General features: G+C 37.5%; 2 protein-coding genes, 1 non-coding gene and 2 pseudogenes across 4 annotated transcripts; 4 read left to right on the forward strand and 1 right to left on the reverse strand.

Moving 5' to 3' along the window:
• Positions 1-7858: 7858 nt before the first annotated feature.
• Positions 7859-52237, reverse strand: METTL4 (methyltransferase 4, N6-adenosine). Of its 2 annotated transcripts, none has more exons than XM_010335525.3 (9): positions 52047-52237; positions 47606-48438; positions 44775-44837; positions 35664-36033; positions 33675-33744; positions 29123-29297; positions 26408-26514; positions 25951-26042; positions 7859-13532 (listed from the first exon to the last, which is right to left on the reverse strand). In XM_010335525.3, the coding sequence occupies exons 2-9, from the start codon at positions 47999-48001 to the stop codon at positions 13387-13389; spliced, it is 1419 nt and encodes a 472-aa protein (XP_010333827.1). In that variant the 5' UTR covers positions 48002-48438; positions 52047-52237; the 3' UTR covers positions 7859-13386. The 2 variants fall into 2 exon arrangements, with proteins under 2 accessions (XP_010333827.1, XP_074239812.1); XM_074383711.1 differs by lacking the exon at positions 52047-52237 and adding an exon at positions 51884-52036.
• Positions 19687-21121, forward strand: LOC120361662 (thioredoxin reductase-like selenoprotein T pseudogene; annotated as a pseudogene).
• Positions 36375-36508, forward strand: LOC120361752 (small nucleolar RNA U109). The gene has a single exon (XR_005577881.1). It is a non-coding gene; the product is annotated as a small nucleolar RNA U109 (small nucleolar RNA).
• Positions 49147-49581, forward strand: LOC101031330 (ubiquitin-conjugating enzyme E2 variant 1 pseudogene; annotated as a pseudogene).
• A 54-nt stretch (positions 52238-52291) lies between the features above and the next one.
• Positions 52292-101513, forward strand: NDC80 (NDC80 kinetochore complex component). The gene is made up of 17 exons (XM_003924805.4): positions 52292-52424; positions 53715-53824; positions 55727-55804; positions 59998-60121; positions 60220-60392; positions 61160-61262; positions 67191-67280; positions 69876-69969; positions 71248-71354; positions 72126-72270; positions 77879-78084; positions 83049-83201; positions 85340-85429; positions 91306-91398; positions 93503-93633; positions 95860-95962; positions 101309-101513. The coding sequence occupies exons 2-17, from the start codon at positions 53724-53726 to the stop codon at positions 101444-101446; spliced, it is 1929 nt and encodes a 642-aa protein (XP_003924854.3). The 5' UTR covers positions 52292-52424; positions 53715-53723; the 3' UTR covers positions 101447-101513.
• The last annotated feature ends 15408 nt before the right edge of the window (positions 101514-116921 follow it).

The following is a 116921-nucleotide window of genomic DNA, read 5'->3' on the forward strand; positions in this document are numbered from 1 at the left end:
TCTTCCACCATACTATTTTCCACTCTGACTAGGTAAGCCTGATTCTTTAAAGAATAGCACTCTACTCAATTATTTTATATTATCCCTAAATGATCAAAACTCAGTTACAGGAAAAAGTCACTTATTCCGGTAAGTTCTTCCAAGAACTACATTGCTTTATCTTCAATGAAATGATAAGACTTATTCAAGAAGCTGTTTCCAGTTACTGGCCCATTTTCCAGCTCATTCTTTATTATAAACCTCTTTAAAAGAGTGATTTGTATTCATTCTCTTCATCTTCCTTCCCTCTATTATCTCTTTAATTCACTCCAGGTAGGCTTTTATCCCACTCTTCCACGAAAATCACTCTTGTCAAGGTGACCAATAACCTGCCTCTTGCCAAATCTGATGGGCATTCACCTGATGCCAGCCATATGCAACATTGACACAGATGATTACCCCCCTTTGTTTAAGCATTTTCTTCACTTGGCTTTAGAAATTTTTATCTGTTTCTTGCCTTCCCATATCCCCTTCCTTTTCCATCTTGCCATCTTTTCCCATCTTCTCTTTCCAGCTTCCTTACCTGGGGTGGAAGAATTAGTGACAGGCAGAGGTGGAGGGGTGGAGAGAAAGTATGTGAAGCATTTTGGCAGCCTGTCTACTGGTGTCCAAGGATGTAGGATATGAAGCATTGAGTAAGAGGTGCTACATGCAAGCACCCAAGAATGTAGGGCCCTCCAGGAGGCAAGGAGGAGGATCTGATAGCAACTGCCTGCACAAAGGCACACTGGCCATTGTCTGCTGATTATAGATGCCGTTTATCTCCAATCAAAAACCAGAAGGTATTTTTATAGACACTGACAATCTGATCCTAAAATTTACAGGGAAGTTCAAAGTACCTACAATAGCCAAAACAACTTTGAAAAAGAAAAGGAAAGTTTATGGACATATCCTACGTGATTTCAAGGGTTACTATATAACAGGAGTAATCAAGACTGTGGTGTTGATAGATTCATGCGTTAGAATAGCGAACCCAGAAATACATCTACACAATCCATAAGCCAAAAAAAATAATAAAAAAAAAAAGAATGGCCAAGTGCGGTGGCTCACACCTGTAATCCCAGCACTTTAGGAGGCTGAGGCAGGCAGATCATCTGAGGTCAGGAGTTCAAGACCAGCCTGACCAATATGGTGAAGCCCCATCTCTACTAAAGATACAAACATTAGTTGGGCATGGTGGCGCACACCTGTAATCCTAGTTACTTGGGAGGCTGAGGCAGTGAATTGCTTGAACCTGGGAGGCAGAGGTTGCAGTGAGCCGAGATTGCATCTTTGCACTCAGTCTCAACTACAAGAGCAAAACTCCGTCTCAAAAAGAGAGAGAGAGAGAGAACCTAGACTGAAACTTCATACCTCATACAAAAATAATTCAAAATTATTGTGAACTTAAAAATAAAGTATAAAATTTTTATAAAATGGGAGAAAATATTCAAGACCTAGGGATAGGCATAGAGTTCTTAGACTTAACACCAAAAATATAATCAATAAAAGGAAAAATTTATGACCTGGACTTCATTGAAATTAAAATCTTTATTCTGTGAAAGACCCTATGAAGAGGATGTAAAATTGGTGAAATCTGAGTAAGTTCTGTGGGTGATACCAATGTGTATTTCCCAACTTTGATATTGTACAATAGTTACACAAGATGCTACTGTGAAGAGAAACTTGATGAAACAAGACTTCTCTGTATGTACAGCATTTCTGTAACTTCCTGTGAATCTAATATTATTTCAAAATAAAACTTCAAAACAAACAAAAGACATTGCTGTGAACATTAAAAGGCAAGTCTGAGGTTGAGGGAAAATATTTGCAAAACCTATTAACTAGAGAATTATATCAAGTACATATAAAGAGTACTTACAATTCAAAAATATAAAAACAAACAATCAAATAAAAAACAGAACAGAATCTTTGCCAAAAATACAGAAATGTTAAATAAGTACATGAAAGGGTGCTCAAAATCATTTTCACTAGGGAAATGCAAATTTAAGCCACAACGAGACATTATTTCCCTTAGTAGCTAACATGTAAAAGACTGACCATTGTAAATGGTGACAAGAATGTCAACAGGAGAGACAGTAGAATTGCTTAAACCTGGGAGGCAGAGGTTACATGTTTTGGTATGCGAAGGAACAGGAGAGTTATCTCATTCACTGCTTGCTGGGAGTATAAAATAGTACAATCACTGTGAAAAACTCTCCGGCCTTGTGTTTTCTTTTTTTTTTTTTTTTGATTTTGTTTTTGAGACTAAGTCTCACTCTGTCACCCAGTCTGGAGTGCAGTGGCATGATCTTGGCTCATTGCAATCTCCATCTCTAGCCATTTCCTTAAATGTTAAATGTGCATCCTTCTAGCTTGAGCTGCAAGGTAAAAATTTAAAGAAAAAAAAAAAAACTTTTTAAAGGCTGGGTGTAGTGGCTTACACCCATAATTCCAGCATTTTGGCATTTTGGGAAGCTGAGGTGGGAAGATCACTTGAGGTCAGGAGTTCAAGACCAACCTGGCCAACATGGTGAAACCCCATCTCACTAAAAATACAAAAATTAGAGCATGGTGGTGGGCACCTGCAATCTCGGCTACTTGCAAGGCTAGGGCAGGCGAATAACTTGAACCCAGGAGGCAGAGGTTGCCGTGAGCTGAGATCATGCGCTGCACTGCACTCCAGCCTGGGCAACAGAGCAAGACTCCATCACACACACAAAAAAAAAGGTAAACTTATACCACACCTACCATATAACCTGACATTCCACTCTGAGGTATGTACCCAAGAGAAATGAATGCATAGAGCTACACAAAAACATACAAATGAATATTCTTAGACATTTTATTTATAATAGCCCCAGACTAGAACACAAATGTCCATCAACAGAATTAAAGTAGAAAAATTCTCAGAATGGTCCATGTCCTAATCCCCTTCCCTTTAACTTTGATTTGGGTAGAAACTGTGACTATGACAAAATGTCACTCCCATGATTCTGTTACCATATATGGCAAAAAGATTATCTGGTGGGCCCAATCTAGTCACAAAAGCTCTTTAAAAGCAGAGCATTTTCTCTGGCTGACAGCAGAAAACAAGTCAGAGAGACTGAAGCACAAGAATTTGACACACTCTTAATGGCTCTGAAGCTAGAGGGGGCACAGCCTCTAGTTACTGAGAGAAAGTGTGGCTGACAGAAAATAAACAGTGACCTCAGCCCTACAACTACATGGAACTGGATTCTGCCAACAACCTGAATGAGCTTGGAAGGAGATTCTTCCCCAGAACCCTCGGATAACAGCCCAGCTTGACCAGACCTTGCTTTGGGCCTTGGGAGATGCTATGCAAAGAACCTGATGCCTGCCTGTCTTACCTAGTGTTTTTGGTTTTTTTTTTTTGATACAGGGTCTTGCTCTGTTGCCCAGGCTGGAGTGCAGTAGCATGATCTCGGTTCACTGCAATCTTTGCCTCCCAGGCTCAGGTGATCCTCCCACCTCAGCCTCCCAAGTAGCTAGTACCACAAATACGTACCACCACACCTGGCTAATTTTTTATAGAGACGGGGTTTTACTGTGTTGCCTAGGCTGGTCTCAAACACCTGAACTCAAGTGATCCACCCACCTCAGCCTCCCAAAGTGCTGGGATTACAGGTGTGAGCCACCGTGCCTGGCCCTAGTGTTGTTTTAAAACAACTGTGTTTGTAGTAATTTGTTACACAATAGAAAAATGTTACATATTTTGGTACCTGGAAATAGGGGGATGTGATAACAACTATGTAATGTATGGTTCTGGACTGGACAGAGGGCAGAGGCTGGAAGAATTTTAAGGAGCATAATAAAGGTCTTCAAAAGACTTAGTAGAAATCTGAATTTTAAAAATGCTGCTAGTGAGAGCTCATGAAGAAGTGAGGAAATGTCTTTGGAAACTAGAGAAACAGAAATCCTTCTTTTGCAAAGGCAGAATACTAAGCAAAAGCCTCCGTTGTGTGGAAAACAGAATTCAAAAATGATAAATTTGAATATTTAGTTGAGGAGATCTTCAAGCAAAGTGTTGAGTGTGCTGCCTGGTTTCTTCCTGCTGTTACAGTAAAATACCAGAGGAGATAAATTGAGAAAAGAACTGTTAAGTTTTCAAGACTTGCTGATTTGGGAAATCCTTGGCCTAGCCAGGTGGCAAAGAGATGCTAAAAGTAAAAGATTGCTCTGAAAGCATGGTATAAAGAAGAGGCTGGGTGTGAGACTGTACAACCCTTCACTGACACGTTGGAAAACCAAAGGGTCAGAGTGTTCAGCCACACGGAATATCCTCTCAAGAGATTAAAAGTGTTCCTAAAAAATCTCAATCAATACAGAAGCCCTATAGGAAATTTAAGAGCATTGGCCCTCAGCCATCTCAGCAGAAGCCAATAAAACAGAGGAATTATCTTGAAAAGTTTCATCTGTGGATTTGGCTCTAGTCTGATGGTGTGAATCCCACTCAATTCCAAACAACATCCCCTTGCGAATTGTAGAACAGCAAAAAAACTTGGCCTAAAAGGGAGAGAGTACGAGATGAAAAGAAGTCTGTCAGATCCCCAAAACTCTACAGATGGGAGGCAGGTACCTTCTTTTAGTTTAACAGGCTTGCAAATAGAGGGAATTTTTCCCAGGAGCTAAACTTAATGGATTACACCAGAACCTCTGTTCTCACCTAATTTAGGTGATTTAGATATTGAGATTTGGGACTTCTGAGCTGATGAGAATTTGAATTTTGAACTCATGCTGTAATGGCAGGAAACCTTGCAAACCTTGGGAAAACTCAATGTATTGCATACGTGGGATGAACATGGATTATTGGGAGCCAGACATGAGGTAATGGTAGGTAAAATTCTAAGAATGACTCCCAGTGTCCTTCATGCTTGTATAATCCTCTCCCCTATCAATGTGTTTGGAACCTGCAAATGTGATGAAATATCACACCTGTGATTATGTTACATTATATTACAAAAGAGTGATTATTCAGGTGGGCTCAATCTAATCACAAAACTCTAAAAACAAGAGAGTTTTCTCTAGCTTGTTACATAAGGGGAAGTCAGAGAAATTCAAGGGGCAAGAAAAACCCAGGTGTTACTGAGGCTGTGAGGATGGAGGGGACTGTGAGCAAGGACTGGAGAGCAGCCTCTAGGAGCTGAGAGTGACTCCCAGCCAGCAGCCAGGAGGAACTGGGCCCCACAGTCTACGACCACACAGAAACGAATTCTGCTCTCAATCTGAATGAGCTTGAAAACAGACTATTTTCCAGAGCCTCAGCTTAAGAGCCCAGCCCAGCCAATGCCTTACTTTGGACTTTGTAAGATCCTGAGAAGTAAAACTCAGCCCAGGCTGCCCAGGACTTCTGACCTAAAAACTGTGAGCTACTAATGGGTGCTGTTTTAAGCCATTTTGATTGTGGTAATTTGTTATATCAGCAATAGAAGACCACTACATGAATAAAGTATGGCCCATCCATACAACTGAATACTACTCAGCGATAAAGAGGGATGAATTATTGATACACCAAACAAAATAGAAAATCTCAAAATAATTACACTGATTGTAAGACGTTAGACCCTAAAAAAAAGGGTGCATGCTGTATAATTTCCTCTATGTAAAATCCTAGAAAATGCACAAAACTCTAGTACAGAAAGCAGATCAGTGATTTCCTAGAGGTGGGATGGGGAGGAGCAACTTGGGAAAGATGGATTATAAAGGTTCATCAGAAAATTTTGAGTGCTGATGTTTATTTTGCCTTTGATGGTAGTTTCATAGGGTATATACATAAGTAAAAATTCATTAAATCTACATTTTAAATATGTGCAATTTATTATATATCAATTATACCTCTGTAAAAATAATTTTAAAAAATAAGCCTCCTAGATGACTGTAGAGAAGAAACCCAAATACCAGTTTCATTCAAAAAGTGGAGAATGCAGACAAGCAGGTAAAAAAAATCCTCACTTAATTTAATCTCTATTTCTGTTATATTGACAAAATAAATTGTATGCATTAATATCTTCTAAATTTCCAGGAAACAAATTTTTTAAATGGTACAATCTAGAGAATAAAATTCTTCCTTTGTAACTTTTCTGAACCAGCATATTTTAGCTGCCTACTTCCTAGTAACTATATTAGGACTACTACATAGAGTTAGGAAATAAATGAAAATTTAATCAAGACACAGTTCCCACTCTCTTTTTCTCATATTGCTTAGCAATCTCCAAGTGACCTGCTTCTCTAAACCTCTGCATTGCTTTCCATCTCTTTCACAACTCTTAGTGTTTGACTGTATTCCATGGTTTGTTATGCTCTACTAGTTTTTTACAGGAGCCTTGTATATTTAATTAAATTCTAAGATACTTGAGGGCCAAGAGTCAGTTCATTCATTGATTAAATATTGATTAAATATTCAGGTATGTTGTGTATCGGAGGAAAACATAATTTTCCCTCTGCCTCTTTAAGTCCTTGGCTGAGACCCGATAACAAAAGACAGATTAACAAGAGAGAAACAAACAGAAGCTTATTAACATGTATATCTGATATACACAGGAGATAGCCAGGTAATGAGCAATCCTCAAAGAGGTAGCTTAGAACCCCGGCTTATACAGCATCTGTATTAATACATTCTCACCCTGCTATGAAGAAATGCCTGAGACTGGGAAATATATAAATAAAAGAGATTTAATTGACTCACAGCTCCACATGGCTTGGGAGGCTTCAAGAAACTTAAAATCATGGTGGACAGTAGTACCTCTTCACAGGACTGCGGGAGACAGAATGAGTGAAAGCTGGAAAAATCCCAGGCTTATAAAACCATCAGGTCTCACGAGACTCACTCATTATCACGAGAACAGAATGGGCGATACCACCCTCATGATTCAATTACCTCCACCTGGTACCACCCTTGACATGTGGGGACTATGTGGATTACAATTCAAGGTGAGATTTGGGTGAAGACACAGAGCCAAACCATATCAGCATCTTCCACAAAGAATGATACATTTTTAGACAAGTGAAAAGACAAAGGAAAAGGACCTTGTGACTCACAAGGCAGGAAATTGTGGAAAGGCAAATAAATGGGAAACAAATGGTAAAGGCAGAATGGTTAAATCTAGCTAATTAAAAAAATGCAGTACCTCACATACTTAGCATTTTTATGGCAAGGGGATAAAAACATACAATGTTATCTGTCAATTTTAAATAATAAAATTTTGTACATAACCAGCTAGTTAATAAAGTTTATCATGTAGATTCCTCTGGAGCTGTCTCTGGGCTAAGGGTCTACAGTCTGGTGATAAACATTTGTCTTTCCTTTTAGAGAGGGAAGGGAAACCGTTGTCAATTTTTGTCCTGCTTTTAGGTAAATAGGGGCTGGGGGACAGAGAGATTTTCTTATGTCTGCTTTGTCTCAATTGCCTTTAGTTCAAAATAATCCTCATGCCAAAGTGCCATATTTTGGGATGCATATTCTGCTACCCTTCACTGGAATAAGGAAAAACTAATAATTAGTCCTATCCCTGTAATTTTTTTTTTTTTTTGAGATGGAGTCTCACTCTGTCTCCCAGGCTGGAATGCAGTGGCGCTATGTCGGCTCACTGCAACCTCCACATCCCGAGTTCAAGAGATTCTTCTGCCTCAGCATCTGAGTAGCTGATACTATAGGTGCATGCCTCCATGCCCGGCTAATTAATTAAGGAAAGAAAAAAGGAAAGAAGGGAGGGAAGGGAAATGAAAGGAAGAGAGAAATATAGATATAGTATCAATGCTATAGATATAAATTTATTCTAAACGTTCTACAAAAAACATGCAAAATGCTCACTTTGAGAATAATTACCTCTGACTATAAAATAGGAGGTTTCACAGAGGTTACGGAGGTGAAAACTAATTTAGAAACTCTTTGATATTTTTGCATATTTTCTATAAACCTAAAGCTAGTCCAAAATAAGGGCTTTTTTAAGTGGATCATGAAATTAGAGGTGTTGCCAGGAAGACTGTAAATTTTTTTTTAAATGAGCATATATGGAACACTTGCTAGGTTATTAGGTCCTATGCTGCACACATTCCGTTATTTCATCCTCAAAATAATTCTATATGGCCCAAAAATTAGCCTTCTCATTCCTTAGAAAAGGAAGTTCACGATAAGATAGTTCAACTAATTGTTCAAAGTCACTCAGAAGCTAAAATACATCAAGACTGAACATGTAGACCCAGCCAATCCCAAAGTCTAGCTAGTTTTTTCCTGGCAGAGGAAGTACCATGAGCAAAAGCAGAGGCCTCAATCAGGTAACAGCAAATGGTCCAGTCTGATTAACATTCAGGGTACATGTGGACAGTATTGGGAGTAACAGTTTAAAAGCCGGTGGGGAACCATGTTTTTCCTTAATGATATTGACCAAAAACAGTTTTAATACTGCAACCACTCTATTTGCCTTAGCTGTCATCCAAAGGTATTCCATTGTCACAGTTACCTAACAACTAGGCCAATATCTCCAACATCTCATCTGAGAAAATAAATGAGTTTTCCTCATGTTCTCCACTACTAGATATCAACGTGTTTATATATGGCTACAGGGACTTGGATGGATACTGAAAAATCTAAGGTCCCACTCAAGTTTACAGAAGACCCAGGAGGTCTAGGTTAACCCCCTGAGAATATTTAGGGGGAAAAGGCTGGTTGTGGAATTATCATGGTAGTTCTGACTTATTTTCAAGCTGGTGCAGATTGGTCAACAGAGCTATGAATTTAATTAAGAGCCCATCTGGAGTTATGAGTTGGTCCATATATCCAAACACTGGTATCAAATCAACATAAATTATTTGCACTTATACTTACCTTAATTATTCCCTTTTCTAACTACCCTATAGCCTCAAATCCAGGTGAGCATTTTGCAGAATAGCTTCCTTAAAATGTGAGCTTAAAATGGCTAATCTGATTGAGTTGTTAAAATACAATGGCATGGTAAAAGTGCTTATGGCTTATGTCAAAGGGTTTAGCAGCCCATCAGATTCTGAGTGATTCTGAGTTGACTGAGACTATCAGTTCAATCACTGTCACTAAAATCTCTAACAAAAAATACTATGCTAATAGCACAAGACTGATGATGTGGTAAAATGAGAAAGGTATGTTTGGGTAATTACATATGAACCATTCTAAATATGCTCCAGGCCATATAATGAACCCTCTGATTAGTAGCTGATGGGCCTGTTATTAAGATCTCAAGTTCATTAGCAAACATGATATAACATAAAGTGCCTTAACTTAGGAACCAGAATAGAATTCAAGTCTTGGTTATTAACCTTACGAGTAGCCTCTATGAACTGATTCCCTCATTATACTTAGACCTTTGTAAGATTGTCTTGAAGATAAAGTGAAACAATTAAAGTGAAAGAACTCTGGTAACCACAGAATGGTGTCAACAGTGCTGTGCTGCTTACCAAGGTATGGTAGGCCAGTGGTGCATGACATAAACCAAATGAGGGAAATCGGGCATCTTCAGGAAGGGAAAGTCCCTTGACATGATTATAATCCTCTCAATCATGTCAGGAGAAAAGCCAGCATCTGCCTGAAGCTGAATACATTAAAATGCTCAGAAGATATGTGTCTCTTGGGTAGTAAGTGAGATTTGGGGGCCTACAATTCTCTTGTGAGAATGAGTTTGTATCATAGAATTTAGAGGACTAGAACAGGCCAAGGCAGAGAGAGCCTGCAGCAAGGACAGAGCAAAGGCAGAACTAAGGCAAAAGCTAGACCCGGATTTATATTCCCAGTGTCATGGACTAGGCTGTCTGTATTACATCCTCCTCCAGGAAGGCCACTGGCCCATGGTGATGTTGGCCTCCCTCAAACGTTGGCATTCAAGAGAAGAAACCTATTCCACTGGTGCCTTTCAGACCGTCTTAAGAAACAGGCCTTCTTTCCTTGCTCTGTGCCTCATCAACTGGAAAATCCCGAGTGGCAAATAAAGATCAACTCCTAACACCTGCAGCAAAGTGTAACACATCTGTTTTAAACCAAATTTATGTGGCATTGGCCTGAAGTCTCTCAACAAAGAAAAAAATACCAGAAAGGCAACTGATTTAGCACCTATGAGAGTCAACAAAGAGCAATGCAGAGTAGCTACACAGGTTAAGTCAACGTGGCAGGAGGCAGTCAAGACATGAAGCCCAAAGCTGCATGTGGCCCTTGTTTAATTTGTTTCTTAGGCAGGACCACAATGGGAAAGGAGATTTCAGAGCTTCCCCATGTATGAAATCAGGTGCAGGTTATGAACAAGAAACAGATTTTTAAAAAAAGGATGTTTAGACAAAAAAACTCTATGGGCAGTTTAATAATGCACGGGCAAAGGGATGGAACTAACATTTAATTTCCAGTATGGTCCCTGAATGAGGGTTTAGACTGTGATAACTTTTTGATCTGAAATTTTTAAAAAGTTGTCACATTTTTGGAGTGCTTAAAATATTCCAAGTACTGTTACAAGTGCCTTGCATGTGTTAACTCATTGAATCCTAGTAACAACTCTATGAGGTAGTATTTCTATTGCCCATATGCATGAATAGACACCAAAGCCTAAAGATTTAATTAACTTGCTCAAAGTCAAAAGCTGGTTTGGTTCAAACCTACTCAAGTTGGCTTTAGATTGCACTGACTGTGCCACACGGAACTTACTGCCTTAGGTACAAAAAAGACCTCGTGTCTACAGTGGCCAAGAGAAAAGAAAAACTGGGTCAAACTTGAACTAGAGGGTATAAATAAAGGCTGAACAAGAAAGGAGGACAAGTGATAAAAAAGATCAAGTGTTTTAAAGAGAATCTGCTTCCAAGAGTAGTTGTCATTTTGTGTGTTTTGTGGTCTGTGATTTTACTCTACTGGATCCCATGTAGAAGGGTGAAAGAGTCTCAAGAGAAAAGACAAGAATACCAAGGATATGGTATTAGGAGACACAATTCCCCCCAGTTTCCTGAGTGGTGTTAGCAGTTAAGCACATAGTGGCAAAAGGGCTGGGAGGCTTTTTGTGTGTGGTTTCCCTGGGATGTCCACTGTGATTCCATGCCTCTAGTAATCCAATCAAACCCAACTCTAGAGCTCAAGGGGGAAAGCTAGAGTGTAATGACATCACTTGAGAAATCCTTAGTCATTTGTTCAGTTTCCCGTGTTTTTACATAGAATACAGCACGGGCTATAGAGTCAGAAACTGTGCAACCTAGTTTCAACACTTGCTGTGTGTTTACAGACAAAATAGTCCCCTGGGCTTCCACTTTCTCAACTATTAAATGAAGGTTGAATCTATCTCTCAGGATTATGTAAGGATTAAATGCAGTAAGTAAAAAGGATTGCACAGAGTAACATTTACTACTCAACAAATGTTGGCTCCATCCCTTTGCCTAAGCATTATTACCAAGAGTCCTAAAAGGCCGTAAGTCTATAAAAAGAATGTGATAGGAAAAAAAAAAACCCACAAAATTCTTACAAGTTATAAAGATAATATACAAATCTCTGAATGAAAACGCTCTAAAATATCTAAGTCCAACAGGTCAGTTGGCATTGTCAATTGTAGTAATGAAGTCAAAGTTTGATGTGCATACTCCTTCATTTTTGTTCTCACAAGGTATGTTATTGCTAAAATTTGCACTCATCCTTCATTTAAAATGGAGCCCAATAATTAAATTGGTGTTAAAACAAGGTCCAGAGGTTTTACAGCTTCTGAGCAGAGCTAAAACTAGTAACTCCTGCAACGTGAATAACAAATTTACTGAATTAAGATTCTCTCTTTTTCTCTTTTAGTATCAGTATGCAAAATAAAAGTTCAAAAACTTGGTAAAGAAAAAATGTTCCCACAAACTACATAAAATCCATCAATACTAAACAAAGCTGAAAAGAATTCAAATGAGATCATGAGAAGTTGCTTCAAGTTTAATACCTTTTTCATTTTAAATAACAAGTTAGAATAGATCCATAAACACAAAATTGAGCCTCTGATACTATACTCACACACTCAAAGGATAAACAAACTTCAAAAATAACATATTTTTCCTTGACAAAATCAGTAAATTGGCAAGCTTGTCAAAGAATCATTTCAGCCTAACATTTTACTTAGTGGATAAATATTTGTCGACAATCTGTAAATAGTATAAATGCTTTTCTCAAAATACTAAGTGAAAGAAGCCAGGCACAATAAATTAAACATAGCATATTCCATTTATATGAAATTCTCAAACAGCAGAACTAATGATAGAAAGCAAACCACTGTTTGCCAGGGGCCAAGGATAGGAGGAGGAGATTGACCACAAAAGGACAAATGGGAAGTTTTTGAGGTGAAGAAAGTGTTCTATGTCATGATCACTGTGGCAGACAGACAGCCGTATATATGTTTTCAAAATCACTGAATTTGACACTGAAAATTGGAGAATTTTATTTTGTGAAAATTATACCTTCATTTTAAAAAAGTTAATACATAACAAATCAATATGCATTTCAAAGAATTATTTCAGTCAAATTATTTTACTTGGTAGACAAAGTATTTTTAGAAAATCCGTAAATAATATTTTTTTCACAATCACAGTTTTTGCTGACATGTTTATTATAAAGAATATCTTTTCATTTTCTCCTAGAAAAGCAAGCAAAACCAAGAAGTGCTTGGAAGGTGACCTTGAATGCAATTTAAACCCCTACAAAAATGGTGTATAAACTCAGTATACTAATGCAGTACTTGGCAGGTCTTTGAATATTTTTTCTAGAACATAATAGTACAGCAGAGGTTAAAAAAAAATTCAGGTCATACAAGGGCCAAGTGGATGATACAAGTGAGCAGCATGGTGGCAGCGGTACTGTGGTAAAGTGTAGAGCACAAGCCTCTTCCCAAGTGAGCCACCACCACTAGGTCCTGCAGACTAATGCCAGGAAAGAACAGAGGCCTCAGTGTAGCCAGAGCCTCTGATGTTTACAAAGAAGCAGAAATCTGGACTTGTATGTGAAATATTCCCATTTTTTAGAATGATGGTTCTAAATGTATTTTACAATACCACATAGGCCACACAAAACACATCCATAGATACAGTTACGATCTCTGGTCCACGGTGTATGTTTTCTGAACTTTTTCAATAGCATGGTCTTGCCATCTTTTTAACTGCTTACCACTTAATTTGTATAATCTAGAATAACGTAGAAGATTAGTGCAACTCAAGTAAAATCTACCTCAAAATTACATAAAGTCTAGTCACTTCTGGTCCCTTACTGAAAACCAAGGCCTGTTTATATTCTAAACATATGAGTTGGTAACAAAATAAAAAATGAGTTAGAATGAATGGAAAAGTGGTGAGGAAACAATGAAGAAACCACTTCCTTAAACAAGATCATAGTCAGCTTCCAGACTCCAGAGCAATAAAGTAATCCATATGCTGAAATTTGAGAACTTCATTGCCCCAACTAGTCCAACCTGGCTGTAAATTTCGAGCAAACAATTCCAAATATTCCCCATCTGGCTTGATGTAGTCTTTTAAAACCTCTGTTCAAAAAAAAAAAGGAAAAAACATAAAAATTATTATTAAGGAAAGAATCCATTTCCTTTTAGCAGTTAAGAGTAGAAGAAGAGAGATGTTTCATTTTTTTCTTATAAACAGCAAATTAATTTCAAGGATTTCATCACAGGCTTTACTATTTATAGTTAGAAAGCTATTTAAAATAAAGTGCCCTTGAGACTGGGAACAATACCATCTGAACTTCCATAGTCTGGATTTACTGGTTTTCATTTGTAGATGAGAAATGAGGACTTTAACACCCACGTAGGTGACTTTTCAGTTTTCCAGTACTGCTGACATATCTCCCGAATACTAACTTAATTTATTTATTTTATTATTTTATTTTTTTATTTTTCTTGAGACAGAGTCTCACACTGTTGCCCACACTGGAGTACAATGGCGCAATCTCGGCTCACTGCAGCCTCCACCTCCCAGGTTCAAAGATTCTCCGTTCTCAGCCTCCCAAATAGCTGGGATTACAGGTACACAGTGCCACACCCAGCTAATTTTTTTGTACTTTAGTAGAGACAGGTTTCACTGTGTTGCCCAGGTTGGTCTTGAACTCCTGAGCTGAGGCAATCCACCCACCTCGCCTCTCAAAGTGCTAAGATTACAGCTGTGAGCCGCTGTGCCTGGCCAACTTATTTTTAATAAATATAATCCATGCATGAAAAAGAACTCTTAAAAAATTCAAAAACAATCCATTTTTTAAAAATAAGATAAAAGTCTCTCTGCAACATAAACTTTAATAAAGTAATAATAAATGAAGAGCTGGATAGAGACAGAAATATTGAGAACAAATAACTAACATTTAAATAACTAGCCCCCTTAGCAGCAAGTTGGTAGTACTAAGAATATTTCTTCATTTTCAAATTATAGATCCTTCTTTACCTAAAAGTTCAACATAGTATCTCCACAGTTCAGTATTCCTTGTATTATTCAATGTATTAATACTATTGAACATTGTATTTTGTTGGAGAAAGAACTATAGGCTAAAGAGCTGTTATCTACACTAAAAAAGAGAAAAGAAGAAAACAAACTTTTTGAAAACCACATGTTCACTCAGTTGGATGACCAATACTTAAATCAATTTAATCTTAATCATGCTGCTGGTTAGCCTATGTTAACCACATACTAGGAATTTGGTATAAAATTCAGATAAGAAAAATCACTAGAAAAGGTAAAATATAGTTCATAACTGCTATGTACGATTTAGCTTGGAAGAAACCTATCAAATTTCCTTCAGGAATGATATGGCTTCCTTAGGAATACTAGAGATAGGTAAAGTTTAAAAGAGAATATATCAAACATTTTAGGTTTCATCATGTTCTTCATTTGCTCTCACAGCAAAATACTTGTTCATCTGTCAGAAAGTACTGGTCCTGTTTAGCAAAAATCAAAGACGAATTAAAAGGTTTCATTGTCTATAATTCAAGTGAACTCAAATTTGGGCTTTGATGGCTTCTAGGAGATGCTGGCATGAAGACTTCTAGCCCTTTCATAAGTATATAAATTAAATGCTACTAACCTTGAAAGAGAAAGATTTCCCTAGAGTCTTAGAGGACAATAATTTTACATCACTTTCCCATTTTCTCCTTATGAATGCAATGCCTTACCAGCATCAATTCACTTTTAATGTGGTCTAAGGTTACATTGAAGCAAGGTTTTATTTGTTTCATTTGTTCAGAGTTTTGGTATGAAGATGTTAGCAACCCTATTTTAGAAATTTAAACTGGAGGGGAATGCTGGGAAGATGGCCGCCTAAGAACAGCTCAGGACTTCAGCTCCCAGTGAAAGTGCAGAGGGTGAGTGGATGCCGCATTTCCAGACGAACTCTTATTGCCCACAGACCAGGAGATAACCAGGCAGAGGGGTCGCCAGCGTCGCATTCCCAGCCGGTGCGGCTGTTTTGGCCCCCGCGGGGCTGATTCCGCCCGCGCGGTTGCTGTTACCACGCCCTGTTGCTGCGGTTCTCCGTACAAAAGCCACTGGTCTGGGAGCCCTCTTAGCTGGCGAGCAGAGCCCTGAGACGGCAGAGTTGCCCATTCATCTGAAATAGCGAGCCAGGCCAGGAGATTCCTAGGCAAAAAACCCGCCAGGAGCCGGCGCCGCAGTTCGAGCCGACTCAGTGAGTCGCAGCACGGGAGATCCCGGTGCCTTTTCAACAAGCAACCGGAACGCGGGGTCGTTCAATTTAAAAGAAAAGACTCTGAGTCAGGGAGCCAGGTGATCAGGCTCGGTTGGTCCCACCCCTCCACCCCCAACAACAACGAAAACAAAAATAGTAATTGGAAACCCTCTGGGTTGAGCCCTTCAAATCAAGCACAGCTAAACCGGGACAGTCCGGCTCGGTGGGGGAGGGGCTTCCGCCATTACTGAGACTCTCCACCACTACGGAGGCAGGCCGCTGTTGCCGAGGCAACCCGCCGTTGCCGAGGCAACCTGCCACAACAGAGAGAGTCCGCCATAACAGAGGCGGGGCCACCGTTGCCAAGACAGTTCTAACTACGCCCATATAAAAAGGACTACAGGGAAGAGCTCAGGGCAGCTGGGCGGAGCCCACAGCAGCTCAGCAAAGCCCCTGCGGGCAGACAGTGGCTAGGCGTGCTGCTAGCTGGGCGGGTCAGACCTGAAAGAAAAATCAAAAAAGGCAGTAGTGCAATGGAAACTCATAAAGCTCCAACTCCCTGGGACAGAGACAGACAACAGGTGGATAAACCCACAAAAATGGGAAGAAACCAGCGCAAAAAGGATGAAAACTCCCGAAACCAGAACACCTCCCCTCCTAAAAGGGATAACAACTCCTCACCAGCAAGGGAACCAGACTGGATGGAGAAGGAGAGTGATGAAATGACAGAATCAGACTTCAGAAGGTGGGTAGTAAGAAACTACAGTGAGCTAAAAGAACATGTTCTAACCCAACGCAAAGAAACTAGGAACCTTGAAAAAAGATTGGATGAAATGCTGACGAGAATGGACAGCATAGAGAGGAGTATAAGTGAATTGATGGAGCTGAAAAACGCAACACGAGAACTTCGTGAAGCATGCACAAGCTTCAACAGCCAAAATGACCAAGCAGAAGAAAGGATATCAGAGGTCGAAGATCAACTCAATGAAATAAAAAGAGAAGGCAAGAACAGAGAAAAAAGCGCAAAAAGGAACGAACAAAATCTTCAAGAAATGTGGGACTATGTGAAAAGACCTAATCTACGTCTGATAGGTGTACCTGAATGTGATGAAGAGAATGAATCCAAGCTGGAAAATACTCTTCAGGATATTATCCAGGAAAACTTCCCCAACCTAGCAAGGCAGACCAATATTAAAATCCAGGAAATACAGAGAACACCACAAAGATACTCCTCAAGAAGAGCAACCCCAAGGCACATAATCGTCAGATTCACCAGGGTTGAAATGAAAGAGAAAATGCTAAGGGCAGCCAGAGAGAAAGGTCGGGTTACCCACAAAGGGAAGCCCATTAGACTCACAGCAGATCTCTCAGCAGAAACCCTACAAGCCAGAAGAGATTGGGGGCCAATATTCAACATCCTTAAAGAAAAGAACTTTCAACCCAGAATCTCCTATCCAGCCAAACTAAGCTTCATAAGTGAAGGAAAAATAAAATCCTTTGTGAACAAGCAAGCACTCAGAGATTTTATCACCACCAAACCTGCTCTACAAGAACTCCTGAAAGAGGCTCTACACATACAAAGGAACAACGAGTACCAGCCACTCCAAAAACACACCAAATGGTAAAAGAGCATCAACACAATCAAGAATCTGCATCAACTAACCAACAAAACAGCCAGGTAGCATCAAAATGACAGTATCAAATTCACACATAACAATACTATCCCTAAATGTCAATGGACTAAATGCACCAATCAAAAGACAAAGACTGGCAAATTGGATAAAAAGCCAAAACCCATCAGTGTGCTGTATCCAGGAAACCCATCTTACATGCAAGGATACACAAAGGCTCAAAATAAAGGGATGGAGGAAGATCTACCAAGCAAATGGAGAGCAAAAAAAGGCAGGAGTTGCAATTCTCATCTCTGATAAAATAGACTTTAAAGCAACAAAGATCAAAAGAGACAAAGAAGGACATTACATAATGGTAAAAGGATCACTGCAACAAGAAGAGCTAACGATCCTAAATATATATGCACCCAATACAGGAGCACCCAGATATATAAGGCAAGTTCTTAATGACTTACAGAGACTTAGACTCCCACACAATAATAGTGGGAGACTTTAACACCCCATTGTCAATATTAGACAGATCATCCAGACAGAAAATCAACAAGGATATCCAGGACCTGAATACAGACCTGGAACAAGCAAACCTAATAGACATTTACAGAACTCTCCACCCCAAATCCACTGAATATACATTCTTCTCAGCACCACATCACACCTACTCTAAAATTGACCACATAATTGGCAATAAATCACTCCTCAGCAAATGCAAAAGAACAGAAATCATAACAAACAGTCTCTCAGACCACAGTGCAATCGAGTTAGAACTCAGAATGCAGAAACTAACTCAGAACCGCACAGCTTCATGGAAACTGAACAACTTGCTCTTGAATGTTGACTGGATAAACAATGAAATGAAGGCAGAAATAAAGATGTTCTTCGAAACCAATGAGAACGAAGACACAACATACCAGAATCTCTGGGACACATTTAAAGCAGTCTCTAGAGGAAAATATATAGAAATGAGTGCCCACATGAGAAGAAAGGAGAGATCTAAAATTGACACCCTATCATCAAAATTGAAAGAGCTAGAGGAGCAAGATTTAAAAAAACTCAAAACCTAGCAGAAGACAGGAAATAACTAAGATCAGAGCAGAACTGAAGGAAATAGAGACACAAAAAACTCTTCAAAAAATCAATAAATCCAGGAGCTGTTTTTTTGAAAAGATCAACAAAATAGACAGACCACTAGCCAGATTAATAAAAAAGAAAAGAGAGAATAACCAAATTGATGCAATAAAAAATGATAAAGGGGATATCACCACAGATTCCACAGAAATCCAAACCATCATCAGAGATTATTACAAACAACTCTATGCACATAAACTAGTAAACCTGGAAGAAATGGATAAATTCATGGACAACTGCATCCTCCCAAGCCTAAACCTGGAAGAAGCCGAAACCCTGAATAGACCAATAACATGGTCTGAAGTCGAGGCAGCAATAAAGAGCCTACCACCCAAAAAAAGCCCAGGTCCAGATGGGTTCACAGCTGAATTCTACCAGACATACAAAGAGGAGCTGATACCATTCCTTCTGAAACTATTCCAGACAATCCAAAAAGAGGGAATCCTTCCCAAATCATTTTACGAGACAAACATCATCCTGATACCAAAACCCGGCAGAGACTCAACAAAAAAAGAAAATTTCAGGCCAATATCCATGATGAACATAGATGCAAAAATCTCCAATAAAATACTGGCAAACCGATTGCAACAGCGTATCAAAAAGCTCATCCATCATGATCAAGTAGGATTCATCCCAGGGATGCAAGGCTGGTTCAACATACGCAAGTCCGTAAACGTAATTCACCACATAAACAGAACCAAAGACAAAAACCACATGATTATCTCAATTGATGCAGAGAAGGCTTTTGACAAAATTCAACAGCCCTTTATGCTAAAAACCCTCAATAAACTAGGTATTGATGGAACATATCTCAAAACAATAAAAGCTATTTACGACAAACCAACAGCCAATATCATACTGAATGGGCAAAAACTGGAAGCATTCCCTTTGAAATCTGGCACTAGACAAGGATGCCCTCTCTCACCACTCCTATTCAATATAGTACTGGAAGTTCTAGCCAGAGCAATCAGGCAAGAAAAAGAAATAAAGGGTATCCAAATTGGAAAGGAGGAAATCAAATTGTCTCTATTTACAGATGACATGATTGTATATCTGGAAGACCCCATCATCTCAGCCCAAAATCTCCTGAAACTGATAAACAACTTCAGCAAAGTCTCAGGATACAAAATCAACGTGCAAAAATCACAAGCATTCCTATACACCAGTAATAGACTTCAAGAGAGCCAAATCAAGAACGAACTGCCATTCACAATTGCTACAAAGAGAATAAAGTGGCTAATCGCGCCTGCGCTGTGAGGAGCAGCTCGCGCCTGGGCTTTGGGCCGGCTGCAGTATCAGTCTGAGGTCTGCCGAAGCGGCTGGCTCAGTTAAGATGAGGCTTCTGCTGCTTCTCCTGGTGGCGGCGTCGGCGGTGGTCCGGAGCGAGGCCTCGGCCAACCTGGGCGGTGTGCCCAGCAAGAGATTAAAGATGCAGTACGCCACGGGGCCGCTGCTCAAGTTCCAGATTTGTGTTTCCTGAGGTTATAGGCGGGTATTTGAGGAGTACATGCGGGTTATTAGCCAGCGGTACCCAGACATCCGCATTGAAGGAGAGAATTACCTCCCTCAACCAATATATAGACACATAGCATCTTTCCTGTCAGTCTTCAAACTAGTATTAATAGGCTTAATAATTGTTGGCAAGGATCCTTTTGCTTTCTTTGGCATGCAAGCGCCTAGCATCTGGCAGTGGGGCCAAGAAAATAAGGTCTATGCATGTATGATGGTTTTCTTCTTGAGCAACATGATTGAGAACCAGTGTATGTCAACAGGTGCATTTGAGATAACTTTAAATGATGTACCTGTATGGTCTAAGCTGGAATCTGGTCACCTTCCATCCATGCAATAACTTGTTCAAATTCTTGACAATGAAATGAAGCTCAATGTGCATATGGATTCAATCCCACACCATCGATCATAGCACCACCTATCAGCACTGAAAACTCTTTTGCATTAAGAGATTTTTGCAAGAGCAGCATGACTGACATTATGAAGGTCTGTACTGAAGACAGCAAGCTGTTAGTACAGACTAGATGCTTTCTTGGCAGGCTCGTTGTACCTCTTGGAAAACCTCAATGCAGGATAGTTTTTCAGTGCTGGCATATTTTGGAATTCTGCACATTCGTGGAGTGCAATAATGCTGTATAGCTTTTTTTCCCCTCCAAATTCACCCAGTTAATGTGTTTTTGTTAAGGTAGATATTACTTCTTACAACTTTTTTCTTAGTTGTATTTGAAAAAGTAGAAAATTGAGTTATGATTTGATTTTTTTTCTCAAAGATGTCTGTTAAATTGCTGTGCTTTTATGTGAATATTTGTTTTTTATAGTTTAAAATTGATCCTTGGGAATCCAGCTGAAGTTCCCAGATACTTTATAAGAGTTTATCAGACGTCTCTAATTTGGCCATGCCCAGTTTATATAGTTTACAAAATACAGCAGATTGTGAATAGTACATTATGCAAGATTATTGGGGAAATCCTATTTCAGAGTACTATACAAACTTTTGTGTATGTGTGTATGTGTGTGTGATTACCAGAGAACTACTAAAAAATCCAACTGCTTTTTAAATTCTCTTGTGTAGTTCAAGTGTCATGCCTTGACCAATCTAATGAGTTGATTAACTGGGCCTTTATACTTAACTAAATAAAAAAACTAAGCAGATATGAAAAAAAAAAAAAAAAAAGAGAATAAAGTACCTAGGAATACAACTAACAAGGAACGTAAAGGACCTCTTCAAGGAGAACTACAAGCCATTGCTCAACGAAATAAGAGAGGATACAAACAGATGGAGAAACATTCCATGTTCATGGTTAGGAAGAATCAACATCGTGAAAATGGCCATACTGCCCAAAGTAATTTACAGATTCAACGCTATTCCCATCAAGCTACCAATGACCTTCTTCACAGAACTGGAAAAAAACACCTTAAACTTCATATGGAAGCAAAAGAGAGCCCGCATAGCCAAGTCAATTCTAAGCAAAAAGAACAAAGCAGGAGGCATCACACTACCGGACCTCAAACTATACTACAAGGCTACAGTAATCAAAACAGCATGGTACTGGTACCAAAACAGAGATATAGACCAATGGAACAGAACAGAGGCCTCAGAGGAAATACAACATACCCACAACCATCTGATCTTCGACAAACCTGACAAAAACAAGCAATGGGGAAAGGACTCCCTGTTTAATAAATGGTGTTGGGAAAACTGGCTAGCCATGTGCAGAAAGCAGAAACAGGACCCCTTCCTGACACCTTACACCAAAATTAACTCCAGATGGATTAAAGACTTAAACATCAGACCTAACACCATAAAAACCTTAGAAGAAAATCTAGGCAAAACCATTCAGGACATAGGTGTAGGCAAGGACTTCATGACCAAAACGCCAAAAGCAATGGCAACAAAAGCCAAAATAGACAAATGGGACCTAATCAAGCTTCACAGCTTCTGCACGGCAAAAGAAACAGTCAGTAGAGTGAATCGGCAACCAACAGAATGGGAAAAAATTTTTGCAGCCTACCCATCTGACAAGGGGCTGATATCCAGAATTTACAAAGAACAAAAGCAGATCTACAAGAAAAAAAACAAACAAGCCCATTCAAAAATGGGCGAAGGATATGAACAGATACTTTACAAAAGAAGACATACAGGAGGCCAACAAACATATGAAAAAATGCTCATCATCACTGGTCATCAGAGAAATGCAAATCAAAACCACACTGAGATACCATCTCACACCAGTTAGAATGGCGATCATTAAAAAATCGGGAAACAACAGATGCTGGAGGGGATGTGGAGAAATAGGAACACTTTTACACTGTTGGTGGGAATGTAAATTAATTCAACCATTGTGGAAGACAGTGTGGCGATTCCTCAAGGACCTAAAAATAGAAATCCCATTTGACCCAGCAATCCCATTACTGGGTATATATCCAAAGGATTATAAATCATTCTACTACAAGGACACGTGCACACAAATGTTCATTGCAGCACTGTTTACAATAGCAAAGACCTGGAACCAACCCAAATGCCCAACGATGATAGACTGGATAGGGAAAATGTGGTACATATACACCATGGAATATTACGCAGCCATCAAAAACGATGAGTTCACGTCCTTTGTAGGGACATGGATGAACCTGGAAACCATCATTCTCAGCAAACTGACACAAGAGCAGAGGATCAAACACCGTATATTCTCACTCATAGGCGGGTGTTGAACAATGAGAACACATGGACACAGGGAGGGGAGCACTACACACTGGGGTCCGTTGGGGGAAAATGGGGGAGGGGTGGGGGGGTGGGGAGGTGGAAGGAGATAGCATGGGGAGAAATGACAGATACAGGTGAGGGGACAGAAGGCAGCAAACCACACTGCCATGTGTGTACCTATGCAGCAATCTTGTATGTTCATCACATGTACCCCAAAACCTAAAATGCAATAAAAAAAAAAAAGAAAGAAAGAAATTTAAACTGGAGTCAGCCACTCAAAAATGTTTCCTCTCCTGAGCACCCACTATAAGAAATGTTATAGGACTTAACAAAGGAAGCAGAATATCTATGTTTTATGAGCATTCACAATCTAATAGAAAATGATGGCCAGGTACTTAGATGGAGTGGAAAAATACATACAACTTAAACCGATTTACTACCATCCTGCATTCTCAATGTCATAAATTTTTGCATGGTTCTTTTCCTTTCTAGTTAAGAACAGCAGACAGAATATCAAGTTGTGTTTTTATGTTAACTACAATTATTTTATTTCAAAATAACATATAATAAAGGCAAATTAATGAAAATATTCTGATTTTTAAATATTAATTTAAAAATAAATGTGAATGTATAAATTTAAACATGAGTATGACACATAAACTTCAACAATTACCTAACATCTGGAGTTAGTAAAATATACTTTAACCAATGGAGAGGCTACAATCCGTGCACAGCTAGTCACTTCCTTTTTGCTTTGAAAGTGTGGGGCAGGAGTAAGAGAAAAGTGGCCCAAACATCAGTGCATATAATCCCATCAACTAAACTTCACTCTTCAGATAGAGACTGTTAGTAAGTAAAGCAGTAAAAAGAAGTAGAAATTCCTCTAAGGTAAAACGTGTAAGCTAAAATTTGGATTTAAATAATTTTATTTCATAATTTTCCTACCTTAAATCCTCAAGCGATATAAATTTATAATAATGTTAGATTGTAAACCATAGCTATTAATAGCTTATCTTTCAATCTATCGGAAAAAAATTCAAACTTATGCAAATATATCACTTTGAAATGGCATATGCTACCAATGTGGTCGTCTACATTTTGCAGCAGAAATAACCAATTAAACTTTAAAACAAATATTGCAGTGTTTCTAGATAAATACAAAAGAGAAAACATTTCATTTTATGAATTTGTATAAAACAGTTTAAGAATATTTAAATGTAAAAGTTGTAAGCATTATATACAGAATATATATCATCCCAAACCCCTAGAGTTATGATTTCAGGGTAAAATATACTGCAGAAATCTGAGAGATGCTTTCTGAAATACATAGAGTAACATGAACTGTATTCAAAATACACATAGTAACATGAACTCAAAAATAAAATATTATATTTCCTGTCTATCACTACTTAGGCAAAACATGAGTATAAATATATGGAATTATTCAGATTTTTTCCTCCAGAATCTAACTTTTGTTCTTAAATGTTTTCAATCCTAAAAATGTGTTTGCGCTGCCTTCTACTGGGAATGTGGCAGAACTACCTTTCAAAGATAGAAGCTGTAATACTTCAGGGCAAGACTCACTTTTATTCACTATTTTAAAACCTGTCTCCTGAGGCTCATCTTTAATATAACTTTATTATATTTTAACGGAATTATAATTAGTTTACTATCATTTCAGAATAAAAAGTTTACGGTCTTAGCTTTTGAATTTTTAAAAGAAAAAAGTAAGTGTTGAGACAAATGCTAAATTAAGCTTTGCTACCAAATGATAAAGAAAATTCAAATGAGAGGAATACATATACATATATAATCAGGTATTACTAGTGCCAAGTGTAATTTTTTTTCCACAAGGAACAATGCAATCTCACTTTTCATTTGAGTTATACATTAAAGCATTAAAGGTCTATGACAGTCCAAAGTGTAAGGCAACCGATTATTCACTGGAATCCTTCTTAGTCAAAGAGTAAATCATCAGGTAGACATTTGTATATGTCTCAAATGAAGTAATACTATAAAGACCCTTCTGGAGGCCGGGCATGGTAGCTCAAGCCTATAATCCCAGCACTTCAGGAGGCCGAGGCGGACAGATAACCTGAGCTTAGGAGTTCGAGACCACCCTGACCAACATGACAAAACCCCATCTCCACTAAAAATACAAAAATTAGCTGGGTATAGTGGCACATGTCTGTAGACCCAGCCACTAGGCTGAGGCAGAAGAATCACTTGAAGCCAGGAGGCAGAGGCTGCAATGAGCCAAGATCAGGCCATTGTATGTGACGGAGTGAGCCTCTGTCTCAAAAAAAATTTTTTTTCAAAAGGACCCTCTGCATAAATAACTTAAGGTAACAGAAATCCTGAGTGCTAGCAATAAAAATTCTCTTGGGAATTGTACTCACTTTCTACATATCCCAGTTTATGAACTGCCTCATATTCTGAAAGCTACCATAAGCTGCCTGCAGTATTCCTGAGCGGCAACTTGCAGGAGTTTTGTTGTTGTTGTTACCAGCAGAAATTACCAAACTAATAAAATATATTTTCCTGAAGAAATTCTTTGAAAAGTAAACTTTGAATATCAAATTCAGTACCTCTCAAGGACTTACATTTCTATGTTTTTATACTCTGACTTGAAAAATTTAGCCTTCACTGAGCTTCTACCACATGCTACAGAACTTTAAATATATTATAACTACACCTCACAACTCTAAAATAATAAATATCATTATTCCCTCTTTAACTGAGGACTTTGATAAAGAAAAAGGTTTGAATGACTTGCCCAACTCCTAGAGCCAGGATTCAAACTCATGTTAGTTAATTATACTAAAGCATTAAGACTAGTAAGAATTGCAGGCTACAGCAATTACCTGTCAATGTTCCAGGACAGTAACACTACCTCTTAAAAAATATAAAACTGAGAGTTGCTAACCAAGTATCAAGGGACTTCTATCTCTCTGACTACTATTCTGAGTTCCTGGTTTTAGAACAATCAAGGAATAGAGCCCTGGTAGTAAAATAAAGGCCCTAGCTGAATTACATCCTCAGGTGCCCATCAGCATTCATTGTGTCGGCCAGTGATGGGAAGCAAATGATAGCAAGGGGAATCTGAAAAAATGGCATAACTGGAAAAGCTGAGTAACATAAAACTATTCTCTATTTCACAGAGATAAATTCTGCTATAAAGCTTTAGAATATGCATTAACAACCCACATCTGAGTTAATTTCTGAATCTCTAGGCCATTCAAATACTAAAGGTAGTCTTTTTTCAAATTTGACAAAAGTGGCAATAATTCTATTTTATAAAAACATACCAGCAAGCGGTGGCTTATGTGAGTGAAGAGTACAGGGCACACTGACAATTAATTTGTGGTCTGGAATAGGGATCACATTTCCATCTGCATACCTAATTAAACAGAACAAGAAAGTAAACTATATTTTAAAAACAATTTTTTATATACAAGCCACAGCTGCATTGATTTTTGTTCTCTTTCTGTATCTGATTTTAAAACAAATTTTATAATCAATGGAAGAAATTAACAATTTAAGTATTGAGACATTCCCACAATTTCCTTTTCTGTAATAATGACAATTACATACTAGATAAAATGTAGTTTCCTGTGCCATACCATTCATTCCTTTCTGCACTGGGCCATTTTCAGATTTTCAAAAACATAAAACTTTTTAAAAAACAATGATTACTAAGCTAATTATTTTCAAAAGCCTAAAAATTAATACAAGTATACAATTTTGAAAAATTGTCTTTCCTACCTCAATGGTAGAACAGTTTTTTCTTGAACTCTCCCCAGTATGAGACCTTCATAAGGCTTTTTGTGTGGAGAATCTAATGGGAACACAAACTCTCCTGAACTGGTTATCTGATAGAAAAAAGCCAACGAAAGAGGTTTATTTTTTCCCAACACTATAGAGCTTCCACAAACACACACACACACGCAAAAGAAATTAAACCTCCAGGCTAGTGCTGTTCAGTAAAAATATTATGTGAGCCACATATATCATTTTTAATTTTCTAATAGAAACACCAAAAGAAATAAAAACAAAATGCAATGAAATCAATTTTAATTATGTATTTAATTCAATCTAACACACCTGAAATACTATCATTTCAATATGTAATCAATTAAAAAAGTTATTGAGATACGTTACATTCTTTCTTTTGTACTATGCCTAAAATCCGAAGTGTATTTTATACTTAACAATACATTTCAATTTGGACTAACCACAATTCAAGTACTAAAGTTTCACATGTGGTAGTGGCTATCCTATTAGACAGTGCTTCTATAACAGATTGTTTTTAAAAATCACATAACTATTCCAAATACAACTTCCCTGTCATCTTGCACATAAAACAATCCCTACTCTTAACTAAAATTGATTCCTGGAAAGCATGTCATCAGTAATTTATTTATTAATCATGCAAATGAACTAATAAATGAATTACTAAAGAATGAACTAATAAATCAATTAGCAATATGACTAAGTAGATCATAATAATGTATTTCCCTTTAGTTATAGGAAATAGTATCATTAAACATTGTCAAAGCCAAAATTAATAAGGATAGAAACTGGGTGGTTGATAGACAATATCTAGTCCAGAGACTGGCCCTTGGCATTATAAATTCAGAAATTTAATTTCATCATTTCACCCTGGAATGATCATACTCTCAAAGATTCATTTAAGCTAATCAAACTCAAAACATAATTTAAAATATCAATTCATTAATTTACCATGGGAATACATATTATCACTGTCTATCTGTAAAACTCTTTATCCTATATCAATGTACCAAAACAACCAAATCAGTAATCAGAAAGTCTTTTATCTCCTCTAGTGCCAATCAGACAGCATCTCCTACAAAAAGTGCAGTATAAACACTGGCACATTGGGTAGCCTTCATGGTCAATGCACGTTACTCCTCCTATCATAACAGTATGTAAAATTACCTAATAAATGCTTCATTTAACCTAATGTGTGATATTTATGATTTAAATACTGGTCTTATCATGCCATATCTTAGAACTGATTACTACTCTACTACAGATCAATAATCTTAGTTTTCATGTATTAACATTTCACGGGGTTTGATTTCAAAAGGTAACATCCTCCTGACTTTGGCCCCAGTTTCTGATTATAAAAGAACTATTATAATAGGTAAGATGGAATGGGGTATTATACTCCTATCATGGTCCTACACCAAATCAACCAACACTAAGACCAAACTACAGCATGAAAACAAAGGTACAACTGTAAATCTTTGTCAAGTCCCATAACATGGGTATAAATAATCAATATACAGTTGTCCCTGCTTATCCACAGTTTCACTTTCCATGGTTTTAGGTACTCATGGTCAACCGCAGTTTGGAGATAGGTAAGTACAGTACAGTAAGATATTTTGAGAGAGAGACCACATTCATATAACATTTACAATATATTGCTATATTTTATTTTATTAATTATTGTTTATCTCTTTGTAATTTATAAATTAAACTTTCTCATAGGTATGTATGTATAGAAAAAAAATTGTATATGGGGTTGATCCATGGTTTCAGGCATCCATTAGGAGTCCTGGAATGTATCCTCTACAGATAAGGAGGAACTACTACACACAGCTTTTAGAAGATATTCCAGTAGATGAAAAGGTATACACAAAGCCATAAAAAGTATAACACTACTGTGTCAAAAATGAATATGCTTGTGATATAAACATTAAACACTGAAATAATAGCTTGGCTTATCTTTTCAAAATTTAGGAAGGTTTTTACAGAAATCATCTAAATAGCCAATGCATCTTTAAAAGGAAGCCCGATGAACTCTAAACTGATGCCTTATTCTTCTGTATTTTTTGGCAATCTTATACCCTGCAGAGACATTAAAGATCATTCTTTAATGATTCGAACCAATTCTAGAGTTCAAATCATTTCTTTCATAAATATGGAGAGTAGCACAAAAGGCACTGAGGACCTAAGTTAAGATTTAGAGCATAAAAGGTTCTTGGTTCTGGCATCTTCCCACCCCCTCTACAATGGGTTACTTTGCTATTCCTCGCCCTCATCCCCTATAAATTAAGAAAAAGAAATCACAAAGGGTGGTTGAAACTGTGGGCATATAAAGGGAAAGAAGATGAAGGTTTAAGACTATTTCTGTGTTTGTGATATATAATTCCCCAAAGGTTTTGTCTGTTGTCTTTTTAACTACAGATATCATCAGAGCTTTCACAAATTTCATCCTGATATCATCCTTACTGATTCCCCAAAGCCAGCAGTTTGAAGCCCCATTACAAAAAGACATACAAACAAATAGCCTTGAGAATAAAAATATAAAAGTGTTAAGCAGCAAAGCAAAAGTCAGAATTAGCCCATGTTGAAGGAGCAGAGCAGTGACATGTTGAGCATTACAAAGTAGATGCTACCTTTATGTGACTTCTATCAAGCTGTATTAACAAATAAGCTAACTTCTGAACTTACTTTCACCCAGTGCCATTCAGCAACTATCTCCACAGACCAAGAGGGATAAAGTTCTTCCTTTATAAAACGTAGATGCTTCTGTCTATTGGTCACCCAAGTAACAACAAGACAGTTTGGAGCAGCCAATTTAGGGATTGGTATTTGTTTTATTTGCAGAGGTGACAAATAACTGTACCTAAAAATAAACAAAAAAAGGATGAGCAAAATTCACTGCAAAAAAGGAAAATAAGCAGGGAGAAGACACACATAACACTAACCCCACAAATACAAAGCTCTTATAGTTATTTATTTGTGTAGCAAAATATAGAGCCGCAGTGACACCTAGTGGACACATTATTACACACAAGTCAAAAATCACTTTTTTTTTTACTAGTTTAAAATTGTCAGGCTGTATTTTTCTTTTTTTTTTTTTGATCACTTCTAAATACATCACATTTCAGTAATTTTACTATTTACAATACTTTTTCTCTAATTCAAAATTAAGCAAATACTGTTGTTTAGATCCCATACTCTGTGTTACAGAGGAACCCCGTCACAGTGAGTCTTGAAATGAGTTTTTCAATAACCCAAGTCAAACCCTACAAGCCTTACCTGGCACAAAATCGGTGTTGCAAAATTAGTAATGCTAAAGCCAATCTATTCCACTGAAGCTTCTCCTACCCCTAGAATCCTCAAAGCCTGCACATAATGCTGACTCCCTATGTCACCAATCATCTCACCCATCCTCATCTCCACCCCACTGCATTTGTAACCCCCGATCTATCATCTTGCTTGTTGCCTTCTCAGTCAATTCCACTGGGTTCTCTGAAGCCCTCATGCTTTCATTTTGTAAAACAAAATCTATAATCTTGTACCTCCTGGCCATAGAGTATAATGTCTAGTTTGTCCTGCTAAAATACTACTTGCTCTACAATATTCAATCAAATGAATATGGCCTTTTCTCCAACATTCAGAGTGAGGGGAGAAATTATTCTCCTGGTTCCCCCGCTGCTTCTAGGCTATAATTCATCCACCTTTGCAAAAAAAAAAAAAAAAAAAAAAAAAAAAAAGAACCTTTTCTTCTTGAGAGGTATGCTATCCAGCTATGTTAGCCTCTACGTTCCTTATTGTATTCATTTCATCCTCAATATATTCAATAAGGACTTAAGTTCTGAGATCCCTCTACCTCACCAACATAAAACTTGCCATTATTCTGAACAATTTCAAAGCACAATCCATATAATGTACATTTCTCAACATTTTTTTACCTAACAAATACGACTGCCTTCGTCCCATTTCCATAATCCACTCCAATGCCGTAACCTGGACCCTGTCATCACTCCCACTTGCTCCCTCTCCGAAGCCATAAACATCAATCTCTGGTAATAACATCTTATGCCTCACCTACTCTTTGACTTTATCTATCAGTTTACTCCTGATCACACTTACTCTTCTTCCCTGTGGACCACCAATCGCTTCACTGCCTTCTCACTAGCACTCTCAATTCCCATCCTCCCTTTACCCTTCAACCTCCAGTTCCTACAAACCTCCAATCTTAAATCAATATCACAATTTTCTTCAACTTGTTTGTATAGGGAAAATCAGGTACAGAAAATGCAGAACTGACTCACTAAAAGTTTATTAAATCCATTCTTAGGATCTCAAACTACTCATCAATTCTTTTACTTATCCTTGGTCAAGTACCACAAACCCTCACCACTTTTCAGATCCCTTGCCCAAACTCTCTCTTAGCAGATGAAATTAACTCATACATCAGTAAAACTAAAGGCCACCAAGATCCTTCAACTACCCAACCCTAACCCCTCTCCTTTATATACATTTACTTATCTATGTCCATACATTTCCTCTTAAGGGAAATGGCATGATTTCACCTATTAAAGCTTATTCCTCCGGTTGTATTCTCTTATTCCCATATACTAGTATCTTGTAATACCAATTATTCCCCTCCTTCTGTATTTTCAACTTCTCTAGTAGTTCTTTACCATCAACCTATAAATATGATTATCCTGTCTCATTTGAAAAGAAGATAGATGAAAAAAGGAGAGAGAGAGACGAAAAGGAAAGAAAAAGGTAGGGAGGGGAGGAGAGGAGAAAGAAGGGAACAGAGAATACAGAAGAGAAACTTCCTCACTTCTGTCTCCTTTCATCTACAACTAAGCTAAAGACTTGTATGCAAGTCCTTCTACTTTCTCTACTTTATTTTATTCCTTAGTTGATTCCAATGGGACTTTTACCACTATGCCTGCTCTGAAAAAAGTAAATGACTTCCCAATGGCCAAATGGAACAAACATTGGAATTCAGCTCTAGCATGTGACAACTGTATGTCAGGAACAATCAGTTAAGTATTTCTTAAAACAAATAGTGCCTGCCACAGTGGCTCATGCCTGTAATCACACTTTGAGAGGCTGAGGCAGGTGGATCACCTGAGATCAGAAGTTCAAGACTAGCCTGGCCAACATGGTGAAAACCCATCTCTAGTTAAAAAAAAAAAAAAAAAAAAAAAAAAAAAAAAAAAATTAGCTGGGTGTGGTGGCAGGCACCTGTAATCCCAGCTACTTGGAAAGTTAAGACAGGTGAATTACTTGAATCCAGGAGGCAGAGGTTGCAGTGAGCCAAAATCGTACCATTGCACTCCAGCCTGGAAGACACGAGCAAAACTCTATCTCAAAAAAAAAAAAAAACAAATAAATGAGCAAAAGATTTCAGATCTCAAGTACCCAAGATTCCTGCCATCTAAGTAAGTGCTCTTCCAGCAACTAGTATTTCTCATAATCAAAGTGATGAAAAAACTAATTTTGCTACAGTTACCAAGAATGTCAGGTCAAAAATTTGAAGTTACATGATTTCAATAACTGCAGATTTCTTGATTGCCTTAATTTTATTTAATGGGGTTGATTTGTGTGGAGAAGGAGGAAACATTCAGATCGTCTCTTCTAGCTCTAATTTCAGGGAAATCACTGAGCAAATTCTAAAATATTCATCTTTATGTGATGCAATGGAAAGTACACAAAAAAAAAAAAAAAAAAAAAAAAAAAAAAAACAGAAAGAAAATGGCAAGGATGTGGAAAAACTAGACCCCTCATTGCTGGTGGGAATATAAAATGGTACAGGCACTGTAGAAAATAGTTTGATAGCTCCCCAAAAATTTAAAGATAGAATTACATGGTGCAGTAATTCTACTCCAGGTGCACAACCAAGAGAACTATTAATAAAAATATATTGCCCAGAGCTAGCCAAACTGCAAAGTTTGAAGGCCCAGTCCTCAAGACACTTCACTTCTAAAACCAACTGCAGGTGTTAGGTAGTTTCCAAAACCACCTTCAGGTTCAAAAATTTGCTAAACTAACAAAACTTACTGAAAACTTTTATATTCACGGTTACAATTTCTCAGTGGTAAGGATACAAATTAAAATCAACCAAAGGAAGAGAGTTAAAAGAAACTAAAGAGATATGACAACTGAACATGTATAATCCAGAATTTTATTTGCTACAAAGGACATTTCTGGGATAATCAGTGTAACCTGAATAATGTCTGTACATAATAGTGCCAAATCAATAAGAATATTATATCAATGTTGATCACCTATTTTGATAATTACATTATGTAAGACAATTATCTTTGTTTTTAGGAAATCAATACTGAAATATTCAAGGGTAACTTACCCTTTCTCTTAATTAATTCATTCTCAAGTAACTCACAAAAAAATTATACACAGATATAGATATCTACACACACAAAATACAGATACATGAATTCTTTCTATGATTCTTGCAACTTTAAAAGAAACAAATCTGGTCAGGCATGATGGCTCACATATGTAATCTAAGCACTGTGGGAGGCTGAGGCAGGAGGATCGCTTAAGACTAGGAGTTCAAGACCAACCTGGGTAACACAGCAAGACACTGTCTCTACAAAAAAAGTTTTTTAAATAGCCAAATAGAGTGGCATGCACTTGTAGTCCCAGTAACTCAGGAAGCTGAGGCAGGAGGCATATCTGAACCAGGAGTTTGAGGCTGCAGTGAGCTTTGATTGCACCACTGTATTCCAGCCTGGGCAACAGAGTGAGACCCTATCTCAAAAAAAAAAAGAAGAAGAAAAGAAACAAATCGTACTGCCATAGCTCATAAACAAGAAGCATAAGAAAGGTGAGGATCACTGTGGAGAAGAAATTTCATATAAAGTTTAAGTAAAAGAAATTGGAATTTTTCAGTCTAGAAAATTGAAAAGTAAGAGAAAATGTAACTGAAGACATTCATTAGAATTAAAAGAGGAAAAAAAATTTAATGCTACTGATCTGGAAGAAGGCAAATATGTTGTCCTTTGGTGTTAACAGAAACAGCCCTGAACTGCTTCTGATGATTAATAAATGCACTACTTTTGACATTCTTACACCTCTACATAGTTACAGTTCAAGAGAATTAACTGTTAAAACCATTAAAAGCAAGATAACCTATATCATAATGTCAATATTATATTATATTAAACTATAATGTACAAAGGACTACAGTTTTTTATAAAGCATTTCTAATACTTAATTCATTTCCACTTACCTATTACTTCTTTTAACTGATTTGTTCTGCCAAGGTGGATCTATCACAATTACATCAAATGTTTTCCTATCTGAAAACAAAGATACAATTTTAGAAAATACCTTCTCTATGTGATAACTTCAAAAACATGTTCTTCAAAACTCAAGTGATTTCACTATAGACACAAATATAATGAAACACACCAAAAGAATCTATATATAGCACTTAGTCAAACAGAGTAATTTATCACTAAATATTAGATGTTTCCCTTACCTCTAGAATTATATCATAATTTCACCTACTGCAATTTTTGCAGAGACTACATGCAGATGACTATAGCTCAGTAAGCTGAACACTAATGATTTGTAAATTTCCAATGCATCTTGGCAGCCATATTAATATAGTCCTAAGAAATTTAGGTCTTTTTTTTTTTTTTTACTTTTTATTTTAAAAATAATTTCAGCCTTTATAACTGAGGTACTGACCATAATAAAACTTCCCCAATTATTTACTAATATACTTTTTCTGACCCAGGATCAAAGCCAGGATCAAACATTGCAATTAGCTGCCATCCCTCCAAACTCTCCTCCAACCCCGAAAAGCTCCTTAGTCTTTATCTTTTACGATTTTGAAACTTTTAAATACTACCAATTGTTGTATAGGATGTCCCTCAATCTGGGTCTAGTATTGTCTCATGATTAAATTTAGAGTATTTATTTTTGGCAAGAGGACCGCCAAAGTAATGCCGCCCTGCCCTATAAGTACAACATGTCAAGAAGTAAAGGATGTCAAAAAGTCTTTGGTTAAAGTGTTGTCTGCTGAGTTTCTCCAGTTTTTCCCTTGTAATTAACAAGTATCTTGAGAGGAGAAACTTTAAGACCATGAAAATATCCTGTCTCATCTTTTCACCCACTACTTTGACATCCAATTATTATGATGTTTGTCAAATGGAAATTCTCCAGATCCATCATTCCATTCATTTATTAATAGGAATTTTATTGTAAGGAAGAGCTGTTCCTTCCCCACCTTTTATAAACACAGGTATGTTTTTATAAATGCGTACAGTTTTCTAAGTAATCCAAAGAATGCAAATTAAAATAAGGAGGTAACACTTTTTAAGCTATTAGAGTAACAAAGATCAAAAAGAAGAGAAAAAAAGTTCATGCATAGCATGGTTTTCTCATTAATTTGTTATCCTGTCATTTACTCTGAAGAACTTATGGCACTGCTACATGGATAACCACTCATGTGTAAGACAGCTTGATAGCAATTAAAAGAAGCTTTTCATTAGTAAGTTGTGTTGTAGTTGCTCAATAACTTAAAATTTTGCTATAAAATGACCAAACAACAACAAACAGCAAATTAAATTCAATTTTATCAATACACCTCAAAATGACCCTAGGAAGCAGGTATTATCATATCCATTTTATAAATTAGGAGACTGGGGCTCAGTTTTGTGAAATGAGTACCCCAAAGACTCATAGTTAAATAAGTTTCAGAATCTATAGCCAAATACAGGTCTGTGTGACTGTGGACTTCAATACTGAAATTTTTTAACTTTGTACAGGAAAAAGTTTCAAGAAATTTTAGACAATGAGCTTGAACATTAGCTTAAAATGTATCCTCTATACAAGGATAGGAATAATTTGGGAATTGATATTCATAACTGAAGTGTTTCTACTTTGCTATGAAAAAAAGTTAAATAAAGTGATTTGGTTAAACACAACTGTATAATGAATCATAACTGTATACTGAATTCCTAAGTACAGAGAAGTAACTATATTTGTTCTCTTAGAAACTAGTTTTTGACTCTTTATTCATAATAAAAACTTATTTTAAAAAAAAGCAAAAGTCAGCCTCTTATAATTGAATCTAAAAGAAAAATAACATGAGGAAAGGTGTTTACCCTATCCTCATAAATGGTGACCCATATTCAAATTTCAGACTAGCTCTTAACTTCTGAGCTCACAAAAAAATTATATTTTCCTAATAAACACAATAATTACTTACAGTTCAGAAGTGGTTGCATACAAGAAATGTCAGATAAAAGAAAACTGCTTTTCGGTGGTAGCAGGTATTTCTGTCCCATTAAAGTAATCACTTTTGTAAAGCTAGAGTTGTTTTCAACAACTCGCAAAAATAAATCTTGTTCAGTAACGGATGTACCCTCTTCCAACAATTGCAATGTCTGATGTTCCATTTCATTCAGAGAAGGCAAATGCTTTGCCATTTCACATAATTCTGACAAATTGCAGGTGTCAAGTGGTAAAATAATGGGCTTACTACACTTGTCCCGTTTTTCAAAAAGTGGATTAAGAAAACCACTTTTCAGACCTTCTTGGATTAATTGTAAAGATCCATCCAAAATCAGCTTCCTGATCTGTAAGATAATTTTAAGTACATTTAAAGAACACTGACATTAAAAGAATTTTCTAAATAAAATTTCTACTGTGCTTTGAATATTTGCATTTATAAATTGAAATCAACATCATTAATGCTTACAGTAACATAATTTTGCACTACAATGAAAAGATAAGAATGTGCAAGCATGCTTTTGAACTGCTGTTTCCTAATTGTAGAGTGAAACAACCCTCACAAATTCACTGACAACAAAATAACCAAACAATATATATATAAGAAAATATATCCTCACACATATATCAGGTAAATTTGATAATCTGAATGCTTCTAGAGGAAAATGTAATTTCTAATCTATAGGGATTGCAGGAGGAAATAACTGCTCTTCATTCCTTTGGGAGCAGAAATACATCCAAACATGCTAAATTACAAAAGGAGGTCTCAGGGCTGACAACCTTACAGTAGAGGTTGTGTGACACTAGATTACTCCTATATAAGAAAAAATAATAATAATATTAATAATCTATAAGGAGAATTAAGTTTAAATCACAGAAATCAATAAAACGGAAAACAGTGAGAGTAAGAAAAATTAATAAATTAAAAGCTAGTTATTTGAATATTTGTAAAGCATGTAACTGATAGGGGGTTAATATACAGAATATATAAAGAACTTCTAAAACTCAACAAGAAAAAAGAACAGCCCAATTGTAAAATAAACAAAGGATATGAACAGACATTTCTCTCAAGAAAATATGCAAATGGCCAAGAAGCCCACAAAAAGATGCTCAACATTACCAACCATTAGGTAAATACAAATCAAAACCACAATGAGATAATACTCCACACCTACTATGATAGTTATTATGAAAAAAGGAAAGTGTTAGCAAGGATGTGGAGAAACTGGAGCCCTTGGGTATTGCTGGTAGGAATGTAAAATGACAGAACTGCTGTGGAAGGCAGTATGGTGGTTCCTCCAAAAATTAATCATGGAATTACAATAAAATCCAGCAATTCTACTTCTGGGTATATATCCAAAAGAATTAAAAGCAAGAACTGGAATAGATATTTGTACACCTATTTTCAGAGAAGCATTATTCACCATAGCCAAAGGTAGAAACTACCCAAATGTCCATAAACAAATGGATAAACAAAATGTGATATTTACATAAAATGGAATATTTTTCAGCCTTAAAAAAGGAAGAAAATTCTAATATATGCTACATGGATGAACCTTGAACAAGCTGAAGTAAGCCAGATGCAAAAGGACAAGTATTATGTGATTTCACTTATATGAGGTACCTAGAATAAGCAAATTCAGAGACAGAAAGTAGAAACTAGTTACCAGGTAGCAGAGGAAAGGGGAGTGGGGAGTTACTATCTAATGGGCAGGGTTTCGGTTTGGAATGATGAACACGTTCTGAAGATGGATGTCATAACGATGGCATGACACTCTGAATGTACTTAGTGCCACTAAATTGTACATCTAAAAATGGTTAAAACAGTAAATTTTATTATATGTATATTTTACCTATTAAGAAAACCCAAATTACCAATTAAAGGAATGAAAAAGTTATTATCACTACAGATCCTACAGACATTAAAAGATAGCATAAGATAATATGACTTCATGACAACAAATGTGACAACTAGGATGAAATGAACACTTTTTTTTTTTTTTTTTTTTTTTGGAGAGGGAGTCTCTCTCTGTCGCATAGGCTGGAATAGCGTGGCACAATCTCGGCGGCTCACTGCAACCTACACTTCCCAGGTTCCAACAATTCTCCTGCCTCAGTCTCCCAAGCAAGCTGGGGTTACAGGCACCCACCATCACATCTTGCTAATTTTTTTGTATTTTTAGTAGAGCTGGGATTTCATCATGTTAGCCAGACTGGTCTCCAATTCCTAACCTCAAGTGATCTGCCCGCCTCAGCCTCCCAAAGTGCTGCAATTAAGGCATGAGCCACCATGTCCGGCCTGAAATGAACACATTTCTTGGAAAATAAAACTTGCAAAAACTGATACCAACAGAAACAGAAAACCTGAAAATCCTGTTCTCTATTAAAAAATCTGATTTTGTTACTAAAAACCTTCCCCCATGACAATTAAAACACAGTACATCAGAATTTACAGTGCCCAGAGAAAGTCTCACCATTAAATTCTTCTATGGATAAATAAAAAAGAAAAGAGGAAAAAGTAAAGTTGCCAAAAAAGTATCCCCCACAAAATGCAACACACTGAGATGATCACAAAGGGGGGGTTGTATCAAACTTTATCAAACTCTGAAAGAACAAATTACCCCAATTCTTTTTCTATTGCTCCAGAAAATTGGAAAGTAAAAAGGAAAACTTCTAGCTTTCAACACGAGGGCTAAGTTCTCCAGTGTGTAAACATCCTGCATATTTACATATATAGTTATATATATGGCCAAAGAAGTAAATATATCAGACCAAATTATCCCCCTTGTCAAGGATAAGAAACTGTGCTCACATATATTATTTATGTTTATTATGCACACAAATATTATTTAATATTGTATTGTAATTTCTACCTTATAAAATTAGAGAAGAAATCAGAAATATAATATTTGGAAAGGTATAAGTAACATTACTACTATTTGAGCTCATACCTGTAATCCCAGCACTTTGGGAGGCCGAGACGGGTGTATCACCTGAGGTCAGGAGTTCAAGACCAGCCTGGTCAACATAGTGAAACCACATCTCTACTAAAGCATATATATAAATTAGCCATGCCTGGTGGCAGGCACCTCTAATCCCAGCTACTTGGGAGGCTGAGGCAGGAAAATCGCTTGAACCCAGGAGGCGGAGGTTGTAGTGAGCTGAGATCATGCCATCGCACTCCAGCCTAGGGGACAAGAGTGAGACTTTCTCTAAAATAAAAGAGATATATATCTAGAAAATCAAAGAGATACAATAACAAAAAAATTACTACAACTTAAAAAGAAACCTACAAGGCCTTTATAAAGAAAATTTTACACAACAACACAACAAAACATGAACAAATGGAAAAATACCTTCATCTTTTAGGGCAGAATCGCCAACATCTTAAAGATGTCAACACGTGCCCTAATTTAATTTAAAAATTTAATTTGATATCATGGCAATAGGTTTTCTAACTAGATATTATTGATGCTAAAATCCATATGGGGAAAGAAAACAAATGCATTAAAAAGAGGAGTGATGAGAAAAGCATGGGGGTGGGCAGAACTGGCACCACTGGACAGTCAAACCTCCAAACCTCAAGACACTAGCAAAGATAGACAAATAAGTCTTAAAGTCCAGAAATAAAGTCAAATACATACATGAATTTTACATAGTTAGCGTCTCACACCAACAAGGAAAAATTCAAATGATGGTGGAACAAATGAACAGGTAGTCATCCAGAAAAAAAAAAAAAGTTGGTTTCATACCTCATACTTTATCCAGAACTCTAAATAGATCAATGATATACATGTAAAATAAAATGACAGATGTTCCAGAAGAAAGAAAAAAATTCTTTTGAAACCTTGCAGAAGGAATAGCTCTCCAATTATGACTCCAAAATCCAGAAATCATAAGGGAAAAAAATTGATAAATTCAGCCAAATAAAATGTAATATTGTCTGTGTGGTAAAAACAAACAATCCATCATAATTAAAACTTAAATAACAAACTGAAGAAAATATATCTGCAGTTTGTATCACAGACAAAGAACGAATTCCCTAGCAGATAAAGAGCTCTGGCCAGACGCAGAGGCTCATGCCTGTACTCCTAGCACTTTGGGAGGCCAAAGCAGGAATCAATGGAGCCCAGCAGTTCAAGACCAGCCTGAGAAACACAGGGAGACCCTCATCTCTACAAAAAATTTCAAAAATTAGCCAGGCATGGTGGCATGCTTTTAGTTCCAGCTCTTAAGGAGGCTGAAGTAGGAAGATCACTTGAGCTTGGGAGGTCAAGGCTGCAGTTAGCCATGATCACACTACTGCACTCCAGCCTGGGTGACAGAGCAAGACTTAGTCTCCAAACAAACAAACAAATAAATAGAGTTCGTATAAATCACTAAGGAAAAGAACAATCCAACTTTTTAAATATGTGAAAGAAACAAATAGTTCCCCTCAAAAGAAATATAAATGGTTTTTAGAACATATGTAAAAATACCTACTGCACTCATAAAAGAAAATTGCAAATTAAAACCATACTGAAATGCTATTTTTTTAACCTATTGGATTGGCAAAGACATAAACATTGATAACACACCATGATGGTAAACATGTGGGGAAACAGGTAAATTATACATTTCTCGTTGTCAATAAGCTGATAAAAACTTTACAGTAGCAATTTGGCAGTATCCTCTGACCCAGCAATTCAGCTTCTTGAAATTTATCCTGCAGATACACATATACATGTGGAAAGTGGCAGGTGCATAAACACCTAACACCAGCAGTTAAAGATTAAGTAAATAAAATTATGAAACACAGTGAGACATAAAACAAGAAAGTATGTTTAAGTTAAGGGAAGAAAACAAGGTGCAAAAGTGTTTGAAATATGCTACCATCTAAACAAAAAAGGGGGGAGAATGTATATGCACTGTCCTTTACATACTGTACAACAACACTGGACAGATATGCTGGGGAGAGGAAACGTGACTGAGGGACAGAGATAAAAGGAAGACTTCACTGTATATTTCGTGCACATTTTAAACTTTATTATATAAATGTATTATCAATCCAAAACAAGTAAGTTTAATATTAAATAAGCTAAATAGTTAATCTGATCATTCCATGCACTTTCAAAAGCTTCCCACTAGCCAGGCATGGTGGTGCATGCCTGTAGTTTCAGCTACTTGGGAGGCTGAGACAGGAAGATCACTTAAGCCCAGGAGTTTAAGGTTGCCATCAGCTATGACTGTGTTACTGCATTCCAGCCTGGGTGAGAGAGCAAGATCCTGCCTCTATAAAAAAAAAAAAATTAGGTGTCATGAGTGGAAGAAAAAAAAAGAAAAAGAAAAAAAGCTTCCCACTACTCTTTAAATTACATCTAAATGTCATATGATGGGCTTATAAAAATCTTACGTCATCCACTTAGTTTTACTTCCCACATTTTCATCTCTAGCCACTCTCTTATTTGCATTCCACAGTCCAGTCATCCTGAACCTTTTCCAGTTCCTTCAATAGGCGCTTTTCCATCTTGCTTCTGAACTTAGCAAATGCTATTATTTCTAAGCCTAGAACACTCTTCATCAACCTCTTCATATGCTTAAGGCCTACTGTAATGGCTAGCTCAAACAAAATTACTGCCTGCATAGAACTGTCCTTGATACTCCATCCTCAAGCCTGAGTTGAAGATCTGTCCTGTATGCCACTATAGTGTCCTAGAATTCTCCTATGATAGTGCTTTTTAAACTACCTAGTTTACAGGCGTCCCCAAACTACGGCCTGCAGGTCACATGCGGCCCCCTGAGGCCATTTATCCGCGCCGCCCCCCCCACCAACCCCCCCCGCACTTCAGGAAGGGGCACCTCTTTCATCGGTGGTCAGTGAGAGGAGCACAGTATGTGGCAGCCCTCCAACGGTCTGAGGGACAGTGAACTGGCCCCCTGTGTAAAAAGTTTGGGGACGCCTGACCTAGTAGTTTAATTCAACTGCCTGTGTTCCTCAAGAAAAATCAAAATCATAAGGGTTATATCTATCTCAACTTCTACTGAAGTCATGGAGCTGACATGGTATCTGGGATACAGCTGGCATTCAATGAATATTTGTCAGTAAATTCAATTAATTTAATTAATGAGTGAGTAAACGGAGAAATGTATAGATGAATAGATAGGAAGAAAGGAGGGGCACACAGATAAGACAGATTCAGGGAAGAAAATAAGGCAAATTACACTACAGGTTTTTTCTTAATATATGTTCCTTAAAGTTACCTGTACATTTTAGTTATTAACGGTCTTTGTGCCAACCCTTCTAATAGTTAATTCCTGAATACTGTATCACAGCAAATAAGATTCTAATTTGTGTGTGTGTGTGTGTGTGTGTGTGTGTGTGTGTGTGTGTGAGATGGAGTTTCGCTCTTGTTACCCAGGCTGCAGTGCAATAGCGCAATTTCGGCTCACCGCAACCTCCGCCTCCCGGGTTCAGGCAATTCTCCTGCCTCAGCCTCCTGAGTAGCTGGGATTACAGGCACGCATCACCATGCCCAGCTAATTTTTTGTATTTTTAGTAGAGACGGGGTTTCGCCATGTTGACCATAATGGTTTCGATCTCTTGACCTCGTGATCCACCCGCCTCGGCCTCCCAAAGTGCTGGGATTACAGGCATGAGCCACAGCGCCCAGCCCCGATTCTAATTTTCGATACTGTTAATTAGCAATAAAAGGGCCATATATCATCTTCATTTAAATTTGCTACAGAAACTAAAAGGGCTCTAAATCTGATTCAACAAATATTCTGTCCTACTACATTTTAAGAGTTTGATTCCATTTGGTAGCATGTTTCATAATTTCTATTTATGATTAACACTCACAAGTATTTAGCAATTAGAATATACATGAATTCATTAATGCCTGTAATCCTAGCACTTTGAGAGACCAAGGCAGGTGGATTACCTGAAGTCAGGAGTTCAAGATCAGCCTGACCAACATGAAGAAAATCTGTCCCTACTGAAAAAAAAAAAACAGTGTGTCTGTGTGTGTGTATATATATATATATATATATATATATACACACACACAGACACACACATACACACATACATGAATTCAAGAAATTCCATTCTTTATGTAAACTTTAAAATGAAAGTAAATCTTATTAATCTTTTTTATAGACATCAATACCCTGGATTTTTCTGATACTTCTGTAGTTAACCTTCCAAGTGGCATTTCCATAAAATAGGTATATTTCCAAAACTAACAGAGTAAACTTCTCATATTGAGGGATTTAACATTTGTGTATTCAGTTGTCTTCAAAACATTTAAAATCCAATGTCTTTATGAAAACCACAGTAAGATACCACTTTACATCCATCAGAATGGCTATGATCAAAAAAAAGGGGGGGCAGGAGGCTACATACAGTGGCTCATGCTTGTATTCCCAGTACTTCATGAGGCCAAGGCAGGAGGACTACTTGTGCCAGGAGTTCGAGACTAGCCTGGGCAACATAGTAAGACCTTATCTCTACAAAAAATAAAAAATTAGCTGAGCATGGTGGTATATGCCTGTAGTCCCAGCTACTCGAGAGGCTAAAGCAAGAGGATCACTTGAGACAAGAGTTCAAAGCTGCAGTGAGCCATGACTGCACCACTGCACTCCAGCCTGGACAACAGAGTGATACCCTGTCTCCAAAAAAAAAAAAAAAAAGTTAAACATAAAAGCTATATATAATCCAACAATTCTACTTCTGGGTATATACCTGAAAAAAACAGTGACTCAAACAAACACTTGTACACCAATGTTTACAGAAACGTTATTCATAATAGCCAAAATTTGAAAACAGCCTAAATGACCATGAGCAAATAAACGAATAAACAAAATGTGGTCTATATAAACAATGAAATACTATTCAGCCTTAAAAAGGAAGGAAATTCTGATAAATACTACAATATAGATGAACCTTGAAGACATTATGCTAAGTGAAATTAGCCAGATACAAAATGATAAACATTGTATCATTCCACTTACATGAAATACCTACTATGGGCAAATTCACAGGGACAGTGAGCAGAATAAAGGATACCAGTGGCTGGGGGACAGTGAAAATGGAGAGTTATTATATAATGGTAGAGTTCCAGTTTGGGACGATGAAAAAGTACTAGAGATGAATAGCAGTGATGTAGCACATTGCAAATGCATTTAATGCCACAGAATTTTACACCTAAAAATGGTTAAAATGGAAAATTTTATGTACATTCTACCACAATAAGAAAGGGAAAAAACCCAGTGTGTCCTACCATCACATTATTCAACAAGACAGAAACTGAAATTACCATCCCCCAAGCCAAATTCCAGACTGAATTTTGCCATTTCAAAGGTGCTCCATGGGAAAAAAAAGATTAAGTTTAAAATATTTGTGTTCCTTCTGTTTCTTCTCACTTCTTTAATTCTCAGATCTCATCTATCTCTAAGTTCTAGAAACATATCCTTCACATTACTCATGCTCTCTTCTGATACTATCTTAAATATATTGTTTTATCTATAGACAATAGGCTTTTATAATCTCTAAAATCTCTAAACTTTACCAATATAGTGTAAGTTTACTTTGTTAAATATTTAAGCTAACAGAAGTACGTTAAGTTTCAATTAAAACAGGTTTAGGCTGGGTGCAGTGGCTCACTCCTGTAAAACCCTACCACTTTGGGAGGCTGAGGCTGGCCCACTGCCTGAGCTCAGGAGCTTGAGACCAGACTGGTCAACATGGTGAAATGATCTCTCTACTAAAAATACAAAAAATTAGCAGGGCGTGGTGGTATACGCTTATAATCTCAGCTACTCGGAAAGCCAAGGCATGAGATTGCTTGAACCCGGGAGACCGTTCCACTCTAGCCTGGATGACAGAACAAGACTCTGTCTCAAAAAAAGAAAAAAAAAAAAAAAGACAAAACTGGTTTAAACTGTTCATTACTATAAAATTAACAATAAATCTATTAAGTCCTAAGCCTAATCAAACAATTGCTCGATTTTGAAAAAAAAAAAAAATCCTTATTTATGTTGTCCATTTATTTTCTACTACTACTTCACGTTAATCTTCCAATATGACCAATGAACATTTTACACTTACCTTTGTATGGTATTCCATAGCATCTAATTCACCTTGATTGAAAACAGCACATCTTTTACGCTTCTAAAGAGTAAATTACAGGAAAAAAATTAATGTTGCCATTAATATTTTGCTTTTTCATTAACACATTTCGCATGTAGTATATCTCAGTCTTTAAGAGTAATAATTGTCTACTGAGGTCAAAATCAATGCAAAGGATATGGACTGAGGAGGTAAGCTTTCCCAAATTTAAAAAAAACATCAACAACATAAACAAAATGGATTATAAAAGGTCACCTCAGCTTTATCTGTTATTAATAAGCACTAGGTCCACATGAGAAAGTATAGCACCAGCACCCATGAAATACAAGGAAACTATGACACTGTATGACATTACCAGTGCCATCTATCACTTTATATATGGTATAATTATTCTCAATTTTCTTCATTTCTGAGAATAGGAACTAGCAAGACACTATCATCAAAAGAAATTCCAATGTACTTATGACTGATCTGAGGGTTAGGTATGAATAAGATTTATATTAACACTGTTCTATATCTAACAATTCCATAGAAAAGAACACGTAAGACCATCCGATATAGAGCAAGGACTTTGTACTTTTTACTGCTGAAATCCCAGTGCTTACTTTGTGTCAAACTCTTAGCAGGCTAACAATAAATGTTTGTTGGCTAAATAAACAAATGGACTTAATATTGCATAATTTGCTTTAGTATATCAGAAGGTGTCATCAAGATTACATTTATGACATATGCTCATCTATTTTTCCATGTTATGAGAAATTTACCCAACCTAAGAGATTAAAACATTAAAAATTAATGCCCATACCCTGTAAACTATAAAGTCCTCTACAAAGGCTTGTTATTATCTGAATTACTTATATTACAACATACTATTTCACTAAGACCTCAGACAACACTTTTCTTTTGTGTGTATGACACATAGTAGACGATCAATAAATATCCGCTGAAAGAAAAAGGGGGCACAGTGGCTCATGCCTGTAATCCCAGCACTTTGGGAGGTAGAGGCAGGTGGATCACCTGAGATCAGGAGTTTGAGACTAGCCTGGCCAACAAAGTGAAACACCATCTCCAATTAAAATACAAAAAAATTGCGCCGGGTGCGGTGGCTCAAGCCTGAAATCCCAGCACTTTGGGAGGCCGAGGCGGGTGGATCACAAGGTCAAGAGATCGAGACCATCCTGGTCAACATAGTGAAACCCCGTCTCTACTAAAAATACAAAAAATTAGCTGGGCATGGTGGCACGTGCCCGTAATCCCAGCTACTCAGGAGGCTGAGGCAGGAGAATTGCCTGAGCCCGGGAGGCGGAGGTTGTGGTGAGCCGAGATCGCGCCATTGCACTCCAGCCTGGGTAACAAGAGCGAAACTCTGTCTCAAAAAAAAAAAAAACATACAAAAAATTGGCCGGTCATGGTGGTTGATGCCTGCAGTCCCAGCTACTTGGGAGGCCGAGACAGAAGTGCCTGAACCTGGGAGGCAGAGGTTTCAGTGAACTGAGATCACACCATTGCACTCCAGCCTGGGTGACAGAGACAGACTCCATCTCAAAAAAAGAGGGGATCAGCACATGAACACATAGAGGGGAATAACAGACACTGGGGCCTACTGGAGGGTAGAGGTCAGAGGATGGGAGGAGGGAAAGGATCAGGACAAATAACTAATGGGTAGTAGGCTTAATACCCGGGTGATGAAATAATTTGTACAACAAACCCCTATTACACAAGTTTACCTATATAACAAACCTATACATGTACCTGTTAACTTAAAAGTTAAAAATTAAAATTTAAAAAAAATGCACAAGAAAAAGTCACAATATTAAAAAGTTCTACTTCAGAAAATGTCTTTTCTTTATTACTTTCTGTATTCTAATTTTCAATAAACTTTCGTATTTAATATCCTTCTCCATCGGATTATAAGATCCATGACGGAGGGATTATGTCTATCTTGTTTCATCTACTCTGTGTACAGTGGCACACAGAAAGAGCTCAAACATTTGTTTGGTGAGTAATGAATGTTAATCCTATCACTAAAAAAGAAAATGTTGATAAAATCTATCTAAAATGGACTTTGTAAAATCACCTCCAAACACCTGAAAGATACAAAGAGTATTAAAGCATAATTTATTTGATTCTGTATGGCATTCCCAAAACTCTACTAAAAGATTGCACCAGTGTGAATATACAAATATACATAAGTTACAAACAAATACACTTACCACAGGAGCTTTCAATTTCACTAGAAACTTTTAAAACAATCATCCTTCTTGCAAACTTTATTACATGAACATATCTCCAAGGGATAGCTGGCTAAACATCTCTTAAAAACCACTTACTGCTACATTCCAACAACTTGAAATAGATTTATATATATATATATATATATATATATATATATATATATACACACACACACATATAGACACTTACTGCTTATTTTTTTAAGCAAAAGCAGTTGTAAATACATTCAATTAATACAAACGCCTAATTAAGAAAACAGATTTTTGAGGGGATCTTTGAAGGGGAGAGGGTTGTTGTTGCTGTTTTGCTGTCTGGGTTTATTTTCTTTGGTTACTTTACAGAGAATTCACTTCCCAGCCAACTTTGCTTATTTTTTAAATGCTATGTAATTTGGTCTTCTAAGAATAGCAGAAGCTAGGAAAAAAGCTACAAATTATTTTGGATATGCTAAAGCCTTTTTGGGTTCTATTGTTTCTTCTTTATACTTAATGAATCACCACATACTTAAGACATTTAGATGATAAATCTCATTTATGTTTTCTGCAGAAAAATAAGTATTTCTTAAAATTTTCTACCTTCTTAATAATAGAAATGGAGATTTCTTTTTCAACACCATTCATCAGATCTTCCTTTTCATTACTTTGCTGGCATTCTTTGTGAACAGCTGAAGTTATATAAGGTTTGGTGACATCAAACAGTTCAGGTCGAAAAACAAATTTTTGTGTGAACATTTCATAATATCCTCCATCATCATTCTCTGGCTTAGTGGTAGAGTCAGAAGCAATAAATGTAGCACAGGCTCCAGAGGAGGACACAGAATCCACTTGAAGAGAATCAAAGTAGACAGAAGTAGTGAACTCATTTTTATTGCAACAAGGCTCATGATGCTGGTGAAGTTGATAGTTTATCTTGTTGATAAAAGAAAGATGATCCAGTAACCACCCAGCTGACAACTGGTGTACCACAGACATTCCCTTCCTTTAAAAAAACCTCTGGTAATTAGGAACTAGAAGTAAAATCCAACTTTCGAGATCAGCTTCTTAAATGTCTTATATTTCAATAAACATATACTTCATACACGCAGATAGATTTGATGCACAAGTATGTAAACCAGACAGGCACACTGAAGAGAATTTAGCATTCACAATATGTTAATATATACAGAAGTTCTAAGAAAATTGCAATGTTTTAATATAAACTTTCTTTTTCATTTCATAGTTGATAACTCAACATTTTCAGCCAACTTGGCCAAAGGGGGTTAAAACCTGATCTTGTTTCTGGAATTCCAATGGGATCCTCCTGTCTTCCTGGGTCCCACATAACTTCTTGCTTTGTTCCTTGGGCCTAGCCACTAGGTCCACATCTTCCAACTCAGGAAGTCATTGAATCCTTAAAAGAATAAAGTGTGCTGTAAAAGCAAAGAACACTACATTACCTATGTGAATTCACCCTTCTTAATGAGATAAACCTATCTAGAGAAGGGCACAGAATTTCAGAAGGTGCTGTTAGCAGGTCAGTCCTCATTTTTTCAAACTGTCATAGTAAGTCAGCCCTACTTAATCACTACTACCAACAGAGTAATAAGGTAAAAAGAAAAAATTTTTCTCGTCAAATGAAATACAATTTTAACAGCACATCAGAAGCACTAAACCCTAGCAAAACGGCAAGGTTGAGAGTCTGAATCTGTAATTGGTTCTGAGCAATACCCCTTGGATAACTGGGTTTCTCAGAACTAATCTTTTTTTCTAAAGATGGATTACAGTTCTAGATATTGCTTTCTAAATCCAGTGCAGTGGAGAACTTAAGAGGGGACAAAATAAGAAATAAATGAGTGCTTAATGGCACAATTAATAATCATAGTATTTAGATTCAAATTTCTAACTCCATGAATGATATTGTATGTACATTGGTTTTCATACACAGTTCCTGGTTCATAGCCACTGTAGCCTTCTTGAGTGCAGGGGTGAAGGTTGAGTTGATCACCAATGGTCAATGATACAATGAATCATGTCTATACAATGAATCTGGGAGAGACGACACTATCTCATGATAGAAATAGTATCAGAAATGAATTAGAGGGAAGAAGGAGCCAGCCTAAGAGTGACAGCGACACAAGATGGCAGCCACCACAGGCTCAGGAGTAGGAATACCTCACAATTTCCAACTGTTGGAAGAACTCGAAGAAGGCTAGCAAGGAGTAGGAGACAGCACAATTAGCAGGAGTCTAGAAGATGATGAAGACATGACACCAAATGGACAGGGATGATAACTGGGCCTCCAAGAACAATTTATGAAAACTGAATATATAGCCTTAAATTAGAATGTGGACCTAAATACTCAGCAGCACTCCCCTTTGTAAAACGTGTAACAAAAATTAACATGGAGTTAACCGTTTTAAAGAAGTGGTGGACTCAAGAGCCATTTCAGTCCTAGCAAACAGCAGAATTCACATAGCATCAAAATTGTCCTGGAAGAGGTTGAACACCTAATGACATCTAAAGAAAACACGAAACTCCCTCAGGAGCCTGAAAGACAGTATTACAGCCATTAATCAAAAAGAAAAACCACAGGCCCTTTTTCCCACCCCTATTCAACTTAAGCAGTCTTCATTTTCCACAGTAGTAAATTTTCTAGATACATCTTATAGACCCCAAAGTACTAGAAAGGATCCTCCTATTCAAAAGAAATTTATCTTAAGATACTGGGAATGATACTAACTCTTTTGTCCATTTGAAATATATAAGTTGTGCTATAACAAATCACTTGTCAAAGGACAGGATCAAGAAAGTATATTTAAAGTGATTCCCATCATAAATGGTTGGGTACGTTCTAATAAAACTGTGGAAAGACATCACACAATTACCTTGTTGCTCATTACATGGCCTGGGGTCTCTGCCTTCTCCCACTACCGCTCTCCCTTTCTCCCACCCCCACACCATGCAACAGCCCTCTAGCCCGGGAGGCCTAAGAGTAGATGTCAATGTCACAGCCTTTGGGACTACTGCTGAGTGTGTGGGCACCTCCGGTTTAAGCAATGATGTGCCTTCCAAACCACTGTCCTGTCCCCAACTCTTCCACTCCCCGCCTTAGCCAAAGCACAGATTGTAACTCCTCTGCTCCTCTCTGAGACTGGCCTTCTGTGAGGAATTCAGAGCTTTCCCCATATCTCCTCTCCCCAACCTTTATCAAGAGACGCGGCAGGGTGCAGTAGCTCATGTAATCCCAGCACTTTGGGAGGCCAAGACAGGTGGATCACCTGAGCTCAGGAGTTCAAGACCAGCCTGGCCAACAAGGTGAATCCCCGTCTCCACTAAAAATACAGAAAAATTAGTCGGATGTGGTGGCACACACCTGTAATCCCAGCTATTCAGGAGGCTGAGGAAGGAGAATCACTTGAACCTGGGACAGGGGAGGTTGCAGTGAGCAGAGATCATGCCATTGCACTCCAGCCTGGGTGACAGAGCGAAACTCCGTCTCAAAAAAAAAAAAAAAAAAAAGGAGAGAATTGCTGCTCCCACCCCATCAAGTCACTTTGTGCACTGTCACCACCCAACATTTTCCATGACACTTCCTTGCTTTGACCAGCCATAAAGTAAGGTTGGAAGCACATTTATTCACTCTCCAAAAATGAATTTTGGGTCCTCAGCCCTGCCATATTCTGCTGTCATCATCAGCTTTTTAACTCAGGCTTTGATATGGGGAAAAGAACAGTCAGCAGGGTTACTCCCCAGGGCTCTCAGAGTCGTTGGTGGTTAAACCTGGAAAAAGGCCACATGAAGACAACTGTAAGCACACATGAACCCTCTGAATTGTTTTCTTTTCCAGCAATTGTGTTTGCTCTTAAAAATTGAAGTTTTAAACAGGGCTCTCATTTGGTCATCCTTGCAATCCACTGGCGTCTAGCTCGGAATGTGACAAATGGAACCGAAAGAACCTTGAATTTGGTGCATACTTTAGTTTTGGTGCTGCTGCTTCTCAAGATCCTCAGCAGGGACTAAGAAATTGAGCAGCACAGCAGGAATATCAGGAAATTAGTAGGCTTGACTTCCTGGCAAATTGCTGCCAGGACCACTAAAAGCTGAACTACGCATGTACACCAAAATAAAAGCAATTCTTTGTACTAAATTTTTCTTTTAATTTTGCATTTGTGTAAAACCAACTTTTGAAGCAGCAACTATATAGTCTGAAAAGCAACTGATGTTTCCATTAATCTTTCCTGGGGTAAACGTTAGTTCTAAGGATTTAACAACCTGTAAGTTTAACCTAACAGTATGCCACAAGGAGACTTTTTATTATCAACCTGTTGCCTAATTTTAATATAATTTTTGTATTAATATAATCTTTGGTTCTTCTCCATCCCCTTCATAGGCAACAGCTGAAATGAAAGGGTACTGGAATAGCCAGTGAGAGCTAGAAATTCAGACGGGAACACTGAAACTCAGAGCAGAACGGCTACATGCCCAAAAACAACAATGCTGGTTAATGGCACAATTGCTACCAAACCCAAGTATCCAGATTTCCTGGAGCTGTGAGTTCTTCCAACACCACCACTCTCCAGGTAATGGGCAGTGCCTGTTTCTGAAGTCAAACTCACAGAAGCGAGAAAATCCTATTTTAGCAAAGTGATATACTGCTTTGTGGTTGCAGCCCTCTCCTGCGTCTCTGCTTCACATCCACTCCCTCGCCGCCTGTCCCCAACCACTTGGATTCTTGCCGGCTTCTTTCAAGTCAGCCACCACTAGAGGACTGTGAGACTCCCGCAAGTGATCAAATATCGAGCCCGAATTTCGGAGGCAGCCACACTAACGCGATCCTTGGAGCCCACTGCACGCACTCTGCAGCCCCTCTCCTACCTCACCGCTTCCCCTGTCAGAAAAGCGGACGCCGCCTTCCCAGACTCTCCTCAAGAAAACAGCACCCATCTAAATAGTGATCATGAAAAACGCCCCTTTCAGTACACAGAAAAAAAGCTTTCTCCTTTTCTAAGAGTTCGTGGGCGCCGCCATGTTGCCTTACGGAAAAACGTTTCCAGGGGGAGTTGGAGTGCTCAGGCCGCTCCTCCGCACTTAGGCTGCCCACAGACCTTCAGAGCTAAATTTAGGGGTCGTATCGTACTTCGTAGGGACAGTTACACTGGCCCACAGACGCAAGTGTCCTAGGCAGGGCGGCTGGGCGGGACCAGCACGCAGAGTTCCGGCAACGAGGCGGTCGCAGAAAAGTTACCTCACGCGTCATGCGTAATGACGTCAGAGCCGGCGGAGACTTTCAAATTCGAACGGTCTTGGCGGGCAAAGGAAGGACCTGGTGTTTTGATGACTGCTGTCCTGCCTAGCGGATACTTGCACGGTTTACAGAAATTCGGTCCTTGGGTCGTGTCAGGAAACTGGAAAAAAGGTGACTAATGACATAGAGTTAGCCTTGTTTCTGCAGAACCGTTCTGGAGAAAGACAGTGATGGCGCCAGTGACTGAAGTTTTAGAGGTCCTGAGACAATGTTTTGGTGTTTGTTTACTGTTGGGAGAAGCCTTAAGGCCAAAACTGCGTGGCGCTGGTTTCAGGGGGTCCATTAAATTTCCACTAGCAATGATATTGGAGGGGGAAAGGGGAGGACCTGGGGAACACTGATGAGGAATGGAGGCCCCAGAGAGGAAAAGGGGAAAAATTGAAGGGGACGGAAGCAGATGGACAAGAGAAGACGGGTGGGTTGCGTCTGAATACTACTATAGTTTCTCAGTGGCCGTGTAAGGACTGCGTGTAGAAGACTTCATCTTAAATCATGAGAGCACATTATAAGTGGAGATTAAACGGGGACGCACAGGTGTGAGTGGAAAAGTTGAATATATGAACAAGCGCTCATTGAAGGACAAATAGGCGGCCAAAACCAAGAAGAGTGTAATCAGTGGAAAAGACTAGGGAGTACCCAGAGAAGTCGAAGGAGAGCCACCTTCCTGAAAACCAGGGCAGGACCTGAGAGAGCTGAGTGCAAAGATGAGACGGGATCAAAAGTTTTGTAAATCATGTGTATCTTAGGAGGCAACCTTTTTAGCAGATGTGAAGGGAGTGACCGGTTTATATGCTTTGTAAATGGTGGTAGCCTAGAAACCGTCTTGTGGACCAGATGATTTATCCTTGTTGAAGGGGAGATTGATGCCAAAAGGGCAGTAATTGAGGAAACAATTGGTTAAGGATAGAGCCGGAGAGATAGACGTTAGGAAAACAATAGTTTCATTCTCTGAAACCAAAGAAAAGGAAACATTTTTAGGTGAATAAGATAATTTGAGTGAATTTTTTGGTCTTCCTATTGAAATAGGCACAGCCAACAGCAGTGACGTGGACCAGAGATTTAGCTACCACGGATATCCTGTGAAGGCAAAAACCATAACTTACTCATCTTTGCATCTCCTGCATTGCCTAGCACACTCTTATACATAGTGGGCAGTTAATAAATGTTTATGTTGACTATTTTTAAAGGGAACTAAATAGTTATTCCTGCAAATGAGAACTTAAGTGTACATAAACAACTTAAGATACCCCAGGGGAAAGATGATAATCTTGAATAAACAATGAAACCTGACTGCCTTTTTGTGTAAGGATAAACACTTGTTTCATGTACCATCCCTGTCTGGAAAGTTTGGTGGTGTTTTTTTTTTTTTTTTTTTTTTTAATCCTGAATTCGTGAATGTAGATCATAAGCATGAAGCGCAGTTCGGTTTCCACCGGTGGTGCTGGCCGCCTCTCCATGCAGGAGTTAAGATCCCAGGACTTAAATAAACAAGGCCTCTATACTCCTCAAACGTGAGTATTTCCCTTGTGGTTCTAACTTGCATGCTTTATCATCTTAGGCAAATAAATCATAAAAATAGTTAATACAAAGATGTAATATGAGTGATGTCTTGGTGAGTCTTGTCTGTTCCCAGTGGTACCTAATTTTGGATCAATGAGGTCTAAAAGTGAGTGTGATACTCTGCTAGGTGTCATGTGTCATCTCATTTGTTTCTTAAATTCCCAAAGCCAAATGCTTTACCAGGCACCCCTTAAAAGGACTGTTAATTCTTCAGTACTCTCCTTTTTTTCTCTTTTATTTTAGAGCTACTTGTTTAAGCAGGCTCTGTGCTGTAACTTAGAGTTCACTGAGATATTTTCAGTTAACAAAGCTCTCAATCAAATCAGAGGAAAAGTATTTGCTCTCGTAATAAGGTATAATATAGTAGCAGCCTACAAAACACCACTCCTCCAAACTCTCCTCAAGATTTGCTGAAAAAATATCTGAAAGAACTTCCTATTATATAGTTTTTCACTCTGAGTGATCTTCCAGATAAAAAAAGGCTATTTGTAAGCCATTATAGAGCTGTATCAATTCTTCTCTAATACTCAGGTACAACTTACTTGCTAACTGATTTTAAATTACTTGGGTTTACAGAATATGAGCCTATGCTACTTTTAGACCCTTGAAATATTTATATATTTTTCCTTTTGAATACTATAAACCAAGAAAGTATTTGTGCTGTTACACATTACGTACACCAAGAAGACTTTATTCCTTTAATTGTATTAGAAGCTAAAAGGTCACCATGGTCCATTTTTTTTTTTTGCCTACAGTTTAGATAATGTAGTAAGTGCAGCTAGATTCTGATACAGAGTAGTCTCTAAAAGAAAAAAAAATTGTAAATGTGGTTGAGAACATGGAAATCATAATGTAGATCGGATTTTTGTTCTGCAGAGAAGTCAAAGACTTAAATCTGCATAATAAGCCTTACTTTTGACCATTTTGTCTTAACTGGACTTCCCACCTACACCTGTCTTTGTTTTGGCAAATAAGTGAAATAAGCTAGGAATAGACAGTTAAACACCACGTTTCTCAAAGGTGCAAACTAAGAAAAAGTTTATCTTGTAGAATTAAAAAGTAAAATGGATGCTAGAAGCTGGGAAGGGTAGGGAGAAGACAGGTATACAGAGAGATTTGTTAAAGGACACAAAATTATAGCTGGATAGGAGGAATAAGTTCTGGCATTCTATAGTACTGTATAATGACTATAGTTAATAATAATATATTGTATAGTTTTAAATAGCTAGGAGGATATTGACTGTTCCCAACACAAAGAAAATATAAATGTTTGAGATGATGGATATGCTAATTACCCTGATTTGCTCATTGTACCTTATATGTATCACAGTGTCACTATGTACTCCATAAATAGGTACAATTATTTGTCAATTTTTAATTTTTTCTATTAATAATTTAAAATTAGAAAGTAATAATGATATTTTGGCCTGAAAGTATGTTCTGTGTCTTTAGGATGCAAATTTGCTATCTTGTTCTTTACCTTCAGGGTTTTTTTTTTTAACTTTGGCTTTACTCTTTGGAAATGCAAATTTAAGGTAGAAAATGTTTAGATGGTTATTAAAAATGAGATGAGTGAAACAGACGTGCTGAGGTTAAAACAAAGATTAAATCTACCAAAGGGTACATGTATCAATGGGACCTCTGCTGTTCCCCCAACATTACAAGCATTATAACTTATATTGCCATGTCTACCCCATCCTATTTATAACAGCTTTCATGACTTCACTAAACATTTTTATGATTTTGAATTATTTTTATAGGTAGTAGGGAAAAGTTGTTGGTTCTATTTCTAAAAGTTTCTTGAGCTAATTTTAATTTTTATATTAAAGAGTTGTTTTCTATTTTTCTTAAAGCAAAGAGAAACCAACCTTTGGAAAGTTGAGTATAAACAAACCAACATCTGAAAGAAAAGTCTCGCTATTTGGCAAAAGGTAATGATATTTCTTATTAGCTCTAAAAAGGAATTCTCGTAGCCATACGTTGTTGCCCTCAGAGAACAAATACATTAGATGATGTGGTTCCTTTGGAGAGAAAAGTTATAATCTCATTTTCCTGTTTTTAAATGGTTAAAATTTTAGGTTATATCTGCTTTAGACAGTATAGCTAACATATTCAGACCACTATTTCATTGTTAGAAGTAAATAATTGATTGAAAATTTTCTACCTAGCTTTCAGACACAGTGGACTCATTGCATTTTAAAATAAGGAGTGGCCAGGCATGGTGGCCATGCCTGTAATCCCAGCACTTTGGGAGGTCGAGATGGGAGAATTGCTTGAGTCCAGGAGTTCGAGACCAGCCTGGGCAACATGGCAAGACCCTGTATCTACAAAAAAAAAAAAAAAAAAAAGTTAATTAGCCAGGCAGGCATGTCAACCAGGTAAAGCGGCTCACACCTGTAATCCCAGCACTTAGGGAGACTGAGATGGAAGGATTGCTTGAGTCCAAGAGTTCGAGACCAGCCTGGGCAATATGGCAAGACCTTGTCTCTAAAAAGAAATTTTTTTTAATTAGCCAAGCATGTAAACCAGGTGTGGTGGCTCACACCTGTAATCCCAACACTTCGGGAGGTCAAGGCAGGCAGATCACTTGAGTCCAAAAGTTCAAGACGCAACTTGGGCAACATGGTAAAACTCTGTCTTTAGAAAAAATACAATAATTAGCCAGGGCCAGTGACGCATGTTTGTAGTCCTATCTACTTGGGAGGCTGAGGCAGGAGGATCACTTGAACCCAGGAGGTGGAGGTTGCAGTAAGCTGAGATGGTCACACCACTGAACTACAGTCTGGGTGACAGTGAGAAACTATCTCAAAAAAAAATTTTTTTTTAATTTAAAAATTAGCTGGGCATTATGGTGCACACCTATAATCCTAGCTACTCAAGAGGCTGAGGCAGAAGGTTTGCTTGAGCCCAGGAGGTCAAGGCTTTAGTGAGCCATGTTAGCGCCACTGCACTCTGGCCTAGGCAATAGAGAAACACCCTGTCTCAAAAAAATAAATATAAAATGAGAAAACATTATCTCGTTCAACATTTTAGTCTTTTTTACAGTCTAAAAGACTAATGAGAACTCCACAGAGCTTTTGTTTTATGGGCTATATCTGTCAATATTAACCATAGTAGAAATTAAAACTGAGAAAAATTTAAAATATGTATTCAATTTAAAATAACAACCCATTACATGGTAACATAAATAACATGTTTTTAAATTTTAAAAAACATATTTTAAAAAATAAAACAATTTCAGTAAGAAGAGTGACATCGTTTTTGAGTTTTTGCAAATCTCTTGTGGCTTAATAGCAGACAGCTAGATTCCAATACTTGCTTCTGCATTGAATCTCTTGCAATATCATACATCATGTTACCAGCCTCTAGAAGACTCCACTGTATACTCACGAGAGATTGATAATGAAAAGAGCAAATAGCATCTTAATTTTATCATAAAAATAGTTTTGACTTCTCAGTATTCCCTAGACAACACTTTGAGAACAACCATTTAGAGTAGATCAGTGGGTGTCTAGGCTGCAGGTTGGAGAAGGATTGACTGTCAACGGGATAAGGAGACTTTGGGGATGATAGAAATGTTCATATGTTGATTGGCAAAGGTGACACAAATGCATATATTGTCAAACTTCATCAAAACTGTATGCTTTAAACAGGTGCATTTTATTCTAAACAAATTATGTCAATAAAATTGATGTTTTTAAAAAAATGTTCAACCCCTAAATTTTTTTTTTTTTTTGAGACCGAGTTTCACTCTTGTTACCCAGGCTGGAGTGCAATGGCGCGATCTCGGCTCACCGCAACTTCCACCTCCTGGGTTCAGGCAATTCTCCTGCCTCAGCCTCCTGAGAAGCTGGGATTACAGGCACGCGCCACCATGCCCAGCTAATTTTTGGTATTTTTAGTAGAGACGAGGTTTCACCATGTTGACCAGGATGGTCTCGATCTCTCGACCTCGTGATCCACCCGCCTCCGCCTCCCAAAGTGCTGGGATTACAGGCTTGAGCCACCGCACCCAGCCTCAACCCCAAAATTAAGAAAATGAATTATGTTGTGGTTTCACCAAAACAAAATATAACCTTAAGACAAACTCATTTCTTCCATTATTTTCAAAATATTTAGAAATAAAGTACTTATCACCTTTTTAAAAATTTGCTGCTGTGAAAACAACTTGGTTTCATTGGTTTAAACTTCCATTTTTGGTGTTTATTCCAGTGGATGAAAAATTTTAAGGTATTTTTGTAATGTAACTCATCTCAGAGCTAAAGTTTAGAGATGATAATAATTATGAAATCTAATATTTGTGGAACATTCCTATAGGCCAGGCATTGTTTTAGGTGCTTTATCTATATTTTCTTTCAATCAATCCTTTGAACTGCCCTATGAGAAGGTACTGATATTGTCTGAATTTTTTTCTTGTTGTTGGTTTTGTTTTGTTTTGAGACAGAGTCTCACTCTGTCTCCCAGGCTGGAGTGCAGTGGTGCGATCTCAGCTCACTGCAACCTCTGCCTCCCAGATTCAACCAATTCTCCTGCCTAGTCTTCCGAGTAGCTGAGACTACAGGCATGTGCTACCATCCTCGGCTAATTGTTTGTATTTTTAGTAGAGACAGGGTTTCACTGTATTAGCCAGGCTGGTCTCGATCTCCTCAATCTCCTACTTATACATAAGGAAATTAAAACACAGAGACCTTACGTAATTAATCCAAGATCATACAACTAGCAACAGACGGAATTTGAAACCATATTCTGGCTCCAGACCTTATGCTCTATAAATTGACTGATAGAGTATTCTGATTAGGGGAGAAAATCTCTTAAAATTTAAAAAGCTATCAATTTGGTATAGAATAAGAGCTAAATCTATATACCTATTCATTTTATTGTATATATACCTGTATATATACTAAACGCCTAAGTAAGAGCACTGCGTAGAAAAGTGGTTCTCAAATTAGCAAATTATCAAGGAAAATAAACTAATTAATTCACTAATTAATCAGGGCAGTCGAATGAGCCAATCTAAAGAAGCCTTAGATCCTTAGGAAAAAAGCTTACAAGCAGCTTGCAGGGAGAAATGAAGTTTTGATGAGTGTTCACATAATAACAACATTTGTTGTCACTCAGCTTGGTAACATCTGTCCAATAAGGAAAATTATTGTTCTGATGATATTTAATAAGCTTTGATGGTTAGCTAAAGTGGGCCACAAAGCTAAGCAAAGTAACCATTATAAAGATTATTTAAACAAACAAGGTTTTGTTTTGGGGAGTTGGGCTTAGATGAAGCATATATGCTATAGCCATAATGACTAAAAAGTAGCAACAAATGTATTTATGGTAAATCACAGATACATAATATAGATATTGTGTGATAGAGAAAAGCTCATGAGAAAACACCTGCGCAATGGTGTTTGTACCATTTTCCCCCAAGAAATAATGGCAAGTGAAGGGATTAGGAGTAAAGGACAATTACGGAAGGGTAAGTGAAATAGCAAAAAGATTTCAGCTATTGAATAAAGTTGGAGAATAGTTGGTGCAGTAGATCCAGCAGATTCGAAGTGTACATTCTTTGAGGATGATGCACTTGTTAATAACATAAAGCACCACAATTTTTTTTTTTTTTGAGACAGATTCTTGCTCTGTCACCCAGGCCAGAGTGCAGTTATGTGATCTCGGCTCACTGCAACCTCCATTTCCCAAGTTCAAGTGATTCTGCCCCAGCCTCCTGAATAGTTGGGATTACAGGCGTGCACCACCAAATCCAACTGAGTTTTATATTTTTAGTAAAGACGGGGTTTTACCGTGTTGGCCAGGCTGACCTCAGGTGATCCACCTATCTCAGCCTCCCAAAGTGCTGGGATTACAAGCGTGAGCCACCACACCCAGCCAAGTATGTGTTTATTCCTGCCTCGCTTCACATCTTCAACTGCTATAACTTCATGTTTTATTCTTCTTTATTTGTTCTTTTTCTCTGATTTAAATAAGAGAATTCTGTTTAGTTATGAGAATTTATACTATCACATTGGATATTACGTAAAGAAAAAAATTTAATGTTTGATGTTGATGTAATGCAAAACTGCCTTGATCACAGAAGGAGAAAGTTTTAACTGGCTTTTTAAAAATATATTTCCAGAACTAGTGGACATGGATCCCGGAATAGTCAATTAGGTATATTTTCCAGTTCTGAGAAAATCAAGGACCCGAGACCACTTAATGACAAAGCATTCATTCAGCAGTGTATTCGACAACTCTGTGAGGTACTTTATGATTTTAGTCTAAACTGTGATTCTTATCATAGGTATTTTCAAATAATTTTCCATTACAAAATGTTTGGTGTTTCATAAAAAGTATGTAGTTTCTTACAGAAAATGGTTATGCACATAATGTATCCATGAAATCTCTGCAAGCTCCCTCTGTTAAAGACTTCCTGAAAATCTTCACATTTCTTTATGGCTTTCTGTGCCCCTCATATGAACTTCCTGACACAAAATTTGAAGAAGAGGTTCCAAGAATCTTTAAAGACCTTGGGTATGTATATTTCTCACTAGTTTAGAGACATAACTGGCACACAGAGACCAATCAAATTCAATCAATTTGTAAAGTTTAAGTTAGAAAAATAATATGTTTTAAGATGACCACTTTGGGCAATATGCGTAGGATAAATTGAAGAGGAAAAAAAGCACTGCTTACAAAAAAACAAATAAAAATTGCCAGTGGTAGAAGCAGAAAGAATTAACAAATTGTTAGCAACTGATGAAGTTTGATGATGGTTACACACAAATTAAATACAACTTTCTTAAAAAGAAAAAAAAAAAAACTATTCATATGTTATTACAGAGCAACAGAAGATAGAACATAAAGCCCTGAACTGCTGAAGTGACAGGGAATAGAAAAGACAAGCTAGATACCATAGATTTTACAGAAGCCAAAAAAAACAGGATTCACACCTGGGGAAAATAGAGTGTGATGAAATTGAAAGGGGGAAGAATGGATTTGGAGGTGTACATACATGTGGTTTATGAGGGAACAAAATATCTTTTGGGAGAGTAGTCCAGCATATTGTTTGTACAGATCAAGTTCTGCAGCTTGGGGGATATATGTACAAAGTAATCTACGGAGAAATACATAGAGATTAAGATGGCTAAGGACAGAATCCCAACATAACTTAAGGTTCTAAACAAGTCAAGATTGGGTATATATGTGGAATTTTTTTTAATGTAACTTTTCAATTAACCATTATCTTTACTAAGTTATAAAAACATTAAATTAGCTTATGTTTTTCTAATTTCTCATAGGTATCCTTTTGCACTGTCCAAAAGCTCCATGTATACAGTGGGGGCTCCTCATACATGGCCTCACATTGTGGCAGCCTTGGTTTGGCTAATAGACTGCATCAAGGTATTTGATTTGTCCTTTTGAAATGTGTACATGGGAAAGGATTTTCTTCCTCAGAAAGATATTTTTCTCTCTCAATCTTTGGACAGTATTCTCAGAGTTTGCTTCAGAGTTTTCATTTTTCAAAGCACATTTGATTTTAAGTTTTTCAAACTATTATCACAAGGCAAAAGGAAGAAAGTACCAAATTAACAAGGAGATTATTTGTTTTCTTGAGGTTTTACAATTCAAAAAAGATGTGTCAATAGGAAATTCATTTTTTAGTTTCCCTCATGAAATTCATTTTCACCCTTTTTAATTAAAATCCATATTCACTGCAAGAAGTTTGGAGAATACAGTGATGTAATCATAATCTCCCAACTTAGAGACAGTAACATAAAACATTTCCTTGTGATAGGTTTTCTGTTGTTGTTGTTGTTGTTGTTGTTGTTTTGAGATGAAGTCTCACTCTGTTGCCCAGGCTGGAGTACAGTGGCACAGTCTCAGCTCACTGCAACATTCACCTCCCAGGTTCAAGCGATTCTCCTGCCTTAGCCTCCTGAGTAGCTGGGATTTCAGGAATGCACCACCACACTCAGCTAATTTTGTATTTTTAGTAGAGACAGGGTTTCACCATGTTAGCCAGGCTGGTCTTAAACTCCTGACCTCAGGTGATCCGCCTGCCTTGGCTTCCTAGAGTGCTGGGATTACAGGCGTGAGCCAGCACACCCTGCCCCTTGTGATACAGTTTTTAAAGTGTGTTGCTATGTACAGTACTCTATGTACGTTTTTTAATCTTTTGATACATACTGGGAAATTTTTCTCTAGAAAAGTTGTACCAATTACAAGCTTAACAATATTTGAGCATTCTCATTTTTCCAAACTGTAAGCATTATTGTTTTAAAATCTTTATTAATTTAGGAGTTGAAAAATAGCTTGTTTATATATAAATATGTGTGTATGTGTGTGTGTATATATGTGGAACAAGTAATGTTTTTATATCGTTTTCTTTTAACTTGCTTGTAAATGCTTTTTTAGGCAACTTTATATTTCATCATTTGCCTTTTGCTGTGAATTTGAACCTTTATATATTAAACTTACTGATGGTTTTAATAGTTGGCAAAACAAGCAAAAAAATTGACGGCTAATTTTTTCTTATTTACATTTTTTGTTTCTTAAAGCTGAATGTTTTTCACTTTATAATACCTACTCTTTTGATATTTCTCTTTTTTTGTATTGATTTGCAAGAGTGCCATTTTGTAAATCAAAAATGGTTGAGTTAGAGAAATTAGCTCCTGTCTATATGGTGCAAGTAATTTTTTTTCTCTTTTCATTTTATGTGCTGTCTGTTCAGAAATGTGAGTTTTTAATCTAATTTAATGCAGTCTCTCCTTTTGTAGCTTCTGAGTTTCCTGTCCTACTTAGTTCTGGAATTCCTAAAGCTAATACTGTTCCCCAGACATTCTCATAGCCATCAGCAAGCCTTTAACTAAATGAGGGCAGGCACTGGGCGTATGGATTTTGATCCAGGAGCCATGCTGGTGCATTCAGTACCACGACTGTCAAGACAGTAGAATTCCAATGCCATAGCCCATTAATAAAAATCCAAGTTTCTCTGGACTTTATAGATAACATTTATGCATTTAATTTGTCTCTCCCCAGTGATGCCCATGGACACTGGATAACTACTTTTTTGCTCTCACCATCAGATATCCCTCTTGTCACTAGAACACTTAACCCTTCTTTGCCTAAGCAGCTTATACTGTGTTGTTGGGAGATCACTTGTGGAGTACCTGCAGTGGCCTCACTTGGGGAGGGGCTTCTTGGGATGCCTCCGAGCCCATTACTTAAGTTGAAATCCCCTCCCTTCTGTGTTGCTCTGCATGATGTTATGTAAGAATCCATGAGAGACTTCAGGATTCTTTTTCTTATTTTCTTTCTCACTTAACATAAGCCTAGAAATTTAGCCACATTTAGGAAGGCCTCTTTTCCTCCCCAATGTTTTTTGAAAAAACAATTTTATCAATTTTCTCCTAGTATTTTTTATGGCTTCTTTGTGTGGTGTTTAAATCTTAATTCATCTCCAATTTATTTTAGTATAAGAAAGAGGAAGCCTTATTTTTTAAATGATTCACTCACGTACCTCAATCCCATTTACGGAATACGTGATATTGGCTAGGAGCTGTGCCTCATGCCTGTAATCCCAGCACTTTGGGAGGCTGAGGCAGGTGGATCACCTGAGGTTAGGAGTTCAAGACCAGCCTAGCCAGCATGACAAAACCCTGTCTCTACTAAAAATACAAAAAAATTAGCTGGTGTATGCCTTAAGTCCCAGCTACTTGGGAGGCTAAGGCATGAGAATCATTTGAACCCAGGAGGTGGAGGTTGCTGTGAGCCAAGATCACGCCACCACACTCCAGCCTGGGTGACAGAGCAAAACTTTGTCTAAAAAATAAATAAATAAATAACTGAAACTTTCCCCATAGTTTTGAACTGTCACCAGTATGGATTTTTTGTTTGTTTGTTTGTTTTGTTTTTTGTTTTGAGATGGAGTCTTGCTCTGTCACTAGGCTGGAATGCAGTGGAGCAATCTCAGCTTACTTCAACCTCCACCTCCCAGATTCAAGTAATTCTCCTGCCTCAGCCTCCTGAGCAACTGGGATTACAGGTGCATGCTACCATGCCCAGCTAATTTTTGTATTTTTAGTAGAGATGGGGCTTCCCCATGTTGGCCAGGATGGTCTCTATCTCCTGACCTCATGATACGCCTGCCTCGGCTTCCCATAGTGCTGGAATTACAGGCGTGAGACACCACACCTGGCCGTATGTTCTTAAACCTATTTCTCTGCTCTTTTTTTTTCTATCCCTGCTTCATGACCATACGAATTCCTGACACTTTCTAATATGTTTTATCTAGAAGAGGAAGATTCTTACTGCTTTTCACAATGTTAGCTATTTTCGTATCCTCTCTCTAAATTATTTTTGCAGACTTTAAAAAAAAATTTATTTTTTTTTTGTTGTTGTTATTGATATAACATTGAATTCATGGATATATAAGGGGGAAATTTCCATCCTGACAACATTTAATCTTGTCATTTGGGAAAGTATTAAATCTCATTTATTCATCCCTTTTGTTCCTTCAGTAAGATTTTGTTTTTGTTTTTTGTTCTTTTTTTGGTGTTTTTTTTTTTTTCCTAAGGCAGAGCCTTGCTCTGTTGCCCAGGCTGGAGTGCGGTGGCATGATCTCAGCTCACGGCAACCTCTGCCTCCTGGGTTCAAGTAATTCTCATGCCTTAGCCTCCCGAGTAGCTAGGATTACAGGCTCCTACCACCACTCCTGGCAAATTTTTATATTTTTCGGTAGAGATGGGGTGTCACCATGTTGGCCAGGCTGGTCTCGAACTCCTGACCTCAGGTGATCCACCCACCTCAGTCTCCCAAAATGCTGGGATTACAGGTGTGAGCCAGCACACCTAGCCATGTAGTTTTCTTAGTATCAAACAACATATTTTTATCAATGCCATATGTTTTGTTACTATGATGAACAGACTTTCTCTTTTTTAATTTTATTTCTATGGTAATTAGTACTAAAAGAGTTTTTTATGTTTACTACCCTTATTAAATTGCTTTATTACAACTACTGTTCTCAGTTGATTTCTATTGCTAACCACTTTTTAAATTAAATATTTTTCATTGTATCATTTAGTGTAATGTATTCAGTAGAAGATAATGTTTTTCATGTTGAAGGTTATTCACTTTTATCAAGAATGATCTTTGAAGGTTATCCTATGCTTTTGCAGGATGTATTGAGATTATTGTGATTCTCTTGACCTCTTGATATTATATGTTGATTTCCTAATGACCTCTGTTTGTTCATTGTTTGTTATTCTAATGTTATGCTCCTAAATTGTTTGTTCATGCTTTGTAAATATACTTTGATTTCCTATCTCACTATGCCTCCTTGCACAGAACTTGGCACATAATCAAGTCCTTATTACAGTGTCTAAGTGATAATAATTTAACCAAAGTTACCATGTCTTCTCTGCTCAGGACCGTAAGTAGGAGGGTTGCATACACTCCAGGAGCATCTTGCTAGCCTTTCGGTTAGTGATCTAAGTGGCCTTGGGCCTGACTTACCCCAGTTCCTTCTGTCCTTTTCCTCCTCTAATGTTTCACAATAGTAAGAAGTGGTATTATAGTGGAAAATGCCATCTTTAGATGAAAACATGACTCAAATCTATATTTTTTATATCTACAGTGACAGGTTGAAACTATTTCAACCATTCTTTTTAGTTTACGATTCTTCAGTCCTTTTGGTAAAGTCTTTTTTCTGTGACTCTTGGGGATCTGGCTGTCCCTGTGTAAGGCTCTCCTTGAATCTTGCAAAGTAGCAAGAGTTTTCATAAGGACCTTGACAAGGTGACAGAAACTGTCTTTACCCTGATGATGAAGTTTACAATTCTGTTCCTTATCTTGGTTTCTGCCCTACATGTCTTTCAGGCTATATTAAATCTGACCACCTGGCACGGTGGCTCACACCTATAATCCCAGCACTTTGGGAGGCCGAAGTGGGTGGGTCATTTGAGGTCAGGAGTTTGAGACCAGCCTGGCCAACATGGCGAGACCCCTCTCTACAAAAAAGGCAAAAATTAGGCATGGTAACGTGTGCCTGTAATTCCAGCTACTCGAGAGGCTGAGGCAGAAGAATCTGTTGAACCCAGGAGGCGGAGGTTGCAGTGAACCAAGATCACAGCCACTGTACTCCAGCCTGGGCGACAGAGCTAGACTGCCTCTCAAAAAAAAAAAAAAATCTGTCTGTCACTCAAAGCCCCGTCAAAAGAAGACAAGATAGAAGACTCAGTTGTTAAAGCTCCTCTGCATCTGCCTTAGATAAACAGAGTCTTCTGAGTACCTTTGGAATAGGAAAGGGGTATGAGGCAAACAACTCTAGGCTAAGGACAGTGTCTTCCTGGGTAATCCTGTATGTGAATTCCAGGATAACAAAACTTAATTGTTTTCTGAAATTCCATTCTTCTTTTATGTACTCCTAAGCTGTAATCCTTTTCTTAGAAGTTAATAATCTTATGCTTAATGTTCATTATACTATTAGAAACATATTTATATCCTCGCCAGACACAGTGGCTCATGCCTGTAATTCCAGCACTTTGGGAGGCCGAGGCGGGTGGATCACCTGAGATCAGGAGTTCAACCAGCCTGGCCAACATGGCAATATATAAATATATATTTATAGCAATTTCATTTAGATTTTCTATTTTTTCATGTTTTAAATGTTATATTTTTAAAACAAGATATAAAAACAGGCATTCCAAAATGGAATTTCTGTGCCTTAAAAACATTTAACTATTTTGCTCTTAGCTTGTCTATAAACATCTGGCTGTTTTGCTATAATTTATGTTATCACTTTTAATTTAAACAACTATTTTATTTCTAAAGATTTTCTATTGTAAAATTTCATCTAAAGTTCATATTGTACATACTGAATGAATTAGTTTAACATTTGAGCACCAAAATTGAGCTCAAAGAGAAAAATTATTGGCTCACCTTCTATGTGGCAATTCTGTTTTGGATTCTAAGTTAAAATGTGTATATTTGCTCTCAGTAGGTTAACAGCAACATAAAGGTCAGCATTTTTCTCTGTGGAACAGAATTAAATATAGAGTTCATCCTTTCTAGATCCTGAAGAGTTTAGTTACTTTAACAAAAAAAAAAAAAAAAAAAGGATTTTTAAAGTGTCAAAAGGATACTTTCAAATTGTTTTATTTGAAAGAAAATCAAAAGTGTTGATGTTTAATATAATAACCTATCAAAAGAGACGTTTAGTTACACAATACTGTAAATGCTTCTACAACTGACACTAAAAATGGAATTTGGCAAAATATGAAAGTTGCGCTTCTCATATCAACTTACTTTTCTTGCCTGTGGACTAATTAGATACATACTGCCATGAAAGAAAGCTCACCTTTATTTGATGATGGACACCCTTGGGGAGAAGAAAGTGAAGATGGAATTATGCATAATAAGGTACATATTATCATAAACTACAATAATGACTTGCCTTGATATTATTGTGTCACTATTGGATTTAATACAGATGCCCCTCAACTTATGATAGAGTAATAAACCGACTGTAAGGTGAAAATGTCATATCAAAAATGCATTTAACACACCTAACCTGCCAAATGTCATAGCTTAGCCTAGCCTACCTTAAATATGCTCAGAACACTTACCACTAGCCTGCAGTTGGGCAAACTTATCTAACGCAAAGCATATTTTATAAGAAAGTATTAAATAGCTTATGTAATTTATTGAATACTACACTAACAGTGAAAAACAAAAAGGTTGTATGGATACTTAAAGTATGGTTTCTACTGCATTGCTTTCTCACCATCAGAAAGCTGAAATAACTGAAGTCAAACCATTGTTAAGTCTGGGATTGCCTGTATATTCTTTTGTAGAGTTGTCTTTTGCTTCCTGAAAACTTTCTAAATTTTATTTTTTTTTAATATTAATGGATCCATTTGAATCACATTGTAATTTCTTAAAATTAGGCACAAAATTAGAAAATGTTAATTAAGTAAAAAATGGAAAGGGATTGGAATTAAATCATAGCATGTTGTTATATGTTATAGACATAATGTTTCTTTTCCTCCTTTGTCTTGTGGAATGCAGATACCAATATTGGCCACATTGTTTTAATGTAATTCTCGGTCAGTACAAAACATAATAGGTTGAGTCTTAAGATATTACACGTGGGTAGGTTGTTTATTTTGTTTTGACCTTTTTCATTAGACATTTTGCCACTTAGCTCAGAGTCACCACTTCCAAAAGTGGTTGAGATAAAAGAAACATTAGTTTATACATTAATACCCACTAGCATACATGAAAAAACCAGTCATCACACGGACCACTGAGAAGAAAAACTATTCTCTTGTAATTCTAACCTTCATTCTCTGGAACTTTTGTCACAAAAGAAAAGTGGGAATAATTTCAGTCCCATCTTTTATTCCTGGGATGTAGTTCAAAGGTACATCGACTGACTAGTGTTGATATCATTGCCTTTTTCTTTTTAACAAAAAATAAACATGTCCCTTTGCTACTTCAGCAGTAATCCCAGCTGGAAAGGTTCCTAGAAAGCCTTCGATCCTACCATTAAGAACATTGTCCTCCCATATTGCAATATGTATATTGGACTGCCTCTAATTGCACCTCAGTTTTACCAAAGTACAACACCTATTAGGTATTAAATGTCTTGCCAGACACACTGGCTCACACCTGTAATCCTAGCACTTTCCAAGACAGGCAGATCGCTTGAGCTCAGGAGTTTAAGACAAGCCTAGGCAACATGGCAAAACCCTGTCTCTACAAAAAGTACAAAAATTAGCTAGGCATGGTGGTGCATACCTGTGGTCCCAGCTACTCGGGAGGCTGAGACTAGAGGATCACTTGAGGCCAGGAGGTCAGGGCTATAGTGAGCCAAGATCATGTCACTGTACTGGACCCTGAGTGACAAAGCGAGGCCCTACCTAAAAAAAAAAAAAAAAAAAAAAAAAAAAAATAGTTAAATGTCTTGACAGCCGTCCTAAAGGTTTAACCAGTAAAAGTTATTCTTGCTATCTGAGCTATTATTTCAAATGACAATATATAGGGAAGCACTTGGGAAACTATAAAGTACTGTTTGTAATTAAAGAAAGTTGTCAGAATATCTGGCTTCATAAGATTCTGATACTCAGCTTTGTGAGTCCACAAACTCAGTATTTTTAAACCTATAGGATCAAAATTGACCAAGCTTAAGAAAACGGATTCAGTCTTACCAAATTCAGTGACTAATCTGAAGAAGAATGAAAATATATTTACCATCAGTGATCCACCTTTCCAGTTACAGGAATACTCAGACTACCTTTTCAGGGTACCCCCTTCAAGGTCACATCATAAGCAACAAATTAGCACAAAGAGAATTGGTTTGTCTTGAGGGATATTTACTTAATCTAGGCTATGGAAAATTCTGATCTGCCATTCTTGCCTCATAAAGTCCACATTCTCAGTGACCAAAAGAATTTCATGAATGCAAAATATAATGTTATTTTCTCTTGGATAAGTGCTAGGAATTCTAGTATTGTGCTGTTTAGTTTGCTACTCATCATGCAACTCATTTTTTAGCCTGAAGTTACAATGTAATTGTAGCATTCATTAATTACATTTGGGTTTTTACAGTTAGACCATGTCAATTCAGTTGGACTTAGATGATCAGCAGTTTATTTAAATTTTCATCAGGTGCTTTATTCTTAAAGATGATTAGGTTTATGCATATTATGTTGAATTACAATTATTAATAAGCTTCCTTATTTGACCATCTCAAAATTCTGTAAATATGGCTTACTGTTTTAAAATATTGTCTTTATCCAAATTTAAGCGTTATTTTATCCTCATTATTCATATTTAGAAAGAAGAAGACGAAGTAAGTCTGTATCACGTAATTATATAGCCCAGGTTTTTATCTTTTATTTATAGTTCATCTGACTACTTAGTATTTCTATTTTTTAAATTCCCACCTAGAAAAGTGAAACAAACCACATAGAGAATCATGACTTTGTTTTTAAAATCTGCTTAACCCCATAGTTGTTTTTGGACTACACCATAAAATGCTATGAGAGTTTTATGAGTGGTGCCGATAGTTTTGAAGAGATGAATGCAGAGCTGCAGTCAAAACTAAGTAAGTGTTCTCATTCTGAATATGCTTGCTTTCAGTCATTTAACTCTGATAACACGGTGATAATTTCTTTACCATATCCAGTGTTCATATGAGCTACTTACTTTAAATGTATCTGGATGCCTACTGATTTTTATCTTTTTGGTTTCTTTGGTGGAGAGAAGTTAAGCAAAACGAATACTAGTGTTGGAGCCACACCTCAGGCATAACCTCTTACTGTCTGTGGGGCTTTAATAAAATACTTGACCTCTCTGACAAAGTTTAGCAGCAGTCATGACAGTGTAATAAAGTACCAAACATGCTACCAGAAGCCCAGAAGATAATTAGCAAATGTTATTCCTCTTGGGGGATCATATCCCTATGTTGTCCTCACTTACTGTTTGAGAAATTAAAGCACCAGTTAGTCAGAAGACCTAAGATCTCTTTCAAAATTTGTGGCAAAAAGTTAACAAGACATTATATTTCCAAATATTTAAGGAAACTCCTTTTTTTACTCATTTGCAACCTAATGACATACAGTATTTGCTAGCGAACTCTAAAACATTCCAGAGGTATTATTTTACATTTTCGTTCCTTCTAATGAAATAGCCTTGTATATAAAATGCCAAAATGAAAGGTAAAATAGATAAATGTAGGATGTGTGAAGCTATTCCTCCAAAGACAATGGAACCAATCAAAACCAGAGAGCATCGTCTTGCCAGTATTAGCACAAAAGGGGAAAGCATTCCCTTATAGTCCCCTGGGACTGTATCTTCCTAAAGAGTAACCAGGACAATTTCAGCTTGTTCACATGGGAAAGGGAGAAAAATTAAGAGAGGAAAATTTAGAGTTATCAAAGCATCTAGTGAGTAATTTGATATTTCTATGTGTAATTAACCAAGCATAAAAATTGCATTCATTCATTCAAATAAATATTTATTATATACCTACTATGTGCCACCCACCATTTAGGCACTGAGGATACAGTAATCTCATAGGATGAAAATCTCTGCCCTTATGAGCTTACATTTTAATAGACACAAATGGGAAAATAATGAAATGAGCAACTATAAGTCAAATGGTGATAAGTGCTTTGGAGAAAAATCAAGCAGGACAAGGAGAGTTGAAGTACAGTCGAGTAAAGGAAAGAGTTTGCTGTTTTACAAGGATGGGATGTACTTCACTGATAGTGTTTTGGGCGGAGAACAGAAAGAAGTGAGGGAGGCAGCAATGGTGAAAACCTGGGAAAGAATGTTCTAGGCAGATCTGAGATCTTAAAAAGTTTTTGGATTTTGTCTCCAGAGGATTTATTTAATGTGGATGCTTTCAAGCTGGAATCATTAGAAGCAAAAAACAGAGCGTTGAATGAACAGATTGCAAGATTGGAACAAGAAAGAGAAAAAGAACCGGTTAGTAAATATGTTTTCACACTTACTTGAGAGGTCTTTTAGACTCTTAGGTGTTAGTTACTGTCTTTATCAAAATTTTTAAAAAACAGATTTAAAAATTAAGCTTTTTAAAACTTAAATTTTCACATAATGGAACTCCCAATGAAACCGTGTTTGGTATCTGTGGAGCCTTGTTTTCCCTTGTGGTCTACCAGTCTTAGACTAATGGTGCTCTGAATGTGATGAAAGATTCTCACCTACTTACGTAAGACCAAAAGTACTTTTGAACAAAGGCCCCATGCTATATACCTCTAGGGAGCATTAGTCACAAGAGGCCCTGAGTTTTGCAGGTAGTGCAAAAGGAATGGTAATAAATGGGTTTATGTAGTATATTGTATCCTGAGTTTTCTAAAGACTAAAACATTAACATCCAGATATCTAACTTTATTTTCTGCATTATTTAGTGAAGCACTCAAACTTTTTTTCAAACTTTTTTTGTAAAATACCAGATTTTGAATTTTGTGCTTTTTCAACTCTAGCCAGTTTGTTTTTGGTTTTTTGTTTTTTGTTTTTCTATTTCAACTCTAGCCATTGGTGGGTTTTTTTTTTGTTTTTTTTGTTTGTTTGTTTGTTTGTTTGTTTGTTTTCTATTTAGTTCTTTTGGCTCCCTCTAAAAGTGAAAGGAAAACCCAAATCTGTCTTTCTCTAAAATAAATTTAAACCATATTGCTTTACTTTAAAGTATGGAATGATTATTGAAAATAACTAAACTTACATTCTTTTCTCTTAAAGAATCGTCTAGAGTCATTGAGAAAACTGAAAGCTTCCTTACAAGGAGATGTTCAAAAGTATCAGGCATACATGAGCAATTTGGAGTCTCATTCAGCCATTCTTGACCAGAAATTAAATGGTCTCAATGAGGAAATTGCTAGAGTAGGTAAGCACAGCTAATACTAAAAGACTGCAATGTGAACTTGTGTGAGATTGGTTGCATGTAAAAATAGCTTTGTTATTCATATCTTTTGTTGTTCTGTGGTACACACCTAGAGCAGGCTACCACATTTTCAGTGTGTTTCATATTTGTTTCCTAAGGCCACAGCTTGAATGGCTTACAACAGAAATGTATTCTCGCACAGTTCTAGAGGCTGTTCCAGCAGATCTGCATCCCTCCAAGGACTCAGAGGGTCTGTTCCTTGCCTCTTCCAGCCTTTAGTGGCTGGCAGCATTAATGATCTATGTCCACATTACTCTGATCTCTGCCTCCATCTTTGCATTGCCTTCTCCCCTGCGTGTTTGTATTCTACTACCTGTGTGAAATAGCTCCCTCTGCCTCTGTCTTATAAGGACATTTATGATGAGATTTAGGGACCACTTGGATAATAATACAGGGCTATCTCTTCATCTCAAGATACTTAATCACATCTGCAAAGAACCTTTTCCCAAATAAGATAATTTCACAGTTGCCGGAGAGATAGAACTTTATTTTTTTAGGTGGCCATTAGTCAACCTACTACTCCTTACATGTTTTTAAGCATTTGGCCTTTTGGAGCCAAGAAGGACCTAACCTAAGAAAACATGCTGCCTGAATATGTGTGTGTGTGTGTGTGTGTGTGTGTGTGTGTGTGTGTGTGTGCGTGCACATGTATGTGTGTATTTACAGAATATTATTTACATATAATCTGTAATATAGAATATAGGATTATATAGAATAATATATATAATATACACATTATTAACATATAGAATAATACATTTCTATATTCTATATTACAGACTATATGTATATAATCTATTATATACATATAGAATATTCTAATATATATAATCTATTCTATTATATACATATATTATAGAATATTATAATAGAATATTATATATATCTTATATATGTATGTAATATTATATAGAAAGAAAACATGCTGCCTGAATATAGAAATATATATATTTGTATAGAATATTATATATAATACACATTTGTATAGAATATTATATATATTATATATATTTCTATGTTCAAGCAGCATGTTTCTTAGGTTAGACCCTTCTTGGCTTCAAAAAACCAAATGCTTGAAAACATGTAAGGACTAGCAGGTTGTACAGAATATTTTATTTATATATATATATACATATATATATGTATATATATATATACACACACAAACGCAAATATATACTCTATTCCACCTTGTAATTAATAAACCAAATAAACCAGATTATTTTGTTTTTAGAGATGAGCTCTTAATATTTTGCCCAAGCCAGTCTTGAACTCCTGGGTTCAAATAATCCTCCCACTTCAGCCTCCCACGTAGCTGGGACTATAGGTGGGCGCCCCCATGCTTGGCTCTAATAAGCCAGATTCTTGATCTCTGCCTGTCTTAGTCTGGCTGTCCTCCAACACTACCACCTAAGCAGCTCAGCAGCTGAAACTGTAAATCAGAATTAAAGCTGCAAGTACTACAGTTCTTGGGGAAAAGCACAACTAAAGAAAGCTCTTTTATATCTTATGTCTTGTAAGCTTATTTTCATAAACAAGGAAATCTTAGTCATAAAATTCTGGAAAACACTGTGGCACATGCAATTGCTTGATTCTTCTGCAGTGCCTGAAGTAGAATAAGGGAAGGTATCTACAAGTCACAGGGACACTGAGCTGTAGTTTTAAAAATAAATTTATTGACAACTATACTATTTTCCCAGGACTTTGCCTGCTTCTGTTTGTTTCTTTTGTGATTTTATAGGCTATGTCTGCCCCACATGGGAGTTGTGTACATGGCCCTTAGGATATTTGATTTAACTCTTGTTCTATGAAGTATTGAGTGTCTGTCACCTCAGTACAAGTAATTACCAGGGTTATTTGCTGAATCCATTTTTTTGTTGTTCTTCCAAATAACTCTGATTACATATATTGGATTTGCTCTAAACCAATGTTTAAATATTTTACCTATTTTACACTTGGCCCCTAATCAGTGTCCTTTTTTTATTCTCCATGATGACACGGAAGTTTGGGCTAAATTCATATTATAAAAATTTTGAGAATGCAATTAAGCAATACTTTAAAATACTAATACTTTGTCTTTCTTGTCAACATATGATCAAGAGAATTATCATACATCCTTCTTGTTCTTGTAAGAACTTTTTTCTGATAGCTGCAGACTCAGTAGTGAGAGAGAAATATCATTTGCCATTCCAGAGTGATTTAGTTTGAGACATTAATTTGATAACTCTTCATCTAAGATGGTTTTATTCAATGAGTGTTTTAACTTTCTTAATTATGTAAAGCCATTCATGATGTGAGTGGATGGGACCTATTTAAATTTTATATTGGTTTTGTTTTTGTTTTTGTTTTAGAGATGGAGTGTCACTCTGTCGCCCAGGCTGGAGTAGAGTGTCTTGATCTCAGTTCACTGCAACCTCCGCTTCCTGGGTTCAAACAATTCTCCTGCCTCAGTTTCCCAAGTAGCTGGGACTACAGGCATGCACCACCACACCCAGCTAATTTTCATACTTTTTAGCAGAGATGGAGTTTTACTATAAGTTGATGAGGCTGATCTCAAATGCCGTACCTCAGGTGATTCACCCATCTCAGCCTCCCAAAGTACTGGGATTACATAAATTTTTTAATATTATATATTGTGGATTTTTGTGCAGATGCCTGTGATAAATGCAGAAAGTTTTACTTTATCCAACTATGAATTTACTTTAAGCCAATGTGGATCTTCCCAACTATTGTGCTGCACATAGTTTGTAACAAACAAAGATACCAAAAGACCAATCCTCTATGCTCTTTTGACCTTTTGATCCCTTGGTCATTCTCATGCATTCATCCCAGCCTGCTATAAAAATGTTATATTCTATATAGGCCATGAGTCATTAAGGTCGGATAACATTATTGGTAAACAGAGAAAGCAAAAACTTAACCAGTTTGGTAGGTTATCACTGAAAATGTCAGTAAAATGTGAATAAACTTTGATGTATTTTAATATAAATGTTTTTATGTCTGTGGGAAAACAAATGTGATGTTTCTCAGTTATGGCAAAGAATCATGAGACACACTGCCTCTCAAGTGTAAGGATTTCTTTTTCTGTGATGTTTCAGACTTTTCATCTTTTCAACATAAAACAGCTGTACACATAGAAATGTTTTTTATTGTAAAAGAAAATCTTTAAAAAGTTCACAATGATTAGCCTTTGTGGTTCTTAGAGTAATCAGTCTTTTTTTTTTTGAGCCAGTTTCACTCTTGTCACCCAGCCTGGAATGCGAGGGTGCAATATCAGCTCACTGCAACCTCTGCCTCCTGGGTTCAAGTAGTTCTGCCTCAGCCTCCTGAGTAGCTGGTACCACAGGCGTGCACCACCATGCCCAGCTAATTTTGTATTTTTAGTAGAGACAGGGTTTCACCACGTTGGCCAGGCTGGTCTCAAACTCTTGACCTCAGGTGATCTACTCCCCTTGGCCGTAATAAGTCTTATCTCATTTTTTCACATAGTATAAATTATATTCTTATGCAGGACTGCATTAAGACCTAGTAGTTCGTAAACAATGTTACCAAAGAACCACATATGCCAAAGGCAGACAGTCTTCACGGTGTACTTTTACCTCACTAAATCTGAAGCTGCTCTTTTTGGATATTTTTCCACTTCAGTGTGAAGTAGATTGTTAGGGTTTCATTAGGGGTTTAATTAATATTTATTTATTTAAGTTTAATTTTTAAAGAAAAAAATAGTTTCAGTTTCTTCCACAATTTGCCATTCTCAGACAATAACTTTTTTGTAAATCATATAGTCCAAATATGTTTTGAATAACTAGATTCTCTTTAGTAGGTGAAATCTCTCAATGTGACTGTGATAAATAAGCATCCACGTCCTTAGCTATATTACCAGTATATCCTAGAACCAAAGTAAGATGATTTTCTCATGGATTTCCTACAATCCACGTAATTGTTTTAGAATCAGAATATTTCCATTATTTATCATTTGTTTTGGATGATAATTCTGACCACCACCTTTTTATGACTCTTTGAAGCTAGTTTATTTTATTTTATTTTATTTTCCTGAGACATAATCTCACTCTGTCTCCGAGGCAGGCATGCAATAGCGTGATCTCAGCTCCCAGGAGCCTCCACCTCCTGAATTCAAGTGATTCTTGTGCCTCAGCCACCCGAGCAGCTGGGATTACAGGCATGCACCACCACGCCTGGCTAATTTTTTTGTATTTTTAGTAGAGATGGGGTTTCGCCATGTTGGCCAGGCTGGTCTCCAACTGCTGCCCTCAGGTGATCTGCCCGCCTCGGCCTCCCAAAGCATTGGGAATATGGGAATACAGGCATGAGCCACTGCACCTGGCCATTGAAGCCAGTTTAAATCAACTATTACATATTCTTCAAATTTGCTTTAAAGCAATGACTTTACTAGAAGTAACAAGTCTACACAACAGCCAAGTGTATTGGCTGTCTTCCGTAAGCTGTTGGTAAGCACAAGAAGGCAATCTACCACAACTCCAAGCCCTTCTATCCTCACCAAATAAGCTTACAAGTTCACTTATACTTCTGTTTCTCCAGAAAGTTAAAGCTACATTCAATGAGCTTTTTCAGAAAAAGAAAAAAATCAAAAATTTTCCTGTTGAACAAAATTTTGGCCATTGTTTCATGGTCCTGAAAAACCTTAGGAAAAACCCTGTGTTTTGATGATAAGTTTTAAAAACACTATGTTTTGATGATAAGTTTTCTGTCCAGGAAGAACCAGAATCACTGGAATTAACCAAATATGCGCGACTCAACTGTTACAGCCTAATTTTTCAGACAGGTAGCCTGCACAAGTCAGTTCATTTTCTTATTTGCCATGGCACAATCCCTACTTCTAGGCGACTGTGTTTTCTGTAACAAGGATTTAGAAAGGAATGATTAACCTTCTAAAATAGATCGCCTTATGTGGTTTAATCTGGGCTTTTCACACCTTGTGCAACGGTTCTGTTTATGTAAGCAGCCAACTGTTTTGGAGATTTCTTAACCTTTTTCATGTTTTATTAATGAAATTAGAGTTCTTTTTTCTAGGAAGGTCAATGGAGTGATCCTGAGTATTTCAAAAGTTCCATTGTTTTTTTACATTGTGAGTTTCAAATGCCATAATCTCTTAAATATTGGCACCTCGTGGTATCATGGAACCTCAGCCTCAAGTGTCTCTTGGCCCCATGCAGGGCCGTTCAAATGTGGCTGCATGTATGAACCCAGAATTCTTAACAGCAGTCATTATGTGTGAAGCCACGTTTTTTTTTTCATTTAGTACTTTCTGAAAAGTATAGCAAGCTAATAGTGAAATAAGTTATCTTCCAGATCGTTAAGAACAAAGTAAGATCAAAACGAATTATCCCAAAAAGAATATACGTGCGCACACACACACACACACACACACACACACACACACACACACACAGAGATAATATGTATGTATGTATGTATATGACTTGGAAATTTAGATATCTTAGCTCTGTTACATGATGCATCTGTTTCTTTGTAGGAATTAAAGATACGTAAATTTTTTTTCCCGACACAGAACTAGAATGCGAAGCAATAAAACAGGAGAATACTCGACTACAGAATATCGTTGACAACCAGAAGTACTCAGTTGCAGATATTGAGCGAATAAATCATGAAAGAAATGAATTGCAGCAGACTATTAATAAATTAACCAAGGACCTGGAGGCTGAACAACAGAAGTTGTGGAATGAGGAGATAAAATATGCCAGAGGCAAAGAAGCGGTATGTCTTACCATTTCCAGAGTAGCAACTCATCATAACTGACCCAATTAAGATGTCAGTGGGTAGAATAAATTGGCTTAAGAAGTAAAACATGCCGGGCGTGGTGGCTCAAGCCTGTAATCCCAGCACTTTGGGAGGCCGAGGCGGGTGGATCACAAGGTCAAGAGATCGAGACCATCCTGGTCAACATGGCGAAACCCCGTCTCTACTAAAAAAAATACAAAAAACTAGCTGGGTGTGGTGGCACGTGCCTGTAATCCCAGCTACTCAGGAGGCTGAGGCAGGAGAATTGCCTGAACCCAGGAGGCGGAGGTTGCGGTGAGCCGAGATCGCGCCATTGCACTCCAGCCTGGGTAACAAGAGCGAAACTCCGTCTCAAAAAAAAAAAAAGAAGAAGTAAAACATTAGCATTGACATTTTAATGAAATACTCATCCCTTTATGTCAATTCAGTAATATCCCAATTTCTCTCAAATTCAAGTTAATTCATATTTTATAACTTAACCAAAAAATAAACAAAAAAGTCTCTAAAACTATGAAAATAATGTTCATAGGTCCCACTCTTTTTACTCTGTAGAAGAGAAAATGAGTCCTTCATTCACCTATTTGCTGTTCAAACATTAAGATTTAACATCTGCCATGTGTCACTTATGCTGGGCATAGAGAAAATAAAGATAAGACACTGACTTTCCCCTCAAAAACTTCCAACTTAGTTTGCATTTACTCCCATGAAATGAGACCTCCAATAGATATTTGGTACACAGGGTACTGAGGACACACATAGTATACCTAGCCCAAATTTAGTGTACATGGTGTGGGGAGATGGCTGAGAAGTTTTTAGAAGCGTATTTCCTAAAGAGAGAACAAATGAACTGAATTGGGAAACATAAGGAAGGGTTAGCATGGCACAGGTAGGGGACTTGCCAAAGAGGTGTGTATGGGAAAGTTCAGAGACAAAACAGTCTGATGTGTAAGTTTTTCATGCAGCTGGAGCTTAATAGCAAGGGGGACAGAGCAAGAGATGGGACTCAAGATAAGCATAGACCAGGGGATGAAGACTTCACGTTTAGAAGTTTGGACTTTATGCAGGAACCTCTAGGAAGGCCTTAAAATTTTTAAACAGATATGGGTACATCTTAGAAAGATCTTGTTTCTGATAATGTGAAAATATCTGTGGCAGCAATCTAGTAAGAAATTGCTATCATTCTCTAAAAAATAGTAAGGATTCAAAGAAGTAGGTGGATTCTTATCACTTAGGAGGTAGAGTGGATAAAACTTGATGAAAGAGGGAGGAAGTGATTGCCCTGTCTGGCTTGGGTAATTGGGCAGGTACCACTCACTCGGCAAGAGAAGAGAAGGAAGAAGTTGTGAGACAGGAATGGAGCTGGATGTGTTATATCCATGTCCAAGTGAAAATATGTAATAGGCTGTTGTATATGTGAGTCTGGGCCTCGGCATGAGAGAAGCAAATTATTCAACTTAATTTCAGTGTTGTGAAATTGAACATGAATACATTAACAATTTAGCCAACACTGTCAATAAAATGGACTTTCTGACCATGTAAATTTCTAGATAAAGTTTATCCTTATTTTTGTAGGCAATCTTTTATAAATGTTCTATACTCCTGCCTTAATCAATTTACCATACACTGTCTCCTCTTTTACATATAGCTGTTTAAGTGTAAATGAACTTTTTCTTAATGATTCCATATAATGTACATGATACTAATCTATTCAAAAAAAAACATTATAAGTTAACATGTTGTCTAGGGACATTTTTTGTATCAGATTGTTCCACAGTGATCATTTTTAAGGAAAAGAAAGAAAGCATGTGTTTAAAAAGCATTTGTTCTAATGAAGAGAAATTGAGTCTAGAGAGTTTCAAACTTAAGTTTTGGTTTGAAGTTTTTTATCCTTGTATTTTTAGTTGCAATGTTTATTGATAGATGTAATTCTAAAGTCTAACCCTCACTAAGAAAAATTAAGTCTCCAACTTTTGTTCCAAAAAGTAATGGCTTTTTAAAATCCTAATACCTCCATCACTTTTCTTAGTACAGTATTTGTTACATATACTAATCACCATTGTTACAAAATAAAAACATTGTTCAATCAAAGCAAAAACTAGTATTGCCTAGTGGGCAACACTAATCAAATACTATTTCCTCATCCTCCTGACCCTTCTAATCTCTGTCCCCATGTATCAAGGAGAAAAATATACATCCATAAGAAATAGCCTGTGATGGTGAACCTGAAGTCTTTGAACTTACAATTTGGTGAAACTGGGTTTTAGCCCTGGATTTGCCACTACCCACCTGTGTGATCTCAGCATATCTTCTAACCTCGCATAGCCTTAGTTTGCTCATTTATAAAATGAAGTGTGATTAAACTAGATTGGTGAATCTGAAATGAGCTATTTCAATAAATATTAATGGATGTACCTTACCTCAAACTATGGGAAAAGAGAAGTTATGAATCTCCCGATTCAGTATAACTAACTAAAATCTGAGTTTAACTAACTAAAATCAGCTGTACTAAAAAAGAATAACAATTTTGGTTTGGAGGACCAGGCTGAAAGGAGAAAAAAATCTGGGAAGTAGGTAAGCAGTAGCCTGGTGATGGGCCAGAGTAGGGCTGTGGACAGTGGGAATAAAGCCTTACAGTACTAAGCACCTGAGAGTCTGATAAAGGGGATATTAAAGGATGGTGGCAGGATGCAAAAGACCACAATAGGGCCAGGCACCGTGGCTCACACCTTTAATCCCAGTACTTTGGGAGTCCAAAGCAGGAGGATCACTCGAGGCCAGGAGTTTGAGACAAACCTGGCCAACATAGCGAAGCCCCATCTCTAGTAAAAATACAAAAATTAGCCTCACCTGGTGGCGCGCACATGTAATCCTACCTACTTTCGAGGCTAAGGCATGAAAGTCACTTGAACTTGGGAGGCAGAGGTTGCAGTAAGCCAAGGTCTCACTACTGCACTCTAGCCTGGATGACAGAACAAGACTCTTTGAAGGAAAAAAAAAAAAAAAGGCCAGGCTTGGTGACTCACACCTGTAATCCCAACACTTTGGGAGGCTGAGGCAGGTGATTCATCTGAGGTCAGGAGTTCGAGACCAGCCTGGTCAACATGGTGAACCCCTATCTCCACTAAAATTATAAAAGTGAGCCAGGCATGGTGGGGTGTACCTGTAATCCCAGCTACTTGGGAGACTGAGGCATGAGAATTCCTTGAATCCAGGAGGCAGAGGTTGCAATGAGCTGATGTCACACCACTGCACTCCAGACTGGGCAACAGAGTGAGACACTGTCTCGAAAAATAAAAAGACCAAAATAAACATTTTATCCATCATCTTTTTTTCTGTACTAATTTTTATTCCACATGCCAACTGTGATTTGTAGTTCCCTTCCGGAATTCTTTGTTGAGATAGACATTGCGGCCGCATCTAGATTCATCAGGAAACTGTGTTTTCTCTCTCTGAATTGAACATGAAAAGGAGAAAGTAGAGACACATTTCCCATATAATTGATCTCCTTGCATTTAGTCATGATAAAGTTCATTGACTTGTGAAAGCTGTTTTCATTAGATTTTTTTTTTTTAAGATAGTAAAAAAACAGAAAAAAACTACTCCTGGGACCATTTTGTGTAAGGACTAATTGACCTACATACTTAGCAGTCCCTGGAGAGATACTATATTATAATATAGCAACTGAAATGATTTCCTGATTCATTAATAGAAAATCTTAAATTTAGTATATAAGTAGTATTACTTTTGAGATCTAATGCATTTTTGGAAATTGCAAATTAGTTAAGCAAGTTCAGTGTGTACTCTTACCGTTGTATTCCTTCACTCAAATTGATTTTTATGGATGAGTAGTAACAATGAGAAATTATGTGTTAAATGGAGGAAGCAGATTAAAAACAAGTCACCCAGACTCCAAATTTACTTATTCAATCAAATATTAAGTATCTACTATATGCAAAGCACTGTTCTAGGTGCTGAGGATAGAGCTGCTTTCATGGAACTTATATTCAGGAAGTGGAGATGAACAAATATATGTCAGGTAGTGATGACTGCCATGAAGAAAAATAAAACCAGGTAAGCGTTTAGAAAAATTTGGGAGCTCTGGCCGGGCGCAGTGGCTCATGCCTGTAATCTCAGCACTTTGGGAGGCCGAGACCAGCGAATCACAAGGTCAGTAGATCAAGACCATCCTGGCTAACACGGTGAAACCCCGTCTCTACTAAAAATACAAAAAATTAGCAGGACATGGTGGCATGCACCTGTAGTCCCAGCTACTCGGGAGGCTGAGGCAGGAGATCACTTGAATCCCAGAGGCGGAGGTTGCAGTGAGCCGAGATTGCACCACTGCACTCCAGCCTGGCGACAGAGTAAGACTCTTATCTCGAAAAAAAAAAGAAAAGAAAAGAAAAACTAGGGGGACTCTTAGAGGAAAAAGCCTTTCTGATGGCCTATTTGAACAGAGCTCAGAAGCAATGAGAACAGGAAATATGAAATATATTACTCAAATATTTTTATCAATACAGTTAAAATAACATTGTCAGATGTAAATGATTACATTCTACTTATTTTGGATACATGAAATGTTTTAATTTGTACATTGACAAAACTAAGATTGATTTGTATTACATGTTTTACAGTTTATCTGGCACTTCAAAAAGTAAATTTAAATATGGACTCTTATTTTAAGCTGTCAAATAAATGGAAGGTGGTAGTATATTACATACCAATTAATGATAGTCTTAATTATTCTGTAAATTTAAGTGTTACTAAAACCTTATCTTCTTGGTACATTTTAACACTGCTACTCTTACTACTAAAAATTACTGAATTACTAAACTACTAAAAATAGGTGTGATATGTTTTATATAAAATTGCAGAAATGCTAACTGAAAAACCACATGGAATGGGGCTGCTGTAACATTTCTTTTTGTGTTCTCTTACAGATTGAAACGCAATTAGCAGAGTATCACAAATCAGCTAGAAAATTAAAACTCATTCCTAAAGGTGCTGAGAATTCCAAAGGTTATGACTTTGAAATTAAGTTTAATCCTGAGGCTGGTGCCAGCTGTCTTGTCAAATACAGGGCTCAAGTTTATGTAAGTAATCATGACTACTTTGAAGATTTTTTAAGTTTACAATTGATATCTCTAACAGTTTGAACTTTAGCATGTTCATAACCCAGTACTAAACAAAAGAATAAAACACTGAAACTATATCTTCTTTCTTCCTGGTACTAGAAAAGTAAAAAAACTATCCAGTAAAAAAATGGATTACATATAAAATAGATACCAGTACTATAAAGACAAAGAGGGACCAACCCTTTTTGTCAAGTTACTGATGATCCCCCAGGGGAGAAAGACATAAATAAGTGCTACATATGTGCTTAATTAAAAGTCTTGGCCGGGCGCGGTGGCTCAAGCCTGTAATCCCAGCACTTTGGGAGGCCGAGACGGGTGGATCACGAGGTCAAGAGATCGAGACCATCCTGGTCAACATGGTGAAACCCCGTCTCTACTAAAAATACAAAAAATTAGCTGGGCGTGGTGGCGCGTGCCTGTAATCCCAGCTACTCAGGAGGCTGAGGCAGGAGAATTGCCTGAACCCAGGAGGCGGAGGTTGCGGTGAGCCGGGATCGCGCCATTGCACTCCAGTCTGGGTAACGAGAGCGAAACTCCGTCTCAAAAAAAAAAAAAAAAAAGAGTCTTTACAAGTTATAGTGAAAAGATCAATTCGTCCCATGTAGCAAAAAAGACTCTGGAGATGGTAACCGTGGAATGAAATCTTGAAAGATGAGATATGTATGGGGATGGCTGTAGAAAGAATTCCAGGCATAAGGACACACGTGAAGGCATAAAACGTGTTAGAGTAATAAGAAAACCAGTAGTCAACAAGGAGAACTTGTTGCCCAATTTTAAAATATGGCCAAGGAAGTCATTTTGGGAAGAAAATTTTTAAATTGCTCTATTGTAACTTGTCAGTTATTTATAGATTTTAGTATTTCAGTTGAACATATATTAACATAATATGTTCCAGACCAACTACGTGATAGAGATAAAATACCAAGAAAGATACATTCCTACTTTCAAAGAGATAGGAGTTTGCTGGTGGACGGACATTGACTAAGTAAAGCTAGATTCATTTTCAATGTGAAAAAATACATCCAGTAAACATTTAGTTTCTTACTAATCTATCAGTAGATTATAGATTATAGATAGGCAGCCAGAGTTTGCTCACCACTGTTTGGAGTAATTTGACGTAACTGATGGAAGAAAATAATTACGTGAATCACATTTTTGTAGAGAAGATTATACAATGCAAAAAGAATGAATATACTCAAGGAGAAATTTTGCTTTCATCTCTAGAAATAGTATTACATAATAATAGGACAATACAATAGAATCAATATGGTACAAGGCCAAGTATTATAAGTAGTATTTGGTGAAAGGTTCTTAAAAAGATTAAAGAAGCCATTGCATCTTTTGAAAGGAGCAGGCCAAAATTAAAGCTCAGCAATAACTTCAAAAGACCTACTTAAAACATAATGGCATATGGGATTTTCTTTCAGCATAATGAAATGTTTTGGAGCTAGAGGTGATGGTTATACAACATTGTGAATGTACCAAATGCCACTGAATTACACACTATAATTTTATGTTAAATTTTATGTTAATTTTATGTTATGTGTTTAATTTTGTGTTAAACTCATTTTAACCTAAGTATTTCAGTTTAACTGTTTTAAAGTATGAATTTCACCTCAATTTTAAAAAATGACAAGCAGTGAAGTACTATGTTAAAATCAGTAGAACAAAATAAACCTAAGAAATACAAGCAGAGAATCCTGACTAAACAGTTGGAAAGGATTAAGAGAAATTAATACTTCCGGATAACATAGCATAAAAATAACAACCTACATATAAATTGTTTTCAAAAAATACTGCAGTAAACTAAATGTACTTTTAAATGTTTAAATAATATCAATGAATTTCCAGGATAGATGAGCAAGTCTTTAATTTTGCAATTACTCAAAACCAAAAGTAGGTTATAGTCTACACTAAAAGAAATTTGATTAAAAACTAGTTTTGTTTTCTTGTCTGACAGTATATTATATTTAAAATGTCATAGCTTCACTTTTTCTCCAAAAGTAACTCCTCCTATCACAGTGTACAGATGCCTCAGGAGGGATATTTTGTAATTAAATGTTATATGTCACCCATACTCCTTATATATTTTATAGGTACCTCTTAAGGAACTCCTGAATGAAACTGAAGAAGAAATTAATAAAGCTCTAAATAAAAAAATTGTTTTGGAGGATACTTTAGAACAAGTAAGTAATAAAACATAGAGCCATAAAAAGCAAAATTCAAATTTTAAAACCTAAAATTAAATGTTATTTGTGGTTTCTGATTGCTAACGAATTATTTTTTTAATAAAATGATGAAAAAATGAGAATTGAGTATACCCTTGACAGAACTATTTGAAGAGACGTACTAAGAAATGTAAACATTCTAGCCTTCTCATAATCACATATGAAGTGAGATGAAACTAAGTAAATTTTCCTTTTTTTAATAGAGAAGTGCCTCTAATTTGAGATAATTTAAAATCACTTTTTATACTACAAGAGGTTTCAAGTGGCTACCTTGAAAGTAGGCAAGTATAATATGGGGTTAGAGGCTAATTAGCTGTGATAGATTAAGAGGTTTCTTTTTACCAAGTTTTTGCATTCTGGATCATGGAGTTTCAGAAGAACTCAAATTCCCTTTGAAGTATATTTCCAAAAGTAAATTTCAGATAGTTTCTGCTTCTAAAATTCTTAATATTACCTACATCCCTGAAAAGGAAAATTCTGTTATGGTCTTTAGTAATCTTTAAACATTGTTAAGAAAAGTTAAGCTACTTCTCAAACACACACACAAAGATATCATTTATAGGACATCAAGCAGTTAAAGGAAACCACTTGTTAATTCAACTCTTCAGGAACTGCTGTGATCTGGCTAATAGATTTCAAGACATAAAATGAAATTGTATGTTTTCTCACAAGAGAAGTTTGTTCATTTTTTCTCATCTGGAAACAAAACCTATGACATTTCACAAATAATTATGCTAGTAACCCACAGAAAGACATTTTTCTAATATTAATAAATCTATCAAAACTTTGTATTAGAATTTTAACATTCTCAGAAAAATAGAAAAATGTGTAACATTAGGTAAGTGAGGAGTTTCATCACATCATACTATTATTACTGCAATTTGAGATTTCTAAAATATCTGTGGAGAAAAGATGAGGAATTTGGACTGCTACCTAGGAATGATGATTATTTGAGGTGAGGTCTTCCTTTAGGCTGCTTCATTTTGATTTCTGATTTTGTCAAAATGGGTACTGAAACCTGGAGATTCCCAAAAGGTATGAATTTGAAACAACAGGAACTTCATGTCCAAAACGTCTTTCAGACTGACTTGAACTTTTTAAAGGCTGTAGGTGGGGAAATGTGGGGGAAAGTTATAAAAAGCCTGCTATAGACTAGACCCCATGTTAGTGTTCTAACACTAAATACATCCTTCAGGTACTCCCATTTAGAGAAAAGGGCTAATATAGATACACTTACGCTCATCAGATTTTTAGGTTCACAAAACCCTTTGGGTTACAGGAAAACATGGCTTCGAGGGGATGCAACTGAAAATGTTAGGAGACTTAAACCAATGTGTAGTAGAAATGGAAGGAAACAGGTTTAGGAAATGTTAAGTAGGTAGAACCCAAGGATTTCACGGCTGAATGTGCAAGCATGGGGAGAAAGAGGTATCAACATGACTTCCAGATTTCTAATGTGGGCAACTAAGTGGATTATAGTGCTGTTAACATAGAGGAGGAAAACTGAGAGCAGGGTGTGGTGGGGACAGTGTGGGAGAAGTTGAGCTTGCTGTCTGTGGGACATCCAGGAGGAAGCAGAAGCTGTAGATTCAGAGTATAGGTGGGAGATGAGGGCTGAAAATAAAATGTGTGTGTGTGTGTGTGTGTGTGCGCGCGCGCGCGCACGCACACGCGTGTTTGTGTGTTTCTTAGCATGCAGGTAGTTAAAGCCAGGAAATTTCCCAGATATGAGAGTATGAGAGTGAAAAAAATCACTTTCGCAAGTGAGTGAGTGAGAATACCACCAAGATCAAAATCCTGAGAGAACATCCACATCCACAGTACAAGCAGGGAAAGAAACTACAGGGAAGATTATGAAGGACCTTCCAAGACCTAGAGGAAACCGGGAGATTCCAAGGTTTTAGAAACCAAGGAAGGGTTTTTTCAGAAGGGATTGATTAGTGACCATGAATGTTACTCACATGTCAAATAAGATTAAATCTGAAAGTCACTCACTGGCTTTAGCAATTAAGATATTACTGGTAATATTTGCAAAAAATGGTTTCATGAAGCAGAGAAGCCAAAAACCATATTACTGTGGATTGAAGTTTAGATGGTAGAAAGATATGATAGTATGAATGAACTGTTCTTCATGGGCTATTACAAATTAAGACTACCACAAATATTTGAGTCTGAGGAAATGAGGTAGATTGATAGTTAGAAAGGGCTGTGTGGAAATGATTTTGGGGTTTTATGGTTTTGATTTAGTTTTGGCAGGGGTGAGCGTTGTTTGGTTTTAAAGATGAGGCAGGGAGTACAAGGTAAAGTTTAAAAATTAGGAGTAAAAGAGATTGGTGGATTAGAAAGCAGTCCGTGAAGAAATAGGAAGGCATGGGCCAGGTACAGTGGCTCACGCCTGTAATCCCAGCCCATTGGGAGGCCAAGGCAGGCGAATAACTTGAGCCTAGGAGTTCAAGACCAACCTGGCCGATATGGTGAAACTCCATCTCTACCAAAAATACAAAAATTAGTCAGGCATAGTGGCACGCACCTGTAGTCCTCAGCTCAGGAAGCTGAGGTCAGTGGATCGCTTGAACCTGTGAGGCAGAGGTTGTCATGAGCTGAGGTCACATCACTGCACTCTGGCTTGGGTGACAGAGTGCCCCCCCACCAAAAAAAAAAAAAGAAGAGTAAAAGGAAGGCATAAGCTCCAGTGAAAAGTTAGAAGAGTTACCTCTTAATCAGGAGGAAAGTGGGTACCCTGTATCCTGAAACTAACTGGAAAGTAGAAGAAAAAGTCTCATACAAATATATTCATTGGTTGGAGAAAGAAAGTGATGGGATTCCGGCCTGGTGACTTCTGACTATGATAGAAAAAAATTCATCTAATGAAATAGTCATGCCTTGGTATTCATGGGGCATTGGTTCCAGGACCTTCCTCATGTACACCAAAATCCTAGGATGCTCAAGACCCTGATAAAAAATGGTATAGTACAATCATGTTTTGCTTAAGTATGGGCATACATTCTGGGAAATGCATCATTAGACAATTTTATCTTTGTGATAGACACAAAACTAGATGCCGTAGCCTACTACACACCTAGGCCATATGATATGGCCTATTGTTCATAGGCTACATATCTATACAGCATATTATCATACTGACTACTATAAGCTATTGTAACACAATTATAAGTATTTGTATAGCCAATTCTATCTGGCATTTGTGTAGCCAATTCTATCTGAACAGAAAAAATACAGTAAAAATATGGTAGAGATTATTGAAAATGGCACACCTGTATAGGACACTTAGTTGTGCATGGAGCTTGCAGGACTGGAAGTAGCTCTGAGTGAGTCAGTGTGTAAGTGGTGAATGAATGTAAAGACCCTGGACATTACTGTACTTTCTTCAATAACAAATTAACCTGAGCTTATTGCAGCTTTTCAACTTTACAAACTTTTTTTTAACTTTTTGACTCTTATAATAACACATTGTGCAACTGTATAAAAATATCATTTCTTTATATCTTTATAAGCTATTTTCTATCTTAAATTTTTTTAATTTTTTTTCTTTTACTTTTTTAACCTTTTGTTGAAAACTAAGACACAAATACACATAGTACCTTAGGCTTACACAGGGTGAACATCATCAAGATGTCACTAAGCAATAGAAATTTTTCAGCTCCATTATGATCTTATGGGACCACAATCAAATATGTGGTTTTCATTATGCAGCATATGACTGTATTTGCATGTAACTATGTACATCCCTCCATATACTTTAAATCATCCCTAAACTGCTTGTAATACCTAATACAATGTAAACATGTAAATAGTTGTCATACTGTATTGTTTAGGGAATAATGACAAGATGAAGTCTGTATCAGCGAAGATGCAATTTTTTTCATAAACATTTAACACCATAGTTGGTTGAATCAATGGATGTAGGACCCACAGATACAGAGGGCTGACAGTAATTAATGATATTTTCTTGGGTTATAAGCAACTTAAGGGCTCCTTATTGAATGACTGAGGAAAATACTAATGGAAGTATGCCAAATATATATATATATATATATATATATTTTTTTTTTTTTTTTTTTTTTGAGACAGAGTTTCACTCTCGTTACCCAGGCTGGAGTGCAATGGCACGATCTCGGCTCACCGCAACCTCCGCCTCCTGGGTTCAGGCAATTCTCCTGCCTCAGCCTCCCAAGTAGCTGGGATTACAGGCACGCGCCACCATGCCCAGCTAACTTTTTGTCTTTTTAGTAGAGACGGGGTTTCACCTTGTTGACCAGGACGGTCTCGATCTCTCGACCTCGTGATCCACCCGCCTCGGCCTCCCAAAGTGCTGGGATTACAGGCTTGAGCCACCGCGCCCGGCATATGCCAAATATTAATAGTGGTTCTTTGGGGGTTGCACAATTATTGATGATTATTATTTTACTTATTTTTTCTTCTACTTACCACGGTGGAAATGTGTACTTTTGGAATTAGAAAAAAAAAATGTTTAAGTAATGGATGCAGCTTTATGAATACTGACATGGAAAGTAGAAGCTGCTCAGAGATGAGTTAACATGGTTTGACCCACCATGAGGATCAATGGAAGTTGTGGTTACTTGAGTATCTGTTGGCGTTATTATAGGAGAATTTAAAACAACTTGTTTAACTTATTAGTGACTTCAGATAAAACATACCTTTAGAAAAGGTTCTTAATGTTAGATCTGGTTTTGAGTTCTGGGCGCATGCTAGTTGTATATATCACTACCCTGTGTTTTACCAAATAACAATAGCTTAACTAAATTTTTTTTTTTTTTTTTTGGAGACGGAGTTTCGTTCTTGTTACCCAGGCTGGAGTGCAATGGCGCGATCTCGGCTCACCGCAACCTCCGCCTCCTGGGTTCAAGCAGTTCTCCTGCCTCAGCCTCCTGAGTAGCTGGGATTACAGGCACGTGCCACCATGCCCAGCTAATTTTTTGTATCTTTAGTAGAGACAGGGTTTCACCATGTTGACCAGGATGGTCTCAATCTCTTGACCTCGTGATCCACCCGCCTCAGCCTCCCAAAGTGCTGGGATTACAGGCTTGAGCCACCACGCCCGGCTAGCTTAACTAAATTTTAACCCCCAGATTTTTTTTTATTTCATATGTGTATAGAATTATCCTTTTTAAAAAAGTCAGCCATTTATACATTTTACAATTTTATGTTTCCTGTAGGAAACAGTTTCCTCTTGGTATAGCTGAAGAACATTCTATATTAATTGCTGACATCGACTGTTATCAGCACTTGCCAACAAGAAATGAACTTGAGAAGCACTTTTTTCTTTCAGTTTTAGTTTCAACTGATCTTAAAGTTCAAGCTTTAACAAGATTAAATGTGGTTACTTTATTACTTTTTGAAGGAATGCAAGACTATAACTAATAGCAAACATCCAATAAAATTAATATAAACAATTCTTTTTAACATTTTAGAAAGTGAACATACAAATGAAAAGCTAAACAGCTATAGTAGATATAGTCTGAATAAAGCTAAACTTCAAATCCAGAGGCAAAAACTATTTATGAGTAAATTAATATAACAATATTAATAATATGTATAGTATATATGAGAGTTTAAAAAGCACTCCCATAACAACTAATAGAAAAACAGATATCCTTAATTTTGAGGTTTCTTTGAAATTAATTTCTCTTTGGGGAATAATAAAATTTTTGGACAAATGATAGGTGAGAGTCCAAAAGCACTAGAAGAAATAACATTGTTCGGTTAGTTGATTGATAAAATAAAAACTCTGTAACTTGTAAAACATCTTTGATGTATAGTTATGATCTCTCAACCAACATTTTATTTCCCAGTTGAATGCAATGATAACAGAAAGCAGGAGAAGTGTAAGAACTCTGAAAGAAGAAGTTCAAAAGCTGGATGATCTTTACCAACAAAAAAATAAGGTAAGAACTTTGCTACAGTTTCTGTAGGTTATCCAAAGCTATGTCATGATTGATTGATGAGTCACGTATTTTGACATCAAAACCAAAATCTTTAAGCTATATATATACTATAACTATGTTGGGTTAGTTTTCTCTGCCAAAGAATCTCTCCTACTTTTTTATAGAGATTTAGTTGTTATGTACTGCTAAAGCCTGAATCCCAGTAAGGTCTTCTGAATAAGTAGTTGTCTACCAAGAGTCATTGCAAACTAGCTATCCTGGTCAAATTCCAAAGACCATTTACATGCAATCTAGAAGGTGGGTAAAATAAAAATACTGATTCTCCACCATTCTACTGCCTGACCAGCATTTTACTTAAAGTATTCAGATGACTCTATTCAATACCACTTACACAATTCATATGAAAATTTTAACTATGCCAGTATTTTTTAGTTAGTTATGGCAACAAAGTATTAGAAATTGATAACTTTTATCTTGGCCTATTATATTTAGGACCTGTCTTCTTAAGCATGTGAAATTTTTAGAAAACATACCACATGTTACGATGTAAATATGAAATATACAACATTGGTAATCATTTTTATTTTTCATCCATCCTCCATGACAATGCTTGAGTTTACTCTCTGATGCACTTAAATAAAAGGCTTTATGATACTTATCTTCACAAGAATTGATGAATTTGGGCTACTTTGCCTGTGCATAGTTAATACATCTGTGAAATAAGGACTTGGATACTTAGATAAGGCCTCCTTGAAGCTCATGGGGGAAAAAAATCTTAATTAAAATATAAAATTTCCTGTTGTTCAGACTGGAAAATACTGCTGAATGAATCCTATACAAGCTTTTTGAAGAGGTCACATTTGGTGAATACTTCCAACTCACCAAAAAACTAAAGAACTTCACTTACTAAATTCTAGCCAGTTGACCTTGGCACCCTAAAAACTGAACCAATTTTATTTAATTTCTGCATCTTTGAGAATACAATGACTTTTTAATTTTTTTAAAGGAAAAATATTTTTTGTTCATAATGTAAATCCTCATTACAAACAATAGAGAATCAAGTAATAGATTCAATCAAATCAATCAATCAATTCAATTCAATCAATCAAAATGGAAAATAAAATGTACCTTATAATCTACAATAATCCCATGACTAGAAACAATGGTTAAAGTTTAGGGAGTGTCTTCCAGATAAATAAACATATATTGTTTTAATGGTACCAAATTATACATAATTTTTCATAATCTATCTTTCTCAAGAAATCATGGATATCTTTTCATACAAATGTAGAGAGAGCGATCCTCCTATTGTGTTATTATATATATGTATACATATAACTTATTTAGCCAGCCCCTTATTAATATTTTCCCTAACTTTTCAACTGACAAATAATGTTGCTGTGAATATCTTTGTATATCTTTATGCATTTTTCCATTCTTTCTCTTTGATAAATTTCTAAAGCAGAACCTTTGAGTTAAAGGTTATATATATATATATATATATATATATATATATATGTGTGTGTGTGTGTGTGTGTGTGTGTGTATGTTAAATTTTAATAAATATTTTGAAATTAAAAAAATAAAATCACTTTTATTTTATTTTATTTTATTTTATTTTATTTTATTTTTTGAGACAGGGTCTTGTTCTGTCACCTAGGCTGGAGCGTAGTGGCACAATCTCAGCTCACAACCTCCAGGTTGTGAGTTCAAGTGATTCTCACTCCTCAGCCTCCTGAGTAGCTGGGATTACAGGCACATGCCACCATGCCCAGCTAATTTTTGTATCTTTAATAGTGATGGGGTTTTACCATGTTGGCCAGGCTGGTCTCAAACTCTTGACCTCAAGTGATCTGCCCACCTCAACCTCCCAAAGTGCTGGAATTACAAGCATGAGCTTCCACGCCTGACCACATTTGTTTTTATAATATGAAATTCCCAAAGGAACATTTTAAAGTCTCTTGCATGTAACACAGTAAGCTCTTGAGAATACAAATGATGCAACTTGATTTTCTTTAAATGTTTTGCATAATTGTTTTAAATCTACCTAGAGTATACAGAATGTGAATATCAAGAAACCATAACCGTGACTTTATCCTGATAGGAAGCAGAGGAAGAGGATGAAAAATGTGCCAATGAGCTTGAGTCCTTGGAGAAACACAAGCACTTGCTAGAAAGTACTGTTAACCAGGGGCTCAGTGAAGCTATGAATGAATCAGATGCTGTTCAGCGGGAGTAAGTTTATCTCACCAAGATTTATATGTTTATTTTCAGATTATTGATTTAACAGTTCTATAAAATCAGATCAATTTTATTTGCTTTAATTTGTATTATAGAGCTATTTGGGATTGAAAGAGGGGTATATAGAACTTAAGTACAACTGCTTATAACTTGAGAACTTTCTCTATCAACAGGTACATTCTGTTAGTATTAAAGTTACTGTTCACCAAGAAATTGTTCATCTTTAGATCTAGTTAATACATGGCTTTTAATCCCTGAAAACAACATAAAATTTTAAATCAATTCAAATTAGCTATTGGTTAGTGAATAAAATTCCACTAAGGTTTAATAAACTTCACTAAGCTCATGTTTTTATTTCCTAGAAATTATGTATACTATATAGTAAAATGTAATTATACTATAAATTATAGTCAGTCTACTATAACACAACATATGCCTTCTCAGTAGTTATCATGCTGTGCAAAATCATGCAATAACAATCACAGGACCTATGGAAAAATGATACTGAGGCACGGCACTAAAAAGTTTCATCAGTTGTCAGGGTCAGTGGCACACACCTGTAGTCCCAGCTACTCAGGAGTCTGAGGAGAATCACTTGAGGCTAGAAGGTCAAGGCCATTCTGGGCAACACAGCAAGACTCCATCTCTAAAAACATTAACTCCATTGGTGACACATAAAAACAAAACATAAGAACCAAACAAAAACGTTAGCACAATGATACACATGCTTAATGGTTAAGAAATGCATAATGCTACAGTAAATATGGGACTAGTCATCTTAAAAAGACCTCTAGTTTGATTTGGGAAACAAGCATGCAGAGGGCTACAGCCTGTGAGTTACTGTAAAGAGGTAGAAAGTGGGTTATCTGAAGTAGGATAGAAAATTGCACCATCAGCACTGGATGCATGTGGCTCATTATATATGCAGTGCACTGAGTAGCTGATGTATATTTGATGTGTGTGCTTATGTGTCTGTATTCCTTTGCATCCGGATTTAGCTGGATGCAGTTTTCTGCACTCACCAAGTATTTCTCAGGAAAGAAATTGTCATGACCAAACATGAAATTTGCCAGATTACACTCATATTTCCAAACAAACGTAAAAGAACTCCCTATATATTTTGTTGTATTTCTTAGAAGTTCTTTATAATCAGATTATACATCGTCAGGATCTCCTCCGTCTCAGTTTCCTTTACAATTTTTAAAACTTATATAGGAGCCAGGTGTGGTAGCTCACACATGTAATGCTAGCACTTTGGGAGGCCAGGGCTGGTGGATCACGAGGTCAGGAAATCGAGACCATCCTGGCTAACATGGTGAAACCCCATCTCTACTAAAAATGCAAAAAGTTAGCTGGGCATGGTGGCACGCACCTGTAATCGCAGCTACTCATGAGGCTGAGGGAGGAGAATCGCTTGAACCCAGGAGGCGGAGGTTTTATTGAGCTGAGATCATGCCACTGCACTCCAGCCTGGGTGACAGAGAGAGACTCCATCTCAAAAAAAAAAAAAAAAAACAACTTACCTAGGAAAAATTTTAGCCACACAATAAAATAACTACAACTACAAACAGTGGTATCCTTTCTTTAATATTCTGTCTCTGTATATATAAAACGCTCTTGTGAAACTTATATGAAATCAATATACTGAATAATTAATCCATGGGCTCTGTGTACATTTATGTAAAATATACATTTTTTAAGTCTTTAGTTGCCCTCAAATAACTGAAAAATGTCCTACTTTGAGATTGCAAGTACAAGCCTTGAGAATGTCATTTCTCTTCACTTCTTTATTTGTAGACCAAGCATAGAAAACTTGAAGTTTATTTGGCGTGCAATTTTATTGGTTTTAATTTGAATTTGAATACCTACAAGTAAGAGTTCTACTCCCCCATTTGCAAATTTTTGTCTTGCCCAGAAAGCATTTTCAGTTTACAATCCCTTTGGAGACTCAGTTACAACCCTTTGCTCCAAATCTTTATTTGGAGCAAACATGAAGTTTTGGTGCTCTTTTGTTTTGTTGATTACAAATGATCTGAAAATGTTTTTATTTTTTTTTTAATGATTGCTAATGGGACCTCTACAAATTATACATATAGCATGCACTATATAAATAAGTCACAATTTGGTTTTATTGAATGTGGAAATGGGAAGTGAGCTAACTAGAACTGATGTTACTAATTTTTTTCCTGTACAACTTAAACAAGAGTTTTTGTTCTACAGACACCAAATAGTTATGCAAACCACGAGTGAAAAAAGACGGAAAGTGGGAAATAACTTGCAACGTCTGATAGAGATGGTTGCTACACATGTCAGGTCTGTAGAGGTAAGTATGTGGATTTTAAAACTTTGATGTGTTTCTGCTTTCTTCCATAGAAATTAAATGATAAATTTTATTTCTGTTTAAAGTATGATCTAGCAAAAATTTATCAGAAGAATGTTCTGTAGTGGTATGGTAGCGTGATGCAGAGAAACACTTGTGCATTTTATTTTATTTTATTTTATTTTATTTATTTGGGATGGAGTTTTACTCTTGTTGCCCAGGCTGGAATGCAGTGCATGGTCTCAGCTCACTACAACCCCCGCCTCCTGGGTTGAAGCGATTCTCTTGTCAGCCTCCCAGGTAACTGGGATTACAGGAACCCACCACCATGCCCAGCTAATTTTTGTATTTTTAGTAGAGATAGGGTTTCACCATGTTGGCCAGGCTGGTCTCAAACTCCACCCGCCTTGACCTCCCAAAGTGCTGGGAATACAGGTGTGAGCCACAACGCCCAACCCACTTGTGCATTTTACAAAGTAATGTATTGTATTTGCATAAACATATGATGCTATTTCTTACATCAACAGCGTATAATGTTGCTATGCCAGGCCATGTTCTACATACTGAAAACATATTTTGTATATTTACATTAGTACATTTAGGATTTCATTCAGCTTAAGATGAAAGGGCATATCTTAGAACAATTATTTTTCATTTCTGCAATTTCATATAAACACAAAATGAAGTATTTCAGAAGCATGAGGTTTATTTACCTTATCCCACTCTTCACATAGCTAAAGTTCATCAACAAAACTATCCCTCCAACCTGCTGCACAGATCCCTAAGAGTTAAGAGAAATTGCTGAACTATAAAATTCCTGGTTAATTTAGGTGATGATGTATTTCCAGTTGAGCATGCTTTAAGAAAAAAAATTTACTTTATCATATTAATAGACTTTCATTTATTGAAAACATGAGCATGTGATACTCTGCTACCCATCCTCTTTCATGAAAGACATTGAACTGCTGCTTTCTTGGTACCAATGATCTTCACTTTTTAGTGTGAAGAACTAATAAAAGCATCCTAGATACTATGTCAGAAAATGTGGGTTCTACCCACTTTCTAATTCAAGCACTTAGTGGTTCTAATAACTGCCTGATCCTTTTCGACCCGTGTTGTTCATCTCAACCATAGGACAAAAAATTATCTGAGTGAATATGTTCTCATTTTCCCAAAGATAATATATAATAATTCTATTCTAGATGCATAAGAGAAAAGTTTATTCATAGCATACAGTTGATAGCTTAGGTTGACAAAGTCTGTTTATCATTTTACATCTTTGGTGGGTCTTTAGTTTCTTCATCTGTAAAATGAAGGGGTTGTGCTAAACACTTTTGAACATCATTAGTACCTCTGACTCTGTTTTTTTGTTTTGTTTGTTTGTTTTTGTTTTGTTTTGTTTTTGAGATGGAGCCTCATTCTGTCTCCCAGACTGGAGTGCAATGGTGCAATCTTGGCTCACTGCAACTTCCACCTCCCAGGTTCAAGGGATTCTCCTGCCTCAGCTTCCCAAATAGCTGGGATTATAGGCATGTGCCACCATGCCCAGCTAATATTTGTATTTTTAGTGGAGATGGGGTTTCACCATGTTGGCCAGGCTGGTCTCAAACTCCTGACCTCAAGCAGTCTGTGTGCCTCAGCCTCCCAAAGTGCTGGTATTACAGGCATGCGCTACCATGCCTGGCTGTGATTTTCTGTTATCTAAAGCTCTGTTGTCTGTCCTCTACGTTAATCCAGTAGTAACTTATCACTAGAGATTTGTGTGAGGTAATCACAGCTATCAAAGTTTTAATCAGTTAACATAAAGTTAGATTTGAAAACCTAATGGTAAGTTACTATTATTTTTAGTTTCTGTACAGTTTGGTGTTATTGGGAGGATTAGACCAAATTCAGCAAATACTAAGCACTTACTTTGCACTATGCAAAATTTATGATTAATCAGTATAAAATGCTTAATAGCTTTCATAAAATATGAAAGAAGCATAGAAAGTCAAGCTTTCTATGATTGATCCCTTTGATTCAGAGGAATAATACTGATTGAACAGGATCAGGCAAAACAAGGAAAATTTAAAATGAGTAATGAAGTTGGACTAAAGAAAACAGGGGTTTGATCTGAAGGTATCTTTAGATAGAATATTTTTTTTGTGGGACAAAGTATTTATTTGAGCAGTTCCTGGTTGGAGCCCCATAAAGGTCTCACATGTGGCTTGATGTTCTAGACCAGGGGTCAGCAAACTACAACCTGCAGGCCAGATTGGGCCTACAGCCTACTTTTGTAAATAAAGTCTTATTGGAACACAGCCACCTCATTTATTTTAATGTATCTATGGCTGGTTTTGCACTACGAAGTCAAGATTGAGCAATTGTTAAGGAAACCATCTGGACTGTCAAGCCTAAAGTAGTTATTATTTGGTTCTTTACAAAAAAAGTTTGATAACTTCTGTTCTGGACTCCTAGTTTCCTGCAGGACACAAAATGACTTTTTTTGAGGGGTCTGTTTAGGCATACCAAGAATTATTGTAAAGCTGTAATAACTAACACGTTGTAGTATTGATGCAGAAAGACCAATCTCTGTGATTAAGAATGCAGACATAGATGCATAAGCATAGACATGAAACATATGTGAGAGAGGCAGTATTTCCGAATAGTGGGATGAAATGAATTGTTCAATTAATGAAGTTGGATCCCTACCTTAAACTCTACACAGAAATCAGTTCCAGATGGATTCAGAAGTTAATGTAAGGCTAACTTTTTTAACTTTTAGGAGAATTATAAGAGACTATCTTTATACGTTAGGGGTTGTAAAGGAGTTCTTTAAAAGTACAAACACAAAAGAAATTATGTACAAATTTACCTTTATTAAAATTAAGATCTTCTCTACATAAAAGATATGGAAAGAGAGTGGAAAGACAAGCCACAAACTGATAGAAGATGTTTTTTAAAACACAACTGGTAAAGGATTACCATCCCGACATATAGTGGCCTCTGAAAAATAAATAAGTAGACCAAAGACTTGATGGGGCCCCAAAAACATGTGCATCTGATATGTATCAATAAAAATAACTTTTTGACTTGCTTGAGAATTTCACAAAAGAACCAAGGTGGCCAATAAACATATGAAAATATATGCCATATTCCACACTTAAGAAATTGGTAAAAATTTACTTTGATCATTACCAAATTCCAGCAAGGATGTGGAGAAATAGGAGTTCTAATTTACTGCTAGCAATTATGTAAATTGATAAAATAATTTTAGAAAATAATTTGACAATCCCCAAAACCAACTTCCACTCTAGGTATATTTGTCCTAAAGAAATGTTTACACTATATGCTAGGAGGCTGTACTAGGTTGAGTAGTGCCCCCCGCAAAAGTCACATCTATCCTAAATTACAGAAGGTGACCTTATTTGCAAGTAGGATCTTTGCAAATGTAATTGGTTAAGATGAGATCATACTGGATTAGGATAGGCCCTCCATCTGATGCCTGATATCTTATATGAAGGCCATGCAGACAGGCAGATGTTGGAGTGAAGCAGCTACATGCTAAGGAACACCAAGGATTGCCAGGAGCCACCAGAGCTGGGTAGAGGCAAAGAAGGATTCTTCCTGAGAGCCTTCATAAAGGGCATGGCCCTGCTGACATCTTGATTTCAAACTCTGGCCTCCAGAACTCTAAAAGAATACATTTCTGTTGGTTGTTGTTTTTGTTTTTGTTTTGTTTTTTTTGAGACAGAGTCTTGCTCTGTTGCCCAGGCTGGAGTGCAATGGCATGATCGCGGCTTATTGCAACCTCCGCCTTCCAAATTCAAGCGATTCCCTGCCTCAGCCTTCTGAGTAGCTGGGATTACAGGCACGCACCACCACACCCAGCTAATTTTTGTATTTTTAGTAGAGATGGGGTTTCACCATGTTGGTCAGGCTGATCTCATACTCCTGACCTCATGTTCCGCCAGCCTCAGCCTCCCAAACTGCTGGGATTACAGGCATGAGCCACCACACCTGGCCCACATTTCTGTTATTTTAAGCCACCTAGTTTGTGGTAATTTGTTACGATATCAGTATTTGAGATAGCAAAAAAACAGAACAAGAACAAATAATGTGGCATATTAGTTTCCCACTGCTAGTGTAACAAATTACCACCAACCTAATGGCTTAAAGCAACACAGATTTATCACCTTAGAGTCCTTAAATTCAATCTAAAATGGGTCCAAAGGGCTGTAATCTTTCTGGGGCCTTTGCCGGCTTCTAGAGGCCACCTATAGTCCTTAGCTTGTAGCCCCTTCCTTCATCATCAAAGCCAGTGCATGGCATCTTCTCTCCTCTCTGCCCTCCGCTGCTATCCTTAAATTTCTTCTCTGACTCTGACAGTGGTGTAAGAACCCACCTGGATAGTGCAGGATAATCTTCTTTTCTCAAGATCCTTAACTTACTCACATCTATAGTTTCTTTTGCCATGTCAGCTAACAGTTACAGATTCCTTTCTGAAATTAGGGCATGGATATCTTTGGAAAAGCTATCACTCAGCCTACCACACCTGGGAGCAAACAAAACTTAATTACCAGCAAAATAAGTAAATGTTGATATATTCATTCTAGAATACTATGCTGCAGTACATTGAATAAACTACAGCCATATGTAGTAACACGAATGAATTTTAAAATAGTAGATGAAAAAGTCATAGAACATTATATTTAATATCATCTGATAAATATGAAGGTTAAAACCAGGTACTACTAAATCAATATATTATTTAGAGATACATTTATCTCTCTGTGTGTATAATAAAGATATAATATAAATAAAAGCAAAACACCATTCAGACAAGAGGTTATATCTTGGGGAGAAAAAAAGGGACACAATTAAGAAGGGCACAAAAAGGGCCTACGTGGTAAATACAAAAAATTCTTTTTATTCCTTTTTTTTTTTTTTTTGGAGATAGGATCTTGCTGTGTTGCCCAGGCTGGAGTGCAGTGGTCTAATCTTGGCTCATTGCAACCTTTTCAACCTCCATCTCCAAGGCACAGATGAACCTCCTGCCTCAGCCTCTTGCATAGTTGCAATTACAGGCATGAACCAACACACCTGGCTAATTTTTGTATTTTTAGTAGAGACAAGGTTTTGCCATGCTAGTCAGGCTGGTCTCAGACCAGTCTCAGGCTGGTCTCCTGGCCTCAAGTGATCTGCTCATCTCAGCCTCACAAAGTTCTGGGACTACAGGAGTGAGCCACCACTCCCGGCCCTTTTTATTCTTAATTTAAAAATGTTATCCTCTTGTTTGAAATTTTACAATTAAACCTTTTTAAAGAAATTAATATTTTTACATTAACAATTGTTTATTGTCTTCACTAGAAACATCTTGAGGAGCAGATTGCTAAAGTTGATAGAGAATATAAAGAATGCATGTCAGAAGATCTCTTGGAAAATATTAAAGAGATTAGAGATAAGTATAAGAAGAAAGCTGCTCTAATTAAGGCTTCTGAAGAATGAAGATAAAAGGTTGATTATGTATATATAGATATATCCATAGTTAATAAAATTTTCTTAATAAAGTGTGTTTTTCTCTCTCATTTCTTACTAACTTCAGATGGTAAGAAGACAAGGTAGTATGATTTAAACCAGGATTTGATAAAATACAGGTTGAGGATTCCTTACCCAAAATGTTTGGGACCAGAAGTGTTTTGGAATTGAGTTTTTTGGGGTTTGGGCATTTTTAGATTTTGGGATTTTTGTGATATGTTGAATACAGGACTCCTGTCAAAACATGCGATTTATTTATACATCGTATACACATAGGCTGAAGGTTATTTTATACAATTTTTTTTTCTTTCAAGACAATGTCTTGCTCTGTCACCCAGGCTGGAGTGCAGTGGTGTGATCTCAGCTCACTGCAACCTCTGCCTCCTGGGTTCAAGCAATTCTCCTGCCTCAGCCTCCCAAATAACTAGGATTGCAGGCACCAACCACCACACCCAGCTAATTTTTGTATTTTTACTAGAGACAGGGTTTCACACGTTGGCCAGACTGTTAACGAACTCCTGACCTCGTGATTCAACCACCTCAGCCTCCCAAAGTGCTGGGATTACAGGTGTGAGCCACTGTGCCCCGCCTGTTTTATACAACATTTTTAATAATTTTGTGCATGAAGCAGTTTTTACTGCAATCCTTCGTGAGGTCAAATGTGGCATTTTTCACTTGTGTTATGTCAGTGCCCAAAAAGTTTCAGAGTTTAGGCTGTTTGTGGTGGCTCATGCCTGTAATCGAAGCACTTTGGGAGGCCAAGATGTAAGACTTTACAAAAGTTTAAAAATAAACCAGGCATTGTGGCACATACCTGCAGACCAAGCTACTCAGGAGACTGAGGCAGGAGTATACCTTGAGCCCAGGACTCGGGCTGCCGTGAGTTGTGTTCATGCCACTGCATACCAGCCTTAGTGGCAGAGCAAGACCCTGTCTGAAAAAAGAAAGTTTCAGATTTTGAAGCATTTGGATTAGAGATGTTCTCAACCTACATCATGAGGGCCAAATCCAGTCACAATCATGTATTTACATATTGTCTGTGACTGCTTTCATACTACAATGGCAGAGTTGAGTATATTCCAAAGAGACTATGTGGCCTACAAAGCCAGAAATGTTTATTGTCTGGCCTTTTACAGAAAGTTTGCTGATCCCTTGCACAAATTATGCAAAGGTTGGTACTAAATAAACATTTTAATGACATGAGGCATATAGTACAACCCACTCCTGATCCAGAGCCCTGTAGTTTTCCAAGAAGATGAAGTTCTTTCTGGCTCCATGCCATCTTTACTCTGAAACAGAAAAATACAGAATATGAGAAAAAGAAGAAATAAAAAAGTTCAACCCCCTCATTTTAGAGACTAGAGTTTATTTCTGGAGAAGCTCTGATTTCCTTCAGATTACACCTCTTAGAAGTGCTAGAAGTCACAATGGAACTTACTTGAGTTGGTGCACAATCCCGGGTACAGCCACAGGAACCATGAAAAATGAATATTCAGGATGTTAGAATGTGAGGCTTAAATTTCTATTCTTTCAAATGTGAGTCAGAATGAAGAACATAAAAAGAAGTACACAATAAAAACTTGGAAGAGAATTACAGCAAGGCTTTAGGAAGGGAGGTGCGTTTAGTCAGAATGGAATAAAAAAGGGTTATAGTTTAGGGATAACTAATGACAAGATTAGTAGTTACCAATGTACTGAAAAATCTTGACTTCTGACCCCGTCTAATAGAACTTTCTTCAATAGAAATGTTCTATCTGCACTATCCACTGTGTTATCAGCAATACTGTATGTAGTTATGCACTCAAGTGACCCATGAAGAATGAGTCTCAAAGATCTGAATAGACATTTCTCAAGAGATACAAATGGCCGATGAGTATGTGAAAAAATGCTCAACATCACTTCAGATAAATGCAAATCAAAACCACCATGACATACCTCATGCCAGTTAAAATGGCTTTCATCAAAAAGGAAAACAGATCCTGGCGAGGATACGGACAAAAGAGAACTCTCCTCCACTGTTGGTGGGAATGTAGATTAGTACAGCCACCATGGAAAACCTTGCAAGTTCCTCAAAAAACTAAAAATAGATCTACCATATGATCCAGCAATCCCACTGCTGGGCGTATATCCAAAAGAAACCAATATATTGAAGAGATATCTGCACTCCCGTGTTTATTGCAGCACTACTCCCAATAGCCAAAATACGTAATCAACCCAAGCGCCCATCAATGGATGAATGGATACAGAAAATGTGATACATGTACACAATGGAATACTATTCCACCATTAAAAAAATGAAATCCTATCATTCATTTGCAGCAACATGGATGGAACTGAAGATAATTGTTAAGTGAAAGCACAAAAACACAGATATCACATGTTCTCATTCATATGTAGGAGCTAGGAATGTGGATCTCATAAAGATTGGTGGTTACCAGAGGAAGGGATGGGTACAGGGAAGGAAGGATGAAGAGAGGTTGATAAATGGGTACATAAAATACAGGTAAATAGAAAAAATAGATCTAGTGTTCAATAAATCAGTAGAGTGATTATAATCATCAAACATCTATTGTGTATTTCAAAATAGTAGAGAATAATTAAAATGTTTCCAGCATAAAAGATAAATGTTTAAGGTGATGGATGTTCCATTTACTCTGATTTGGTTATTTTACATTATAATTTATTAATATCAAAATATCACATGTACCCCAGAAAGATGTACATCTATTATATATTAATAAAAAATACAATTGCCACAGTCATGAAAAATAATATTCTTCGCAACAATATGAATGGAACTGGAGGCCATTATCCTAAGTGAACTGACTCAGAAATAGGAAACCACATACCATATTTTCTCATTTGTAATTGGCAGTTAAACATGTACACATGGACATAAAGATAGACATAATAGACACTGGGGATTCCAAAAGCAGGGGAAGGTGGAAAGGAGCCTAGGGTTGAAAAATTACCTATTTTACCTAGAAAACCCAGCAATACGCAATATACCCATGTACGTACAAGTAACCCCTGAATCTAAAATAAAAATTGTTAAAAAATAAATAAATAAGACTCAAGATCTTTGCCACTCAATACCTGGTATGGAAACAGCAGCATCACCATGTCCTGTGAGCTTGTTAGAAATGCAGACTCTGTTTTAAGAGACAGAGTCTCGCTCTGTCACCCAGTCTGGAGTGCAGTGGTATGGTCATAGCTCACCACAGTTTCAAACTCCTGGCCTCAAGCAATTCCACCACCTCAGCCTCCCAAGTAGCTAGGAGATGCAAATTGTTTTGAAGACAGTCTCTGTCACCCAGGTTAGGGTGCAGTGGCACCAACTTGGCTCACTACAACCTCTGCCTCCCAGGTTCAAGCAATTATTGTGCCTCAGCCTCCCTATTAGCTGGGATTACAGGCATATGCCACCATGCCCAGCTAATCTTTTTTGTATTTTTAGTAGTGATGGGTTTCACCATGTTGGCCAGGCTGGTCTTGAACTCCTGGCCTCAAGTGATCTGCCCTCCTAAGCCTCCCAAAGCGCTGCGATTACAGGCATGAGTCACCACACCTGGCCTAATTTTTTTTTTTTTTTTTTTTTTTTTTCTGTAGAGACAGGGCCTTACTCTGTTTTCCAGACTGATCACAAACTCCTGGAGTCAAGCAATCCTCCCAGCTTGGCCTCCCAATGCTCTAGGATTGCAGGTGTGAGCCACTGTGCCTGGTCCAGAAATGCATACTCTTTGATCCCACCCCAAACCTACTGGATCAAAATCTGTACTTTTTATAGTGTATTAACATAAAATAAACTACATGTTTAAAGTTTTCATAAGTGTTTACATCTATATCTATAAAACCATCATCATCACAATCAAGCTAATAAATATATACATCACCATCAAGAGCAGGCGTCCCCAAACTTTTTACACAGGGGGCCAGTTCACTGTCCCTCAGACCGTTGGAGGGCCGCCACATACTGTGCTCCTCTCGCTGACCACCAGTGAAAGAGGTGCCCCTTCCTGAAGTGTGGTGGGGGGCTGGATAAATGGCCTCAGGGGGCCGCATGCGGCCCGCGGGCTGTAGTTTGGGATGCCTGATCAAGAGTTTCCTTATAGCCCTTTGCCATCCATTCTCTCACCCCCCACCCGACACCAATCTCCAGGCAAGAACTAATCAATCACCTTTCTGTTACTATAGACCAATTAGTAAATTGGTAACAGAAACATTAAATTGGTAACAAAGAAATTTACAATATTCTAGAATTTTACATAAATATATAATGGAGTATGTATACTTTTACATGGCTTCTTTCACTCAGAATAATTCTTTTGAGACTCACAAATGTTCTGTGTATCAATAGTTTATTCCTTTTTATTGTTAAGTTATATTCCATTATATGAACATACTGAGTTTGTTCATCTATTCACCTGTTGATGGCCATTGGGTTGTTTATAGTTTTTGACTATTACAAATAAAGCCATTACAAACATTTGTCTATAAATGTTCATATGGACATATGCTTTCATTACTCTTAGTTAAAAACCTTGGAATGGAATAGTTAGTTCATACAGCATAGATGCAACTTTAACTTTTAAGAATCACACCAGTGGCGGAGTGCAGTGGCTCATGCCTATAATCCCAGCACTTTGGTAGGTTGAGGCAGGCAGATCATCTGAGATCCAGAGTTTAAGACCAGCCTGGCCAACATGGTGAAATCCCGTCTCTACAAAAATACAAAAATTAGCCAGGCATGATGACAGGTGCTTGTAATCCCAGCTACTTGGGAGGCTAAGGCAGGAGAATTGCTTGAACCCAGGAGGCAGAGTTTGCAGTAAGCCAAGATCACGCCATTGCATTCCAGCCTAGGTGACAAAGGGGGACTCCATCTCAAAAAAGAAAGGAAGAAAAGAAAAAGAAAAGAAACTCACTGGCTTGTCCAAAGGTAGTACATTATCTCAATTGTTGGTTCATAGTCAGTTATAGATCAAATTCCTTGTTCAACTCTTTCCCCCTTCTCACTACTGTACTTGACTCATCTTTAAAAGGAAAAAGAAGAATGGAAAAGGAGAAGAAAATGCACAAACTCGTTTCTAAATGGTTGTACTATATTATATTTCTACCTACAGTGAGAGTTCCAGTTGCTCCAAATACTTACCGACACTTGGTATGATAGGACTTCTTCCAAATTGCTCATTACTTCAAAACATTTGATGTTTGAGCATGATGCTTGTCAGAACGTTCTGTCTATTGGACCAAAATTTGTCTCTTTGTAACTTCCTCTAGTTCCATGTTTTTATCACTGCACAGTTGGGTTATCACAGTTTCTAATTCCATCAAGGAACATCAATTATCTTTATTTTTTATTATCCATCTTATGTTTGAGTCTATATTTGATTAATTCAGTTTTTCCCAATTTTTAATCTCTTTGTTGTTCTTCCTACTTTCAGTGTTGTTATTGAAGTCTTTCTTCTATGGAAGTGTTTTTTTTTAATTTTATTTAATTTTAAATTTTGGAAGAATTTGACTTTTTAAAATGTTGCAGGAGTAATTCAAATACTCCCCCTCACACAAATTCCCTAGCTAATATTTCACTACAAACATTTATTTATCATTCTCTTCTCCTTTTCTTTCTATTTATTTATTAATATCTTTTTTGAGATAGGGTCTTACTCATTGCCCTGGCTGGAATGCAATGGTGTGATCATGGCTCACTGTAGCCTCAAACTCCCGGGCTCATATATCCTCCCACCTCAGCCTCCTGGGTAGCTGGAACTACAGGTGTGCACCACGCCATACAGCTATTTTTTTCATTATTTTTGCAGAGACAAGAGTCTAGCTATGTTGCCTGTGCTGGTCCCAAACTCCTTGACTCAAGTGATCCTCTCGTCTCGACCTCTCAAAGAGATAGGATCACTGTGCATAGCCTTTTTTCTTATCTTGACTCACCTGTAAGTTGCAGACATGAGAACTTTTTAACACTAAACAATTCAGTGTATATTTCCTTAAAATAATGTCAGTCTCATATGATGATAATAAAATTATCAAAATCAGGAAATTAATATTGGTAAATTAGTACCTAATCTACAGAAAGTACTCAAATGTTGCCAGTTGAGTTGACCCAAAATGTTCTTTATTAGAATTTTTTTTCCTGGTGCAGGATCCAATCCAATGCACACATTGCATCATTTCATTTAGTTGTCAAATATTTTCAGCTCACTGCAACCTCCACCTCCTGGGTTCAAGTGATTCTCCTGCCTCAGCCTCTCAAGTAGCTGAGATTACAGACACATGCCATGACACCTAACTGATTTTTGTATTTTCAGTAGAGACAGGGCTTCACTTTGTTGGCCAGGATGGTCTCGAACTCCTGGCCTCAAGTGATCTGCCCGCCTAGGCCTCCCAAAGTGCTGGGATTACAGGCATGAGACACCGCACCTGGCTCAAATCTATTTAATCTCCTTTATGCTCAATGAGTTCCTCATTCTGACTTTGACTTTTATGACCTTGGTTTTTGAAGAGTAATTTATAGACTGTTTCTCAATTTTTGCCTAACGGATCTCAGGATTAGATAGGATATCCACAGAAGTGATGTTACATTCTTTTCAGTGCATCCTAGCAGAAGGTACATGGTGTTGTTAACTTTAATCAGCTGATTGTGGTGGTGTCTGCAAAGTTAATATCTTCACCTTTGTAATTAATAAGTATCTCACAGGGAGGATACTTTGAAACCACATAAATATATTTCTCATCAAGCTTTTACTTAACATTGTTGTCTCTTGAATGAATTATTACTGTGTTGGTTGCCAAAACATGATTTTTAAACCTCTATATTCTTTCTATAATCCTTCTTATTAGTTGGCATTCTACTAAAGGAATAACTTTCCCTTCTCCACCATTTGTTCATTTATATCAGTATGGACCCATGGATTCTTATTTCAGTCAATGGGTTGTAATCTAATGGGTCATAATCCTGTAACTATCACTATTTATTTTCATGTTTAAATCATCGCAGATTTGGCCAGTGGGAGCTTGTCAGGCTAGCTCCTGCGTCCTTTTTTTTTTTGACATTTCTCCATCATTCTTTGAGCATTTCCTTACTTTCTGACACACTATGATGTTCCAGTCCCATCCTATACTGTCCCATGCCCCACCCCTGCAATCAGCCAATTCTCCAACAATCCCTGGTTCCTTTTAATGAACAATGATGTTTAGAAACCAAAATCTGGGTCAAGCAGAGCGGCTCATGCCTGTAATCCCAGCATTTTGGGAGGCTAAGGATTGCTTGAGCCCAGGAAGTCAAGACCAGCCTGAGCAACACAGAGACCTCATCTCTACTTTAAAAAAGAAAAAAATGGCCGGGCGGTGGCTCACGCCTGTCATCCCAGCACTTTGGGAGACCAAAGCAGGCGGATCATTAGGTCAAGAGATCAAGACCATCCTGGTCAACATAGTGAAACCCCGTCTCTACTAAAAATACAAAAATTAGCTGGGCGTAGTGGTGCTCACCTGTAGTCCCAGCTACTCGGGGGGCTGAGGCAGAAGAATTGCTTAAACCCAGGAGGCGGAGGTTGCAGTAAGGCAAGATTGTGCCATTGCACTCCAGCCTGGGCAACAGGAGTGAAATTCCATCTCAAAAAAAAAAAAGAAAAGAAAAGAAAAGAAAAAAATTATCTGGGCATGGTGGCACGCTCCTGTAGTTCTAGCTACTCAGGAGGCTGCAGTGGGAGGATAGCTTGATACTGGGAGGTTGAGGTTCAGTGAGCTATGATGGTACCACTGCACTTTAACCTAGGCAACAGAGCAAGACCTTGTCTCAAAAAGAAAAAAAAAAATTAAAAATTAAAAATCTGGTCACATAGGCCAGGCACAGTGGCTCACCCCTGTAATCCCAGCACTTTGGGAGGCCGAGGCAGGCGGATCACCTGAGGTGGAGAGTTTGAGACCAACCTGACCAACATGGAGAAACCCCATCTCTACTAAAAATACAAAAATTGGCCGGGCATGGTGGCACCTGGCTGTAATCCCAGCTACTCGGGAGGCTGAAGCAGGAGAATTGCTTGAACCCAGGAGGCAGAGGTTGCAGTGAACTGAGATCGCACCACCGCACTCCAGCCTGGGCAACAAGAGTTAGACTCCATCTGAAAAAAATTTTTAAAAATCTGGTCATGTATGTGCTCATTGTTCCTAAAATGTCACTGCTTTCAGGCCTTCTCCAAGGACAGAGCTGGAAAACAGAAGTATGCAGGCCGGGCATGGTGGCTCATGCCTGTAATTCCAGCACTCTGAGAGGCCAAAGCAGGCAAATCACCTGAGGTCAGGAGTTTGAGATCAGCCTGGTCAACATAGTGAAACCCCATCTCTACTAAAAATACAAAAATTAGCCGAATGTGGTGGCACACGCCTGTAATCCCAGCTACTCGGAAGGCTGAGGCAGGGGAATCGCTCGAACCAGGAGGCAGAGGTTGCAGTGAGCCAAGATTGCGCCACTGCACTCCAACCTTGGTGACAAAGCAAGACTCTTCTGAAAAGAAACAGAAAAAGAAAATAGAAGTATGCAGGTACATACACACATCTATATTTACGTCTCTATCTGTATCAATATATTAAAATCCAGGAGTTCATATGAATATCTCCAGCTTTAATCCAACACCATACGAGTGCTTCATCATGAGGACCAGAGCATAAGTCTCGATAAGCAAGAATTCACGGGCTTGAGGGTATTTTTTCAGAACACAGCATTTAACACCATGGCAAGGACCCCAGGGGATGGGGGCAAACTCACTACTGAGGTGGTGACTCATAAGAGCACATGTAAAATGATGGCCCTCAGTGATGTGGAAATGGCTGAGTTGCCCTGGCAGAGAGGAGAGGAAGAAATGAAAAGGCTGAGGGAAGTGGGTATGCTGGAATGCATCTAACATGTAAAGCCAGAAGACCTCCAGAGGACCATGTTCCAAAGGAGGGCCTGGAGGCCATCCCATCCATTAAGGCCATCAGGCCTGGTGAGGGGGTCTCCAGCATCACCAGGAAGTTCAGTGGTGCCTCCTCTGCAGGCTATGGAAGGTGGGAGAGGCAGGTGCCAAGTGCAGCTCATTAACATCCATGTGTACGATGGAACCCCAAAGTAGCAAAGGCCAGGAGGCTGCCACAATGATGGGCAAGGCCAGACAAGCTCTCAAGGGAGGCTTGACGTGAAGGAAATTGTGCAGGTAGTTATTAGGGATACTGCCCATAGGGGCAAAATACAAGGGCAGAGCTGTATTAACTCTTCTGCCCTCTGTCACAATTTAGTCCAAAGAGACCTGGACTGCCTGGACATCACACTGATCCCACAAGGGCAGGGTGTTTTTTAAATCTTTTAAAAAATTAATAGACTCTTTTTAGAGTAGTTTTAGGATTACAGAAAAATTGAACAAGGGCGTTTTTTGGAGTGGTGGGAAAAAAGCAAAAATGGTGGAACAGAGTCCTAAGGGCAGTCACTCCTATAAAAAAAATCACAATCTCTCTCTCAGTCCCCACATCCGAGCCATTTTCAGATCTGAAGCTCATTGACTGAAGAGGCAGCTGACTTTCTAGAAAAAAGAACCTAAGTGGGGGAATTGCCACCATATACTGTGACAATTCCCCCAGTTCTTTTGCAATGAGACATGCAACTATTTAAAGTCATGCACTGCATAAGGACATATATACAACGCACCGGATATACAACTTGCACCATATATATGGCAGTGATCCTATAAGATTATAATGTAGCTGACAAATTCCTACAGCCTAGTGACATTGTAGCCATTGAATCATTGTAGAACAATGCGTAGAACATCATGATCACATATTTGTAGTCATGCTGGTGTAAAAATCTGCTACGTCGCCAGCCATATAAAAGCATAGTGCATATAGGCCAGGCATGGTGGCTCACGCCTATAATCCCAGCACTTTGGGAGGCCGAGGTGGGTGGATCACCTGAGTTCAGGAGTTTGAGACCAGCTTGGCCAACATGGTGAAACTTCATCTCTACTAAAGATACAAAATTAGCCAGGTGTGGTGGCACATGCCTATAGTCCCAGCTATTCAGGAGGGTAAGACAGGAGAATTGCTTGAACCCAGGAGGCCGAGGCTGTAGTGAACCGAGATGTGCCACTGCACTCCAGCCTGGTCAAAACAGAGAGAGACTCCGTCTCAAAAAACAAATGAAAACCTAAAAGTGCAGCACATATAATTAAATATAATACATAATACTTCATAATAATAAATGACTGTTACTGGTTTATGTATTTACTATACTATACTTTTTATCATTGTTTTAGATTGTACCTCTTAAACTAATCAACAAGCAAAAATTGGGAGGTCAAGGCGGGCGGATCACAAGATCAAGAGATCGAGACTATCCCGGCCAACACAGTGAAACCCCATCTCTGCTAAAAATACAAAAAAAAAAAAAAAAAAAAAAAAATTAGCTGGACGTAGTGGCACGTGCCTGTGGTCCCAGCTACTCAGGAGGCTGAGGCAGAAGAATCGCTTGAACCCAGGAGGTGGAGGTTGCAGTGAGCCGAGATTGCGCCACTGCACTCCAGCCTAGTTACAGAGCAAGACTGTCTCAAAAACAAACAAACAAACAAACAAAAAACAAGAAAAAAACTGGGCAAAGGGCATGAACAGATGCTTCTCAAAATAAGACATACTAGTGGTTAATAAGCATATGAAAAAATACTCAGCATCACTAATCATCAGAGAAAGCCAAATCAGAACCACAATGAGATACCATCTCACACCAGTCAGGATGGCCATTATAAAAAAATCAAAAAAACAATACATGCTGGCAAGGCTGAAGTGAAAAGGTCATACTTACATACTGTTGGTAGGAATGCAAATTAGTCCAGCCACTGTGGAAAGCAGTCTGGAGATTCCTCAAAGAACATAAAACAGAGTTACCATTTAACCCAACAATTCCATTACTGGGTTACACCCAAAGGAAAATATGCCATTCTACCAAAAGGTACATGAACCTTTTTTTTTTTTTTTTTTTTTTTTTTTGAGACGGAGTTTCGCTCTTGTTACCCAGGCTGGAGTGCAATGGCGCCATCTCGGCTCACTGCAACCTCTGCCTCCTGGGTTCAGGCAATTCTCCTGCCTCCACCTCCTGAGTAGCTGGGATTACAGGCACGCGCCACCATGCCCAGCTAATTTTTTTGTATTTTTAGTAGAGACAGGGTTTCACCATGTTGACCAGGATGGTCTCGATCTCTTGACCTTGTGATCCACCCGCCTCGGCCTCCCAAAGTGCTGGGATTACAGGCTTGAGCCACCACGCCCGGCCCAAAAGGTACATGTACTTTTATGTTAATCACTGCACTATTAACAATAGCAAAGACGTGGAATCAACCCAGGTGCCCATCAGTGGTAGACTGGATAAAGAAAATATAGTACAGCCTGGGCACAGTGGCTCACACCTGTAATCCAAGCACTTTGGGAGGCCTATGCAGGGGGATCACTAGGTCAGAAGTTCAAGACCAGCCTGGCCATCAGGGTGAAACCCATCTCTACTAAAAATACAACAAACTAGCCAGGCATGGTGGTGTGTGCCTGTAGTCCCAGCTACTTGGGAGGCTGAGGCAGGAGAATTGCTTGAACATGGCAGGCAGACGTGGCAGTGAGCTGAGATCGTACCACTGCACTCCAGCCTGGGTGACAGAGTGAGACTCCATCTCAAAAAAGAAAAAAAATATATGGTACACATACACCATGGTATACTATGCAGCCATAAAAAAGAATGAAATCATGTTCTTTGCGACAACATGGATGCAGTTAGAAGTCGTAATCCTAGGTGAATGAAGGCAGGAACAGAAAACCAAATGCCCCACATTCTCACTTATAAGGGGAGCTAAACATTGAGTACACATAGACATAAACACGGAAACAACAGACACTGTGGACTACAAAGAGGGGAGGCAGGGAGTGGGGCATGAGTTGAACAAATACATATCAGGTACTAGGCTCATTACCTGGGTGATGGGTGATGAGCTCCATCCCCCGAACATCAGCATCACACAATATTCCCATGTAACAAACCTGCACATGTACCCTCTGTATCTAAAATAAAGGTTGAAATTTTAAAAAAGAAAAGAAAAAGAAAAACAGCCCTAGCAGTTCCTTTAGGAGGTATCCAGAAGAAGGCATTGTTATCCTAGGCGATGACAGCTCCATGTATGTTATTGCCCCGGAAAACCTTCCAGTGAGACAAGATATGGAGGTGGAAGACAGTGATATTGATGACTAGCCTAAGCTAATGTGCGTGTTTGTGTTTTAGTTTTTAACAAAAAGCTTAAAATTTTTAAAAATAAAATATCTAAAAGCTTAGAGAATAAGGATATAAAGAAAGAAAATACTTACGTACAGCTCTACAATGCTTGTATTTTAAGCTGTGTTATTAGAAGAACCAAAAAGCTTTTTTAAGTTTATAAAGTTATAATGTTACAGCAAGCTAAGATTAATTTACTATCAAAGAAAATTATTATTATTATTATTTTGAGATGGAGTCTAGCTCTGTGGCCCAGGTTGGAGTGCAGTGGCGCAATCTCGGCTCACTGCAACCTCCACCTCCCAGGTTTAAACAATTCTCCTACCTCACCCTCCCAAGTAGCTGGGATTACAGGCGCGTGTCACCATGCCCAGCTAAATTTTTTTTGCATTTTTAGTAGAGATGGAGTTTCGCCATGTTAGCCAGGATGATCTCAATCTCCTGACCTCGTGATCTACCCACCTCAGCCTCCCAAAGTGCTGGGATTACAGGTGTGAGCTGCTGCACCCAGCCGAAAGAACATTATTTTTAATAAATCAAGTGTAGCCTAAGTATACAGTGTTCATAAAGACTACAGTAGTGTGCGGTAGTGTCCTGGCCCTTCCCACTCTCCACTCACTCACTAACTCACACAGAGAAACTTCCAGTCCTGCAAGCTCCATTCATGGTAAGTGCCCTATTCAGGCGCACCATTTCTTAAACGTTTTATGCCATATTTTTACTGTACCTTTACTATGTTTAGATAGATTTAGCTACACAGATACTTATCATTGCGTTACAACTGCCTACAGATCTCAGTACAGTCATGAGCTGTGCAGGTTTGTCGCCCAGGATCCACAGGCTGTACCATATAGCCTAGGTGTATACTTGGTGACACCACCTAGGTTTGTGTAAGTGCATGCTATGACATTCACACTATGATGAAGTCACCTAATGACACATTTCTCAGAACAGATACCTGTCATTAAGTGACTCATGGCTGTACTTGGGTGATTATACACTGCAGAGGGTATTAACAGGCAGTTTTAGGATGACTTGACACAAGATCTGAATTATCATTCAGAGTACCATCAAGAGCAGGGCTTGTATGATCATTCAAGTATCATTCAAGAGTACCATCCACAACCCCTCTATTAGAGTAGGGTTTGTGAGGACTAAGTAGTTCAGGGAGTCCTGGCTAAGAGGCCTGGCTCATAGTATACCCACTGGGTGTGCAGACCCACCCAAAGGCCAGCTTCTTGACCCGAACTGCAACATTGAAAATCGGCACTTGGGATTTGAAGTACACCCACACTGGGTCATTAGTCTGTAGAATAAGAGCTATTGTAATGAGGAATGTCTTATGGAAACTGCTGAAGCTGCCTGCTAGGCCAAGATAGTAAATTAGAATAACATCAAAATAACATCAGATACCAGGAAGGCAGAGATCAGTGCCATCATTAAAGACTTAAAGGATTCAGGGGTGATGAGCCCTATCACATCTCCATCTGAGTCACCTATCGGGCTTTTTCTGAAAGTGGATGGGCCCTGGAGAATGGAGACTACCCCAGACTAACCCAGTAGTAGCTTCATCCCAGCTACTATACCAGATGCGCTATCAGTGGTAGAGCACCTTTTTATTTTCTCCAAACATGGTGTCAAAAAAAAAAATTTTTTTTGAGACAGGGTCTCAATCTGTCACCCAGGCTGGAGTACAGTGATGTGATCATGGCTCACTGCAGCCTCAACCTCCCCAAGTTCAGGTGATCCTCTCACCTCAGCCTCCCAAATAGCTGGGACTGCAGGCATGCATCACAACACTCATCTAATTTTTTGGTTGTTTTTTTTTTTTTTTTTGTAGAGATGGGGCTTTACCATGTTGCTCAGGCTGGTCTCAAACTCCTGGGCTCAAGTGATCTTCACACTTTGGCCTCCCAAATTGCTAGGATTACAAGCAAGAGCCATCATGCCCAGCCTACCAGAGTATATTAATAAGGTTTCAGCACGTGGTATACAACCATTGATTTGGTGAACATATTCCTTACCATGCTGGCTGATTTAAAAAGATAAAACAGTCTGCATTATTGTGAGACAGATAACAATATTCATTAAGTTATTCACAGTGTTTATCTCAGGCTATGTTAACTCTTCTGCCTTCTGCCATAATACATCAAGATTATCTAGATATCAAATATATCTAGACCACCTGGACAATATACCAATCCATTATGTCGATGGCATTAGGCTGATTGACAGAACAACGAAGAGCTAGGTAGTCATATACATATGCTCCAAAGGGTTGGAGATAAACCCTATAGAAGATGTAGGGACCTATTGTTTCACTGTTTTTAGAGGTTCAGTGGTTAGGGACATACCAGGGAATCACTCCAAAGTAAAAGACAAATTGCTGTTTTGCATTCCCTACCATAAAAAGAAAATACAGTGCCTGGTGGGTCTCTTTGATTTCTGACATATTCTATGCCCAGGTGTATATATTGGCCCATATATTGCCCAATAGTCCAAGACTGTTTACCTTGAGTAGACCCAGGAACAGGAAAAAGGCCTGAAGCAAGTCTAAGCCATGGTGCAATTAGCTCTGCTTCCTGTTTTATAAAATACCAGAGAGTTTAGTGTGTTGGCAGTGTCTATGGTAGGCAAAGATATACTATGGAATTCCAGGGGCGGCTCTCTAGGGTTCTAGGGTAAAATTATGCCATCCAAACAGAGATGTAAACACGCTTTGAAAACCAGCTTTTGTCATGTTCCAGGGCCTTAGTAGAGACAGAACACTTGACTGTGGGACAATAAGTGACTGTCCATGCTTCCCATGGTGACCCTCTGAGTTATAAAGTAGGACAGGCCCAAGAGCAGTCAGTTTGTCACAAGACAAAAATGGTACATCCAGGATCAATCTTAGCAGGACCAGAGGACACAGAGAAGCCACTCAGCATGCACTTTAGGTCCTCGTGTCACCCACCACGTTGCACTGGTTCTGCTTCCCCAGTTTTTATCTGTGGACACAGAGATTCTCATACAATCAGCTGAAAAAGGAGGAAAAATTTCAAGCTTGGTTTATGGATGAGTTGGCTAGTATGTAGGGCCCAAGGGTAAAACACTCAGCAGCTGCATTGCAGAAGGAGGGTAAAAGCGATACCATCATGGTAGAGACAAATG

Source organism: Saimiri boliviensis, chromosome 13 (genome assembly GCF_048565385.1).
Source record: "Saimiri boliviensis isolate mSaiBol1 chromosome 13, mSaiBol1.pri, whole genome shotgun sequence".
NCBI lineage: Eukaryota > Metazoa > Chordata > Mammalia > Primates > Cebidae > Saimiri > Saimiri boliviensis.

What these genes read in the sequence shown, in the direction of transcription:
- METTL4 (XM_010335525.3), bottom strand. Translation starts at nt 48,001, where the DNA reads ATGTCTGTGGTACACCAGTTGTCAGCTGGGTGGTTACTGGATCATCTT. An exon ending in TATGCAACCACTTCTGAACT is followed by an intron (nt 33,745 to 35,663) that starts GTAAGTAATTAT and finishes CTTTGTTTTCAG; the next exon opens with ATAGGAAAACATTTGATGTA. An exon ending in CTGAATGGCACTGGGTGAAA is followed by an intron (nt 26,515 to 29,122) that starts GTAAGTTCAGAA and finishes TTTTTCTATCAG; the next exon opens with ATAACCAGTTCAGGAGAGTT.
- NDC80 (XM_003924805.4), top strand. Translation starts at nt 53,724, where the DNA reads ATGAAGCGCAGTTCGGTTTCCACCGGTGGTGCTGGCCGCCTCTCCATG. An exon ending in GGCCTCTATACTCCTCAAAC is followed by an intron (nt 53,825 to 55,726) that starts GTGAGTATTTCC and finishes TTTTTCTTAAAG; the next exon opens with CAAAGAGAAACCAACCTTTG. An exon ending in GTATTCGACAACTCTGTGAG is followed by an intron (nt 60,122 to 60,219) that starts GTACTTTATGAT and finishes AAAAGTATGTAG; the next exon opens with TTTCTTACAGAAAATGGTTA.